This window comes from Rhopalosiphum maidis, chromosome 1 (assembly GCF_003676215.2).
Source record: "Rhopalosiphum maidis isolate BTI-1 chromosome 1, ASM367621v3, whole genome shotgun sequence".
NCBI classification, from domain to species: domain Eukaryota; kingdom Metazoa; phylum Arthropoda; class Insecta; order Hemiptera; family Aphididae; genus Rhopalosiphum; species Rhopalosiphum maidis.
In genome coordinates, this window is record NC_040877.1 from 47,691,420 (window position 1) to 47,835,598 (window position 144,179).

At 28.0% G+C, this 144,179-nt stretch overlaps 7 protein-coding genes and 1 long non-coding RNA gene across 9 annotated transcripts in view; 3 read left to right on the forward strand and 5 right to left on the reverse strand.

The window, feature by feature from the left end:
• Positions 1 to 998: 998 nt before the first annotated feature.
• LOC113548271 (mitochondrial ribonuclease P catalytic subunit) lies at positions 999 to 5,556 on the reverse strand. Its single transcript, XM_026949068.1, has 6 exons — positions 4,875 to 5,556; positions 4,432 to 4,804; positions 4,111 to 4,354; positions 1,611 to 1,747; positions 1,337 to 1,529; positions 999 to 1,196 (listed from the first exon to the last, which is right to left on the reverse strand). Exons 1-6 carry the CDS (start codon positions 5,383 to 5,385, stop codon positions 1,059 to 1,061), a joined length of 1,596 nt encoding a protein of 531 aa, XP_026804869.1. The 5' UTR covers positions 5,386 to 5,556; the 3' UTR covers positions 999 to 1,058.
• Positions 5,557 to 13,669: 8,113 nt separating this feature from the next.
• LOC113547794 (zinc finger protein 37A-like) lies at positions 13,670 to 14,233 on the reverse strand. The gene has a single exon (XM_026948299.1). The coding sequence runs from the start codon at positions 14,231 to 14,233 to the stop codon at positions 13,670 to 13,672; it is 564 nt and encodes a 187-aa protein (XP_026804100.1).
• Positions 14,234 to 29,045: 14,812 nt separating this feature from the next.
• On the reverse strand, positions 29,046 to 30,516 carry LOC113547801. The gene is made up of 2 exons (XM_026948312.1): positions 30,475 to 30,516; positions 29,046 to 30,362 (listed from the first exon to the last, which is right to left on the reverse strand). Exons 1-2 carry the CDS (start codon positions 30,514 to 30,516, stop codon positions 29,046 to 29,048), a joined length of 1,359 nt encoding a protein of 452 aa, XP_026804113.1.
• Positions 30,517 to 45,577: 15,061 nt separating this feature from the next.
• LOC113549672 lies at positions 45,578 to 52,216 on the reverse strand. Its single transcript, XR_003404941.1, has 4 exons — positions 51,910 to 52,216; positions 47,143 to 47,239; positions 45,842 to 45,912; positions 45,578 to 45,766 (listed from the first exon to the last, which is right to left on the reverse strand). It is a non-coding gene; the product is annotated as an uncharacterized LOC113549672 (long non-coding RNA).
• Positions 52,217 to 59,903: 7,687 nt separating this feature from the next.
• On the forward strand, positions 59,904 to 81,037 carry LOC113548255. Of its 2 annotated transcripts, none has more exons than XM_026949041.1 (24): positions 59,904 to 60,328; positions 60,449 to 60,697; positions 66,385 to 66,512; positions 66,586 to 66,644; positions 66,746 to 66,810; positions 66,882 to 67,274; positions 69,266 to 69,365; positions 69,776 to 69,846; positions 69,916 to 69,969; positions 70,645 to 70,978; positions 71,042 to 71,195; positions 71,261 to 71,467; positions 71,528 to 71,701; positions 72,543 to 72,719; positions 72,778 to 72,938; positions 76,938 to 76,996; positions 77,060 to 77,170; positions 77,240 to 77,452; positions 77,529 to 77,626; positions 77,832 to 77,929; positions 78,046 to 78,128; positions 78,185 to 78,407; positions 78,465 to 79,036; positions 80,523 to 81,037. In XM_026949041.1, exons 2-24 carry the CDS (start codon positions 60,492 to 60,494, stop codon positions 80,743 to 80,745), a joined length of 3,963 nt encoding a protein of 1,320 aa, XP_026804842.1. In that variant the 5' UTR covers positions 59,904 to 60,328; positions 60,449 to 60,491; the 3' UTR covers positions 80,746 to 81,037. The 2 variants fall into 2 exon arrangements, with proteins under 2 accessions (XP_026804842.1, XP_026804841.1); XM_026949040.1 differs by having other exon boundaries at positions 59,905 to 60,328; positions 80,364 to 81,035.
• Positions 81,038 to 85,729: 4,692 nt separating this feature from the next.
• Positions 85,730 to 90,420, reverse strand: LOC113547808 (ATP-dependent RNA helicase bel-like). The gene is made up of 7 exons (XM_026948325.1): positions 90,358 to 90,420; positions 90,194 to 90,233; positions 89,005 to 89,079; positions 88,515 to 88,843; positions 87,710 to 87,940; positions 87,456 to 87,632; positions 85,730 to 85,882 (listed from the first exon to the last, which is right to left on the reverse strand). The coding sequence occupies exons 1-7, from the start codon at positions 90,418 to 90,420 to the stop codon at positions 85,730 to 85,732; spliced, it is 1,068 nt and encodes a 355-aa protein (XP_026804126.1).
• Positions 90,421 to 96,564: 6,144 nt separating this feature from the next.
• LOC113550268 lies at positions 96,565 to 98,108 on the forward strand. The gene is made up of 3 exons (XM_026952000.1): positions 96,565 to 96,703; positions 96,906 to 97,084; positions 97,911 to 98,108. Exons 1-3 carry the CDS (start codon positions 96,565 to 96,567, stop codon positions 98,106 to 98,108), a joined length of 516 nt encoding a protein of 171 aa, XP_026807801.1.
• Positions 98,109 to 127,981: 29,873 nt separating this feature from the next.
• LOC113560857 (peroxidasin) overlaps positions 127,982 to 144,179 on the forward strand; it is a 27,443-nt gene continuing 11,245 nt past the window's right edge. Inside the window, exon 1 of the mRNA XM_026966964.1 lies at positions 127,982 to 128,281. Coding sequence (XP_026822765.1) covers positions 128,013 to 128,281 — 269 coding nt within the window. The 5' untranslated portion in view covers positions 127,982 to 128,012. The remainder of the gene's footprint in view (positions 128,282 to 144,179) is intronic.

Sequence of the window (144,179 nt, forward strand, 5' to 3'; positions counted from 1 at the left end):
GAAAATTACTTCCAAAAAATGAATGTAACATTTAGATAGATACATTCGTTATACTTTTCCATGTGTTTCATAATAGCACTGTATAATCAGATGCTGCTTAATTTTTATCGAATTTTATCAATTCTTATGTAAAAATGACTTAAAAATATAAAAATGTCAAAAAATGCAATTTGTATTTAAATTTGTTCCCTAGTTATACATAAATCATAATTGTAACAAATGAAACCTTACACAAAGGCTTAAAAAAATTGCAATAGTTGATCTAAAATATATTTTTATAAGTTTCACCCTAAACTACAACACTATACCAGGGCCGTATCTGTGGGGGAGGTCTAAGGGGTCCGGACTCCCCTCCCCCGGAATTTTTAATAGTATAAATATTTTAGTCGTGAAAATAGTTTATTGACTAAAAATGTTCAGCATTTATATTTAAAAAAAATGTTGGACCCCCCCAACCAATTATTTTTTCAGTTACGGCCTTGCGCCATACTAACCCTTAAATCTACCATCTATTATCACATATTCTTTCCGATAATCCCCGCCTCAAAAGGTGCCGATGCCATGACCTATTAAAATAAATTTAAATTATTAATTATCAGAGGGTTTCATCGTTGGAAGACTTCCCTCATCTTTTGCTTTATCTTCATGTGTTGTTTTATAATATTATCATGTAAATACCTGTGTCAGTAATATTTATTACTTATTTAAATACAGATTGTAAATTTTCCAAAAAATTTAAAAAAAAATCATGTAACTATTTAATATCTATTAAAAACACAGATTTAAACATCTAAAAATGTTGCAATATCTATAACATTGTAAAAATTAGTTGTTCTATTAATCCTTAATTTTCAACAATACATGCTAATAAACATAGAATACTAACTACTAAGTATCAAATAATAAAATGTTTATAAATATCTGTAAAAATAGATACTTATCAATAATAAATCAATAATAGTTAATTAAAAATTTATATATTTTTGTCAATCATAACATTCATAACAGTGTAATATTATAAAAAAAAAAAATATAAATTAAATATATTATAGTTCAGTCTACATTTGTATACACATCCATTTATCGGGTGATGAATCAGGTTTAGACCAGGAACCACGTTCTTTGTATTCTTGGTAAGGCATGTGCCATATTCCATTTGCAGATTCTTGAGTTGCTTGTAAATATTTTATAGGCTCCTAAAATAATAAATTAAATTTAGTTTAATATTTTATTATTTATATTTTTAAAACAACTAAATTAAATATATTTGGTACATACTAGCGTATTAGTATTAGATTACACATAAAGATAAATATGTTATTGTATATGACCTTACTTTAATAATAACTTCATCCCCAGGACGTATTTTTAATCCTAATCTATGTTTTTGTAACCATTTTTGAAATATGCTTTTCATGTGAAGATCATGTAACAAAAATTTATGACCACGCATAAGATCTCTGGTAAGAATTTTTGTATTAATACCACTATACATTGCAGCATATAAAACAAATGGATCATCTTTAGATCTAAGCAAAATAAATAAAATATTATAAATATACATTTGTATTTGTTTAAGATTAATTTGTATAACATAATCATTTTCTTACAGATCGTTTGTAAAAAATACTTGGGCATTTTCTTTTATAAAATCAAATTCTTTTCCCAGCATCTTAATTAGATGTTTTCTGCCAATTAATAACACTTTTAATTTCTTTTCAATAAAATTCTTCATGATAATCTTGGTCTATATAACAAAATTTATATAATATCTAATTAATAAAAATTACCAAACAAACTACAGATACAGTTTATCTCAAAAGCCATGTATTATCTCAAGTATTTTTAAATAACAATAATTTTATTATTTAAATACTTTTTTTTCAATTGTTGTCTATTTGAAAGTACTAAATTTAATCGCATATATCTAAAAGAAAAATCTAACATATTAATTTTTTTATCTATATTTTTTTAGTTTTAAAAATTATAATAAATGAAAGTACTTGTTTGTTATCGCCCCGCCACTCTTGTTTGTTATAACCCCACCATAAATAAAATAAACAATATAATAAATAAATAATAAAAAATGTATCATACTTATAAATCTAAAAAAATATGTATATAATATACATGTATAAGTAAGTAAAGGTATAATATTTATTTTATCATAATTAGATTGGAGGCCAGAACTCAGATATATCTTTTAAAATAATTTAAAATGTATTTTGTTTTCCGAGAGGTGAACTCCACATAAATTCTGAATAAAAATTGATTAATGAAGCATATACAATTTTTGGATATTTATAAAAAAAAATTTTTGTCAAACAATAAAATAATTCACATTTGTCTAAATAAATCCCAATTTTTGTGCAAATTATTTTTGTCATAATCTGTAATAAATATTTCAATGTATTTTAAAATTAATTAGTTTAATTAAAACCTGTATTTTGTCTATCATAATTTTCACGTTAGAATTAACAAATTAACTTTTCAACTATTATCCTTATAAAAATTAGAACCTAACTAAATGTAACTTCATCATTTCTTTTCTTTATTATTATTATTATATGAAAAATAAGTTAAAAAGTTAATATTTATAAAATGTTATTACATAGAGCAGTGTTTCTCAACCATTGTATTGTGGCAACACACTAATAAAAATTTGCATACTTTGTGACACACAATAAAAAAAAATAAGAATAATACCTATTAATTTTTGTAAATATAGAACCAAAAAGGTTAGTACTTCCCGCGACACGTTTGGACTTACCCGGCGACACACGAGTATGTCACGACACACCGGTTGAAAAACACTGGCATAGAGCAATAAATTACTTTTAAATTCTACGCCATTAAATCAAAATTTTCCTATGAATTATACATAATTATAAGTCTTAAAAACTCAAATTTAAATATATCAATTTTTGATAAAATTAGTTACTTAGAGTGATACATATGGTGTAATTTGGTGATATATCGATTATTAAACTAAATTAAGTACTAGTCACTAATACTTATTACAAACAGATATTAAATTTCAAGAATTTTCAAGTCAAAATCAATAATTTTTCTTTTAGTTATGAAAATCCATTTATTTGAATACACATTTGTGTTATTCACTATTATTAAATACCTAGTCCACCTAATTTTTATTGAACTATGTTAAATACTAGTTGCTTTTTTTGTTGAAAATCTAAATACTTAAAAGTTAATTAAATAAAAATTATATTTAATACAAGAAAAGCAAAATATTGTTTAAATTGTTTTAAATTAATATGAAATATTTATATTCATGAAGCATATTTTATTTTAATTTTTTTTTTAAATTGATCTTAAATTAAGATCGGCAGCAGCGACAATTAGTATAACAACAAATGTTATTTAAATTAAATTGTATAATTTACATTTTCTTAACAATGTTAAAACTAGGTAGGTGATGTCTACCATTAAGCATATTCTTTTTATTAAAAATGGTACAATACAAAAATACTTTTATTAATTATCATATTATTTATTCAGTATGATTGAATACTGAATATCATTTTAAATATTGGTATTTTTAAAGAACAGTGACATTATTAGTAGATGAAAAATGCTACCTTACTTTTTAATAAATAAATTTAAAAGATAAGTTATAAAAAGTAATATAATACTTGATATAAGTGTTATTGAAAAAGATATAATTTTATAAATCTTGTTCAATTCTTAAAATAAATCCTTTAAAATTGATCATATCTAAAAATTATTTTGTTTTTTTTTATTATTAAAGTGTTATTTTAAAACTTTGTTCATATGCCCACTAAAAACAGGGTCTGCCCAAGTATATTCCAGTAAATAGGTATATACTATGCATATATTTTTTGCATGTTTATGCTACTAGAATTATATCATAACTACTAAATGGTAATCCTTACTATTCGAGTTCTTATATGCAAAATCAATTTTGGTGAAGGCATTGTGGGCTGTGTGTTAACTAGTAAGTATCATAGAACAATATTTTCCATGTCTCATGACACATTTGTTAAATATACAATTTATATATTATTAAAGATTTTTCTAATTTATTAATATATTAATGAATACTATGCCATTGTACCGAAGTATACTTACTAAAGAATGATTACCAATTTTTCCTCGATATGCATATGCCAAGTTTAATCCATCGACTACCACATCATATGGTGCAGTTATTTCAATGAAATCTTTAAAATCGTTCAACTCTTGTGGAGAAGAGTTATTAAATATATTTTTTCCAATCATTACATTTGATAAAAAACATTCTTGAAGAATCTTAAACTCTGAATCTGTGACATCAACATTTTTCAATATTTGATTACAATTCTTACATTTTCCACTAGATAAGTAAATACATATAATTATTAAACATAATTTCTTAACTCTAAAACAAAGTATGTTCTAAAAAATATTTACTTATTATGATAAATCATAGTAGTAGTAGTCTTAATGCCCAATTGTTTTAATTTGTTACGAATTAGTTCTGCTAAATCTTCTCTGATAATATACTCATTATCTCTTAAAAATTCTAATATTTTACGATGGCTACAATTAACATTTTTTTCACAGAGATTAAACCATGCTGTAACTATTTCTAATGGTAGTATTCTGTGTCGATTAAAAATATTGTGTACTAAATTCCATCCTAAATCAATTTCTGCTTCTTCAAATGCCCTTAAAATTATACAAACTAATGTATTTACTGAAATGTCATCTTCAATTTTTGACGCTTTTATGAATTCCAAAGAATCACGCCATAAAGGTGTACAACAGATTCCCATAACTATACCTAAATAACAAAATAAGATAATTAATAAAAAAAAAAAAAATAGATATTTACATATTATCATACTACCTACCTTCAAGAAGAACAGAATTCAATAAATGTCGATTGTTTTTAAACAGAGAATGACAATTGATCTGGATTTCATATTGGTCATCGTCTGTCAATTCTTTTCGCGACTTGTAACATGAACGAATATATAATAACTCTAATGCTATATTAGGTTTACCATTACTACATTGTTTGACATACTTCATAAATGACTTGACTAAGTCCGAACGCTGTTGTTGTGAACACGTCTCTAATATGCATCCATTAATATTTTTTTCATTTATATACCCACGATTAATGGACAAAACAGATGATTTCAAAGCATTCCAATCAATTATTGGGGAATTTGATTTGGTAACAAATTCTGTAATAATACGTTTTTGTTCTCCACTGGCAAACCTGCCTTTCATTTTAGGTGGCACAGTTATATTTGGAGTAACAACTGACAGTAACCTTTGAGTATAAATACTAGTCTGTCTTGGACTTACCATCTTTGGTAAGTTCCATTGCAGATGTTTTCTTATTAATGAACACATTTCAAAATAAAATTCATGCAGACAAAAACAGATAACTAATAAAATGTAAAATAATTAAATAGATGTTATGATCATCATCAACAATATCAATTAGCTAAAGTTGAGTAAAGTATATAAGTTTAGTCTAGTAAATCATTGGTATTATACTTTATACGACGTTTAAAACACGAATTTAAAAAAAAAATGTGTTTTGTTTTGATTATAATAGTGATAAGTGAATAGTGATAACGATGATAATAATTGATAATTATACAGATTTGTCCATGATTTTAAATTAAATTCCATAAATTAGCTAAAAATTGTCCAAACAATTATTACTTATTTTAATAAGTATATAATATAAACAATCTATATAATGTATGCATAATAACCTTATGTGTAAATGTGTTAATAGTAAAAAGAACACGAGATGAAATGAGAAACAAAAATGAAGAAGTCACCAATTGCACCATAATTTAGCTAGGTTAATTATATTTTTCTTTACTTCAATTTATTATGTTATTATTATATTTTTCTTTAGTTTATTTATACAGAAAATAATCATAGAAACAGAAAAATTCCACTAATTTATTTTAAATTATCATTTTCTGGAATTTATTGTTCCTATATAATTACAAATGTCTAATTACTAATTAGTATCAGCATTCCAAAAAAGCATGTTGCTAAACTACTCGTGGACATAATATTATTTAGTTTTCGGTTTCTTTATAGTATTATTATTATATATTTTACACTTGGTAATTTAGTATTTTACATTTTAGTAATTATTTTTTTAACAAAATATATTCATTATACTTTTATACCTTATACGTGCAGTTGTATTATTTCTACAATTATGGTAGAATGTTACGAATGCAGAAGGAACCACAGAATGTAAACCGTGGTTCGTAAGCCACGAAAATTGATGATGTCGAAGATCTACAAACGGTTTCGTTCGTACGCGTTTCGCGATCATGCCTGTTACGTATAATATACTACACGTAGCAGATAGGTACGTGCTTACAGTGATGACTCCGAACAAAGTTTAAATTAGGGGGGGGGGGGCAAAAATCATTCCACTACGCTACCCACCACCTTTTGTGCTATAACCTTCTATATATTTATGCTAACCATACGTACTTCGACAACTTATTCCAGTGTTTCCCAACTGGTGTTCCGCGGAACCTAAGGGTTCCATCAGCCGGTGCCAAGGGTTCCGTGAGAAATTCGAGAAGATTTAAATTAATCAATAATATTTTTGAATTCGAATTATGTTTCTAATATAGACCAGCTCCAAAAATGATATGGGGGTTCCGCATAACGTTCAAACTCCTGCAAATGTACCGCGAGTAAAATAAGTGGGGAAATACTGACTTATTCGATACAAATAGTACGCTTAATATTGTTATTTGTCGGGCAGTATTGTTGTTTATCCCTTTTCTTGTTGCACATATAATTTTTTTTGGTTACCCACGGACCCCACCCAACAAAAAATGAGGGGAGGGTCGGCCCTCTTAGGTTATAGGTCCGGCGCCACTGCGCGCTAATATCATATACTTGACAATGCGAAAAAAAAAAGAAACAACACATAATATATTAGTGTAATACAATACAATTTATAAAGGTACGGTTTCCCTGCAACGTCCAGACAACCACCGGTCTGGACATGGGTAAGCGTCGTCTAGACGCGGCGTCATGACGCCGTGCTGTTCCACTTTTTGACGCCTAAACCGTACCTTGGTATAATAATAATGTAAAATGTATATTGTTGTAATGTTATTGCAACAAAACCAAAAATACATTTACTCAAACGGTCAAATAGTTCTCTGGCGGGACATCGTTTATGACGTTTGAACAGAGCTGCTCGAAGTGACTCAAATCGAAAATTCCGCGATGTATATTGTTACTTACCGGACCACGGCGATGAGTGATATCGTGTCAAAAAAAAAAAAAAAGCCAGTACACTTAGTACACTACGCGCGAGGACGTAACCGCAGAACGGCTATACAGATCCGCTACACTGCGGTCATACGGCGATCGTTTTGTATCGGCAAAGGTGAAAACACGCGGAGACGGCGACGACGACGACGATCTCTGCGTGTCACGTGTCATAAGGGTGTCGACAATTATTATTGTCGGGCGCGCGCGAATATCATCGGACAGCGGGATAATACGTCGAACGTCTTTTTATGCACTCGCACGTTGTAGCACGAAAACGCACAAAAACACGCCAGTCACGCGGGTTAGGACGAGCGGAAAACCGATCCGTTGACCGTTGGCGACGGATCACACGAGATACTATATAATATACATATTTATATAATACGTATATAATATAATAATTATAGAGATTGAAATATTTCTTGTTTACCAAAACGTGGAATATTGAATTTTTTTTTTTAACACAGATATTAAGAATGCACTCAATAGTGCCGCGGTCGACATATTGGTATTTTATTATAATTAATAATGGGTATTTAAGTAAAGGAGTGTTTAGTATTTCGGTATGGTATTGTATCGTTTTAACACTTTTGTTGATTTTTATTAATTAAAAAAAAATACGAGTAATAGGTACATTTATAATATTTTAAGAAAACAATCACTAAAACTACGTGCGTATACGTATACCTAATAAGTAACAACAAATGTACGTACAGAACTTGTTAAATTTATAATAAAAAAAGAATACATTTTTTTATCAAAATATTTTAAAATTGTATATTTAACGAGCAAATTTTGTACGAGTAAAATTAATGGAATGCATTACTGTTTTAAAAGATAGGGCAACGTTCCTTATGAATTATAGCTTGTTTGTACAAGTCACCCTGCTACATTTTTAAAAATACGTAATATTAGTTTTTTTTTTTTGAAACCGTCAACAGGTGGCTTTAGGCTGTGATCATTGTAAGAAAAATAAAAAAGACATCTTTTTTATTTTATATGCCTATATTGTTTCAGCGAGACAGTGACACACCTAATTGTGTATGTAAAGTTTCGAAAGTCAAAACTAATTACTTCACCCAGAATCCGGATAATACACATAGAATATAGTTTTTTAAAAAATATAGTTTTCTGATGTTTTTCGTAGTAAATTTTTAGATTATTGAAATTATTGTTTTAAAAGATAGACCGACGTTCTTATATGTATTCTAGCCAGGGGCGGATTTACGCATAGGCAACCAAGACATGTGCTTAATCCATAAAATATTTTAGGAGCGCAAATTTTTGTTATTACCTTTTTAATAAGTTTTAATTTTTTGTTTTATATTTAATAATTATAATATTTATTAATGAAACTAATATATTGAATATTTTTAATTAATAAATTTGATAAAGTACTTGGTATTTACATTATAATAATGATAATTATAGATATTTAGCAATATTTTCATTTGTATACTTGTTTTTTCTAACAAGAAACGGTAATCGTCGGAGTGTCGCGTATGTATTTAACCAATGTAACCGAAAACGCGCGCGTACTATACGTCGCGTATGATACACGCCCATGTAAAACGGGCCTTACCGGGTATTATATCTTTATCTATATATAGTTATCGTTTTGTCAAACATATTTTATTTTAAGAAAAGTTAATTAATTATATTTATTTGGAAATAGTTTATTGTTGACGACAATCGTAACGGTTAAGTAATAAGTAATGATATTACTAGAAATTAGGCAAAAGGACTAATAATAAATATTAAATAGTATTAATAAAAACTATAAATAATATTCTAATAAATAAAATTAGTTAATTAGTAACCAAAATCATGTCAGTTTTATCTTGTATGGGGTTTTGCTTAGTTGATTAAACGTTAAACTCCACAAGTACTAATAAGTTACAAAATGTCAATATTTATTGTTTTGACGTACTTCAACTATATTATACAGAATGTATCAAAAGTCTTCATCCGATTACAAATTTATATAGCTCGGCAAACGTTAGCTACTAGTAAACGACCCATATACTAATGAAGAGATTAGATAACCAAGTTTATTTTAAGTTATCTTTCAATTAGTATATGGGTAATTTTCCTGCGGCTAACGATTGCCGAGCTATATAAATTTGCAAGGGCGCCAATCTGTCAAAACCAAGAGGGGTGACAATCTTAAAATAGAAAAAAAAATAAAAATTAAGAATCGACCAATTTGCTTTTATTAAACAAAAAAAAAAAATAATATTTTAAAACAAAAATTGCAAATTGCGTTTTTGCAAACCAAATGTTGAAACTACTTGTTCAATGAACTTGTTGTCGTTTTGAACTTTTTGTCTATGAACGCTGAGCATACACAGTCCATCTAACCTATATTCTTCCATAGTACTTCTTGTCCAAGTTTTTACTTGTCTTAAGGTGCTAAATGACCTTTCTACCGTGCATGTTGTAGACGGAAGTTTTAAAAAGTGTTTCCACAAAATACTTACTATATAGTCTGACAGATTTATATTTTACAACGTGTTTCGCAAAATAAAGGAACATTTGGAATTAATTTTTGACGTAGAATACCTTCTCTATAAAATCATATATCTTTAATAGTACTAGAAGTGTTTCTAATATCTGATATAGCGTTTTGATCATTTATGACAAGGTTCAGTTTATGTGAAGCACAATGATAAAAACATGCCATTGGATACTTGTGCCACATGATTCTTTGTACTCCATTTATTCTACCACTCATTGTTAAACATCTAATAAATCCAAGGCCGATAAGTTTTAACATATTTAATTCATATTTATTAGTAATATTAATTAAGGCATTTGCAATACCTTCAGCGCTTAGGTCTTGAACTTCAATGAAACCTAGAAATTCTTCTCTAACTTCAAAATTGTGCATGTTAAAGTAACGAATACCTATTGATAATTGCTCTTTTCCACTTATGTCAGCAGTTTCGTCAGCTAATAATGAAAATACATAAGAATCATTAATAAAAGATATTTTGCAAAATACCTAGCTAAATTTAAAATGAGTTGAAAATATCAATCAATTAATTTCCATTTTCTTCTTAAATTATGCAAATGTATGAACTAAATTAATTACTTATTCATTTACCTGTATCAATATCACTGCTAATACAAGTTGTAGTTGTAGTTTGAGGCGTTTGAGCTATGGGTGAAGGAGTCGAACGTTTAAATTAATTTTTGTTTAATATCACTCATTGTAATAAATTTATTTTAAAATTTTAACAAATAACAACTATTGTAAACAAAAATTGTTTCAATTTGAAATAATTTGAAACATTAATGAGAAAAAAATATTTTGCCAAATATTATTATGCAATTTTACAACTCTTTGTTATATTGTATGTACGTATTAATAAATATTATTGAAAAAGACGAAGATAAATCAGACAATGCATGAAAGCGAGGAGAACTGGTTTTTCCATATTTCATAAATATATATATATATAAAATATAAATAACACTATAGTATTATAATCATTATACATATATACTATATATATATATATATGTCGATGATTGATCAACATAGTATTACAACGTACGACAATAATCGATTAACAAAGTACGAGTATATGTATGTACATCATGAAGTATTATCATTAAAAAAATTAATAATAATTTTTCTAGGGGAGGTGACATGTCATCTCCTTGCACCCTCTAATGGGCGCCCTTATAAATTTGTAATCATATGAAGACTTTTGAAACACCCAGTAGTTTAATTAGGTTTATGGGGCAGACAGCAGACTCATAAAAATTGTTACGAAAGTATTATTTAAGTAAGAAGTACAAAGTAACTACAATAAGAAAAAAACGAACAATACATATTTCATGATACATCTGAATCTGAAAAATGAAAATGTAAATTTATCGGCACGATATATTTAAAATACGTATGTTTTTACGTTTGTACATACATTCCCATTAATTTTAGATAGATTGCATCATGAACTAGAAATTAGATGATATACTGACATGCGTACGATTTTTTTCTGTAGAACATTTACATTTTACCACAAATTAAGGAATTATACAATCAAGAAATTAGAAAATTGGTTAAATTACTTCAAGATATTTAAATAAATAATGTAGAATTTAATGATTTTGTAAATGAAGTTCTACATTTAGAAGTTCATGTCGATGTATGTTTTACTGAGGAAAAACACAATCTGCTAGGTCTTTGAATATTTCTGTACGAAAAAGACCTAACAAATATTTAGCCTAACACAGAAATAGTTTAACTTTATTAAACTTTATTTAATTCCAAAGTTGTGTTTTTGAATATGGTCACATATACTTATTTTTTTGGTTACGGTGGACAGTGTTGTAATGCCTAGAGGCGGAAAAATGGTAAGTCCACCCCTGATTCTAGTCTATTTTTAGAAGTCAAATTAACACCCTACAGTCTAACTATTAAAAAAAAGGAAAAATTATTTCTTTTTCTAAAAAAAACTGTCAATAGGTAGCTGTGTAAAATGTACTATAAGAATAATAATTGATATTTTTTGCATTTTTATATACCCATATTGTTTCGGTAATACACCTAATCGTGAATGTGAACTGCCTATGAATGAGCATATTATTATGGCGCTTTATATCATTTCATAGTTACCATTTAATTAAATGTTGTATTGTACTCGAAAGTAGGTGTATTCAATTTCATTACCTATATTATACAAATAGACTCAGATATTTTAAATTGAACGGGTTTTTTATTACTCGCTTTGCATAAGCGTTCTAAAACCCAACGTTTTTGTAATATATTATAGAAATTGTTATTAAAATCCAAAACAGGGATTATCAATTTACCACAAAGGGTGTAGATAGATATGTTAATTTCTTTCGACATTCGTATAGGTCGTAAAGGAACGTTAGGCAGAGTAAAAGGCTAACCTTTAAAGACTTATAAGCCTATAATAGAAATAAAATTAAAAATTTTTCAAACTTATAGTATATATTATTTAGGATGTGGTCATTAATACATACTTATGATTTTTTTTTAATTGAATAATCTTTAAAAGTTGATAAAGAGAACTAAAAAAAATAACTTTTGCACTATGTTGCCCCATTTATTACAATCTTTTAATAACATAAATATTATACTCTATGAAAAACTTAAAAACTTTAAAAAACAATTTTTTTTTATATAAAAATGAATGGCAAAGTTTAAAAGTACTATGATAAAAATAGTCTCTTATCATTTTATTCAACTTTAGCACAAAGACTTAACTGTCTACTTACTGCATACTTTGTACTGAATCCGATGAACCCTTCTTCGTCACAAACATGTTAACCTATTCACCCAAACACCTCGCATGTTATTAGTGTTATTACTATACCTAGTCTTCGATTATTGTATACATATCTAATACGTATTATGTAGTAACAAACTAACAAAGATAATAATAGATTATGTTGTCACGGCTTCATTGTAATAAAATGTACCTGTTTAGTTATTGTACTACTACTGACAATTAGTTGAATAGGTTACTAAAAATATGTTAATCTAATTATAAATTATTACTGACTAGAATGTATATAATGTATACATATTAAGTAAATAACTGTTCCCGATATTAATTTAAATTAATTTACCTATGATATAATTAATATTAATAACAATGATATTTTCAATAAAATATGGAATATAAATCTAGGATTTCAAAATTCACCCACGTCTACCAAGCTTCGTTCAACGCCGAGCTAGTTACACTGCAATGACGACAAACCAACTTTTATCGCTCGCCGATAACGTCCAAAAAACAGGTCATTTTTTTCAAGAGGAAGTAATATGGCGATATATATAGGGTCTTATCATCGATACCATTTATACAGTGTGAATTTCACCTCTTTAACTTGGCAATTATTATTTTATATTGTATTTTTATCTTGTGATTTATCTATATAGCTCTACTTATTTATTAAAAATAAAGACGAACAACGACTAAATGGTTTTCGCTACAAACGTTAATAAAATATAAATAGTATAAAACATCGAAACATATAACTATATTTACTCTTGGCGCACACAAAACGATGAAATGAAGTAAATGAACACAGGTGTGGTGCAGTTAATAACGAACATATATATTATTTATATTTATATTTTTATTTTATTTTTCAAAACAACAAGAGATACATTATATAGAGTGTTATTAACTGTCACAGACATAATATTTATCAAATAGCATCATTAACAATTAATATCGAAATGATAATTTTTGTCAAACACGCTTATAGCAGACGGCGTCGTGCAACTTTCCGACACGTCCGTATAAACAAAAACATCGTCCTTTTATTGTAACTCGTCGGACTGTCACAACGAGTGAACTACTTGCCTCTGCACACGTCACAGTGGTACGGTCACAGTGGTCCGCTGGTGTACCGTCAAACCGCTAGTCTTACATTTTATCTCGGACGTTATTACTGCTGTGGCACGGCTTCTCGCCCGTGTGATGCGTCCGCCCGGTAACGTCGGCGTGCCATCATCACTCGTACTAAACTTCTCGTCACATTCACCGCAGTCATGGTACGGTTTTTTATCCTCGTGCGTCTGCACGTGACTGGTCAAATTGCTTTTTCGGGCAAACGACTTGCCGCAAACTTGACAGTCGTACGGTTTTTCGTGCGTGTGCACCCTCAGGTGCCTGGTTAAGTTGCTTTTGTGAGAGAACGATCTATGGCACTGGTAACAAACATACGGTTTTTCGCCGGTGTGCGACCGTTGGTGTATCGTCAGTACGCTGTTACTGATGAACTCCTTGCCGCATACGCCGCACGGGTATGATTTTTTAACCGCGGTGCACGTACGCGGGTGCACCGTCAGCTCGCTGTTAATGACAATCTTCAGATCCGTTCCTGTCCGTTGACGCATCGTCAGATGACAGTTCTGAGTAAATTCTAATAATTCCATGTCTCAAACAAGAAATACTTTCACAATTATACTAATAATAATAATAATATAACGAAAACAGATTAACTCGTTAAGTTATAATGGTAGATACGATATTACGTGCGACTAGAGCGAGAATGTAAATGTTTTTTAAATAACGTATTTGTAATTTGATGTATTAGATTGGTTGTCAACACAATTTTTCAAACCAGTATTGTGTTTATCTCCGTTTTGTACATAAATAATATTGTTCGCAACTCAGTCTATTTTATCTCTATATTTTATAATCGACGATAATCGCCTACGAAATATTAATTGCCATAATATATCAGATGACATAACTTGACTTATTTTATCAGTCAACTTCCAAATCATCCTCGTCATTATATCAATCTCCCAATTCATTATTTCATCTGCAACCGACATTTTTAATAATGCTCAGTTATTTGAAAAATGTATTAATTCTCCGACGAAACTACATAATAATAATAATGCTTTTATGCATCCCAAAATACCCATATTCAATGAGCAATTCTAGTTATTATCTATTAGTAATTGGTAGTCTAAAAACTACCACTAATAACTTATTATATTATAATTTACTTTACGGGCTACAGGTGTTCGAATCGGGATTTTTATACTGATGTATAGTAGTTAACAAATATAAATAAAATATTTTTTTTTAGTATAAAAAAATTAAAAACTACCTAATTATTCGAAAAAATAATATGATATAGCCGTCAGGCCAATGACAAATCCCAATAAATCAGGCCACCGGGAGTCTTCCGGTATCCCGGTGGGCCAGGCCATCCCTGATGTGAAGTATACATATACAGTGAAACCTCCACTATAGGACACCTTCCAATAACGGACATTTTTTGGGGAAAGGGGACATTTTCTCTACTTTTCAATAGGAAAACATCCGAATAACGGACATTATTTTAATAGGAAGTTTTTAAAATAATGGTAAGTCCCTAATCTGTATTTGAAAATAATACGTATTCACATTCGTATTCACATTCTCGTATTACTATTGAGATTGCACAGAGACGGTGTAATTATAAACAGACAAGCTCACCGATTTTTTCAAACAAAAATAATTTAAAAATACCTGTTTATAATTTTAATTTTGGTTGTAAAAATATACTTTAAATAATAATAATTTGTAAAAATATAAAAATATAATAATTTACAATAAATAATAAGTAATAACATTAAACATTATACAAACATATACATGTACATTATTATATAAATAAATTTCAAAAATGTATCCCCTCTGAATAACGGACAAAATTTTGGTGACCGAGAGTGTCCGCTATTCAGAGGCTTCACTGTATATTCTCGCGTAAAACATTAAGTAATCGTAAAACGTTAATTGATTATGGAATGTTGGAATGTGAATATAAAAACCAGCTGCATTGAAATAAAAATTATATTCTCAAAACCTACTGAAATTTAAAATACGCGACGGTACTTCAAGCTTGTTGTTGTTTGTCCACTTACAGACGTAGAACCCTTGAATATGAAAATAACGGACGGAAGAAGCGCGACTATCATCGCGGTTCACTTTTCGCTGGCCGTACCATATAGCTGAAAATTCATTCGATTGTTTTGTTATATTATTATAATTATTATTAGATATTAGTGTTATTTCTATATTATTTGGACAATTTGGCGAGAATATTGAATATTATCATCATAACACAATATTATTAATGTCGTAAATTGTATTCATTTTTGTCCGTTTTTCATACAACACACGCATAACCCCCGTGGGCGCGAGGACAGGGCCGCATTTAAGATTTTGGCGCCCGGTACAAATTAAATCGTACACCCGCCCCTCTCTCTAGGGCATATTTTAGTGAGATTTGTTTGGGTATTTGTCCCGCCCTCAATGAAAATATAAAATATACACTTTAATATAATAACTTTCAAATTTTATAAAACAGGAATAATTTATTGAAATAAAAATAAAAATTTATTTTAACATCTCATAATATTAAAATAACTTTAGTACCTAATAAATATATATATCATATATTATTATGTGTATATATAAACTAATTCTATGTTATATGTGTATTTAAAAATACACTTAATAGATTTTATTTATAAAGATTTAATTAGATATAATTCACGAGAAATATACAAAATATTTGAAACAAAATTAGAAGTCAATAGAAATTATTTCTAGGGAAAACGCAATTGTTGCAATCACTTAAAAATAAATAAAACAGTGCTCCACAGTCCACGTGGAGCCAACCATTTACCTATACATTTTAATTTTCTAATTAAAATACTGTTCCTATTACTATTTTTATAAAATACTGTAACGCGCTCAGCGCGTGATTAACGTATTTTTCTATTATTGTGTTTCGTCTCGAATGTTTTAAATGTTAAAAAGGTTTTAAATTATGAGATTATTGAAATTATTTGTTTTACTTTCCATCATGATTATTAGAATTTATTCAACATTTTGTACCTCTTTATTACTGCTCCTAAAAACTATAGCCGCCCCAAAAAATTGGACGCCCGTTACAATTGTACCCGTTGTACCTCCCTAAATGCGGCCCCGCGCGACGACCGTTTGTGTATAATTAGATTGAAACGTTTTGTATCATTTATGATTATGAATGAATAAAAGAATACGAATGCCTAAGGCCGGGACTATACACGGCGTATTAAGCCCGTCGTGTATATAGCTACTCCGATATAAGAAAATTAATTTTGAATTCGACGGAAAACGCGGTGGAATACGCCATGTGTAGCATCGGCCTAGATATGTTGTTTGGTTTGCTCAGTTTGTTGTTTTACATAATATTACATTAAAATAACTCGGCTTTGCGATGTTTCAATACACGGAGTTGTGGTTACCTCTTGTATATCAGCGACAGTGCGTTGTCCGCATAATATGTAGTTGTAAAGTGTAAAGTGTATTCCGGTGTTGTACACGCGCGTTCGCTTTTCGTCGTTGTGTGTACGCCGGAAGTGGTTCGCTGTTTGGGATCATCGGTCATAATATAATCATATTATGTTGCGCCATGTCCTGTCTTCGTCGTGTTGTGTCGACATGCCGCCTACTATGTTTCGCTGGATTCGCGATTCACGGTTTTTGTCACATCTCGCGTTTGGTTAATAACAATCGTTCGTTATTCGCCCGTGTTGTGCGGCCCGTTTGAGGTCGTAATTTATTTGGCGCTCGCCTTTACCTAAAGTTATTGGTCATCTAAAAAATGATCGAACAACCTCGACGCGTTCGCTGTCCGCGCTCTGCCCTACATTCGAATTGTGTTCCGTGTTCCGCACATCGCGTTGTTGTTCCGTTATCGAATTTGTATTGACCATTTTGTACATAATATTGTATAAACATATTTGTTGTCGCGATCGTTTGCGTCCCGACACACACTGGTTTTCGCACCAGACCAAATCGCGCCTCGCTGTTATTGTTATGTAACGGTACATGGATACATCGTACAATGATGATGAGTATCAATGCATGCGCGCCGCTTATCTGGCATCGCGGTTATATCAGGGCCTGATTTAATAAAATTAGGACCAAGTGCACAATTTTTTTGGGGGCCCTCAAGTCAAAAAAATGTTCTAGAAAAAATCTACATAGAGGGGGGGGGGGGTAATGTTGATAATAAAAAAAAATATTTATATTTTAAAAGCATAGAGTATACTCATACTCTATATGATTGAAAATGATAAATGCCAAAATTCCTATCTCAAAAAACAGAAAATATTTGTACGTTATTTCATGTACTATAAATACAATTTAGTTACTTGGTCTAGTAAATTAAGGACAATGAAAAGACAATACCAATTAAATAACATAACAAAATTATACTATATTAAAATATTAAAAATACTTAAGGATTTTATTATATGAATTTAAATTAAAATAATTAATTTTCAGTCTTCCATAAAATTATAAAAATGGAAAATAACTTAGTAATTTAACAATTTATTTTATATAATTAAAATTAAATAAAAAATGACCAATTTCTATAATTTCTATTTTTATAACATTTTATCATAAAAAAGTTTAAATTAGTTATTAGGTATCAAATATTTCTGATGATCAAACAATTTTCTATTATTATTATTTTAATATTTTGTGATGATAACTGATTAGCCCTGGGGTGTGGAATGACAAAAATAACCAAAATTCGACTGACAATTTAATGATGAGAATATACTAAACTTTGAACATTGACAGTTGGTATTACGTTTTAAAAATACATTTTTGTGGAATTAATTAAAAAAAAAACAATTTTCTACAATTTACAGAGCCCGGGGGGCCCCATAAATTGGGGGCCAAGTGCAATTGCTCCATCTGCACTTGCATAAATCAGGGCCTGGGTTATATACAATATACACATATCGTTGACTCGGTGTCATATATCTGCAGCGTTCATTAAAAAATCTAAATTATTCACGTCCGAGTAATTGAACATCGACGTTAAGAAATGAGTCATTAAAAAAAATATATGTTTGAAGTATAATAGCCCTAGCTATATCAAAAATGCTGTGAAACACATGTTATAAACGAGACTAAAAGAAAACAATAGTTACGGTCATTTGAGATGTGGTGTTGGAGACGCATGCAAGTTTGTACATGAATATAAGATGGATGGAAGGAAAAGAAACCAAGAGATATTGGAAATAGTAATCGAGGAAGTCTGTTAATAGACTCGATTAGAGAAATAGAGAGAGAAGATGAAAAATGGTGTGGGACATACATATTGAGACATCCAAATGGACTGTACAACACAATTTTAGAGGGCATGATCAAAAGGAAAAGACCACTTGAGAAACCATGCAATAATAAACCACCTGCAGACTGCAGTCGATATGTGGTGGCTTCAGTCCTTCGTTTTAGTTATATAGGTATTATTGATGCTAATATTATTTTTACGAGTAATCAACCGATTTGTTATTTTTAACGTTTACCTATTGCGTGTTACATAAATATTTTTAATTGTGATTTCGAATACTGTGTGTTAATTCATTAATTCGAATTAATATTTAAATGGTAAAATCTATAAATTATATTAAAGTTGTGACTTCTGCTGTTCAGTGAAAACTATATAACGGTTTTATTTTTATTAATATTTTATTTTGTCTTTTCACTACTTGACTGAATCTTACTGGTTGATAGAAATCGTAAATTTTATATGTATTTAAGGTTCTTCACTAGTTGTTTGTTTACCAACAAAAGAATATCGAACATATCATTTTTAATAAAAATATATTTTAATACGTATTTATAATAATAATAACTACTATGCTGACAGTTTGTTTTTCAAAGCTTTCTGAGTTCACGATTTTCAATATACTTCAATATGCAACATCAATAATAGATTTAATTTGTACAGGCACCACAAAATAATATTATTTATTTGAATATAAAAATAATTTGCATATTAAAAAAATATTTTTTTTAAAAGAAACTATTAATTATACTGTAGCCTGTAACTGTTTAATGATTTATTACAATTTTACTATATAGTAAAACAAACTCGCGTCTCGCTGTCTCTCCCTATGTATGCTTAGATCTTTAAAACTACTCTTTAAACTTAGCTCCGTCCCCCTGCGCACCACCCTATTTATATCATAACATTATAATAATAATATTATGTGCAATTGTTCGTTATCGTATTAAGTATATATGAATATAATGGTTAAAAAACATATTTTTATTATTTTATTTTACTTCTTTAAATTTAACTATATAAAGTGTATGAAAACATTTTTTTTAAAATAAAATTGAAAAAATGACCTGTAGTAATCAAAATTAAAGGGCAATAATCCAAAGTGGTATAATGTAAACTAAAATAAACATCGATTCTTATGTAAAAGATTACGAAGAATTCAAATCCGGCGTAAAATCTGTTTTAAATAGATTTTTCCATAGAAAAATCTATTGTTTGTATATCGACATATCGTTCAGTGTCGTATACTGTCATTGTGTCACTGTCACATACTCACATTGCCGGTGATAATCGACATCTGCTAGACGACGATGCAGCTGCATATATTACAAATGCTGAACCTGAAAATACGGATTTATCGTTTATGTTTATCCGTATCATAAGATAATACCTACTGTATTCGTTATTGTTGATTAATATCAAGTAGTAAATATTAAAATATAGTCATTAGTTAATTATTTTCCGCTATACACGCTGTCCTGATGAGACCGAGACGTTGTTGAATCAACAACGACCTTACTAGTTACGTTCCGTACAATTTTCTTCTAGCCGTTCGAGCAATCGTAAAAATAATATCGTTTGTGCTTCACCTATAAAGTTACATCATTCTTACATCTACAACATGGTTGTATAAACCCTGATCTACAAACAAAATGTCTAATTCATAGAAAAAATTACGATACAATATTTGTCTGTGTTTTTTCGAACGTTTATGTATAAAATGTTTTAAATAAAACAACTTGTTTAAAACCCATACCAACTCTACATCGGTTGCCGTCTAACGCTGATGATTATGACGTGTGCTTTAGTTTTTGATCCCGTTCGGGCCGTTCGGCCGTTCGTCGATTGCCATCGCGTATCATTACCCGCGCGTAAGCAACGATCGAGTACATGGGTTTGTTTCGAAAACAATCCGTCGTTTTTTATTTCAACGTGTGTCCATGTGACCATGTAGTGTGTCGTCACCGCTTCTCGCGGCGGCTAACTCGGTACGCCGTTTTTATCGTTGTCCGATAGACGCTATCGATTCGTCTACCGTTACTATTTATGTGTCCGCGAGCTCGCACTCAAATAATATTACCGCGATTTAATGGTTTATATAGTGTCGAGTGCCGTCGTGATGTATTCACGTTACACCATCACGCTCTCTGCCGCATATCGTTATGTAACGATATTTTGTACGCGCTCTTCGTGTAGTGCAAACGTCCACCAGAAGCCACCATCGATTACCTAAATACATTTGCCATTCGATTGAGATTTCTGTCGGCCACCGCCCCCGTTGGTAAACGTACATCGATCATGTGTAGATGTTGAAAGTCTGATGTTGGTGGTTAGCGCAGTGGCGTAATTGAGGGCCCCCAGACCCCGCGTTGCTGGGGGGGCAGTAATTTGGGGCCTTTGGTTAAAGTAAATTTGAAAAAAAAATTGAATAATTGCTTTTTTTCAAATTAAATTAGTGTTAATCTATGCGCAGTTTAGATATAAACATATTAGTTGACAAGTTTATCCAAAAAAATGCTAGAATAAGATTGCAGACATTTAAATAAAATAATTCAGTAAATTTTAGTTATTTATACATTAAGTAATAATTGTGTAATATAAATAAATATTGTTATTTTTTATCATATCATAACAGAATTTTAAATAAAATAAGTGATTTACCTATATCAGATTAATATTTTTAAACTAATACGAGTATACCTACCCAAACAATATTATAGGGACCCATTTTTTATTTTTGCCGGGGGACCCAAATTTTTTTGTTACGCCACTGAGAGTCTATTCTCATCCATCTATCTATTAATAATATAGGCAATATTTGTGTGTGTGTAAGCGATAGTTTTTCACCATCCATCTATAGTTGTAAGTCTTTTGAAGAAGAATGCAATATACTAATGTTTTGCTCGAAAGTTTTAATCGCTTTAAAGTTTTGTAAGTATTGAAAAAATAACTGTTGTGTATATGATGTGAATACCATATTTTAGAGAATTACAACTTACTAACCTATGAAATTCACATTGTTGCAGACAACAGCCAAGTAGGTATAATAATAATATATAATACAGGTAATTCGGTAATTGTGTAAAATGTAACGATGTATTTAGATAATTAAAAATTAGTTAGTGTTGATTATATGAGAGACGTGTCACGTGTGTATTATTGGTACACTCAAAAACCAAATATCGTTTTGGTGCGTAAAATGTATAGACGCTCGATGATTCACCATTCGTTTTTGGTGTAATGCGCATTGCCATCACCTATACATATGGTGACCAGATGTACTCTTTTTCGTAGGCCAGCACTCTTTTTTTAAATTATTATGATATAATTGGATTATTATTATTTCTTATTATTAAGTTTACTTTAAATTCTTCAATATCAAAGTATTTTCATCATAAAGACACACACTAAATGAGTTGACATTATAATTCAAATAATTGGTTTTTATAATTGATAATAATAATAAAATAAATATAGTAATCCGATGAAAAAAAAACAATTTTTATAGGAGATAACCTATGAAAATATGGGTAAAACGGGTAGAATAGTATACGCATTGAGCAATTACGAGAGAGAGAGAGCTAAGTTTTAAAATGTACTTTTTTTTAAATTTTTATATCTGGTCACCATACCTATACACGACCGATTGATCCGTGCGTCTACCTCGTGTTTTATCGGTGGTGCATCAGGTTCGTTGTTGCCCGTTTAATGCCGGACGTCGTATTACACCGAAATCGCGCTTTCTCATCAGTGCAAACGTCGGGCGGTCACCTTGTAATTTGTTACATCTTATATCTTATACTATTTTTTATACATTGTCCCGTTATGCATATTATTATTGTTATGAATGACTTAATATCACATACATAGTATTGTCATTGCAATATTAGTACTGTTGTGACTCGTCTTCGTTATCGGCGCAGGCCATGGACATAGCAGTCGGCGGTTTTGTTTTCAGCGGTTGCGACTCGTGGCCTTTTATATGTATTTTCGAGTATACACCACTCGTGTAATTTTGATTTATTTTATGGGAAGGAGTACCACTGCGAATTTTAAAGCTATGCATACGGCATAAAATCCCAAATGTTCACAAAAGTCGTGTACATTATAAACTTTTATAAATTAGTTTTTAAGAATTAGCGACTTATAAAATCGTTAAAATATGTTTATGCACACAACAGAAGTCTCGTATGTATAAAATAATGAGCGTTGATCTGCAGATAAACTCTACACTCGAATTATATTATATCTCAAGAAATAGCAAACACTAAACACAATATTGGTTAACTCTACCGGGTCAACATTTGATCCCCTGATGATAACTTGAAAGAAATTTGTATACTTAGTAGGTACTTAGTGCTTATCAGAGTTGTTTTAAACTGCATTTAGCTATATTATATGAATTCACTATACACTAAGACTTTGGTTATCATAGCAAACATTTATTATCGTAATATCGTGTGATCATCGTTAACCTATTTTGTATTTTAAAATTATAAAGATATTTAACTGTTAATGGATCAACTAGATTTGATGTATTTCAGTAGTCTGCATCTGAAAAAAGAAGTGTTGATTATAATTATTAACTTATTTATTTTTCATAAACAATCAATATTATCATCGAGTGAAATTAATGTAATGCGTATAAATACTAAAATGACCAAAATTAATAATATACGTATATTATCAGTATGTAATTTAACTACATTTTATAATTTGTTATTTTTATTGTTTATAATAATAATAATATAATTTTATGTATGTGATGCTGTAAAATGTATTTTTGAGAGTATAGAGTTTATAATCGCTCCTCTAAGTATTATACATTTAGGTTAACGTCAACCTAACCTAAACAGTGGCTAATGGCTATGTATCATCAAACTATAGTTGGTGATTTTGGTGTGGTTAGGACCATTGTGATATAAAATACATATTATATATTAGATACTACAGAAATCAAATACTCGGTACCGTGTAATCGCCACATTCTGGAATCACGATACATCTAATAGTTAAACAAATGATTATTACATTAATATATGTATATATTTATTGTGATTCACGGTTTATTTATTTTATAGGTAAGTATGTTGAAGAGTATGTGAGTATAAAATGTAATATGTAACATACTAATTTGTAATATACTAATATGTTATTTTTTAATGTACCGACCACAAGCGATCGCATTTTCGTGGTAGTTACGTGGACGTGATGTGGTCCGTGTGTCACGCCTAATACTACGCGTATACCGCGTAGACAGACTGAAGCGTCGTTGCATAACAACATCGTTTCACGCTTTGGTCCGTCGTATGCGGATGCGGGATGGAACGCAAACGACCGCGTCGTTCGATTGGTATGGAACTGGCGGAACAACAGCGCAATGCGTAAATTGGAACACAATTCGAATAGGGCACGGCGCGGACAGCGAACGCGTCGCAACAATAATTGCCACCTCAAACGGGCCAGACAGTACGGACGATTATTGTTATTATTGTTATTAACCAAACGCGAGATGTGACAAAAGCCGATATGGTCGCAAATTCAGCGACATGAACGACTGCAGATACGGTGAAAACAGGACATGGCGCAATATAATATGACCGCAGACGGCGGACACGCGACGACGAAACGGACAAAATGCGAACGCGCATATAATAATGTGATATACCGGAATACATTTTACACTTTACAACTATAAAATCGCAAACCGGAGTTATTATAATATAATTCATATTATATGAAAAATTTAAAACAACAAACTGAACCAACTAAATAACATTTTAGCCGTTTTAGGAATTTACCTTATTGACTTTATAAAGTTTAAATATATTATTATACAGTAAGATATCTGATGATATGCAAACGATCTTCACGTATAGAGATTACGCATATAGTATAAAAAATAACTTAGTACAATAACTTGTATAGTTATATCCTACCCTAAAACATCTACATTTACATTTCCATACATACACAATTGTAGAGTGTAATACTGTAATACTGTAATAATCCAAATCTATGTCATATCACAAACAATGTTTTCTTATTACTTTACCATTTTTGAGTTAACTGTAACACCTAACCTAAATAATAAAAGTGTTCAAATGTTCAGGAATATATTTTATATTTTACTATCATTAAACTATACAATGTTGCAGTTCAAAACTAATACTAACACTAAAACTACTTATAAGTAGATTGAATAAATCATATTAAATAAGAACTACAAATAAAATTAGAATTAACTATATTACCTATATATTATATATGATAATAAAATAATATATTATAATAGTATAAAGTTATAAAGGTCTTTATAACACTTTGTATCTATAATTAAAAGTTAAGACATGATTGTATCATGGTACATTATATTATTAGGAATATATTTATTTGTTTTTTCATATTCACACAAGTGCTAGTTTTATAATAAAATAATAATAATTTTTCTATAATATTATAATCATGTATTAAATGCGTCTTTGAAAAAATAATCATATGTATATATTTATGATAAAAAAACCATTATTAGGTAATTAAGGTAGTGGTCACTATATGTATAAAAAGTAGTGTAATTGGCTATACAATAAATTTTAATTTTAAAAATTCTCAAGAGAATTACTACTATTGTCTTGCACAATTAAAAATTTAATCAAGTGCTCAGTAGATACCGCTCTGCTGTATATTAAGACTTAACACTTAGTGACATGTGATCACCGCAAGTAAGACCGTCAATTACATCCCAGACTCAGGTAAACGATTTTTTATTACCTTTTCTGAGTTTCAATTGGAGCGATGCCCGTTTCCACCAATACCTGTTTCCACAAAAAGTGTACCATCCTCTTTTTCACCAATATCCTATAAATATATATATAATATATCATTATTACTTCATTAATTTAATTTATTTTAACAGTTAACAATTTAAGTGTACCAATTATATATAATTTAATTTAACATTTTCTAATATTAACCTTAACATTTAGCATTATGTAGATAAATAATATATTATCAAATGTCATATAGATAAATGCTTTGTAATAAGATGTAATAATATATATATAATATCATTATTAATTAATTAATTAAATGTAATTTATTTTAACATTTAACAATTTATGTGTACAAATTATATATAATTAAATTTAACATTTACATTTAGGATTAAGTAGTAAATAATTTACTGTCAAATGTTATATCCATAAATGTTTTGTAAGATGATACAATCTATGCCCTGTTTAATAGCATAGGCAGAATCCCATAATTTTTTACATAAAAATACAAAACATACTATAAATAATGCGCTCAGTCGCTTCGCCTTTCAGTGCTACTGGTTTTGAGTGTTTTGTCGTATTGTTAGTATAAAAATTGGTAGAAATCATAATTGATTTGAATTATTTAAACCGTACAGTAATTACGTTTGTAGCTGTAATCAAACGTTAGAAATTCAAAAACTTGGTAGGTCCGGCGATGTATGGACTCCTAAAATTGTCTGGCCCCAGGCCCAAAATTATCTTAATCCGGGCTTGTAATTGCACTGTATTTCTGACATTATAATTCATATAATTATACATATTATCAAATCAAGATCAATTAAGTGTTTTAAAAGCGGCTTGATTTTATCACCATTAAGGTAATTAAATTAATAAAATTATTGTAATCTGACATTTCCGTGGGGGGGTTGAGGGGGCTTGAGCCCGGAAGCCCTCCTGGCTACGGCACTGGTGTATTTTTTTACATACGTAGGTACCTATATTCCACCGTGCAGGAACTAACATATTTACCTTTTTTACTGTGTAGGAACTTACAGATCATAAATATTATATAGAAATTTAGTCTATTTACCTAAATTAACTACCTGCAATGTTTTTACCTGTTACTCTCATGTAGGAACTTACGATTCCCCGACTTGTGTCCACAATCGAAACACTGGAGTGGTATAAAAAATTGAAACTGGATGCAATTGTATGACGTTCATTGTAATGGGTGAGTATCACTGTATATACAAATCAATTCCTAGTGGTTTATTAGCCTGTATAAGTATAACTAAATATATTTCATGATATGTTTTGTGAAATAGCTATTAAAATCATTTATTTTACTTTTAACTATTACAGTAGGTTGATATAATTTTTCCTGAAAATATTAAATTGATTGTAGTATAGTTAGTATTTTATTATTATAAAAATATATATGTATAATGTATGTAAAAACAACTTATTTATGATCTTGTATTAAGTTTTTAAGAATTTTGACTGAGAATAATTTTTTTACTTATATTTATAGAATAAATAAAAGCTTCATTTCATAATATGAAGTTCTAAAAAATATTTTAAATTTATTATGCCTATAACTAGCATGGAAAAAATCAAAATATTTTGAAAATTATACCATGTACCTATATTATAAATAATAATATAAACACTTGTTGAAAATTTCAACGTTTATTCGTTTTTTAATAATAACAAAATAAAAATATGATTTTTAAAATTCCATTTAAAAAAAATGTACGACGGTCACGGTTTATTAAAATATTAAAGTAACAAGTAAATACTCGTGTATAAACTACTTGATAATATTAATTTTGCTTATTTTATTTGTCTAATTCTATTTATTTTATTTTAATAATTATTTAAAAATTGTTTTCATATTGAAACGATTCCGTCATATGATGCATAAATAAATAAATATTATGTATAATGTATACTACTTAATACATTTATTATCTATGAATTCTATTAAACTATCGGACTTGAATATTATATTCGTGTGTATATTATATTTTTATTCAAACCAAGGGTTGTTTTTCGGTCGCCAAACATCATATAAAAGAATAAGGAGAGTTTCTTGGCGTTGACGTCACGGGGTTCTATTATTGACGCGCCGCCGTTGAAACACTCAAACGACTACAATATTTTGCAGTCGGTCGCAAACACCCCGTTTATCAAGTATTCCTACATCCGCCCGGTCGACAAACATCGGTGCGCACAGCTGCACGTCGGCGCCAACCTCCGAACCACCACTTACCCGACCAACAACCCTCGCCAAACCGCCAAGCGACACGCCTATCAACGATGCTAGATCGACGTATTTCGTATAAGATTTCACGAGAATATTATTATAACACACATTTTGTCCATTACATTTAATAATACACAAAATATTTTGTCATTATAAGAAAAGTGAATATTATTACAAAATTAGTACGGCGAAATACATTTTATGTTATTAACTTACCTGCATATAAATTGACCTATTATCAGTGGCGGTTCATAGATAGGGGCGATAGGGCGATCGCCCCCCTTCTAAAATTATTATTTATTATTAATTTTATAAGTTTAAAATATCAAATTTCAAATTTATATTGTAGCATAATATTGTCAAAAATAAAAATTGTGTTTCCTATATTTACACTAATAAATATTATGAAAACATTATCAGATGATGGGAGTTTAAAAATAAATCATTCAACACTGTAGCTTCTGAGTATCGATAACCAATAACAATTTGCCGAAACCCGCGAGCAGCGCATGCGATACTTGAGGGCGATATTAAAAGTCGCTCGTCATAACTATGATCAGAGCATAAAAACTAAGAAGAGGGAACACAATAATAATACTGCCGCCGCGTGCCGGGGCGATGATTTTAATCGCTCGATATGCATGGATTCCGAACTTGCATGTGTTTATTATTTACTTTGTGCGATCGTAACTCGTTAGGTTAGGTTGACAATTTTAAATATATATAATAATATATATGTATTAAATAGATTTAATTAAATAACTATTATCAATATTATTTGTGGTTGATACTTTCCATAAATAAGCAATATAACAGTAAAATAACAGATCCGTGTTTTGTTATGTATATAATTTTTTTGTATTTTGTATGTAATATTAATATTAATATAACAATAATAATAATAATAATAATAATAACAATAATATTTTAATTTTTTGTAGAAATAGAATAGGTTAAATTATAAATAACAACATTTGATAGGACACAATTTGTTTTGTATTCTTACATATTAATATATTATCAAAGTTATTTACACATCGTCAAAGTTATTTACAAAAAAATAAAAATAAAATTCATATTACTCATCATCACTATTCACTATCGAATTCAGAATCCGAAGATGTATCGCCAACCGTCATTGTCTGACTTTGTGTTTCTGCGGACAACATATCCTCTATAATAAAATCAATTTTGTAGAATTTTTTTTCCTCTTTCATAGTGTGTCTTATGAAATTTTTCCACATCTTTTCATCCACTCTCTCTATACCTTCCAATAACAGTGTTTTGACGTCACTTAATTTGTAGCTGGTGTTGTTCTTTTTTACGTGATCTTTCACGTTAGCCCACGCCAATTCTATTGGATTTAACTCATAATGATATGGAGGAAGTCTTAAAATTGTCCTGTTGTGTGTTACAGCCAGATCGTCAATTAAATACTTATTATATTGTGGTCTTAGTCTCTTTACTATATCGAGTAATTGAGGGATTACCATAGGTCGATCAATTACTTCGCCCTTTTCCTGTAACCATTTTATGATGTCTGCTTTTTTTGTTGTTGTATTTGGAATTTTTTCTTTTTTCACAGAGTGATACGGGGCGTTGTCCATTATAATGACACAATTCTCTTTGAGTCGCGGTATTACGTCTGTCATCCAATCGTAAAATGTGTCGCCATTAATTTCTGCATGGTAATCCATCGTTTTTTTCGACTCAAAACACAAAAGGCCACCTGGCACAAACCCATCTTCTGACCCAATGTGAAGAACAATGAGCCTCTTGTCTTTACCAGATGGATTCTGAGACTCTGTCGTGAGACCTTGTAGAAACGCATCACGAGGCGATTTAATTGTTCTGTCGACCCACGTTTTGCTGGTACAGTCGCCTGCGTTGACCCATGTTTCGCCGAGATAGTATAAATGCCGTCCTTCTTCACGATATTTACGAATATTTTCTAAATACCGTCTACGCCACAAAACAATTTTATCCTTTTCTATAACGGCACTATTGCGACCGTGTTTCGTGTAAACGAAGTCCATAGATTTCAACAGACGATGCAAATTCATTCCGGAAATATTTGGCAAAGTGTAATCGTCTTTAATAACTTGCAGTATTTTGTCCAATGTGGGTATTTTTTTATTAAACCAGAATGAATGAACATGCAAACGTACTGCATTCATTTGTAAATCGTCAAACTTATCTTTAAATGATGTCATTATGCGAGTTTTGCACGGAGAGATGACAGTTTTGTTGGCGTTATATTCTCTGATGACATTTGAAACTGTTCGTCGTCCGATGCCAATTAGTTTCGATATATAAATCCGAGCTTCTCGAACAGTTATATTAGGATTTTTTTTTAATTCCATCTTATATAAATTTACAATCATAATGCGTTGAGCTGATGAAATAGGCTGGAATAAAATATGAAAAAAACTATGTTAAGTAATGTATAATATACAGACAAAACTATAATAGGTATATAATAATACATAATACATAATATGTATATATTTTTTTACTAACTTTTCCCATAGAATTTTGTGTTAAAGGTGAAATATTTGCCATAATGTCACGTGAAAATTAAATGGAAACAAGAAAAATTCAAAATAAACAGCGAATGCGCACAAAAAACAAAAATACGTGTTACCGCTTAATACCGTTAAAATGGTTTGACAATATACAACACTCTGTATAAACAGTTGCCCTGCCGGCGCTGGAACGCACCACGGTTTTCGTGCGCCGCCCTGTACGCTCTTATTTGGTACAGACTAATAATAATAGTAGGGGTCGTATTGATTGAATACTGGCAGTGACGTAGACATCTGCGACGGCGCTTAATGCTTAAGGTGTATATAGTTAGAAGGCGGTTCTACCTTTAGTTATAAATTATAATTTAAAAACGTTTATTTATTTTATTAATAAACACAAACATGATTGATTTTATTATTATTATTACACTTTAAATGTGTCAACATATTATTATATGTTGTTAGTTATTACAATTTTGACAATATTTCTGAGTACAAAACGATGAGTTTTTTTAAAAAAAATTAAAATTTTGAAAAGTTAAAGGTTATTTAAAAATGTTGTAATTTTTAGCAATTTCTAAACTATATAATTAATGTTGTATTGGGAATAATGGAAAAAACTCATCGTCTTGTACTCAGAAATAAATATATATATAAATTTAATTTTATAATAGGTATATTTACTCTAGAGCCAAAATGGAGCGAGTTCTACTCAGACTCCGTAAATGCGTTTTGTCTATGTTGCTCATGGGATAGAGAGAAAATAAACAGTGCGCTGACATCCTCTAACAGTTTAATTTCACCACAAGAATTTCTTACTGATTGGTATTATCCACATTTAATAAGCGCTAAAAATCAAAACATCAAAATTAATAAACAATAAAAATAAAATTGCTTTTACTTTATCGAAGTAGCTATCAAAACATTTAAAACTATAATATTGTATATAGTGGCTCGAAAACTAAAAACGCCGCTGCACGCTGGTACTTCGCTTTCGTTCGTCAATCAATACCTTGTCGTCGCCGGCCGGTGCGAACCAATCACACCACTTCCTTGCGAAAAGCGAAATCCCTTTCGCCTACCATATACGCAACAGCATAAAAATGAGCACAATTTTTAAAAATCATCTGTAACTTTACTCCATATAATAAAACGACAATTGCGCCAGATTTTGAACGGTGTATAGCGTGTGGCCATCTGACGCTACGTGCAAAATGTAATAAAAAATTCACGCTGTTGTAATTGCTGCATTAAATTGAATCGACGTTGGAAAAATGTATAGGTACTCAAAAAACGAGTGATATATTTTGGAATTAAAAAATGTGAAGGATGATAGGTAAGAACGGGTATAAAAAAAAATGATTTCAGGGGGTTATGTCCGAATAGCGGGCCAAATTTCAAATTTGGATTTAATTGCGTGCGAAATATTTTGTATTGGTTGCCTGATATTTATACAATATTGTCATATTTTCTTTTCTACTTTTCAAACTCATAATTATCAGCTAACGAAGTTTAACTGCTGTAAGGTGTGGTTAAAATCCACATATAATAACATTATATATTCATTAATCATTATAATTGTTGTATTACATACAATAATATAGAATAATAATAATTATTATTAAAGTATAATAGGTATATAAAATAAAATAAATAAGAAAATAATTGATAAACTCAAAAAATATAAGTATATATGTATATATAAATAATATAATCTTATTAGTTATTAGTGTATACATTGTTTACATCTATTATAGATTATTGCTACTGATATATGGTAATATATGGTATACAGTATAAATTTTAAGAGGATACTATACGTTAGAAAGACGGAGACAACACACACGACTGTAGTTGTATGTAGCGTTCTCATCTTGATATTGTTGTATATTGACGCGTGTTTATATACTAAATTACTGTATTTACGAATATGTTTTTATAGTAGTATACTTATACTCCAAAAAAAATGGAAAAACGCAAACACACATACTCATACAAATATACAATACAATTAAAAATACTAAAAACACGTGTACCTACGCTGAAATCCGACAAAAAAGTCCCCTCATTTGCCATTACCGCCGCGTTTTATTTCAATTTATTTACATTGGTTATAATGTGGTCTCAGACTCTCAGACATCAGTACAATATTTCTTCACTGTCCTATGCTTTATTAATAGCTTACTTAACTATTCTTATTCATTATGAAATAGGTACCTGTCTGGCTATCTATATACGACTATGTACATTTTAGTATTTTACTCTATATCTAAATCTAATAAATGAACGTAAATAAGGATGGATGCTCTAGCTGGAGGCTTAACTCTCCCTAAGATATTTTACTTCATTTTTATACTATAAAGTAAATGTTTTTGTACGCTTGATGTTGGTTATTTTGTACGTAGTACATTAGAAGGTTTAAATATTTTTTTTCCTAAACTGAAGTGAGCATTTATTGGGTCATATAGTCCGCCATGGTGGTTGTCATAACAACGCACTTTCCACTTTTATACATTAATTCCGCACTTGTATTCTCAAAATCAAACTGTTCAATACCGCACACGTATATAAATTACTTAAACATTTATCTAAAATCATATAATCGTTTAGAACCGGATACCAGTTAACCATAATTAAATATTTAATCATAATTACAGAGCCATAAGCAACAATGAAATTAATTTAATAGAATATTTGAAAACGTTAGGAGTTACTGCCGAGTTAAGATGTAAATGTATTCCAATCTAAGTAGTATCTACTACACATGCATATTTTTATCTTATTATTATGTGCTGACGCTGGCAGGGTAAGACGACTCATCAGGCGATCGCCTAGGGCGCTATTTTCAGGTGGGCGCCGAAATTGCTTTTTACAATTTTCAGACTTTTGTCAGTAATATTTTTTTTTTAATATAAAATACCTACCTAAAACTTTGTACTGAAATATTGATAATTATTATTATGATTATTTTGCTTAGCCATATATTAAAATAATATGAGCATAAGCGTACTAATTTAGAATATTTATTGTATATGTTGCTCTATAAATACAGTAAAATTCCGCTATAACGAACTCCGGCGGACTGACTTTTTTTTCGTTATAACGGAAATTTCGTTGAAACGAAAATTCGAATAAGCTCTTTATAAACCCTGCTTTTCGGCAGGGGACTTCTATGACATTTGTTATAACGGGAATTTACTGTATAATATAATATTATACAAACATTATATTTCGTCATAATATGTTATTTTTTTTTAATTAAACGATATAACAAATTAATAATTATGTAAAAGTTAAGCATAATATATCATTTTTCCACAATTCTGTCCATGAACAACATTTTTTTCAGAGTATTGTGATCAGGACTCGAGACTTATAGCACTTAAGATCAATAAAAAAGCGTTTAAAAACATCATTATAAACACTCAAAAAAGTACATAAAAAACTTAAAATTGAGCAAATATATTTAATCAAAAATTTTTTTTTTCATGATTAAGTAGGTACTAGACATAATTTGTAACTGTGCTAAAAATAATATAATAATTAAGGATTTCAAAAAATGTTGAAACAAAACGATTAGGAAAAGTTTCTAACTAAAATATCAAAAAAAATAAATAAATCTTTATATTATGAAAAAATCAAACTTCACTTTCGAGACATTTTCCGAGCGATTTTCTGAAAAAACTATTAAAAGTAGAAAACCTGGCCAAAAAATCAAAAATAATTAGAGAAACTGGAAATAAGCATCTTTTTAAGAAATCATTGAAGAAAGAAAAAAAAACAATTTCAAATTTCATAATTGAACGTGTTGTAACATGACTACACTTCTATAGCACTCTGCTATATTTTAAATCAATTCATAAAATTAAGCGAATGCTTTAAGTCCCGGCCCTGACTATAATATGAAAAAGGTGTCAGTTGGTATTTTGGCCTGGAGCGTCATTTAGCCTTGCGCCCGGGCCTGGACGCTGCAGATAGACCGTTTCTGTTTAGAACCATGTTTTATATACAATGATATCTGAGTTTAAATTTACAGATATTTAATAGTGACTCACTCGACACCTAAATATGTATAGCAGCGCGATATCTACTTACCTTTTTAATATTTTCAAATAATTTTAAACTTATGAGTTATGAAAAAATCTAACAGTTATATTTCAAAATTTTTGACTAAGAACAAAATTTTAAAATGCCTATAAATATAGCTTAAACTTAACTTAAATTTTTTTTAGATTTTCGTCGTGTATAAAAAATGATAATCTAAGTAAAAGTGGAATGTTTTAAGTTTCTACAGTTAATTATTATTGAATTACAAAAAAATAACTAAAATTATTAATTAACGTTAGATTTTATCAAGGGATGTACTAGAGAAATTGTTAACTGTTAAATTGTAATACTGATAAAAAATTACAATGACAATTTATTATTGTACAATTTGACAATATTGATATCGTTATTACTTACTATACAGCAATATATGAATATATCCGCAAAATCTTATAAAATTATAAATGTTCCGTCGTTCCGTCGTTCCGTGATTCAGAAGTACTTGAAAATCATAAAGATTAATAAATGTATTTCCGAGTACATACGAGCATAATATGTAGTAGTTCATTCATTTTATTAAATTATTTTTTTTTATATATAATATATACGCCATTGGGTATTAAGGACACAAAGTTTTAAAATAGCTCAACTATATTTTAAAAATTTCGGCGCTAATGATATTGAATTATTTTTAATTATTATTATAATTATAAAATCTCATGTATTGAATTATCCTAACACCGATTTTTTTGACAACATAACAATAAATGTTTAATTTTTAACTGTCAATCAAATGTGTGCAATTTGTCTTTTGTGTCCTTCTCTGAGTGATTTTAGTATTTTACTCTAAGACTATCGATTAAAAAATCATAAAAATACGATTTTACATGAATGTGTTTTATTTGTATTTTGTATGTTGTGCGTGAATATGAAACAGAAATGCACCCACATCTTCATAACTGATAATTGATATATTATGATTATTCATTAATAAGGATTAAGAATTAAGATTAAGAAAATAATGATTGATTTTCATTGTGAACACCGTTAATAATAAAATATAGAATACCATATCTATTTTGGCATTTGGCGCGTAATTGCACAATGGGAGATATTTTTATCATTTTCATTTATCAACCCAAATTTATTATTAGGAAAAATAATGTTTATTATTGTTGATTATAATAATAAAAATGTTTATCTTAATTTTTAACATTATGCCGAAGAATAAAAAAATCAGAGATGCAGAGTAAAAAACTTAGTTTAATTGTTAATTCTTAAGTCTTAGTGTTCAATGATGAAACCATCCTAAGATAAGGCGCAAAATGTTGACAGTAAGTATTGAATATTATTTACCTTATGTTAGGTATATAAATAAAAATATTACCATTATACAAAATTATAATTTTCTAATTTAGACGACTACCTAATATTTTCCATTAATAACTAAAGTATAAGTATTAAGTATATTCAATTAACATTCAGATATAAAAATAGTTAAATTATTGAGTTGGTATCTATTTAGGTAACTAAAATACCCAATGTTCGATTAGCTAGGTAAAATAATTATTGGTTTAACTTATTTTTTTTTTTATTTAAGTAATTCCAATTGTTAACTGATTAATTCTGTTATAATTTTTTATAGTACTCGTTTCCTAATAAAATATATAGTTATTCAATATTTTTTACAACCAACTAAACATTTGAGGTTATATTGTACTGTACCTGTATTCTATACTGACACTGTAAAGGGCATATCTCGCATGGTTGAACGAAAAATTTCGATTTTGAAATCTTGCAGTTAGTTCGATGGATATTATTGATTATTTGAGAACAAGTTATAATTACTTTAATTTATTACAAGTTCATTTAAAGTTTAGTTGTCCAGTCCTTAGGCATAAACAATATAGTACAGCTATATTATGCTATACCTCTATAGCTCTATACAACTCTATACTTCAGAGTTTCAATTAAAAATATTTTATTGACAACGAATTATTATAATAATATACCTACATTTCTTATCAAATTATGATTAACTAGATTTATATTTAAATATTGATGAGTTCATAGATGTAACAAATAAAGAATAGATATTTCAATATTCAAACATTTAGTTGAAAGTTTTAAAGATACTATTTATTTATTTATAGGCAACAAGCAAAGTAAATATTATATATTGTAATTTACTATAATAAATTATAATACAATATTAGATATAAGTTGTTATTGTATGAAAAGTAGTACTTAGTATACTAAATTAATTATAATAAATTTTCTTACAAATAATTACAATAATTTAATAGTACTCTAAGTATTAATTGTTTTAGTAAAAACCTATAGTTTAAAACCTTTTTTTCTATATGAATCATTTGACCAAAGTAACCTTACCTTCCATTAAAATGTTTTTACATATTATAATAATAATTATAATATACATAATTAATATAATGTATACATAATACATTTAGCAGTATAATTGTTATAAAACATCATCTCTGTATATTGAAATTTTCATAACCTAATGCAATTCATACATTTTATTATACATTTTAATACTAACCATAATTTGAATTAATATTTTTCTATAATTATGAGTTACTTGGTTATTTTTAAATATAATTAAAATAGTTTGGCTTTTTTCAAAATAACAGTATAATTAGACAATTGTAATTGGGTACTTTGATAATTGTGTTTTTTAAATAGGATATAATTGAGATTTTTTTTATTGAATATAAAAAGAAAAATAATTAGGTATTTCAAAAATCATAGTTAATTAAATATAGTGTACATTTAGGATACTGTAACTTTAAAAAATTAAAACTTTTACTTTCTTGATTTTTAATAAAGTAATTATAGTAATTGAAATGAAAAAAGTCAGAATTTTTAAAACTTTAAGAATTTTTGTTAAATAGTAAAATGATAAAAATGTAACTCAGTTGTAATGAGTAGGTGGATAATTAAGCTAGCTTTAACATAAAATATTAATGAGAGAGATCCGATATCACATCTAAGCAGTATAACAATTTGGTTCCACAAAAACGTTGGTGTGAACAGCCCCAGAATTTCTATTTTTTAACTTTTCTCCAAAACTATTATAGCTAAAAAGTTGGTTGATAGCTCATTAAAAAAGGATTATCAAGTAATACAAAATTTGGGATTAAGAATTTTCAAAAAAAATTATTTAATTTTTCAAAGTTAAAAAAATAGTTATTTTTTTGCTAGATTTTTATTTAGCGTGGTAGATTACCGAAACTGGAGAACGGATTTTGTTATTTAGGATCTTGCTAGATTCACATTGGCTAGGAGAAGTGCTGTGAAGATTTTCAGAACTTAATCTTCAATTGTTAACTCACTACAAAGCTATAAAGCTGAAAATCATAAAAAATGCCCAATAAAATTAGTTTTAATTTTTTTTTAAAGCTCTGTAGTGAATTAACTATAAAAGATAAAGTTCTGAAAATCTTCATTGCAGTTCTCCTAGCCAATGTAAACTTAACAAGACCTCAAATAACAAAATCCGCTCTCTGGTTTCAGAGATCTATCTCACTAAATGAAAATGAAAATAAAATACATTATACATATTGCATACAATTAATAAATTTCCAAAACTTGAAAATCAAGAAAGTTTACATACTGATCTCTGACTTGGCAAGTGTTTTTATTTTATTTTCATACAATAAAAAATATGTAAGAAAAACAATACCTATTAAGGAATTTTGTAAATCAATAAAAATTATTGATACAATAAAGCATTTAAAGATAGACAAAATACTACAAAAATAATAATTACACTTTTTTAATATTGTTTATTGAGTTCAATTAATTATAGAAAAATAATATTTACTTAGTACTTAATAAAGACGATTTGATTAAAGGGGGGCTTGTCAGAGTTTTGAAGAATAAAACTACTGCAAATATACACTAAGATCTTTAAAATCTTTTATTTGCGGCGCCAATACCTATACCTACAGGGCTACAGATAGGACAAGGTGATACAACTCGTCAAACTCTTATATTTTTACAACAAATCAACATATAATACGAGTATATTTAGATAAAATTACTTTTATCAATATTAGTTATTAATTCTTCCTACATTAATCCATTAAAAATGCCTTCTGTCAACCATTTCGTATAGATACCTGGTTAGCTGTATCACTAGTTTATATTTAAAAAAAAATTATATTAACTTTCCTATAATAATTTTAAATTTCAATTGTCAATATGATATTTATTGGGGTTTAATTTTTGTTTTTGATATACCTACTAAAAATTAAAAATATAAGAGGTTACTTATAGTATTTTATCAAGATTTCGAAATATGATGTTTAATCATATTATTATTTCATCGAAGAGTACCTATACAAAAATAATTTTTTAACTATCATTAATCATCAAATTATATTTATTTATATCAAATCAAACAGTAAAAATTAACTGAGCCAGGATGCTAGCAAACTATAGAAAATTAGGAACTAATTGCTATTTTATCTAGATTTGTGTGCAGAATGATTAAATCCATCCGTTCTTTGGCGATCTTATACAGTTATACTGATTTGATGCCGAATGCCAATAAACGGTTTAAAATTGTAGTACGTATTAATACAAATGAAACGGGGTGCGTTGTGATATAATTTATTGTAGTGCCCAAGGTGGATATATATTCACCTTGGTGGTACCTATTGACGTATTCTACGCAATACACACGACTGCGCGCTGTCACTTTCACCGGGCAGCCTTGTTGCGGCCAAATATTAGCAGTGGTCGGATCAATATAGCTTCTGCAAAATATGCAACGTTGTCATGTTAAATAGTTTTACTCTCCAACAGATATAAGTAAAAAACGTTAACCAAGTCAGAGATCGGCATGTAAACTTTCTTGATTTTAAATTTTTAGAAATTTATTAATTATATGCAATATGTATGTATGTATAATGTATTTTATTTTCATTTTCATTTAGTGAGATAGATCTCTGAAACCGGAGAGCGGATTTTGTTGTTTGGAGTCTTGTCAGATTCACATTGGATAGTAATACACATAATGGACTAATGAAGTATCTAATCCAACTAGGCTTTTGTCAACAACTCATCAATTGATAATGAGAATCTCAGGAATTTCTTTATCGGTTTATTTCCATATTACATTTTACCAATAATAATAGACGTATTAGTAATAACTAATAAGCAGTTAAAATATAATTTGATTAAATTTGTAGTTTCCTTATAATAATAGAAGTTGTAGTTGCAGTGCACTTTGTTTTTCGCTATGCACATTGGCGCAACTAGGTCTAAAATATTAGCGGGGTTGGACTAGGAGAATCATCTAGATTATTTTCATATCAATAGTAACAACTGTATAAATACGGATAATTTTTTTTGTATATTAAAAATACTAAATAAGTTTTTTTATCCATTTTAAATCACCAAAATAAAACCAAAATATTGCATGGACGTTGACCGTCACAATGCCGCTGGTCGATATGCCCGCATAATATTTATTAGATACAAATATTTTTATTAAACTATTTGTACGAGTATATTGCAAAATAAACTTTAATACTTTATATTTATACAATGTACTTTTGAATAATTCTGTTATAATAATTCTCTACAGTCTACGTCATATTGCATAGGATGTCTCACGTTCTCACTATTTTATGCTTAAATTAATATCAAATCTTAAATAATTTTAAAAAAATTTGGGGGGGGGGAGCTAAAATATATTTTGAGGAGGCTAAGACCCTCTAAGTCCCTTCTAGTTTTGCCTATGCTATGCATTATCCTCCAGGCATGCCTATTTAAAATAGTTTATATTGATATAATATAATATAGTTCTATAAAACGATTGTTCATCGTATGAAATTATTTTATTATTAACTTATACATTATAGACATAAGTATTTAAGATTTATAGAACTAAATAAAGATAAATAAAAGTCAATCATATATTCATGTTACCAAGTATAATAAATAAAACATGCATATGTACACATTTTCTTACTTATAACATTTATTGATTTAGTAGATAAGCAAAATAAATAATACAATTAGTTATATCTAGAAGTTTTAAGAAGTAGTATTAAAAGTTAATTTTAAGTAAACCTATACATACTGACTGCATAACAATATTGTTGCTTTTGTCTTTAGTATATACCAACTTTGTATGACCATAAATACATCTATTAATACATATTATATTAAAACAGTTTAAAAATGTATTATACATTTATAAACACAAATATTTAATATTGTATATATATACAATATTAAATATTTTTTTTATTTTTTATTTTTTTTATATATAGTTTCTATAAAAATATGATTCAAATATAATTTAGTTTTTAGGTAAATCAACTAAATAATAAATAAATGCATTTTGAATAATATATTTTTGTGAACATTTAGTCTAATTTTTACAAAAATTATTTCATCACGCATAATAATAATATTAATGCAAATTCATTTATTTAAATATACATCGTTTATTATTACTGCTTAAATAATATTTTTAATTTAATAATATATAGAAACATATATTTTTTAGATGACGGACACAATTTTGTTTAACGTAAAATTAAATCATTTAACTTATAGTTCTCCTATGCTGCATATACTTTTAACTAGCGAAACGATTAAGATCTACTGAGTTTATTGTATATATTTTTTTAAATTAATTATAACTTATTATTTCTATAACTAATATTGACAATATATACTTTTTATTAATATTGATAGGTATAAAATACAAAATACAATTCATATATATTATGTATAGAAATATGAATACATTGAATAAAAATGAGTGTTTCGCATACAATTTTTAAATAAATAAATATAATATTATTGGCGTAGAGGCATTTTATTGTACATCATTGACTGTATGATTATAATATATGAAATAGTCGCTGATTGTTAATTGAATAAGACACTGCAACTTTGATGATCGTCATTCATCAAAAAGTATTGCTCAGTATTCAAAATTTATAACTTTTAAGTGAAAAAATGTCATTCCACACAAAATTGGTTTATTTAAAGTATTGATGTTACTGCATTTATTAAATATATGTATAATAAATAATAATATATCATAGTATATAATAAGATATAACCGCTGTCTACCGATACATTATTATTATTATTATCGAAGTGGCTCATGCAATAACATTGGACCGATCAGAAATAACCATAGTAAGAAGTATAGGGACATTATAAGAACCCTTCACGTGTGCGGGAGAAATAGAAAAAATAACTGAGCCGACGAAGGTCACGGATATATGGCAACGCTGATGAAGTACATAATGAAACCGGTCTAAGGGTAAGAGCACAACTGCACAACACGACGGAGACCGCAAAAAAAATGTCCACATTCCTGAAATAATTAGTCTTTGAACCGACCCTAAAATGATTGTTATTTGGCTTGAAGGGGACATCTACACTCCATAATAATTTCACCTCTATACAACTATATAGAGGGTGGTTTCATATTTTCATATATATAGATACGTTCTCGTGTAAACATTTATACCACACTTTAAATTAAATCGATAATATTCAGTAAACAGAATAGGTACTGAATTACATACTAATATAATTAACAATAATATTATGTAATAATATTTCATATTGTATTGTTATAAATATTGACTATTAAAAATATTACCTATTGATTTGTATTTTAGTAAGTTTAAAAAGTAGATTTGAATTGTAAGTTCAATATAATGGAAATTATTTCAATGTAATGAATAACGATAGGCAATTTCGAACCATTTAATATGACACTGTTCTTAAAACTAAATTTTTTATTAATAGTCATATTCATAGACCATATTCAGAAAAGTTTTCTGTTTCAGCTCTTTATTTTCAATATAACCAGAAATTACCAGTAGGTACTTCTTATAAAAATTAAATACCTATAAATCAATATAATTACATTATTATTAGTTTTTTTTTTTTTTTTAATGGACAGAATTATCTCTTGGAGCCAAAAAATAAAACATTATGATGAAACAATTCATCAGTTACTATATACAATAGTGTCGAACAAGGTCCCAATACAATTATTATCGTATTTCGGATAAAATCGTTTTAGTATAATATAGCGGTTCTCAAACTGAGATGCACTTCCCTTGGGAGGTGCGAGGTAACTATTGATATTTTTTTATCAACGATTTTCGGCAGTTGCGGTCCAAACTGAAATTCGAGTGGCAGTAATAACGTTGATGCCTAATTTTGAAGCATTAATAAACGGGAAACAAGCCCATTATTCATATTAAATTTTTCGTTATATATTAATAGTTATTGTTTTTTTTTTAAATAATTTTTGTTATACTTACTAAATAATATGTATAGCTGGATTTTCGTCATAAAATTAAAAATATTTGAATATTTAAATAATATGAAATCGTAATTTATTTATTCGCAGGAGGTACGATTATTTATTTTTATTTTTAGGGATGCGTGTCAACCAAAAAAGTTTGGAACCGCTGGTTTAATATATTTAATTTAAAAACGATTTTTTGGGTGCGTTTCACCAGGAGCTAGCAGGTAGATATTATGCGCCGCCGCAGCAACGGGTCAGCCATCTTATGTTAGGTCGGCACAACTGCGGTGCGGTAGAATAATCGAATAATTTATAAATGTAAAATACAGACAAATATTATAAGGCTAATATATAGAGTTTGATATTATTATATTTTTAGATAACTTACAGTAAATTAAAATAAATATATACCTATTCGAGACTAGGACGAAATCTATGGTTCCAGACGAGAACGTATCAGCTATACGTTTTTTTGATACCGGCCCAGTGTGCAGACTGTAACCCTCCTCAACACCTGTGTCAGCTACGTAAACTCACAGCGCGTGTGCGTGTTTGTGTGTTCGTCCGTGCGCGTCTCTACGGGTGTCGGTTCGTCCTATCGACGAATCTGTATCGTACAAACCGTCGTCCTGATCAGCCGTCTTCTGTTTTGTCTGCAACAGTTCTCTCACCTGTTACTTGTTGGCATAACATTTAACCTTTTTCGCCGCGTTTTTACATCAGTTAATTAATATCTTAAACAGTAGTTTTAATTTTTCGGTTCCGATAAAGCTAAACGACTTACAAGTTACAATCACCGCGATAACGAGACCGTTTCTCGTGTCAGTGTGTGTGTGTGTGTGTGTGTATGCTGAAGTCCACGCGCTTGCGCCCTTCCGATTACTAACATTTGTTAAGGTCAAGTGTTCACTACTATGCCACTATATAATAAAACAAACTTCCACTGAACCGTTTTGCGTTATCTAAATTTTTGTCTATAGTGTGTTGTGTGTGCATCTGTTTCCCCCGTTATCAATTTTTTTCAGTTGTCGCATTGAATGGGTTCAACAGGTATAGTTTTGGCCTGATTATTGGCGAAGAGACGCTTGTCGATCGTTATTCATCTTCGTGGTATCGGCAACTTCTGTCAATCATCATTCATCTGCGATCATCAGCTGTCTAATTTATCTCAATCTATATTAATTGTTCTCGTGCCTGTCGCTTCTGATCTTTATTTGTCAATTCTACTTCTTTCCGTTTTCGTTCATCTACCTACATTTTCTTCTTTCTAATTTAATTTTTGTTTTACCGCACGTTTTAAAATTTAGATTTTTGTGACAATATTCTCTACGTTTTACTGCTGAAATCGTTGAACTCTGCTACAGCAACACGTGTCCAATCGGAGAATCCATTGTATACCCAACCGCGGAAGAGCTATATTATGTTAAATACAAGGTATAAACGCATGCTGTAAGCCTGTACTGCCGCTATTTATTCAGACATTCTTTATTGGTAACTATTATATTTTAATATTACTTTTTTTTTTATTAGTTTTGATTTTCGATGCCTATAAAGGCTTTGATGTTTTAATGAACATAATGGATTTCAGATAAAAACAATAACAGCAACAAAAAGTTTTCTTTTCCGTATATTTTTCTATCGTGTTAAAAATGATTATCGTCTTATCAGTATTACTATCGTTTATCAGTATTACGAGCAATACGAACTAATATATTATTATATTATAGAACCTGCCACTATAAAATATTATTATTATTTATAACTATATATATATACATATTATATACTTCAGAGAAGTATTTATTCCTACTTAACCAGGTTTCCGCATTGGTAGTTAGCGCTAGACGCCGCGCGCCGTATCAAGATGCTGCAAAAAAAACTAAATTTTAAATGTTATGAATTTACGACGTATTAGCTACATTGAGTAACAAAGACGAAATTTTTACCTGTTGAATTTACATGATATCAACCGGGGTAAAAGAAGCCGAATACATAGTATAGGTACATAGGACTAATAATAATAACCTCAGAAATTAAGTTCTGACAACTATTCTTCATTATTTTAGATCCACTTTTAAAACGAGTACTGTCTTTCATTAGTTAGGAATTAGGTTAGGTACTGCATTAGTGCTTTTTCTAAACTAAAAATTGAAATAAAATAATACAATTTCGAAAAAGGAAAAATAATTCTAATACGTGACAAAATATCACTTGCATATAAATAATTAAAGTGGAGACTAAATCTGTTTGAAAAATTGAAGATGATTGGTTTGTTATGTAAGATCTATAACTATCTCAAGTATTAAAGATCAAATTGTTATGAATTCATAAAATTTGAATAATGGATATAGTGGATATACTATAGTGTATTATAAACTATAGTTATCAATTCATCAACTAATGGTTGATGGAATAATACTATAAGTCTAATAACATATATCTAAGAGGAATAAGTTTTACTAACAAAAGTTTATAAATATGTTGACAAAATTTTAATGAATATGTGTTAACTGACAGTAGACATTAAAAATACACATTATTATTGAGCATTAAAATATGAACTAATTTATAGATATATCATCAAGGCATCCTATAAAGACTATATGTTGAGTGCTATTATAGCTAAATTGATCTTTGTACTTATAGTATTGAATATTTTATTTTAATAAATCTGGGAATAAATCAAAACATAAAAAAAAAAAATGAGTGATGTATGGTTTATTATTATAAAAAAATATAAACAAATAGGAATCTTTACACCACAGACTTCTTTTTTCATTGATTGCTTCTGTCTTCTATACTTTTTATTAACTTGCAATTACATACAATTAGAAATTAAACTAATAATCTATAAGCTTTTCATCAAGCCAATGTTTTATGTAATATAGTAGGACGATTGGTATTCAATTATGGGGCTCTGCAAAAATTATAAACATCATTAATATTAATATTTTTTTTTTATCAAACATTTGTTGAGATATAACCAAAGCACCTTTTTATACATTGAATCACATCATACACAATGATCTTGTCATCGCTAACCAAGTTCATGTGCAAAACATTCTAAAGCATATTACAAATGGTTCAAATCAAATATAAAAAATCACATAAATACTCTGAATAAAAGACTTCTTGCATCAAAAAATATCCTTGGTAATTCTAAAATAAAGGTTAACAAGGTGATAGCATTGTGACTAGCTTACTAAATAGTCCCAATATATATATATATATATTAAATAATAGTTTAATCAAGTATAAAATAGTTATCTAAATAATTTATCATATATTGCTAATTTTTAATTAACAAAATTGTTACACTGATTACTGTTGAAATTCCTTCAATGGGCGGATATTTTATTTGTTCGTGTTTGTTATTTAAACTGTGATGTGTAAGAATTAAGGATATTAAAGTATTTAAATAAATAATATATGGGATAAGTTATATCATGCAACAATACAACATAAGATTGATAAAATTATAATAATTAATGTAACAATTGTAAGTGCTGATATACATAACTTTATGATAGTTAAATTTTGTATTACAGAAATAGTTGGAAATAAATAAACAATGAATCCTCAAATTTGTAATACAAAATTTTAATTACTGATATTAAATATATTTTAGTATATATTCTAGTTAACTAATATATTTAAGTCAACATTGATTTAAAATAAATTTAATTTAAAAATGTAACATATTATTTAAAGTTTAAACAAATTAAATGTGCTTTCCTATAAGAGTATTATAGTTTAACCAATTTATAATATCTATTAGCATCAAGTAATACTATATCTAAACTACTATTAAACTATAATAACTTAATTCTATAATATATATAAAGTGTAACTAAAAGAACCAAAAGATGTAAATAATCAATTGTATAATAACAATTTTAATATTAATATTAATTTAAATAATTTTTAAATTTTTTTTCTTAACTTAGATACATGGTGTATGATAATTATTAATTATATATTAAAAAAAAATGTAAATCAATAAGATAAGTAATACAATATAAAATGTTTCTTTTTTTGATTTTTTTGTTCAAAGTGTGAGCTCTTTATCTGATATATCTCTTTCTATTCAACTTAAAATTTACAATAAAACTTTTAATATTGGTTTATTGCTATGTTAATTATTTAACGAAAATATGTTTTGTACATTTTTTTGTACAATAGTAAGATTATATATAATTTATCATCTACTTGTAATTCTAAGTAAAAATATTACTTTAAATATTTCATGGACATAAATATTGTAGGAAAGAATTTTGCATGAACCATTCTTACCTCAGAAATATAATGTCCTTTGTCCAATTTTCAAACTTTTCGTAAAATCCAAAAAATTAAAACCTGTAAACAATTTTTTGTTTGTGATCTTTTCTACCTAAAATTTTAAAAATTAGGTACATCAATTTTTTTAATAATTTAAATTGTTATTGTCACTTTTATAACATAATAAATAACAAAAAATATAATATTTTTTAAGTATTTGTGAAAACAAAATTTCTTGGGCAATACCAGTTTTTGATAAAACTGATTTTGCTTTTTGTTTAAACTTAATAAAATATAAAAATAAATGACTTAAAATATTAACTAATCATAAAATAATTTTGAAAATATTTTGGCTCTGTAATATTATTTATAGATATTTTTAAGTTTTTATTCGAGTTATGTATGATAAAAAAAAACTTGAAAATATAATAAGGTACTTAATATCTTTATCAACAAATATCAAGAATTCAGTCACATTATATTTTACAATCGTTTAAAGTTCAATTTTTATCAAATTCATCAAAATTACAAAAGCTTACAAATTATTTTTTTACTCAAAATTGAAAATGTATTACATTTTTTTTCAAAAACTCATTTGAATTATCATTTCAATATACACTTATAATAAAATACAGTGAAACCTCTAAATATAATAGAGAAATAAAAAATTGAAATTATAATTAAAAAATTAATTTTTTAAAGTTATTTATACATATATATATATAGATATATAATAAATTAAATTAATTTTAATTTTAATTATTTTTATATATTTTTAAAAATGCGAATGTGAAAAGATAAAAAGAATTATAACTTACATAAGTATATTAAAAAAATCAGTTACTTTAGTCTTTAGATGGTTTCGTATTTTGGTGCTAATAAGTCATTTCGTGTGTTAATGCATTTTCTAATTCCACAAATTTACGATAGAAATGATTAAAATAAAAAGTTAAAATGCCATAAGTGTCCGGTATTTAGAGGTTTTCCTATAAAAAAGTAGTGAAAATTTCCCCGTTCCCCAAAAAATGTCCGCTATTTAGAGGTGTCCATTAAGGAAGGTTTCACTGTATAGTTAAAGTATTATAAAATTGATACTCCAGTGGATCGCCTAGGCTCAAAATCGATTTTTGTGTGCATTGATATATTATTGAAATCAAATTTAATATGTTACGCATTATGATAAAACAAATGACTTCTAAAAAACGACAAGATACACTTGGACTTAACACTTACTGTACTTATAGCAAAGCAGTTACCTACTTCACTTATTTTTTAAAATTTTTACATGAAAACATTTATTATATTATATTATTTTGAATTTAGTCCATATTTTTATATTTTTTTACTTGGCCAATTCACTATAGTTGTATGTTTAATAGGTATAATATTAATAAATAACTATTCGATGTTCGTCAAGTCAATTTGGCACCCTAACTTGTAAGTTGTAATACACAGCAGTACAGTACACACCTATTGCGCCATTAAAAATAATGGTTAGTCAATATTATTATAGAACTGTATTAGTAAAATTTAATTTTTATAATTTTAGTTTATATAAATAGTATAACTAATAAAGATATGATTTATCTTTTCTTTTTATTTAATTTAAAATTTGTTGATATCATAGTCAATACGTTACAAAAATTATTGAGTTGTATAGTCGTTTCAACTTGTATTTTACTGAATGTCATTGAAATATTTTATTATTTCATTTTTTGATAACTAAAAATTTTAGATAAAATTAGGGACAACAAATTCGTATAGTAGCTATAATTGATGTTATCAAAATCTAGTAACCAATCATATTTTAAAATGATTAATTTACTAAATAATCAATACATTTTATATGTAAGTTCTAAAATCAATGAAAGGTAACAGACAATAATATTAAACACAAAATATATATTTTTAGAAATCGATGGGTTCAATTGTCATACAACAACGTACAACAATGTATTACATACGAATATCAACTGGCGCAATTGATGTATAGTGTATACATACACTTTTTTCTATCCTGTAATTTTTGTTTCTTTACCTGTGATTTTCGGCGAAATTGATATATGCCCTAAGTATTTATACATTTGCATTATTACATTACCAATCAACAAAGGTGGGCAAGTTAATAAAAAAAATTAACTGTGGCTAGTTAAGTTAATTCAATTAAATTGCCTTCAGTTAAAGTTAACATAAATATAATTTTATTTTTGTAAAATTTAGAAATGTTTTATACATTTTTAATTAAATAAAATTATTTTATAACTTACATAATAAGTTTCATAAATGCAATTTTAGATAGAGCTAAGTAGAATGTGAGAACTAAAAATTTTCCAATTTCAGATTCACCATTATTGTAATCATTCGTTAGGCCTAATTGCAGGATTTTTCTGTACCAATTTTGGCACAAATGAAAATTACAACCATAAATTTGCACTGTTGGCCAAATATTTTTAATTGAATTATGAATAGCAATTTCAAAGTCCACCACAACTGTAACTGGTTGAAACCGTAAATTATTTTGTAAGCCAATTTCGATAGTTTTTAAAAATAATGTGCTGTATGTATGGCTATTTTTGTCAGGAAGCAAAGCAAAGACTAATGGTATATAATTTTGATTCTTAAAACCATGAATAGTGAATAACTGCAAAAAATATTTTGTACAATAATTGAAAGTATCGTCTAAAAATATTTTTTCGTTAGAACAAAGAAATTTTAAATTTTCTATACAAGAAAATATAATAATATGGCTATCTTGATCATTAAATAAAACAAATTGTCCAGAACGGTTTGTTTTTATATCCATTAAATTTAAAGTATCGTGAACTTCTTCAATATTTTTAGGCAAAGGTGGCAAAATAGATTTACGTGGATTATACGCATTTCGTCTAATATAATTGAGATCAGTTGTGTTTAAATTATTTTCGTTATTAAAATGTTTGATTTCAGTTAAAATAAACTTGGAAGGTTTTTCTACAATATTTTCTTCACTTACTTTCCTTTTCTGTTAATTATTGACATATTGGCGATTTAATGTAGTATCTTCATCATGATTGTGAATTAGAACTACATTTTTTTCATTAATTTCATTCTCTGTATTATTTGTGTACATTTTACTTTGACACTTATTATTAATACAACGCCAAATCTTTTGGCCACTTTTTGCAGTATAGTGTAAAAAAAATTTATATTTATCAACTATTGATAACTTTTTCCATTCTGACTGTACATGAATTCCATTGCAATTAATAATAATGTACGACTATAAGAGTGACTAACTTTACTGCACAAAACGGTGAAAGACGCAAAAGATTCACTAGACTAAACTCAGACAATACACAGTTATACAGTTACAAGCGGACTACGATTTCGGCAATAAACGCCAATTTGTTCGGAAATTTCTGATACAGACGAGATTATCATGTTTTATCGTTATTCGACAATATTCGATACCATATCGCCGATCTATTTAAAACATTTTGTACTTCAAATGCCGATATGAACGTATAGTATAGTATATAATATGGATATAACCTAACCTTCGAGAATCATCATACAGCGTATAAACACGCTCTATTCAAGCGTTTGTTTGTTAAATATATATTATTATTTTCAAGTTATGATAATTTTAAGCTTTTTGAACTTTTCAACTTCAAAATCGTGAATCTAAGTAATATTACCCTATTTTTTAAAGTGGAAAAATTTTTATGTAAGAGATTACAATATTTTTGATTTTCATGTAAAAATTTTAAAAGGTTATTAGTTTTTGGAGTTTACATTTAATATGATTCAGGTAAAACGGTTATTCGTATAGGAGTTAACGTTTAGCCAGCCCAAGGAGTAACTCCCTAAATCGGTTCTAGCTCACCAAATATTCACGAAATTAAATTTAAAAAAAATTAAAGTAGTAGGTATGTTTATGTATTTAATTTGCTAATGAAATAATTACTATTGTAAATATTTTTTTAACCATTTACGGATGTATATCTATTATTACAGCTACATAGCAGATAGCTTATTCTTTATCACAATTTTTGAATTAAATATACGAATGAATTAAATTTTGAATCTTTCATTTTGCAAATATTGACATTTTTTGGAATTTTTGATTTATTTGGTAATTATTCTGTTTTGTTGTTTTATTACTAAAAAAAAAAAAAAAAAATAATAAATCAAAAAAATTTCAATTTATATTGATTTTTAAATAAATAAATAGACCAACCGATACGATTTTAAGATGGGCAAAAAGTACATACTATTAGCGAAATTTTCTCAAGCGCGGCATTGTTTTTATACGTAAAATTTTTTGGAAGTTCGTTAGGTATACGTAACAAGTAATGATAATTTTCTGCACACACCATCACATATAGCTTGTACATTAAAATTCTTCATAGTTTCTGCATTAAACTCTTAACAAAAAAATCGAGCTACTTATACCTTTTTTGAATATTTTAATATCTATTGTTCGAAGTAATAATATATTATGTACTTATTACTATTTTTTAATTTTCTCAAATATTAGTATTTTCCCCAGGTAATCCTGCTACCTCTCACTCGCCTCTAAACTTTAAATAAGTGTGTAGGTAAATAACAAATTATTAATTGTTTTTATTTAGTAAAAAACAATTAATAAATACTATGTCTAAGCCTTATAAATATCTATTTAATTATATAGTAATTCATTAGTATAAAAAATGTAATTATTTGTATTCATAGTAGAACTTAATGCTATAATAAATAAATACATTATAACCAATAACCATGTTATTATTCTGTCTTGCCTACCTTTTTAGTCGTTTGTAATTTGATGCACCTAATCCCACGAGGTATACTTTTGATTGTTGAGTCGATGAATGTTGATGTTGATGTATTCATACAATATAGTTACCTATGTATTTAATTTAGTTGACTCCCGTTACTGTTAAACGCTCGATAATAATATGGGATCTTCTGTGATAGGTACGTGATATGTGAAATTCAAAGTATAATTAAACTATGGTAACTAATCTAACCGAACATAGGGCTTATAATATTTTTATAACAAAAACGTAATGGCGAAATGACCTGTCTACGTGTAGTTGACGCAATGTTCGCATTGTTGTAGGTTACCATTCGCTAGTTGGCAAAACAACATATTTAATGAGTTGCGATAGTCCTGCATTCTAACGGCCATTGAGCCCAAAGCCAGTGGTTCGCCTTCTTTGATGCTCATTGAATTCTACATTTGTAATTAATATATTACAAAAGCCAACTATGTAAATATTATGTATATCCATAATGGCCTCAGCTGTATATGTTCCAATTTTCAGAACAAAAATAAAAAAAAAATATTGAAATACCTATTTAAATTTATCAATATACCTGTGCATATTTTATCCGTAGTCGAGTTTCTCTGGTAGTAGGACTCTTACCATGAACCGCGTGGACCGGTCTAGTAGACTTCATTCCACTCTGATAATGATGATCGTATATTATACTATTGTGTTTGGGAATCAATTAAATGCGAAAAGCAGGATCACTGCAGTTCGTTTATAAGCTCTTTGGTTTTTATGTTGAACCTTGAAATTGTCTACAATGTGGATACATATTTTCCTATTCTAATAAATACATAATCATTGATATTAGGAAAATAAGTCCGAGAACAAATTATTTTAATATATATTAATTATTAAATTAAAATAAAATAAAGAAATTATTAAAGAAATATTTTTTTTTATTAAATAGCCATTTTTTTAAATAATATGTTTTAATCACTCTTACTATAGAGACAGGTTTATACACAATGATATTTCAATTAGTGGTATTTCCACATAAAACTAACAAATAATATTTAGATTTAGTAACATTAGTACTTATCTAGTACCTACGTTGTAGCAACATACTAATACTGTAGTCAACCGCGTGTCATAACTCATACAGTCATAAGCAATGGCAGTGTTAAAAGTAATACTTATATAGTTATATATATATATAATATATACTTATACATAGTAGATACTTTAAATTAATGAAAAAAATTGATAAAAAAGTATCCTACGATATGGAAGCTAATTGATAAAATGCGATAGGAAATAAGTATCGATATAGCAAAAAATAGAATTAAATGATATTAGGCTAACAACTAAAATGAATAAAACTACTTTGGAAGACCGTCTTCGAATACTATATCAAAGATCTACCGATAACGATTCAGTCAAACTGATATTTCGAAAAGAAGTAGGGAGTAGTAATAATTTGTGTTTTAATATAATGTATTAATTTTATAATGATAATTTAACATACAAATAATTTTAAAATAATTGTTGATTGACTACTTTGACTAATGCATAATTAATAATTATATATAGGTAGGTTAGGTATACCTAATAATACCTAATAAATGCTTAATAAATAATATTTTTTCGGACTTTTTTACCGTTTACCATTATGATTTCGGGCGACGTTACATTGGTAGAATCAATCTGGTACCTACAACTCATACTATCTGTACGGGCAGTCTTCATGTCCCATTATTTCACTATTCATTATAATGTATAAACTCAAAATCGTATTCGTCACAACAAGTGTGGATCCAAGGAGGGGGTAAGTGTCCGTTGTTTTTATCTCCCCTCCCTCCGTAAATATATTCTGGATCCACACCTGTGTCACAGTTGATGATTAACTTATTGAGAATACTTTGCGAAGCAACCTGTCTGTGGCGAGGCGTTAGCTTAATAAGTCTGGCAGAAAAATTTGAAAACATAAATCCAAGGACGCCCCCAAAAATATAAACCGAGGGGGAGCAAAGTCAAAAGTATAAATACTTAGGCCATGCAAGTAGGTAATAAAACAATTAATATTTAGTAAAATTATTATAAATAGCGGGGGGATTGATCCGACACGCGGGGTAAAATAGCTTGTCTATTTGGAGCTTGACCTTTAATGTTTTAACTACATTTTATTTCTGAAATAAGTTACTAAAAAGTAATTTATGTATATTATTACATTCAAATTTGAAGAAATAAATATTTGATTTTAACAAAATAAAATAAAATTGTCTGTGTTTTAAGTGAGTGATTCACTAAGTTTTATTGAGGTGTATCTTATTATCTTCTTTGGCGTTTTATCATTCAGACATTGCAACCGCAGGCTGTTGTCGTAAATCATTAAGATTTTAAGGTAAAAAACCTTGTCGAACAAAAGCGAAAAATACATACTATACCATAATGGAAAATACTATAATACTATATAGATGAGAAAAGGCAAAAAGCCTCGATGTTCCGTAATTAAATAAAAAAATTGAGAAAGTTTAAGGATTCTGTAATGTTTTTTGGTCGTTATTTTATATATATATATATATTTATGCTCAATGTTTTATTAACATTGTAGGTAATTTAAAAAAAACTATCCATGCTAAAAAAACTAAAAATTTCAAATATTTATTATTTATAAATAGCTATTTTTCGCATTTGATGTTATTTAAAAATATATTATTTGCAGTATTGCACAATCTTAATATTTTCCATTATTACTTAAACTGTCATTTGCTATGTACATAAAATAGAAATTTTCAAAATGTTTAGGCTATTTTGAGCTATTTTCTTTAATATTTTTTAATTTAATTAGTTTTTGCTATAAATGTTGATAACAATTTTTATACTTGGACAAAAAAATTCAAAACAAGATTTCTTAATTTCTCATACATGTATTGTTAATATAAATGTTAGGCATATATTGTAATAAATTACCTACAGATTAATAACTCGTTGTTTAAGTTGTACTCAATGAATTTGTTTACGTTATCGGAACACAGGAACGTTGAGTACGAACGTTTATATTATTTGCATAGCCAATACTCGGATTTTGATTTTGAAGTCTCTACGTTAACAACAAGCAATTAAACATACCATTTTAAATCGATTTAGATTTTAGATACAATATATAGGTATATTAATCTATCTTATAGATAAATCGCAATACATTTTGCCATCATAACATATTAATTATTAATACATTTCATTGTTCAATTCATACTCTGCTACTCTTGATATCTTCAATAGCATACTCAAGAACAGGGTTAGTTAGGTAGGTACTCGGTAAATGATTTGCTGTAGGTATTATTTAAATTATTAAATAAGTTTTATTTCAGTCTTCAGACATTGAATAAATCTATGTAGTTTATGTTGTTATATTATATTATATCGTGTTCGTTTAAATTTGAACCACTGATGTATATTATATATATATTATATAAACAAGATATTGTTTAAATTCTATAATGAAAATAATATAATAATATATTTTAGTTTTAGTTTTTATCACGTTCATAATAGGAGTAACAACGCCTATTTCACGTATAGAGCGCGGTCGTGTATTCATCTGGCATGTGTGAATACATCACTTACATATTCATTTCAATATTTCATAATTTGGTAATATATGCAATACGTTAACCGTTAACTGTCCTTTATGTAATACATATACGTGGTTTGAACATAAGTCATACGTTTCTAGGATCTGTAAATTTTTAATTTTTAATTTAGAAAACTTTATTTAAGTTAATCCAACCGCCCGTTTCGTGCCGTGAAAATTGTCAACTAACTAAACTCTTTAATTGTATATAATTTGGTATATACAATCACTTTTTGAAAGAACTACAAAGGCATGTTGCAATAGGCTATAATGCTATATAATATACTATATGTCAATATATAATCAAATGTGTTACTTATAGAAATTTAAGAATATTTAAAATACATAAACACAATTTTTTTTGTAGACATTTCAAGTTCAATATTTTACAAAATTGTATGTGTTTAAATCAAAAATGTTTGTTACTACAGATATTATTATTTATCTACATTACAGCATTAAATAATTAATTTTAAATTATACCACGAATTACTAAAAAACTACAATTTAATGGTTATTAAAAATAATTTTTTTTATTATATTATCTTTTTATTGTATAGTTATTATTTAGGGAGGGAAAAATTTGCTGATCAAACATTTTTCGGCAGGTAGCTATCATGTATGCCAGGGCATTTCGATGTTTGTATATTTGATATTGTATAAAAGTAATTATAATTAAAAAACAGATATAATGACAAATAATTCATTAAACTATGCTTAGTCTCTAAAAATTGGATTAACATGTAATTGCTATAATAGCTTTTATTATCATTATTCTAATTTAAGTTTAATAAGTCTATAGTCTAGATTATATTTTTAAGTATGTTACATTCTTTAAACAGTTTTCAATTCAAAAGGACTTCATGGACTCTCATTTTGTTGCAAATTGGCATTATATTTTTCTGCTGATTATTTGATTAAAAATAAATCTTTTAATGGTATAGGTAGGTACAATTATTTTTAATACTTTTTAAATTGGAAAATGCACAATATTAAATTTATAAATACCTAGCAGTGATTAAAATTGTAAATTTTGTAGTAAAAGTTTATTTTTCTATATATTATTTATTATACAATTTCACATATCACTAATATTTATTAAAGATCAGTTACATACATTTATATCATCATAATGAAAGTAATAAATTACATTAAAATTTTCCAAATCATCTATTTAAAATTTATCAAAAATATTATAAAATCACCATAATTACTTCTGTGTGAGCTGTGTAGATAATTACACAATTATGGGCTTATAGCTTAAATGCAATCCATTTTATATGTCTTTAATGACAATAATATATAAAATAGTTTACACAAAATATACTATAACTAGATTTGCCACAAAAATTAATAAATATAAAAACAAATTTATTTTATGTACTATTTACTATTTACTATCATATAGAATTGTTGCCACAGTACCTATACAGATAACAATATTTATTCTTATAGATTAGTATACCAACTACTTAGCCATCTGATTTTTGTGTACTACTATCACCAAGTCGTTCATCATATATAATTGCTAGGGAACCTCTGCTATATCTAATAAAAAAAAAAAAACCATCAAATTTTTCATATTTTAATAGTAAGTTTTGAGTTCTAATTATTATTTAGATCAATAATAATTATAATTAAAATATATTTATGTAAAGTTGAATTTAAAATAGTAATAAAATAAATATATAAAAACTGTTTTATTTTTATTGTTATTTTATACTTCTATTTGGAATAGTTTTTCTGTGTTGTATATATATTGTATATATAGGTACAATAAACTTATTATTAATAATTAATATAATAAATCAGGGACGTACACAGGGAGGTGTTTTGGGTGTTCAAACACCCCACGAAATATACTTGGATTTTTGCATGGTGATTTACTTATTCAATTTTAATGTTAATTTTGTTTTATCAATGTTTGTATTTTAAAAAAGTATTTTAAGTTTACCTAATTTTCGTAAATTTTTTTGTATATTTAAAAAAGTTCTATACTTTTTAATAACTGATTTTCAAAAATACCACCCAAAACTTTTTTCGGCGTACATCCCTGTATTAAAATCGTTGTTCGCTGATTTCATATTTTAAAGGAAAGTAGGTATGTCGGTTATATTGAACAAAAAAAGATTATTCATTGAAAAACTGCAGGGTACTTCGATTTTTTTGTAATGTAGTAATTTATTACTAGGTACATTACACTTTATAACATTTTAGCACATTTTTGGCAAGCAATAGATACACTTTTTAATTTTCTCTTTTAAGTGCGTAAACTCATAAATACCATCATTTTTGTGTAAAAATTCCAAGATTTCCGAATAATTGGGTCCCATATTAAAATAGTTTTTAATAGTTTTGTTTAAATCCGTGGTTAAGTAGTTAGTAATATGATTGGTGACGATTTGAATCGATTATAAAAATTTGAAAGCACCCACAAACCCCATTTACAAATTTTTATTTTTTACGAATTCTAATTAATAATTCATAATAATGAGTTGTGACAACTAGTAATTTAGTGGAAAAATCTTTTTATAATCTTGGAAAAAATTATAGGTACCCACAGATATGTATAATATTATATATATCTGTGTAGGTACCTGATAAATTTATCAGATCTTCTATCTTTACATACAATATACAATAAGTACAAATTAAATTATATTTACAATATTTAATGTTTTCTATCTAAATTTTGATAACTTAATATATTGTAGATTGTAATGGTTACTTAAGAGGACGCTACACCTACATGTGTTGTCCTCATCTTACAAATGTAAAACATAGCAAAAACTGTTTTTTGTACGGAAGAACCGAGAAGACTATAGTTTTAACCATGAAACGAAATTTTCACTACAGTAAAAGGAGAACTTAGTCTCTGAAATATCGTTATTTTTTCGATATCGGTACTATAAAAAAAAGTTATTCAAGTTCTAAAATAACAGATTTTGTACAAATAAAAACTTTTTTCGTATAATCAAAAAAATAAAAATGATATTTTACAGATAATATTCTCAACTATATTGTATATCAATTTGGTGTCTTAAGTCTTAACTATCACTATAACCTGAGACCGAGACAACACATGCAAGTTTAATGTCCTCTTAAATGTTTAATTTATCAAATTAATTACAATAATATCAATAATGTATTACTTAATAGGTTATTAATTATTGAAGTAGCATATTAGTATCAAACTACTGTTGAAGGTTCTATATTAAACTAAAAAATTTTACACTATCAACTTTGCTATTTACTAATTAGTAATTTATCGATTACAATAATATTAAATATTGTTAAATTGTCTCATATAATAATCATTAAAATGTATTATTATTATTTATAATAATACAGTACATGTATTAGTATTGTTACACAAAGATTAGATAGGTTATTGGTAGATCTTATTATAAATAACTGATCTACAATTACGAAAATTACTTACCAAACAATCATAGTATGGTAAATCCCAAAAAGCTTTTTGTTCAAACAGAGTCTCCTCTGCTGTCGGTTAAACTTTGCTGTCCTTGTATATTCAAAATTTTTACTTTCTCGTGAGATTTCTATTTTTTTATCATTTGAAAATATGAAAATAGAAATGATTAAGACAGGGAAATAGAAAAATGTTTTAGATGGCTTTATCTAGGTATATAAACAAAAATTGATAGCAGTTAACTTAGGGTGAATTTGTGTTCGAAATTTTAATTATTTAATATCCTAAATTTCTAGTTAATATTACTAAAATTAATCACAAACATGTGTTATTTATAATTAATATAAATTATTCACGGATTTTTGCTTATTGTGATATTCTGACAGTATGAATGTGGATAGGGCATAGGTACGTAAAACATAAAAACTAGTAGTTATTGATTGCAGCAGCCAGCAATAACTAGTAATTTTAGTGATTTTTTTTTTTGTCGTAACACATTCGCAGTGTAATAAATATTTTTCACTGTTTAACATGGCTAGATCCAACAGAATAGTTGATAAATTGAAAAAAATATAGCCCCGTGGGTTACAAACTATTTTTTCAGTATAATAACTAATCATTCCTATTATAAGTAATAATATATCATTATTATAATTGATAATTGAAACAGAACAATAATACCTTAGCCGTTTGGTAGTTGGCGGCACTAAGACAGATAATCAAACCGTGTTTCCCGACGCGCGTTTGCTTCGCCTCCACTGTACGCGCGGCATCCTCGCATGGTGTGATAACAGATAACACTCTAACAGGCGCGCTTGTTTTACCTCCATACAGTACTCATGGACCGCCCCCCTCTTAACCGCTCCACTAACCAAAAAGCAGATTCGGCGCCGTTCGTGTTCGCCGTAAGTCGACACTGGCGCAGAAACACACTGTTGTCGGCTTGTCGCTCAGTCTGTTGTCGGTTTTTTGGTTTACAGTCGTCCACCATTGTACGCCCCTGCGCCACCGCTGCTATAATAATAATAATAATAATAATTATTATTATAAATATTATTATTTCGTCGCATTGTTGACTGTTGTATTTTATGAACGTTCCGCCGGTAGATGCATTTCCTTCCGTTGCCGCGTGCACCCGCACATTAGCATTTTCGAACCAATCCGTGGCGCCCTGATCGTCGGTTGTTGTTGTTGTTGAAGATTCGCACGTTTCAGCAGTAGTCAACGCTGATGATTGCGTCCTTGTCCGCTAAGTAGTCTCCTCTCTCGACACAGTCGCGTGTGATCCCATCGCGTAGGATGCGCCCTTAAATATGTGAATCGTCCGTTGTGTCGGACATGCGTCAAACCATAATATGAGCAACACCAGACTTGATCTTAAAGGTAAACATAGTCGATGCAAACCTCTTATGTGACTTTGTACACGTTGCTGTTATTGTTTTTACTGCTGTTCTCGTTGTTCTTGTGTGACGACTAATGCGTTTTCATTTTGCTTGTTTTCAGTTGACAAAAGTGCTATCATCAGTTTTGGTAACATCTATTTACCATGTTCACGGTGGGCGTGAATGACAGTAGTTGTCCATCGATAGCTTTAAATCATGATCAATTAATTGAATTTTTCCCCACTGCAGTTCAATTTAGTAAACCAAGTGCTGACAGATTAAGGCAACTATTTAACAAAAAATCACCACCTGGTGACGGTGCTATAGACTACAGACCAGCTTTCATATTTGAGTCTAAGGATCCTAAAAAGTGAGTACCTTATAGTGTTAAGTACCTATTTTAATTTACCTATGGTTTTTATTATACCTATACTTTTTTCCTGGATAAAGGTAATAATGATATGATTTAAACTGCTAAGTATGTTATCTATCTTTTAGGATTAATAGAGAAGTATAAAATACTTAATCTGCTGTACAGGGTTGGTTTTAAAATCCATGTGGTAATATATATATAGTCATTATTGATTATTGGGAATGGATTTTAAAGAATGTAAATATTTATAGTACCAATTAAGAAATGAAACTTAAATAATCCACACGAAAAAATACTACTTTTATTATATGTGTACTATTCATTTAATGTAAAATAAGTATTCATTATTTCAGAAAATACTTAATATATACGTTTTAAATAATTTTAAGTATTATGACAAGGTCTATTTTAAATTTTATAATCTGAAGTAGTTTATTATTCAGAGTATTTTGATCTATCAAAATTATATTTTTATTTTTAAATACTGAAGTAGAGATTGAATTATTTCAAAATATTCCGCTTTGGAAAAATAAGGAATTCAAAATGCATCTTATCTTTAAGAAAATTTAATTTATTTGCAAAGATAAAAAAAATATTTAATAACGTTAATAATTTTTGAAATAATGAGTCTTATGTTAAATTAATTATCCAGTATAAGTAAGAGGGGAGGCAAATTTTTTTTTGATAAAGTTTTACTGAGAATATATTTTTCTTTTGAGGAGCTATAAAAATCCATGTAGTTATTATTACAATGGCCACTGAAATTTATTGGGGGGGGGGGTTCCTTTACTAAACGTATAATACATTTTAACAAAGAGGTATCTGCATTAAATTGTCTACGATTGATTGTTTTGTTGCAGTATATAGTATATTCTGTTTATATAAAATAAGCATATTTTTAGGTTTTTATGTCATTTTATTATAGGGCTAAACAATTCTTACTTAATGTAGTAGGTAGTGCGTTTAAGAAGATTAAGGGTATGTTGTGGTTGGATGTTACAGTGCTCATGTTTATAAACTGTTCCACTAGTAAATAGACGCATATAATTGCTATGTCTCTATGCTCCAAGTGGAACGTGGTCTGTCAGAGGCGTAGCCAGGATTTTTTTATGGTGGGGCTAAATACTTTTAACTTGAATTATTGAAAATCAAAAACAAAACAAGAATACTGATTGATAACATATTAACGTTGATTTGCTGTTAATATATTTACTATTATTTTTAAATAATTAAAATTTGTAAGACAATTTCCATATTTAAATTTAAATATTTCAAAACAATATATAAAATACGGCCAATGGGGTGGATATAGCCCTTTTAGCTCCCTTCCCTCCCCCATTGGCTATGCCATTGTGGTCTGTAATAAACTGATAAAACATTATGAACACTTGCGCTGCACTACCCATTTCGTTTGAGCGTTTTTGAGCATGGAATAATGACATAGAATTCAGATCTGGTAACGTCACAGTAGTAATGTGAGCGCTTAAATGTGCTAAGTGAATCATACCATGAGCACTTGTTAGAGCTGAAGCGTGTACAAAGCATAAAATTGGTATCTATGCACCCTAAGTTATTAAACTAAAAAAATAAAAAGGTTATTTAGTTATATTATAATGTTTTAATTGCCACCCAATTAAATTAATTTAGAAAAATTTATATATTTACTGGTCTGTATTTCTAGTCTTAAATATACCATTTAGTATCTCTGTCATACAACCTTAAATTTCAATAGTATATTTTTTATAATAGCTAAAAAACTATCAAAATATAATTTTTGGGTAAATTTTTAAATTTTAACATTTGGTGTATTGTACATTTTAGTTGTACCTACTGTTTCTTTTTTTTCAAATTACAACCAATTTATTGACACTAATATACTGGATTTGGATAAATCTAAGTCTTAAAATCATTTTTTTATTGTAAAACTTTTTATATGTTTATTATTGTGTGTACAAATTCTATAATTTAAGATATAATTTGTGTGATTATATTATTTTTCATATTTTGTATGAGAGCTTTCTAACAGCAAATATTTGGTATTCATGTGCGTACACAAAATTTGTACACTAATTATTTGTGCTGGATAATAATTATCTTTATTTTATCAACATTCATGATACCCGTTCTTAACAGATCCTATAACTATTTTAAACTAAAGTTGTTTTATTATTTTATACATATCTAGTGTTGAAAAAAGGATTGTTATTGAAAACAAAAACATATGTTGTACTATGCTGCGTGCGCTCAATAAAAAGTTAAAATTTGGAATTCTTACGTGGTACATTCAAGATCTGACACATTGAATATATATATATATATATATATGTTCCTTAAACAATTATGCCCTGTAATATGATTTTCATGAGGGTTTGTTTTTTGTTGAGTTTCTATATAATTTTAGACAGGAGTGTGGGTGAAACACCAATGTACAAACTCGAGTGAAGCATATCCATTAATCAATTTTAGTTTATAGATTGTAAAAGCGACCATAATTTAAACTTGATACCTATTATTATATTATTTTATTTTAAGTTTTGGTATATTTTAAAATTATTAATTATAATTTTAATTCTACAGACTCTAGTAAAACTTATTTAGGTATTTATAAATTGTCCTACTAAGAAACTGTCTATTCTTGTGTTTATTTATTCAATATTTTGTACCACCGCAGCATAAGTTTTGTGTCTTTAAAAAATGATGTCGACCAATTAAATGAAAACAAAGTAAATCTATTTCTTTGTATTTTGTTTTCATAAATCTTTGTTTATTGAAATGAAGTATAATATTTTAAATGTCTACTTAAAGGAATCAAATATACATAATTTATAGTCTATACAGATACTTTCATAATAAATAATAGATATGTATATACTTATATATTATATATTTTAATCATTATAAATGGTTATGATACTTAAAGAATTATAATAGTTACTGCTTACGTTTGAGCGAAATAGTAAGACCTCTTCTTTGTTAAAAGTATTTCAGTTAAATATATTTTTTCCTTTGAACTAAAAAGTTATTAGAAATTAAAATTAAATTTCTGCATTCCTTAATTGCTTTTTTTCTTTAATTTAAACATTAATATTAGACTAAATTACTAGACCAAAATAAAAAAAGGATTTTTTTTTTCTAACAGGGTTTTGTAATTTTAACTGATTTTAGGAAAAGGGTCATTTGGATTACCTATGACATACAAAAAAAAAAATTTATTTTCTTGTAATTTAAACTTACAAATTGATTTTTATCTTTAGTTGAAATAAAAACAGTGGACGAATGAATACAATTGCAGTAAAAATTATTATTTTTATTATTATTATATACTAAATTACATACATTTCATATAAAATGTTTTTAATAAAGTTTATTATGTTTTAATTATTATTATTGTGTGGACATATAAATAAATAAATATGGAAAAATATGTCTAAATATAATATTAGTATAGTAGTATAGATTGTAAATATTCTTTAAAATAAAACTGATAGGACAAATATTTTTCTTAAGTACACACAGTGACATCAATTTGTTTTATACACGAGATTATTATATGCTATTCTATATTATATGAGATCAGTGTTGTTTCTATATTTTTAAAATTACTTGCAGGTCCTTTACAGTGAATGAATTTGAATTTGTAAAGATAATTTTGCTTGATAAGATAAATAAAAGATATTGTATACAATAAAAATACAAAATAAGTATTTTATTTTATTTATTCTTTAAAAGCGAGAGTACTCTTACTACAAAAGTGTAGAATATTAGATTTTAAATTTTAGAATGTATAATTCAGTTTTAGTGTGTGCTGCGTTAGATTTATGTAATTTATTGGACTATATTTATTTATTATTTTAATAAAATGCTTAATGTTATTTTGTAATTCATTATTATTTTGATAGGAAACTATAATAAATTATTAACATCTAATTATCCAATATCCATGCTAATTACTAACTATAAATTATATGTATCTTTATCTTTATTTTCATATATTATTAACATGTGATGTGTTTTCTTTGGACAGCTATATCTAAAGTTCTACTGTACCGAATTTTATGATTTTCTTCTCAAACGCAAGTACTCAGTGAGAAAATAAGCCATCTAATGAGAAAAGTCTAAAAATGTATTCAATGTGTCCAATATATTCAATAATGAATAGTTTTCAGAAATATTTAGTTTCCATTTATCAATAGCAATGCACGTTGATTGTCACCAGCACACACATACACACACATACACACATCTTTACAATCCCCACTACTATATACTACTGCAGAACTGCTACGTCGCTTTATCTATGATCATAAACAAAATACAGGGTTGTACATTGGCTAAAATATGGTTGTATTTTACCCAACTTGTATTCGGTCATGGGCAACTTTAAGTTACCATGTCCAGAGTTAGATCTTTTTAAAAATTAAAAATACAAATAATACCAAACAACAAAAAGATATATTGAGAATATAGTTAATATAATAATTCTATAATAATAATACTGAAACTTCATTGTAATTTTCATTTGTTTGTCTTGGGTGAAATATTTGTAGTTTTCCCAAATGAAAATGTCTTGCGTATATTTATAAATGTTACTAAAATTTAAGAAATAAAATTGCTTTCCATTTTATTTTTTCCTAAAAATTAATGATACGCTATTATATTCATTTATACATTTTTTATATACAGTGTATCCCAAAAGTCCCGTATAATCCTTAATATCTCCGTAGAAAATCAATATATTTAAATGCGTTTTTTTATGAAAAGTCTGATTGAAGAATGGCATAAAATTCAATTTTATTTTTTCAAAAATTTAAAAAATTTTTTATGCAATTAAAGTTTTGATTTGAATAGAAATAACAATAACTATATCTTATTGTTAGGTTAGTTGAACAGCAAAACTGGTTACTGGTTTATTTTTAAATATTAAAATTATCATGAAATAAACCTAAAATTAAGAAACCGGAATAAAAACTTTAATTAGGCATGTATAAATATTGTCAGGCCGAAATAAATATTTTATTATTGAAATGTGTAAACAATTAGTTTTTCTTAAATTATATGAATTGATATACAAAAAACCAGTTATCAAAAATTGAAAATTTTAATCTTGATTAAAAGCTTTACTAATAATTAAATATTTACAAATTGTCATGAACAAAATCAGCGTTCCAATTAAAATTGATGAAATCACGCAATTCGTGTTTTGCTAGGTAACAAAATTATTGTTCTTAGAAATTCAAAAATATTAGCTCTAACTTGATTAATTTTTTTTCAATTTTAATTATTTTTTTTTGAACTGTTAAAAAATTTGATCAACAAAATAACTATCTTAGAAATTTAAGAAACTTTAATTTCATACAAAATTGTTTTGATATTGTTTGAATTTTATGTCATTTAATCAGAATTTCCATATTTATTACTGAAAAAACACTGCATTCAAATATATTGATTTTCTATGAAGATATTGAGGGTGATACTTTAGAGACATACTGTATATATAATTTTATTATTTTTTTTTTTACTGTAACCTGACAGCAACAGGTAATTCAGCTAGTTATTATTTAAAGTTTTTTATTTATTATTTAAAAGTATTTTCAATTCAATTTATTAGTTCAATTTTTTATTTATTTTACGTTGTCTTTATTACTATTACTGATCTTTGTTTTAATATATTTTTTTTAAAACAGGCAATTGAGTGCAGTCATAATAATGCCTATGCGTCATAATATTTTCAATAATCCAAATATATCAATTACTCCTAGTTCACCATTACCAAAACAACCTCCAATAGCTTCTGCCAGCCGACCATCATGGAGTATGATAATATTTTACCATAATTAAACATTTAAAAAATATTTAAATTTAAAATCGTGTGTTTTATAACCTAGCTATGCCAGTATCACCACCAATTTCAATTGTACCTGTGTCTTGTGAGCCAGACAAATTAGTAAGTTTTTCTATTACTTTACAAAATTATAATAAAACATAAAATCATTATTTTTTTAAATGTTTGACCGAGTGTTTATTATAATATTTCATTTATTTTAGGTTACAAATAGTAAGGAAACTCAAAAAAATTCCAAAAGAACTGCTCCCTATCAAATTTCTAATCGGTAATTTTTAAGATAAAACTACAATAGATTAATAATTGAAATTAGTATTTATGTTAATTTGTTTTTTTTAGGACAATTAAACAACCTAGACTTTCTATTACTAAACCGACCAATGCTCGAAAAGATTATAAGCCGCCTACAAAAAGTGTTTTACCAAACCAAGTTTTAAATTATCAAACAAAGAAAAATGATACAATAGTTTCTAGTATTAATGTAGCTACATCTATTCCTTCAACATCGAATGCTGTAATCCAACCTACACAAAAAGCCAATTGTGCACAATCTACAAACGAAGAACCACAACCATCAAGCTCAGAATTGAATTGTAAGGACAATTCTTCACATGTAAATAATGATAAAAAAAAAGAGAATGGATTGCGCAAGAAATTTAGCTTTCATAAAGATGAGCTCCAGTTGAAAGTTCTAGAAAGCAAGACAGTTGATGATACTATTGTCCCAGAACAGTAATTTTTTAAAATTTATATTGCATGCAGTAAAAGTTAAGAAATCTATTTATAGTTCACACTTTAATGTGTGTTGCTTGATTGCATAGACAAATTGATTATTTTAATAGTTAACTAAAATTTAATAATGAGCCACTAAACCATGTTTAATGAACACTAGGATTTATTAAACATTATGTGTAATTTTGTTTTATGTTTATGCAATCCAGCATAAGTATGTTTTAGTAAAAAGGATGTATCCGTTTGTTGTATCTATCTTACTAATGCATATCATTTCAAATTTTATATTCAATATAATATGTTTTACTCTTATTATTTTTAGTATAATAGTGAATTTATCCATGATAAAATTTGAATGTAATAATATTATTTAAGGCCCCAGTAAGTTTTTTTATTTATATTTTAAAATTTAAATATCAAAAAAATACTATATTGGCTCTTAATAATATTAATTTTAAATTTAATATCCGGCCAAATAACCTTAAAAAACAAAATTAATAAATGGATTATTTTGAATGTAGAATTTGCTGTATTGGGCATTAGTTAGACAAAGAGGCAACACATATTGATACAAAGTCTTTTTTGAGGTTCATTCAATATCTTGATTTTAAACTAATATCTATTCTATTCTATTGTGTATGAAACAGAATGCAAAATATAAATTCCTAAGCATTAATAATTTTAACTATTTTTGAATCACTTAAGTGCATTACAACTTTTATATGGAAACACAAATTTCCTATTTATCATTCTGCTCTGTATTTTTTTATAAACTGTGATTAAAGTTTTAAAGTTGTTAATTATTTAAAATATATTTTGAATTTATAAAAAATATTTTTTTTTGATTTTGCCAATATTTATGTTTTTATTAATCAGTCAAATTGTATACAAACTAGGTGGTTTTTTTTTATAGCCTTGCCCTAAAATATTATTTATAATAAAAATAGTGGAAAAAATAAAAATAAAACATATTAGGGTATTTATTTGTATTAGACTATTTTATTGTGCATTTATTAAGTATTACATGAAATGAAATTAATGTTGAAAGTTGGTATTCTTAATATATAAACTAATTTAAATACTATTTATCTATTTCATGTTTATTTTATGAATTCTATGCTTATGATATTATTTTTGGTGCGTTCTTTGAGAAATCATAGTATCTGATTTAGTTTATCTTCAACAATACTCTTAGGTTATCTTTTCAAAATTTTCTTACATTACACAAACTTTAAAATTATTTCATCATTATTTTATATATAATTTACTAAGATTTGCATAACCCTTTCTCCTCTTTCTGAAAATTATTTCTAAGCATGGTCTTTTGCTATAAATGCTAATTACTTGTATCAAATACTATCTATACTATCTATCATAAATAAATTACGATAATTAATCAAAACTTAAGTTTTAATAGTTACTACCTAGTGAGTTTTAAATTGAATAGTTAGTAAGTCAAAGTATAAATACCGTTATAAAATCGATTAAATAGGGTAGCAGAAATACTAACTTATTTTAAAAATTAACAACACAAACAGTATAAGATATATTAATTCAATTATTTGTCCATGTTATAAGAGATATTTAAACTTTTTACTTATATGTTTTAATAATCATAAAATTAATGTGGCTTCTATTCTGGTTAATGCATTGAGGCAGTCAAGTTTTGAATTTCAACTCCTCTGCCAACATATCTACGAGTGTGATTTTACTAGTAGCTTAAATATTGCTCTTCAGTTGAGCCAAAGTTCTTGGATGGTTGTTATAAACTATAGATTTCAGATAGCTCCACAAAAAATCATACAGGGTTAAATTGGATGAGGATATTATATATATATATTTGTATGTCCTTTTTCACTTACCAAAAATATATTGGAAGTCTATTTAATAATTTAATAGATATTGAATGTTTCCCAATACTATTAATATAATAGTAAAATTAATTTTCATAATTTAATCATTTTTATTTTATCTTTCATTTGATTTTACAGGGAAGTAATGGAATTCAAAGGTATTGATGAAATATTTGAATTCAGAAAATCCATGTTATTGAATGATATTATTATTGCCATGGGTACAGCCATGAAAAAGGTTAGTATTATTATTATCACATATGTATGACTATAGATACATGCATTATTTATTTATGTTACAGGAATTGCGAATAGGTTATAAAATAATTTTTTAGTAATATTTATATATTTTTAGGTACTATTTCTTTTGAAAATAAATTATTAATGTTTTTATCATTCTTGATTTTTTTTTTATTTATTATGATACTAAATTTTAATTCACCTTATATTTTATAGTAACTGGCACACTATTAGTTAGTAAATTGTGTTATCAATTATCATAAGTCATATTTTAATTGGTGTAGCATATAGGGTCAGTGTGATTGAGTAGGTAATGTGTCTTAGCATTCAGTGATTTTTACCAATAGATGATAATATTATGAATGATACTTGAACTTGTATTAATTTATTTTAATTTTATTTTTATAGAATATGGATGTTGATGAATTTGACCATTTACAAAAAACTTCAAATACCTTAAAATCCTGCAAATATAATTGGTAATGTATATTTTTTTTGTACTTTTTAAATATTACCAGTTATTTTTAATTATTTTTTTTATTGTTTAGGTCAAGTTTACCTTCAACTAGTTCTAAGAAAAGTCCAACTAGTCAAAATAATATGTAAGTTTCAATATTTATAGTTAAAAATTGGTACTTTTGAGTTATCCTGACTACCATGAGTCTCAATTTCATTATTTCGATTACCTCCTAAAAGTCCCAGCAACATGAATTTGTCGTTTATATAATTAATAAATATAATGTATATTATAGTACAACTTATCTAACATAAATTATTTAATATTATCACAGAAGTGGAGTCTTTAAACATATATAAGACATAAAATCCACAAACATTATAATTAAAATTATTATAGGTTATATAATGTATAGAGATAAAAATCATTCTACTAGTCTCAAATTCTATTTTTGGTGGCTAATTTTTCAAAATCATTTTTATATTGACGGTGACTTGGAAGTAAACCCTTCTCTTGAAAGAATTTAATGAAATCTTTTTCACTATTCGGTAAATTCCAAAGATTTATAATTATTAATATAGTATTATAACTAAAATAATAAATTTGAACGTCAGTTAGATACAACTAATATTAACAGTGCGTATGACAGAGATTGACTGAAGACAATGGTCGTCAATATGTTTATGTAGTCTAGATAACAGAATTAGACCTGTGGTAGTCGTAGCATTGGCCAGTAGTCGGGATAACCGGAAAAGTACCTATAAATCTAATTTTGTTGATTTAAAGTTAAATTGTTCAATAAAATTATTTTTTTTATTAGTAATTTAATAAATCAACCTAATCAAGTCTGCGTACATAAATCATTGAAACAAGCAATCATACAACCACCATCTAAACAAACTAATAAATTATCAAATAGCACTAAACAACAGTCTACTTCAACAAATATATCTTCAAAAATACAACATCCTACAATTAATCAAACTGAACCAAAACATCATGTATCTAATAACCTACACAATAATACTTCTCTAAAACATACTAAGGCTGCAGCAACACCCATTCAAACATCAAATAAACAGATAATCAACAGTAACCAGCTTCCTGCATCTTCAAAACTTGTATCAACCACTAAAAAAGTGGTTAATTTATATGTAAGTTTATTTTTTTTTTAAATTGCTTTGTTAAATATTTAATTATAATTAATTGTATAATAGCAAAATGTGAAACCAGCAACCGCACATCAGCCATCAGTTAAAGATGTAAAAAAATGTATCAAGTGTAAAGCTTTTTCAGAGGATGAGACATGTGCAGCATGTCATATGTCTTCTCATTTAAAAAATGTTACAGTCACAAGGATTGAAACTCCTAGTAAGATTATTTGGTGTTAATGATTTAAAACTATTTAATACCTACTTAATTATTATTATTATTAGGTACTTCTGCTGCTGTAGTTCCCGAGAGTCCTATTATAACACACATTAGACCTATTGATGTTCCTTCAAGTTCTATAAATTCTGTTTCATCTCACGATCAATGTGTTGTGGTATCATCTGGAGAAGAAGAGGAGGAATCTCTGGAACCCATTATTACTAAAGTCGAGACAAAAGAAGCATTAAAGAAACATACTGACAAATTATGTTGTATGGCGTATATATATTTAGATATGATACATAAAATAAATCCATTTTTTTTTTTTTTAGTGAATCCTAAACTTTTGGAAGATAGGTTATGGCAGAAAGACTTGAGTGTTAAAGATTATTATAAAATTGAGGATTGTCACTCTGTACACATTGGTAGTTTTAAAACTGTACCGGCACCTTCTGGTGATATGTTAGTTTGTTTGCATGGAATACGTATGACTGTAAAAGGTCTTGGTGAGTTTATACTAATAAGTAATAATTGTTAATTGCATTTATTATTTTTAAGGTGTTTGTGAATTATTGTACCCCAGCAAAAAAACTTTGGAAATACCTCATTTATTTATTGGTTTGGTATTTATTAATAACACTATAACAATCTTGTTAAAATCACTAGAGAATATGTAGAAAGTAACTAATTATCTTAGTCTTACTGGCAAGGTTATACTAATTAAATTATCTGTCTTCCCAAAGTGGTATAAGCTTTCTCAACCCTTCCACGATTGGTTTGGGAGCTGAACTCGCATCCATTTTAAAATGTTGGATTACTATAGTAGGCAGACATATGGAATGACTAATTTTCATACTTAACAGTAGATCAAAGGATGCTTGTATAATGTATATACCTACTAGCATTTATTTTACCATTAATGCATTAGTACCTATAAAATGCTTAAGAATAATAGTGTACTAAAAAAATGTTTTTTTTTTTGGACATTATAACTTAAATGCCTTTTTTTAAATAAAAAAAAAACATTGTCGTTAAATCTAATATATGTCATAAGTTTTTTAGAAAAATATACAATTCAAATTTGATTATTTTATAAAATGTAAATTGATTATTGTTTGGATTTCAGTATGAGTTAATAGTAATTTCCAAGTCAATTTGCCCATAATTAATAGGCAATCTATTAATCATTAGTATTCTTAAAAAAAATATATATATATATTTCCTACTAATTTATAAAATTATGAATGTAATAATCTGGTTAAAAGTAACCTCTTTACTTGATTTAAAATGTTTAAAAATTTAGAATAAAAGTCTTCTGTAGAAATTAATATTTATGTGTTTTATTAGAACCAGAACCAGTGACTATTGATTTACAAATGGACAATGTTGTAAAAATTTTGGGTTATTATGGAGAAAATCCTTTAATTATAATTTACACTAACCATCTAGCTGCAGTTGGCATTCAGCATTTATTAAATATGAATGAAGATGACAAAAACCACTTCTACGATCCATTAAGTAAAGGTGAGAAAAACATTTTTTTTTTTTTTTATCTATTATTAATATTATATTGTTGTTTTAGATGTCACACTAAACAAAATTGTTTGGTTTTTTAATTTAAAAAGACCCGAGATACAGCACTTGGAAAAATTACTATTAAAATTATCTAAAAGAAAGTATGCTCCCTTGACATTAAATCAAGTAAACAAAATTCTTTGCTTAAAGAAAAATGATGAGGAGGAGGTATGTTTTTAAACTTTGCATTATATTAAACTAAAATATAAATAAAAAATCACTTGTGTTAAAACTTTTTTAAATTTCAAATTTTTTAAGAGTTTCAGTTAAAAATTTGTTAGTTTTCTTTTTTTGCACATATCAATTTTATATTATATGTGTATTTTATATATATATTAAATGTATTTTATAATTTGAACCTTTTGAAATAGAAAATTGTTTTAAAAAATAAGTGATTTATTATATGCACGTAAACAACTCAGTTATTTGGAAAAATGATCTATTTGATATACTTAAATTAATGATTTTTTTTTTAGATAATGTTCAGTAATAGTTATTAGATATAATTAAGCTATTTTTGAATGATGATTATTATTGATTTTAATATATAATTGTATTCAAAATAAAAAACTATTATCTTGTGAACGATGAAAACATGACTAAAAAATATATTTATATGATGAAAATTAAAATTAAATTGATATTTTTAGATATTATAATTTAGATCAGTATAGTTGTTTTATAACCAGGGCTTAATTTCTATTTGATTTTTTTCCTTTTAATGTTATTACATTTTTAAACGTTATTTTAAATTTTTGTTAAATGTTAAATGTTATAGTCTGAAGTCTTCAGCAAGCTATAAACTATAAAGTTATATTTATTATTGACAATAAATTTAAATATTAAAAATTATTACATTTATTATCTAATACTTTGGTCTCTGAGCACTAGAAACAAAAATAAAATGACATGAATGAGATAAAAAATGTGTTTAATAAATTATAATTAATTAATTATTTTAGTCCATTGATTGCTTGAAGTATGATTACAATATAGTAATCTAAATAGCAGCTTAAACATTTGAAATGTTCAATCTTCAATAATCTCTATAAATCATTAATATAATAACTTACCAATTACGTGTTGCAATTTGTAATAGGTAGGTATTAGACTTTTTAGATCAAAATTTTAATCATAAAAAACACTAAATAGTTGTAATTTACAAGTTTGAAATTAATATTTTATAGATGTAAATATGTAATGAAGTTGTTATTTGTATCTAGAATTGATATTATTTTTGTTGAGGAGTTAGGTATTCCACAAGATAATACAATTTATATAACATAGAAATTATTCAAACATACTTTTATTTAAATAATAAGTAATATACATTTATAAATCAATACATTACAGGCTATTTTCTCGTATTATTAACTGACAATTTGAAATTATTTTAAATTACAATCCTAAGTCCAAATAACATGCCTGCATTTTTGCACCAATGAAATTGAACATAAACGGATAACTATTAAATAGTTGAATATTACAGAAATAAATATATTTACTATTTACGTCTTATAAAGTATAATAAATTCAATATTTATAAATAAACCTTACATTAATTCGTAAAATATAAATTATTGTCAACACAAGTTAGCCAACTTTTAATAGTTCATAACTAAGATTTAAAAATAAAAATTATCTTTGGTTGAATGTAAAAAAAAGCTCAAACGTTTTTTGGAATAACGTTATTTGCAATTTTTTCGTTACAAATATGTTTATTGTCTATTTTTAATCATTAGTTATGATAAATGATGTATGATGTTTAATGTTATTACAATTTTTTTCATTTATTGGTTTTGTTTATTTTTTTCCGTTATAACGTTATATATAACGTTTTGAAGCTCTGTTTATAACAACAATTATCATCATTAAATTTTAAAACATAAGATTTATTAGTGTAGTTGCCATTTATCCAGAAGATTTTTCTGGAATATTATTAGTTAGTTTTCACATGATCATTAAGAGGACGTCACACCCACATATGTTATTTTCTATTTAGAAACTTACAACATAGCAAACTTTTGTTCAGTATGATAAATTTTATGTGATTAGCTTAAATATTAGAGTGAAATGACTTATAAAATTAAAAGGTGAGAATACTATCTATATTCTCTTATTCAATTTTTACAATATTTTAATTTTTCTATTAAATTATGAGTATTTTTAAATATAAATATTTTACATAGTCACAACACTTAAAAATTAAAATACCATAAAAAGCTTATAAAAAAACACAGATAGTTTTCTCACCTTTAAGTTTGATAATAGGTTATTTCACTCTAATATTTAAGCTAATCACATAAAAGTGATATTACTGAACAAAAATTTGTCATGTTATATGTTCGTAAGACGAAGACAACACTTGTGGGTATGACATCCTCTTAAACCTTTCTAGACATAAAAATAACGGATTACTCAAAGTTAGACCCATGTTTAAATGTAAATGCATGCCAGGCTAAAATTATATGATTATCTTAAATTAAAAATTTTGTTAACAAAATCATTTGGATTTATAGTATTTATAATGCATATCAAGCTGTAATATTAGACTATTAACAACTATCTTGTTATTAATGTTATTATTGTTTTGTGTCTAGTATTAACTATATGTTAATATTTATCTATATATTTATATTATTTATTTGAAAATCATTGACAATTAAAGGTACTAATAATATCACTTATCTTTTATGCAGTTACAGTACTTTTTGTTTTTTTTCTACTATGGCTTCAAAAATATATTATTTTATTATTAATCTACTAAATAAATTTCCGATTATTAAAACAATTAAATATACAAACAATAATTTTGATGCTCGATAAATTGTATGCCTGAATATATTTTTAGTTTGTTTAGTGGCTTAACTGTTTTAACAAATCATATGATTAGTTAATAAACATAATATTTTGTCATCTATTAAAATTAAAAATAATCAAATAAATCATATTAATTACTTTATAATAATTTCAAAGTATTAATCATATTCTAATTTTATTATACTTAATAATTAGTATTACTTCTTAATACAACTTTTTAGTTATCTCTGTCTTACTAATGTACATCATAGCAAATTTGTATTCAATAGGTCATATTTTATGTTGTTAGCTTTAATATTATAATCAATTTACCTATTATTAAACTTAAAAGTAATAATATTATCTAAGGGCATCTCATAGGATTTTATTGATATTTAAATTTTCAAGTGAGTTATAGTTATAAAAAATATTAAAACTTACAATGGTCGTAACTCTTTAAAAATTTAAATATCAATCAAAGCCGCCTATGAGACGCCTTTGATAATCTTATTACCTTTAAATTTAATAATAGGTGAATTGACTCTAATATTAAAGCTAACAGCATAAAATTGATTCTTCTGAACGTAAATTTGTCATGTTTTACATTGTAAGATGGTGACAACATATGAGAATACAAAGTCCTCTTAATCTGATCCTCTTAAATGACAATATTATTACATTTTTTACTATTCTATGCAATTACTAATTCTCAAACATATTAAAAGTTCAAAGAGTGTGCAAGAGCACTTGGTAACAACAATAATATTAATATGAATCGTGTTTAAAACTAAATAATGTATTTTAGCTATTTAAAATTGGTTTTTTGAGTAAGAAAAAATATTTAGTTTTGATTCTAAGGTCTGATAACTACCCTTTGTTCACTGAAGGAATGTAATTGTGTATAAATCAAAATTTGTTGTATCCTGCTGTAAAACTACCCAAAATGGATTGATCTCCCCATTCTCCGCTTGTTATATATGCAAAGTAATCACATTATGTTGGTAAATGGAGTAAATGTTATCTTATTTTTCAAATTAAATTTCATAATTTATTATCAATTAGGAAAAATAAATTAAAATAATATGTTAAAACATTCTTATGCTAAATCAGTTATTAAAGTAATGTATGATATCTGATCATTGATCACTATACCAGAATCATCAATTCTGCTGAATGTTATATTTTTAAGATTAAAAAAAATATGTTAAATTAGTCTTTTTAAAAAAAAAGTTTTTATAAAATATTTATTTTACTAGGAATATCTTAATAAAATTATGTTCAAAGTATATTTATACCATTTAACTAATTAAAATAATTTTTTATTATCTATAAGTTATTAATGAGAAATATTTAAAATTACATTTTCAGATTAAAAAACTTGAAAAAGAACAACAGGAAGAACACGATAAAAGAGTAAATAATACTACGTAAGTTTGAAATCTATTAAACATTTAAAATTTTATTTTTAAATTAATTATATTCTCATTTAGAATACTTGAAGATAAATTAGGCGAGAGATTATCAGTTATCAAAATTATGGATTATAAAATGTTGAATTCAAATGAATTTGTAAATGATATTCTTATTGAATTTTATTTAGAGTAAGTGATTTTAATTCTAATTATATAAAATAGTATTGAATTACGTTATGAATAATATTTGGATTATAGTTATTGGTATAATCACAAATTAAGTGATGAAGATAGAAACCGAACGTATGTATTTAGTACATTTTTTTATACAAATCTGGCAAAATCATTTAATACCTCGGACTATCCATCACACTACACGGCATCACAGATAAGACATGCAAAAGTAAAAAAATGGACTAAAAATGTAGACATATTTAAGAAAGATTTCATTTTTGTACCAATAAATGAAAAGTAAGAATTAATATAATTTTTTAATTATCTATTTAAAATAAAACTTAATTAATATCAACTTAATTATTTATTTTAGTTACCATTGGTTTATGGCAGTTATATGTTATCCTTACCTAACAGGTAAAGTTAATATGAAAGATGGAACACCAGTAAATGCACCTGATGATAATACTGGTAAATATTTAAAATGTAATATTTAATTTTTGTAATAAGTGATTTTACAATTGATTCTGAATACATACAAAAAAAATATTAATATTACAGTATACGTTTTGTTTAAAATATTTATACTTTAATTCCTAAAGCACATACTTAAATTACAATATTTTGATTTGGTGTGGTTGAAAATAATTATTAATATATATTAAATACATTTTAGGTCGATATCAACTGCCACCAACCGATTCCACTGCCGTTGATCGTATTGAAGCTGATCCTAACGTTGAAGATCTTTGGTTGTTCGATTCGACATCAACTGTAAGACATTTTTTCTATAAATCATATAATTTGTTAAATATTTTAAAATAATAATTTTAAGACTCAATATAAATTATTTATTTTTTTATTTAATTTGGTATATAAATATTTTTTAGCAAAACTATGCAGATAAACATGGTGTTGATTATGATACTGATGTTGCGGTTTTAAAGAAAAGCAAAAATTTACTAGTTAAACGGTAAAATATCTATCGTCAATCTAAGTTAATGTTATTAATCTTAATTTATTTTTTAGGCCTTGTATTTTATTGTTTGATTCGTTGTCTGGTGGGGTTGGCCGTGCTAGAATCACAGCCACACTACGTGATTGGTTAGAACAAGAATATTTTGCTAAATACGGCAAAAAAAGAGAGTTTCACCCTAGTATTATAAAAGGATCTTTAGTTAAAATACCTCAGCAACCTAATTATACAGATTGTGGCCTTTTTGCAATTCATTATTTTAAAAGGTTTTTTGATGTAAGTTTACTAATTATTTTATTACAATGCATTGACTAAATCTTACCATATTTTTAGAGGCCAATTGTAGACTACACTTTACCGATTCGTCATTTAGAAAATTGGTTTTCTACTGATGAAGTGGCTAAGAATTGCCAAAAAAGAAGAGAATTACAAAGTATTATACTGCTTAGGATGAAAGAGCGAGGATCTGTTTTGCCAGAAGATATAGAATTGCCAATTCTCAATTTTACTGACCCTCCTGTTAAAACACCACAAAACCCTAATCAAAAAAATACACATCCATCTGATGTAGTAAACTCGACAAATCGTATTAATTCGTCAAATTCCAAACCTTCAACTTCTCATTATCAACAAATTCCGTCACATAAGTATCAAAATCATGTTACGCATAATAACAGCAGATATCAAAATCATCAGTATTATGATGATCATAATTATGAGTCAGAAGATGAAAGCGAAATTGATGAAGAAGACATTGAAAGACAATATAATGAAAATGATCATTATGATGAAGGATTTCCTGAAGAATTTCCTGAATCATTTAATGTAGGAAGTCAAAGAGAATATTATACCGAAATGGTAGGAAATACTCAGCAAATAGATGACGAAAACCCTACTTCTCAATTGTGAGTATATAATAGATATTTGCTTATATACTTTGTTCCAAATAAGATGACTTGTGCTCTAATGGCTAAATTACGTTTGAAGTAGATAGTCTGCCATTCTGCGTATTGTGAGAGCGATCATTGCGTTAGTTGATACGGTGTGCGACTTGTTAGCCATGTCCACTGTATGTGAACACAAGTTATCTAAATTGGAACAAAGTATAGTATATTTTATATACTATAATATAAATAGGATTAGGATGTTTATGATTTGTATATATTTTGGGGTTGTCCAATAGCTTCCATTCTTATATAGTAATTTAATATAATATCTATATTCTAAGTATCAAAATTTTATTTTGCATATAATTGCATATTTTACCATTTTTTATTTATAAGTGCATAATTTTTGTTTTTTCTGTTTTTAAGTCCATATTTAACAATTTTTGATACAAAATGCTTAAAAATACTGTGATTTTATATTTTATTAACTGAATCTGAATAAGTTTGTTTATCTGTTTTTTACAAAGTATTTTACAAATTATTACATATTTATTATTGAGAATTCAATATAGTTATACATAGTAAAGTTACTTGCTTAAATATAATTTTCGATAATCCTCGTCAATTTTCACAATCAAAACTTATCTTAAAACTGTGAGCCATTACAATTTTATCAAATATTTTACAGAATATTTAATTATTTGTTGTTAGTTTCTGTCTATGACCAATCTAGAGTATACCTATATTGCAAGTTTCGTGTTAGAGGTTTTTCTTCTAATAAATTAAAAAATGTATCATCACAAAATAGACAAAGATTTATAATGAAACATTTAAAAAAAAATAAGAATTATGGATAGTACCGACCTAATTCATTTATATTCTATTAATAATTAAATTTGTCTATATATTTATTGCATTTTTTTATCCAAATTTCTTTATTTTTCATGAATGTTTTCCAAATTGCTCATGCATATTTAACTGTTTTTTAGTGCATAAACATCCTAACCCTACTCCTTTAAGCTACTCATCTAAATTTTAATTCTAATTTATCGAAATACTCAAAAAAATATTCTGTTTTAAAAATATGAAATTAAAAATGTGTTTGTTATTCAAAAAATTAAAAATTAAAAAATTATAACAATAAAAATATTTAAAAAAACATTTTGAAATTGTTAATAAATTTTGAAATAATAAGTGTTGTTTGATAATAGAAGAATCACCTTGTATTGTAAATTTATAACATTGAGACAACAAATATGAGTGTATAATATAGTAAATATTGATATAATATTTGAATTATTTTATAAAACAATTTTACAATAATATTTTTTAATTTTATTTTTAGACCTGATGTTAACAATGTATCGTTTAATGAATATAATCGTATACATCCTAACAATGGGAATATAGTTGTCAATGTTAATCATCTTCATGCTAGATTCGGCAATCGCAGAAATCTTATTAATATTCAAAACATTTCTAACGCAAACTTCCATTCATTTAGATCAAACAATCATACTATAGTATTCAATAATGTTGAAGATGAGTATCCAGAGTATGAAATTGATGGTGATGATGATGATGATGATGATGAAGAAATAGATGAAGATGAAGAAGAAATCGAAGATGAAGATGAAGATGAAGATGATGATTTTAATGAGCCCAATTCAACAACAAACCATAATAGACGTGATAATCGTTTTAATCATAGTAGACTATCAAATTAAATTCAATGAAAATAAATTGATTAAAAAAATGTTATAAATAATCTCATTAAAACGTTAAGACCAGTTTGACGTTATTTAAAATTGTAAATATTATGATATATTTTTAAGTAACAAAATTACTTATATTAATATAAGAAAAGGAAAAAATACTGAGATTTATTATTTAAAAATAGATATTTGATTTATTAATGTTCATTCCAATTTTTCTGCTTTAAAAGCAGTTTTTAAGATATATTTTATTTGGGTCATTTAAATTTGATATTCTTTTGGTTAGAATTTGTTTTGACATTTATGTTATGTATGTAAAAATCCATGTGTATTAAAAGTTTAAAGTTTATATTTCAATATGCTGTTATCATTGTTGTAATGTATAATACACACGGATTTTATGGTTTATAACAATGTAATTAATTTTGATAATATAAATTATACATGTACAAATATTTTTTTTTAATTTGTTGTCATATAATTTTATATTTTGAAAAGAATGAATATGTGTTCATATTCAAGGTTAATTCCGAGAGCGTAGTCTACAAGAAATGTGTATAAGCCCTGTCAAAAATGTATGAGATCATTTGTAAATGTCTTATGATATAATATTTATCACTCTGTAAATGCAAATTAAGTATATTAATATACTTTAAATCAGTTGAGTAAGTATGATTTTAGTTTGGTTAGGGTTTTCATTATGGATTGAACAAAGACCGTGGGGGGTCCTTACCTAACCACTTTATAAATAAACTAATAAATATCACCAACATTTTATAACACAAAATAATTCTTTTAGATTTCTATTTTTGTATTAATTTTCATCTCTTATTCTCTTAAAATATAAAATATTTTATAAAAACATATTATATAATATATTATGTATAATTTAAACAAAATAATAAAATAACTAAATAATATTCATTTTTTTTGAAAAAAAACTTAATATTGAGACATATTTTCTTTTATCACTCATATTATTTGTAAATGGTAGCTGAATGCCAAACTATAGCCATAACTTAGTAGTTACAACTTCATAGTCATAAGTTGTAGTTTGTAAGTGTTAAGTCAAAATTCAAGTACCTTGATAAAAATTGAGTTCATTCAAACTTACTATAATTTGTTATCAATAACAATTTAATATCTAATAAAATATTTGAATAATTATTTGTCTTATTATGTGAATATGGTGCGTTGTTGTTGTGATAACAGTCTAAATAAAAAAAGTTAGTAATAGGTCTATTGTCTATGATGTAAGCCAGTTGTCAGTTGTAGCCTTGTAGGCATAGACTACCATTAGTTCAGCCATGCTCAGTATCTTAATAAGTTCATAGTTCATCTAATTTTTTGTTTAAAAGACTATGGTCCATAGATAATAGACATATTATTTAACATATAAAAAAAATATTGGGGAGGGTTAAAAATCTAGAACCCTATCCTGTATGTACGTCACTGCTTTAAATTAAAGTGATTTAAAATATTATTTTGATGCCACGATAATGTAATGTAATAATTAAAATTGGTATGTTTGTTTTGATACTTTATAGCAGGCGTCACCAACTGCTGGACGACCGTGAACACTTTTTACAACCCTTATCCGTGGAGTAGATTTTTAAGTTTTTTATAGTATAAATAAATTAAAAGTATAAGTGTCAAGTGTGTCATATAAAATTTATATTTCGACAAAAAATTATTTAAGTAATGGAGAATAACTTGTATTGAATAAATGCATAAATAAATTAATAAATACAAATATTGATTTAAAAAATAGTATTTATTAACGTGTGTAAAAATCTTTAAAACTGTTAGGTACTGCGGCCAGTATGTTAAGTTTTCAAATCTGACACCATAGTAATTTGTTGGTGACCCCTACTCTATAGAATATATAATATACTGCCGGCATATACTTACACATTCCAATATATATAAAAAAGAGCAAATCTGATATAGGTATCCAATATGTATATTATATAATATATACGTCAGGAATATACTTTAAGTATTTATTAATATGATATGTTATATTCGACTCGTATTCATAAAGGGCAATCGTCAACAGCATAAACCATACAACAAAATGCGTTAAAGAAATACTTTAAACACAACAAATGCAGCTGCATATAAATGTATGACGATGATAATGATGATGCATAATGCAGACAAAAGGATTTAGTCATGGGACATACATTATCGGAATACGGCAACATGTGTTATCATGGATTCTTACCAAGTGGTAGTTACACCTATAGTACCTACTTCAAATTTAATGCACGTACTTTCTTGATACCAGTCAGAATCAGAAACTGTAATTGGACTTGGAATATTTATCATTAATCATTATCGATAAATCATATTCACCAAGACTTAGAAAATACTAGGTTGGTTGGATATCCTAGGATCTTAGAATTATTTCAATTGGTTTAAAATAAAAAAAATTCAGAAATATTTCCAGTTACTTATTTTTATTTGCTATGACACTACAAGGTATCTCATATAATAGGTACATCAGTTGCCACTACGTGGGCTACTACATAATTAATACAATATATTGTACATATCTAGGTGATTAATTAGGTTATGATAAGTAGGTATTTTTAGTCATTTAAGTATGACAAAAAGAAAAGTTATGTTATTTGAATAACTGCTCATAATCACCTATGAATCTCATAAATTGTCTTATTCCTTACTACTTCAGGGTGTGAAAATTACCATAGAACCTAAATTAACCTTTCATTAGCCCTTTTATTATACCTGCTTAAATATTAAAGTATAAATAGTATTATACAGTATTAAGATGTTCGTGCTATTAAAATTGTACAGCAAGACAAGAATATTTATGAATATAGAAATTAAACTTCAAGTTTCAAACATTGTAATCAAATCTATTGAAAAATATGTAGATTTACCATTAATCATTACTATTATTTTACCTTTTCAAGTAATTTAAAGCACAATATAAATAGTAATATAACACTATAGGTCAGTGGTTGCGAACCTACGTCACACGTGCCAAAGTTGGCACGTTGATCAAATTTCAATGGCACATGAAAAAATTGAAATTATTAAAAATTAAGTTGGGTATATATAAAGTTTTGATTATAACTGTTATAAGAAATTGAAAGAAACAAATGAAATACATTTTAAAAATTATAATAAAAAAAAAGCCAAAAGGTGTGCTTAGTTAATAAAATGAATAAAATAATATATAATAAATCAGTAACTTTATTTTTATTCTTAGAAATTTAATTTCCTTCGGGCACATGAATAATTTTCAAAACCTTGTTTGGGAAAATTTGGCACTTGAATTTAAAATAATCGATTTTCCAAAAAATCGAATTTTTGAATTTAAAATACCGAAAGTTTGTAATTTTGTAATTTTTATTTTATTTTATTGTTAGTGTTTGCATGCTAAATATTTTGGTGAAATCAAAATTTATCTATCGTACTTACTTATTATGATAAATTTCTAAACGCTTACTTTGTATACAATTATTGGATAAAAATGCACTTTAATTCCCATTCGATGTTTTCTATTTTTTTCACACCAAAATGTGTGTTTTAAAGTTCTGAATAGAAAAGTCGATTTCAAAAATTCCCGCAAATTATTATTTTGGAAGTTATCTATTTCTAAAGTTTACGATTTTACGCATTTACGTATGTATGCGCGAAACGCTATATACTTTGCTCTCCTACGTTTAATTATTATTAATACATATTTTAGTTTTTACTCTGTGACTTACATGAGGTGGTTTTGCATAGCAAGTCGAGGGATATTTTCAATTTACGAAGCGAAGCGACGAGTGCCGATACACACGAAGTAACTGCGGAGGGATATTGTGATATCAAGTTGTGATATTGTGTTAATTTATTTTATAAGAGTTATCAATGTTTAGAAAATGAAGGATTTTTTCACGAAAATAAAACATTATCAGTTTTGTTGCCTTTTGAAAGTTATTAAATATAATAATCGATTATCCGCGGAATAGGGTGTCAGCCGGGCAGCGCATCTACAGATAGCGAATTAGCGAATAAGTATTTTGAAGGTTTTTGAACATAACTTTCAGAGGAAGTTTGAGTTTTAAAGTACAACTAAATAAAGCATAAAAACACACATTTTGAGAAAAAAAATCCCAAAAATAGCTTGGAAGCTAAACTAGAATTGTTCCTAGTACTTATATAAATAGGTGGGTGGGCACTTGTTTATCACGCCACTGATCAGATTCACTTGATCAGAATGATATTTATGAGTAGGTAGTGGACAATACTGAAATTTCCAAATAAAAATGCATAATAAAAAGAACAAAGTACCTAAGTCATAAAAACATTCACATATTGTTTTGCAACAAATATAAAATACACAACTAAAATAGATATTTGTATAGGCACTCTATTTATTTTTTATTTTTAATACCTAATTAAATTCAACATACGAGCTATGTATGCTATGTCTTATCAATTTGGATTTTTTGCTTTTCTTAACGTTCAAAGATGATAGTTGACAATTATTATGACATAGTAATTATGATTTAACTACATAATACATTGGAAATCCAGTATACAACTGAGCTACAGCTCCTCCCCCAAACTCTTACCACTATTTGTGCCCATGCAGTAATCATAACACGATGAACCAAACTATAAATTGATACTGTGGATTAAGTATTATATTTAATTGTTCGTAATCATCTAAATGGGTTAGGTTGAACCGTGTTAATGAGTTATTTTTTACATTTATATGAATGAATTATAGGTACATCAATTTATGAATATTGAATAATGTAATTAAACATCATGTTGTTTATGTTAAATGTGCACACAATAAATCAAAAGTGGGGAAGTTTGGAATTTGAGAAAAAAATTAACTTGCAAGTCATAGTTGTCTAATTGAGATTAAGATCAACATTAAGAAAATAAAGTTATAATTATAACTTATAACAATATATATTGAAAATAAGAAGTTAATTGAACAAATACAATAATGTAAGTATATCTTTTTTCAATGATTTGTTTCTTGCGTGGTATATGCTTCTTCGAGATCTGCCATCTCTTCAATATCTATTGATACATAATTTGATTTCAAATAAGTCATTGCAATTTGTTGAACATCCTCGGACATAGTGGTAGAAAACAAAACTGTTGTTCTTTTGTCCTAAAAATAAATTTATATTTTTACTAAAATGTATAGCCAGTTGGTAATTTAGGAACAAATTCAACTTGATTGCTACGCTTAAAAAAACCGTGGAAATAATAAATTTTTAGGTTTTAATCGAATTTCAGCTTTCAGAAATTTACGATTTTCTGGTTTTTTGTGTATGCGTTACTACTATAGCATTTTAAATGAATTTTTATTTTTACTATTATTATGTATCTTTATTCAATTTTTTCATACTCTAATAAAGATTTTTGCATACTGAATTATATTAAAAATCGTGAACTCAGAAAGGTTCTGAAGTACGAACTTTGTCAACAAGGTAATATTGTAAACGTGTATAAAAAAATATTGTGATTAAAAACGTTTGATATTTTTTATTAATATAAATAAACAACTAGTGAAGGAACCTTGATGCATATTAGCATTTTTTCTCAGTTATACATTTCTCATCGACAATTACAGAAACTAAATAAATAAACTAAAATTGTTTGTTTTTGTTTAAACATCTATTTTTGTATATTTTTGAATTTACAATAACCGCAAAATAAAAATGTTGATATATTTCCTTAGATATTTTGATTTCAGTATTAACTTACTTAAAAGAAGTATAATTTTATAAACAATTTTAACTCTTAAATATACAAATTTTATATAGATTCTTATTGGCGATTAAGAAAAAAATTAAAAATTTCAATTTTTATAAATATCCTAAAAGAGTGTATATTTGGAAAATTATACCATCTAGGTATAGAAAATAATAACATTAATACTTAGTGAAAATTTCAAGTTTCTACGGTTATTCATTTTTGAATTATATCAAAATAAAGAAATACATTTTATCAAATAATTCCCTTATTTTCTAAATTTTTTTTTTGTTTTTCTCAATTTTTAAAAGAACTACTGAAAAAAATATACTTTTGAGCTCCTTAAAGCACTAACTAGATTCAATTTCCTACTAAAAACTACCCCTAAAAATTGAAAATCGAAACATTGTTATTGCTTCAAACGTGATGAAAGACAGAAAAAACATCTATCATTGTAAAATCAATAAATTCATTATCGCTCGGATCAGAATCTAAAATTAAGTTATCGTTAATAAGTTAATTTTTTTGATTTAACTATGCCACATTGATATTTTTGTAGATTCGAAATGTAAAATATGTTATACATTACCGAATTTAATAGTTAGCAAGCCTAAACAGTGATTTTAGTACCTACCTATTCAATAAAATGTTAGTATTAAATAATTAAGTTAAACTGTATTCCGTATAGCCCCGTATGGCCGTATGATTCGTGTTCAGAACTTTTTTGATATTTACTAAATTAAATAATATTGTTTAGTTACATAAAATAGTTTTATTATTTATTAACAATAACCTTACCCATAAGGTAGCATTTGAATATCATTAACTATTTGATATATTGCAATAAGTTGTAACGGGTTAACCATAATACGTTCTACAAGGATTAAGCCATTAAGGAGACAATGTAGTAACGATATTTTTAACCTACAGGATATAAGTTTATTTAAAAACTACTACTAAAAAAAAAAAGTATTATATGTAGTTACCGTCGACACCATACTTTTATTGTTTAAAATAAATTCGATTTCAGGTTTATAGCCGACTTTTAACAGCGAATCTACATCGTCGAGTACAATTATTCGTAATTCAGCAAAAGTTATCCAACCTCGGATCACGATACCAGCTAAACATTCTGGATCGGAAATAAGAATATGAGCACCGTTCTGCAAGAGAGACGAAATAAAATTATAATTATATCATAAATGTTTCAAAAAATTAATAAGATTATTATTATTTTTACCTGAATTTTACTTTTTTGGTCGGATACTGAATCTATTTTAATCAATGGTTCGCATTTTATTGCAGAGTTTGCAATTAAACGACTTACAACATTATAAACATTTTTGACACGTTGTATCGTGGGTACAACGATTATTGCAAGTGGGCCGGAATAATCGGAACGATGACCGATGCCATTTATTTCAGATAAATATCCAAGTATACAGTTGATTATTGGTACAACAAAAGCTATCTGATAAATAACATAAATACACATTTTACCAATTAATATAATAAATACAAGTATACAATTTAACTAAAAATAATACGACCAATACGGATATTTCTTTAATAGTACAAAAACAATTTGAAAACATGGTTTGTAACTTTGTAAGCTTATAAATATTTCATTAATAAAAATTTGGATAAATTCATTATTAATTGAAAAAATAGTTGGGGTAATGGGGCATCCTTGGTGAATCACACAGCAGATATATAATTTAGAGGGGCGTTAAGAGCAATCTATCCCCCTCCCTAATGATTGTATTGTAATAACAAATAACTAATAAAAAAATATAAAAATTTGAATAATTCTGATTATGATCAATTATGTTGGTCACTGTTCGGTAAGTAACCGATTCCATAACTACGATGAAAACAGTTTTTGTACATTTTTTAAACGTCAACTATTCTGCTAAAGGTTAATCGCCCCCTCCCCATCCCTAAAAATAAACACCTATTTACATGCCCATCACCCGGTATAACAAAAATAGATTTAATAGGACGTTTCAAATTCGTTTATACTACCTATAAATATTTGTACTTACAGTTTTCCCTGAACTGGTTGGTGTTCTGGCTATTATATCCCTTCCACTTATAAGAATTGGAATTGCATAATACTGTATTACAGTAGCCTTTTGGTACCGAAGATATGACAGATTGACAGACAGACTTACATGGATACCATTATACTTCATTGATGTTTGCATTTCTTTAAATTCCACGCTATTCATTCCATTTATTTCCACCTTCTGTATCTTATTATTGTTGCTTGAAATTTTATAGATTTTTTCAAAATTTGAAGAAATGGAAGCCGATTTATTTATAATCTGCTCAAAACTACTATCAGTTCCACTACTGCCAGGAGTACAATAATCTTTAATAATAATTGATTAAATTATAATTATTTTTTTCAATTCCTCAAGAAATCTATAAAATTGTAAAGCTTCGTTGGTCATTAGTTAGCGTAATTACTAATTTATAACCATTTTCCATGCAGTTATTTATAATAAGTAGCTAGGTATATTTTATAATTACCGATGTTTGAATTTCGTTCAAGATCAGATTCAACATCACTTTTCACATCTTTAGTATTTTTGTATATTTTAGTAATGGTAATGTTTTCCATATTGGTTTTTCTTAAACATATAATATTATTTATAATTATTAGTTCTGTCAATTTAAGAGATCAATACTCATTATTTATACATTTTTCTACGAATTTATTAATTTATTATACATATTATATATATATATATATATATTGGAATTCATTTATAGATAAAAATCTTTTAAATTATTTGTTGAATAAGATTAAAAAGTGTTGTCGAAATTGACAAAATTCCATAAATATGGAAATAATTAAATAAATAATCAATAATTTTTATTTGATTTAATTTAATGGAGTTGGGGTATAAGACTTACTTTTTATTTTATTACTCACGAGGTTTTACTGACTAGTTGGCAAATTGTATTTAATATTTATTATAGAACAAGTAAAAGATAAATCATTCAATCATATTAATCTCAAAAAACTATGTATATTATACTGGGTGTAACTCGTTTACTTGACAAATACAATAATAGTGCAAATGCAATAATATCAATTAGACGAGTTACTCTGTATATTAAATATTAATAATCGCCATAATAATGGTACCTATACCTATGAATTGAATAGTTTCCTTATAATAAAAATTCTTGACCATATGTAAAAGGTATTTACTGAATGATTTCTAAACTTTATCTTTAATGTTAAAATAATAATAATAAATTATAAAATTTACGTTTAACCATGTAATAAAGCATTTACCTATGTACAAAGTACCTACCCAAATATAATTAGGGCCATTAGGGGTACGAATACAAAGGATAGCTACAATCGAAAATCAAATTTCGACGCTCAGGCGTACGTTCGAAATATTTAGGAAAACACCTGACATAATACGATGTGAATAACATATTTTACATACAGAACTGTAGGCATAGTGTATTCAACGTGTTTTGCCATCATATGCACTTACAGTTCATTATCAATTATAAACCTACAAAGGGTAGGCAAAACTGCAAAATCATATATTATTGAGAATAAATTTTTTTTTGTGTTAAAAATAGTAAAAATGTTAAAAAAAAGTATGTATATATAAGAATATATACAAAAAAAAACCATACACTGGGCAAATATTATGGGCGCCAATAATTATATCTACTTAATTAGAATTCTTGACCAAATGTGAAAGGTTTTTATTGATGATTTCTAAACTTATCTTCAATATAAAAATAGTACTAATAAATTCTAATGTTTTGCTTAAAAATATTTATAAATATTTATTGGTTAAAAATTTGAATATAATAAACAAGTTTAAGCCATGTGTATTTATACTTAATTACTTCAAGCACAGTAGGTACTACAGCGGTGCCATTTGGGAAGTCTTTTACGGGTTTTATTGGCATGCCGTACAATTTACAAATAATTTTACTGTTATTTATTATAAACTGTTGGTGTTGATAATTATTAGTGCTTTTAGTAGGCACTAGTAGATGAGTTAAAATTGTCATACAGCTAATTTTGTTTGAGTCAATGAAAGTGTGGGTGTATAGTCGTATAGATAAATTAAAAGTTGTTATACGCTGCAGAATAAAATATTAGCACCCAACTATTTATTACGATGAAAACAAATTGTCTTGACGATGGAATTAAATTATAGCCAGATTAAATATTAGTACTGCTATAGTGCAACTATTTAAATGTCACTACTATGCAGTACTACATACATTTACGTTATTCGTATATTTTTATACAATCCGAATCTTAGTAACTTAATTTTTTTTTGTCTTTTGAAATTTGAAGAAGTACCTTACTGATATTTTATCATATTTTATATGAATCTAAATTTTAAAATTTTAAAACATATTAGTTGAATTCACTTATACCCTTCTCGAAATGCGAATTATCATTTATCGAGACTCGTATGTGTCTGTGTATGTAGCTACAAGCTACTTAAATATACATTTTTAAAGAATTTAAAAGTCTATTTGAAAAGTCTTTACTTTCCAAACGTCTAATCCAGTGGTTTTCAACCGGTGTGCCGTGTGCGCTATTGAAGTGTGTCACGAAAAATCTGTTAATAGTTTTATTAGTATATATTTACATGTATATATAGTTATATATATAAAATATGTTTCACTTTCACATATTATATGGATTGGTGTGCCGCGAAAATGTTGTAGGAGATGAAGTGTACCGCATGGTTAAAAAGGTTGAAAACTACTAACCTGGCTAGACTCTAGCCCGCTTAGGTATTTATTACTAACAAAACATTTCTATTTACTAAATAAAATAATAGAATATGATTTGATTAAAATTGAAAAGATTAATAAAAACGATAATTAACAAAAATAATCTATTACTAAATCTCTCTTCTTCTATTTATGACTATAGTTTATGCAAACCCATTACAATATACAATATATATCTATTGTAAAGAAGCAAGTATTACAGGAAATTGTATAGTCAGACAGAGATAGTAATTAGCAGGTAATTTTATTTGTATTTATTTATTTATACTGATTGATTATAATTTAAGTTACAAAATAATTAAATAACATATATACCTGGCCGTGTGCTGCAGGTGCTTTAGCGCTTTATTTAGCTATTCGAAAAGTTATAGCTCACTGAAAGTAATTTTTATGTATATTGTACGCGATACGAATAATTTATAATAATATATAATAGTTATAATACCTAGTCATAAACAAGTATACAAAACGAAAAAGTTGAAAAATCCGTATACGAAAAATGTCCATTTTCGTGCGACGTGTTCGACAGCAGTGACCTTCTGGGACTATTATATAAGACAAAGAGCACAGGTACGCAGTGACGCGCGTCACACACTGCAAGAACCTCTGATTTCCGTGTGTAAGAGGTATGTATAAGCGGTATGTCGGTATGTGAGTGTACGTAGGGTGAAAGAGTTAGATTTAAAAATGATAATTTATACGATGACCGGACTGCAGATCGAGACGGCGGTACGGCGTTAAGACGACGAAGAGGAAACACGACGGTAGCGGATGGTTGTACGGAAGAGCCAACAAATTAACCGCGGACGAATGAACGAAACGAAACGCGACAGAGGACAGCGGCTCTCTATACCCGTGTACGGTGTGACGGCTATTGGCAGGGATGGCATAACACTGTAGGAGCGCTATGAATCGCGTGTCGAGAGGGGATGTTGTCCACGCGGTGTGAGAGTGGTGAAAAATTCTAAAATTCTAAGAGTGTATTGATGCCATTGCGGGAACCGGTTTTCGTGCTGTGTTCTTCGCATGCTGCGCGTACCTACACCCCGTCGTCGTATCGATAACTACTGTAGTTACAGTAATAATAAAGTGAAATAAAATACACGTCTTCGGTGGCGCGTTTAGCGAGAATTCATCAATCCCCCAAACACCCAAAAACTAGTTTGTGCGTTTGGGCCATATACCCAACGTATACATCTATGTGGCCTGCGCAAACCAGTTTTATAAAATTATCTATCGATTGGTGCGGGTAGCAAACGATTATGTAGTACGCGCTCTACTGTCTTCAATATATATATGGTATATTGCAGTGGTATAGCCGTTATGGTTTAATATATTAAAGCAACCAACGCTATAAGTCGTCACGTGACTTCCCGTTTAGATCTAGGGATCTACCTACCACCCATATTGGCCATACTGTTACAGATATTCAACAACTTTGGAAAAATATTTATCATTTGGGTAATACTAATATTATACCTACCTATGTAAACTAAACATTAAAATAGTACATACTATAATATTATTATACGCGTATACCTATACCGGCTATATTATTATTAAAACAAAAACGTTGGTACTATATTTGTATAATTTTGAGATGAAGTTTTTGTTTTTTTATTCAACAACAGATATCAAGTTGGAATAAAAGTGTAAAAGATAATTCGGGCAAGACAACTTGGCAAGGTACTCTATAACTGGCGCGTGTGCGAGGTTGTGTTTTTTTTAGCGTACGTGTGTACAATTACAACCAACTATTTCTTGCGGTAGTTGATTATTTTTGTTCCTTTTTTTGTGAATATTATTAGTTTTGAGAAACATTTGACATTTCTAATGGCAGGTGATACACGGACATAAAAAGGTTGAGAACCACTGATCTAACTAAACAACGAATAGCCCCCACGCTCAACACGTGTTTTTATTTAACACGTATCAGTTATATTAAAATGAATATTTTTTCTGTTCTGCTAACAATAACTACATATCGTGTATATATATTATATACCCAAAAGATTATTGCTTGAAAAAAACGAAAAAACTAACTATAAGATATACATTTATATTTTAATTTTTTTCGAGCCGGCGGGTCACGATCGTGCCGGGTAGGCGTCAATCCCCCGCGGTGACGTGTAGGTGCCTTCTTCAAATGTTCTTGTTAGAAAAATAATTCATTATTGTAAATGTTAGCACGAGGGGTAAGTTGATAATACATTATATGTATAGGTACCGTCTACACGAATCGAACATCTTGTATACAAAAAATATATGTGGTCGTTTTTATATTTGTAATTCCGTGTATAGAGTACAGTTTATAAATTTTCGGACGCAATTCGTTCAAAAAGGTTCGTTTACCTATTTTGGTATGCAAACTTTGTGTACCCCTTAAGAAGACGTCGCACCCGTAATATAGTGTGCTTTTAGTTTCGATATTAGAGTGAATTGACTTATAATCAAACTTTTAGGTAAGAACATTATTTGTGTTCTCTAGTCGGATTTTTACTTTTTTTTTAATTTTTAGGTGAGTTATGAGTATGAAAAATATTAAATATTTGAAAATGCTCATAACTCTTATAAAAATTAAAATATATATTTTATAAAATATTCTCATACACGTATAAATTAGAATAGACATTTTAGTTTTGAATATTATATAATTATTATCATTTAAAATCTTACAACATCTCATATGGGATTATTTTTTCCGTGGTTATATATTTGCGGGGTTATTTCTTCTGGAGTTATTTATTAGGCAAATCTGTTTACGTACACCTAACGTGACCTCTGAGTTTTTTCGGAGGCAATTTGAGTGAAAAAGGTAAGGTCCTACCTACCTTAATTTGGAAGGCAATTTGAGTGTCAGCGTATAAACGTGTTGCGAATTTGGGTATGTATGTAGGTCTCCTTCACCCCATCCACGTATTAAACAGTTTTATATAAAACTATACTAAACAGTATCTACCTAAGTACCTATCTACATATAATTAGTGGTACGAATACAAAGGACAATCAAAAATCAAATTTCGACGCTTAGGCCAGTACGTTCGTAATATTTAGAAAATAACATGACATAATACGATGTGAATTACTTATATTAGGTACAGCGTATTCAACGTGTTTTACCATCATATGCACGTCCAATTTATTATAAATTATATACATTCAAAAGTTAGGCATAACTGCACTTGTTATAATTTGCAGTGGGAAGTTATACCGTTCAGTCACAGGTTTGGAGTTATACGTATTAATGGCTGAAATCCGTCCAATAATAAACATTATAATTGAATGCAAATTTTTTAGCGATTGATATTTTAACTATAATTTTAAATTTGATGATGTATTTTGTAAAATGGGAAGAAACATATTCTTTTAAAATGTTTTGTTCAATTTCATTAGGGACAAATAATGACAATTACATTATATTCAAGTTACATGGGCATATTGGCATAGGACATTTTATGAAAAGGTAAATTCTCAAACGGCAGAAACGGCTATGGTTTTTACACCACTAATTCCTTCCCTCTATATACAGACTTTTTGATTGTCTCAAAAGCGATGTAGTTAAAAATGTGTTGATAAACACTAAGTAAATTATAAAAATCATATAGTATTGTGAATTAAATTGTATTAGGAAATAAAAAAATAATAAAAAATGTAAAAACAAGTATGCATTTGTGAAAAAAAAAAAACACACATCGGGTAAATGTTATTGGTACAGTTTATTTATATAAGCTATACGTGTTTTATTTTATTTGATAAAAACTTGTCAATGTTTGTAATGAGCTCCCGTATTTTATTTTATGTATAATATATAATTAATTTCGGTATAGAAATTATGTCCAGTATTTTCCAGTATTCTGTTTTATAAGTTTTAAATATACGGTATACCAGTCTATTGATCTCAAATCGGTATAAGTACTTGTATTACCGTCAGCAGTCTGCGAGTTTACCTGTTCGTAAAACCTTTTTCGACCTGAGCCGTTCTCTCGTTTGAGAACAAGCAAACAATTGATGAAAGCCGTTTTGGATGTGTCGGGGCTATTATGTAAGACCACTGTCCATCTAACCTAACGGATTAGATCCGGTTTGCGTGTCAAGAAAATTAGTTTTTGATCAATAAATATTTTTTGGTGTACTAAGTATTGCAATATAAAAAGTTTAGTTTGAATAAATGGAATAATATAATAGCTATTAACATATCTAGTCATTCACTAAATATGTTAAAAATAATAACGTTTTATAATTAATTTCCGATTTTACACACAGTTAGTCGGGCGTGCACAGACTTATTCTATTACTTTTATATTACTGTTCTCAAGCCGTTCGTCAAGTATATAGAATTGTCCAGAATTGAAGACGTCGGGCTTATACTATAATTGCGGTTGTTTGGGGATTCTGGTCGTTTCATAGATTCTATTCGACACAAATATGAATGTGAAAGAGTCCACGAAGTTTTCGGGGATGATTAATGTACTATGCACATCTTTCACGAATACTGTTCGTTGAAAACCAGTCGAATAATTGGATAATGTTAATGGCTAGTACGATCAACCGAGTCGAATTCGGGACCGGATACCGCCGAACGTCTTCAACGTTCCTTATGATTAATTTAAAAGATTGACTTGACACTGGCAGTGAATTTCTACAACGCACAAATCTACAAAATTGAATACAAAATTAATCGTAAATACTAAATATTAAAATTGGTTTTTCTATAAGTTTAAATTACATTTAATCTGCACATTAGTTTTATAGTATCTTGTCATAATATCAGAAAAACAAAAATAATTGGAATTATTACGCTACATCCTTGTATAATTTCAATCCGGAGGACGGTTGACAGCATCAAAGAGAAGCTCATTTGAATATCAAGAGTCGCAAGGATGTGTTTGTTTTATACTATAATTTTTTGAACAGTAGTACAGTATATTATGATTATTTACTTAAATTATATTTAATTTTTATGGTTTATTTTCAGATAATGTACTATACTACAGTGTTAAGTGTTCTTTTATTAAAAAAAAATAAAATGATAAATAAAAAATAATCAAATTTACAATTTGGTGTTTGAATAAGGTTTTTTTAAATATTTCAATCTATATTCTATACACACTCACTATTACATATTATTTATTAAATACCACTTGCTGGCTGATACTCAAGAAAGCAATCTGAGAGAAAATAAACAAACGCCCGTAAAAATAGTTGCGTTTGGCATTCACATGATATTTACATAACTATTACGAAGTGGTTGTGTCAGTTTTATAACTGATAAAACAAAAAAAATTGTCTGACAAAAAAATGCACAGTCAACGATGGATGTTCACGTCACCAGGTGGAGAAAATGAATACAAGAAGCCTTCAGTCACCCGATTACATTATGACGCGATGGTCGAAGCGAAGAGGGCGCAAGAGGAAAACCATATCGAGACTGAAAACGGTGAGTCTAAAATTTTCATTATGGAAACCGAAGATTGTATTACAAACTTATAAAACTTAAATTTGATTGTTGGGAGAGGGCTGACCAAGAGTGGTAATTTGGTCTCTAATTGTAGTGGCCTAGCGCGAGTTGAAGATTTTTGTTGTTTAAATCCATATTTTTACGTGATAATGATGTTTAAAAATATAAATTTATATCATAGAACGCAAGAGACGCGTGTTGGAAGATTTTATGTGGCAACAGATGACCAAGATGACTATGGACCAGATTGAAAAGCAACGGCTCCGCGCTAACGAGACCAAAGCGTGTAGTACGTACGCAGAGTCCTTTGTCTTACCAGGATTTAAAGTTAAAGAACTGGGCTCCGAAATCGATGAAGAAGTATGTCTTTCGAAAAATCTGTCATTAACAATACTAACTACCTGGATAGATTAGGTTGAATATTTAAATCTTAATTTGGGGGGAGGAGTAGTTTAAATTTAAAAATTAGGTACCTTAGCTGGCCAAAAAGTATTCCAGAACAAAATTGCATTGTCCGAAAAAAAAATTGGAGAGAAGAGGGTTTGATCTTTACCATTAGTATACCATTGAACCTATATATTCAATACTTTAAAGCATACAATTTATATGTCCAATTTTTGTAATTGATGGTAAACGCAAAAACAAGTTTTACTAAAAATATTACGTAAAAAAAGTAATGTTTAAGATGTAATCTTTATTTTTTATTTCATTGATATATTTTATGAATAATATATAATAAAATAAGTGAAGTAAATAGCTGTGAATTTGTATTTAATGGGAATTAAAATAAAATATAAGTCGGGACTTGGCATGCTTGTGCACAAATATTTGAATAAACTATGGACATAGCAGTTTTAACAAAAATAAAATAATAAAAATTGCAAATTGTATACCATATTACAATAAAACCTAACTTATTTATACAAATAACTTATCCATATAGTTGAAAAACTACCATATTGATACATAACGTCATAACGACTTACTTTTTGTTCGATTAGAGTGTTTAGACTACTTAGATCTTAATTGTTTGAGTTTAAATGAATAATAACTATATATATATATATTTTTTTTTTTTATTAAAATATTTATCAGAAATGTATAATAATAAATTTCACATTTATTGTATATTAACTATAAATTAATCATAATATTATTAAAATTATAACTAGGAATTTTTTTTTAGCTTCAACGAAAATATCCACTGTACACCGACATGGCAAAGTCGTCAAACGTAAGGGACATAAATATGACTAAAGCGAAAAATTCTATACATAAATCTCATCAAAAATTGTTCAGAAGAGACAGTCGTTTTACCAGTCGTCTAAGTAATCCATTGGATAGTCATGCTCTAGTCGGACCTGGCCATTTCGCATATATCTAAAAAAATTACTTTATAATAAACTTTTATGCTTATTAATTAACAGGTTTCACTGTCTTATGAAAATATTGTACAATGTATAATTTTTTAGCATAAGCGCATTTTTTTTAAAGGAGGATTTTTTTTTTTTGAGGGACTATTCTCCAAGGGTTTAAATTCAAAAAACGAATCTAGCCTCCCAAGATATAACAGATAAAATATTAAAATCTATTATATCATTATATAATAGTGTTTAAAATAATATAATTTATATATTATAAATTATTATATAATTATTTTATTATTATTATTATTATTATTATTTATTATTATTTTATTTATTTATTTATATATTTATTTACATTTTTTTAAATTGATATTTTTTTTTTTTGTCAACATCACCAAAACTTAAGTCTACAACCACATCTGCTGTAATCTAAACATATTATGCTTATCTGTTAACCAATAGGCAATTATATATTAATATTAAATTTGTGATTAAAAGTGTTTAAGATAGATTAAAGTAAACTAACAAGCTATATTTTGTTTTGTCACCCGAAACATGACAAATCTGTGTTCAGCAGAATTAATTCGTTCCAGCTGTTTTGCCCGAATCAAAATTCCGGAATGAACTTTTTCCAGAACGGTATTATATTCGAAAATTCGAAAAATCGAGACCGTTTTTCCCAAACAATTTTTTCCGACGGTTATTGTTCCCGAAATAAAATTTGTTTAAAGATTTAAAAATTGTTGTTATAACTGTTATAGTATAGGGACCTATGTAATTTCTATACATCGTGTCTTATACCTATAACTAAAATAAAGCTATTCTATTCCTATACATTCAATTGGAAATCATATTTTCCGTGCAATAAATGGTTAGTGACCTAACCTAACGTAAATCGTTGTGATCGTAGTCGCGTTACTGGAGTGTTAATTTATAAATTTGCACAAAATAAAACTAAAAACATTTAAAGTATTAATATTTTGTCCATATTTACATTATTATTATTATTATATATATATATTTATTAATTTTTCATAATTCTTAGGTGTGTCCCACTATTTTTACACAAGTATTTACAATTCTGGAAATATGCAAACAGTATATTATTTATATTTATCTCGAATTACTTCTGGGTCGACAGTGACGATTTGATCTACAAAATATTTATTGATGATACTACAGCATTAATTATTGTATTATTATTAATTTTATTAATTTATTTTTTATTTTTTATATGTATTATATTTTACGTTTTTAATATCGATTAAAAAGGTAAAAGATGTTCGGGAAAAAAGGTTTCGGGTTTTCGGATTTTCGGATAAGATATCGTTCGGGAAAAGTTCATTCGGGGTCTCCTGAAAGCAAATCTGCTGTGTTATGTTGTATGTATGTTATATTCCGTCAACTTTGTAAAATTTATAAAACTAAAAAAAATCATGCATTCTATTGCAGAATAATATAATCTAAATAAATATACGAGCAAGGTCGGTGGTGATAAACTTAGCCATGATAAATAGTTGACACCGCGATGAATTTACAACGATCTTAGTCGCGTGATCAGTTTGAAATGATTAGTTCACGAGACACCACACTATATATGAGAAACAGCAGGAACGGAATATGATTACAAGTCACTTCTGCACGTTTATTGGCGATGGTCCGTGTACTATAACGGGGACGGCGGTCAACAGCAATCTCAATCAAATGATAATCGCTAATACAAAAAACATCACAACGGCTCTGGACGATGGCTCGATGAATACGATACCGTAGACTCATTGCACGTATACAAATGTGAAAACGTCTAGACGAGTGGGTATGTGATATATATCTAAATTCGGTTTGCGTTTGCGGGAAGCGACGGAACAACAACCTGTGCTACACCAGCAATCAGAGAGACGTACGCACACAGCATATACGTATAATCAGTTAGTATCAGTGTATGTGGTGACTGAGATTTAGCACCGGCCGGCACCATCCGAAGTGTAAATTATGGTATTTTTCGATAACGTCGTAGACAACGTGGGATTATACGATAAGACGCAGTATTTCGCTGTCGACGATACAACTGTTGACGAACCGACGACGTACGTAAAATTGTGGTTCTCAGGTGAAGACGTCGCGTAGGGCGAATGTAGCGATGCGGAATCGGGGGTACGAAAAAGAGGAGGCACTACGGAGTTTGGCGATTAATCACCAACGCAAGTTTTCCGGCACCTCGTCGTGTGACGAGTTCACGATTGCCGCTCGCTCGATTGTGGACGTGTTACACCTCCTCTGCATGGCGGCCAGCCGAACGACACCCGCCGTTTACAATCTCGTGGACCGGAGTGGACGACGATGCTGCCGCTACGACACCAATAGCAGTTATGGCTATTGTTACGGAACAGCGCGACCGACCGCTTATGATGGTCACGAAACGTCATGAACAACGGTATAGTATAAGAGCGAGACTGCATTGCGTGTGCAACGACAGACGGCAGAGAAGTTGGCGTCCGGCGATGGAACAACCGGCGGACAAGCCGGACAACAGCGATAAAAACACTGAAGCGTCTGACAACGAATAGGTGCCGTGATGTGGTGGCACACTCGGACGCACGTCATAATAATATCTGTATAAAATCGAGCCGGTATACGACGTATACCGCTGACGAATAGCCTATCGAAATCGCAAATGGTATTAAGTTTAAAAAAATCAAATGTCGTGTGGTATGGGATTGCGGGTACTCACAACCAACGGTCAGCACGTTTTTGAGTGTTGCAGTGACGACGTGTATTCGCGGTGGCATGACGGTACTGAGCGAGATCTATGTATATTTTATACAGTAGAATCCGCTTATTCGGGACACCGCATAAAGGGGACAACCGCTTAACAGGGACAGATTGGCATAGTCCCGAACGAATGTATCGGTTTGTTAGTTATTCGGTTAATCGGGACAGTCGGATAACGGGGACAAATAGGTCACCGAATTAAGCGGATTCTACTGCATATCATAACTGTGGCAGTGATGACGATATATATTTATTTATTATATATCAAAATATTGTAGTGACATGAAATTACATCACTGAAATCATGACACTGACTAAACGGGGCACATTAATTTGCCTCGTCATCGGCATGCGCTCGGAATGCTCTATGTGTATGTATTATATACATATCAACAATCAGGCGCTTGTCTCGCCGGACGACAATTTAATTGGGATTGCCGTTAACCACCTCAATGCTGACCTGTGAAAAATTTCTGCCGCCGTCGTAACATGCCACGAACACCGTAATATAATACAGTAGACGCCGCTTATAAGACTCACTTAGGGACCAGCACAAAGTGAGTCTTATAACCGAATGAATCTTATAGGTGAAGTGGAAAAAAAATTAATTACGTATTTACTACATATTTTCCTTTAATATTAATACTTTAACACATATTAAATATTACATACTTATTATTGAATAAATTTAATAATCCTGATAAAAAAAATTAAAATTATAATAGGTAAATATTACAAATAAAAATATTATAAAAATTATACATTAATAAAAAATTATAAAGGATGTATGTATAATGTATTTATTATTTATTTTGAAAAAAATTTGTAATTTTAGTTTGTTTTTTATTTTGTTCTAATATTCCGAAAATATAATAACGATAATCGTTGCGATAAATGTGAACTTTTATCTGCAATAAAAATTATTATACGTTATAAGGTACCAACAGAAACTAGAAATAAACAACACGAATATTATTTAAATTTTCAATACTAATTTATTTCTAAATTATAAGCAAAAAAGTTTATTTTCTACTATTTATTTTACGAAATTTGAGTCTTATAACCGATTTTTTTTTAATGTATTTTGATACGTCCGGACCGTTCCAGACGATTTTGAGTCTAATAAGCGACTGAACCTTATATCCGTGAGTCTTAAAAGCGGAGTTTACTGTATAATATGGTACTATTGTCGAGCAGCGTCATTAACCGCGCTTTTACAGGTAACCACCATGCCGCCAGAGTCTTTGAGTGGCCGAATAACGTGCGTAGTTAACTTACGCCCGGGCGCGGTTCCTGGTCGTTTTTTGCCGTTTTCACCTAAAAAACTAAATATACGTATTTTTAAGATGGAAGCGTACGTGCGATACCTCTAAAAAAATGTTACCGTGCATGGGCGACTGTCAAACTCTCTTTCTATATTAAAATACGTTTTTGAGTTTCAAGAAAATAAAAAATAACTTTTGTTGAAAACTGGTTAGCGTAAAAGGTTATGAACATTATAATTTCAATGAAATTGCAGCCTATAGTTAATAAAATCCAAATGTTACAAATCACATGCAAACATTTGTATTTTAATATAAGACACAAATACGTAACCAATGACTCAGTAAACGAGTAAAATATGAAGTTTCAAATTAACGTGAAATAAAAATTAAAACGTTAATAAAATACATAATAATTAGTAAAAAAAAATGTGTAAATTCAACGTTTTAAGTAATAGATACATACAATATTTCTAGCAATATTTAACTAGACCCGCTTTTGCTAATGTCTTTGTAAAATAAGGACTAATATAATTACTACTCAAAGTAAATATAATAACAAGTCAAAGGATATATTTTTTTTCAAAACTATTGTATTTTAATACTTAATAAATCAATATTTCCCGTTTCTTGATATAAATAATTATTTAATTTTTATTAATAAAAAAAATTGCATGTAAGGTACTAAGATAATAATAACAGTGTTGTGTAATTTTCCTCACAACCTTTATTATTAAACGGCGTACAATATAACATCATCCATATTGTTTAATAACATTACGAGGTATTACACGAGGCGCGTTTTTTATTGTGGTGTCCCCAATAGGCCTAATCCACATCGTAAGCGAAAATTCGCGAACGCCGATCGTCTGTAATGACAATTTATAGATAGCTAAAATAGTAACTGCAATTTCTCGCGATAAAATACGTCTTATACACCAATATAATTAATAAATATAATATATGGGAAATATAAACAAATAAATATCGAATTATACATTTTTAATAATGTGTTAATTTGTTTAAATTTATAATCATAGTTTTGTCGTAGCATGGCATTCGCCAATTTCCAGCTTACTAGTGTTGAATTTAAATGCGTGTCTTAACATATAAAGTGATAAGTGAGGCTGCAGATGCTGCGGAATTATTAGTCCCATCGTATTATTAGTTCAGTTTCATTATGGTATAATAATAACATTCATTTTAAATCATTAATAAATAAAGGTAGTTATTTTATTTATCAATAACTAAAGGTGTAGGATTATAAATAGTTAACATAGTTCAATGCATATATCGCTGGTATTTGTGTAAGTAAAATAATATAATTTATAGAAAAAAAAAAAATTGTTATTTGAAAAAAAAGTAATCAAGTTACATAAAATATGGTACCCATCCTCCGGTTACTATTATTTAAATTCAACACTTTATAATTCTAGAATTATAATTAATATATAAATATTATTATATAATAAAAGATATACAATATACTATATAAATCAATAATAAATATAACTGTCTATGTCCTATGATATAATAATACTTTATTGTAAATATTTAAATTAGATAGACAGCTATTGGAGCTGAACTATTATAATTACAACACTTTATAGACTAATTTTCTAATCTTTAGTTTATAATAGTACAACTAAAATAAATAAATATTACTCACAAAATTATGTATAAATGTTTTATGGATTGCAGACTGGTCAGCTAGTTCGTGTGATACTATTTTAGACCTCCTATACTCCTATATATAATATTTAAAAAGAACTGACGAACAAGATTTATTATATTATAATTTAAATTAGTTATTTTACAGATTTGTAGGTAATAATTGGGTACAACATACGCCTTATAAAAAATACAATAAATTTCTTGGTGTTTTGCTAATATCATAATATGAATGCATTCAAATAATTAAAAAAATAACAAAAAAATACAATAACAAGAAATAAACAGTTAATAGGTTTATTAGTTTAGAAGTTCCTTATATTTATTAAAAGAAAATTAATAACAAACATTATTTAGCCTGCATATTATTTTATTAGTATTTATTACTATAACTATAATTAGAATAAATAGTTTATGTTTTATATTATGTCTAACGAACATACGATTTTAATATTTCTATGCCAAAAAAAAACTTTTAATTTAATCTACTTCGTATTTTTTAGTAAATATTCTAGTAATAATATGGTTTAATAATTTACAAAGTAATACTATACAGACATATTACAGTAGTAGGTACATAATGTTCTATGCAAATATTGTAAGTTGTGTCATAACTTGTGCAAAAGTCTGTCTATACCACAGTACCACGATATTCAATCAGTTACTTTAAGCATTTATACATTGCAATATAACAGAGGTCATCAATAAATATATTTGAACTAAAATGATATTATATTGCAGAATTAAATTAATAAATGTAATACGTTTGTTTCCTCGTTCATGATGGTTTTGATATAATAATCTTATATACTTTTACGTAACCATGGAATATAACAATTGATTTTTGTACATTCTATATATTATTTTTGTTCGAATAAAATAACTATTGATATTCGTTAAAAATAAAAAATCACAGTCTTATAGATCTTATTATGATGGAGCTTGTTAAAAAATTCGTTAATAATTTGATATTCGGAAAAATATCATTAGGTTATAAAGAATCTGAGATTTTTGGTGTGAAACCTATTACCGATGATGCAGTACGTATTATTCATATTTTGCAAACATTTAACATGGCATTATCATATTACATAAAAATTGGATAAGTTTGCTGTTCTGTATTATAGTTCTATCATATTATGTATATAAATATCACTACATTCAAATGTTGAAATTTAATAATATAATTTAGATCATTGATTTAACTACTAGAACTTCGATGTTGAAAATACACGTCGAGGAACCAATTTGTCAAAAATTTTACTCTTTTGAAGCAATTTTTCATTTAGAACTCGATGTATGTATTATTCGTAATAAATATTGTACTGTATTAAATTATTAAAATAATGATTACTTCATCGCGTTTTGAAGGATGGGACGGAAACAGAATTTGAAATTAATGATTTCACCGAAGCACACACAAATCATCTTTTTCAAGTCCGTATAAAACATCTATAATAATATCATGACACACATTAATTTTTGTAATTTTTTATTATAAATATAGGTGAAACGTAAAATTGGACAAATCGTTTCCAAAGACGAATCTTTATGTAAAAAACATAAGAATATTAAGTATTATGATTCATGATTATAATTTTACGTTATTATATATTGTGCTAAATAAATAAATGTTTATCGTATATAGGCAATATGCCAATATAGCTATTGTTGAATTAGTTCAAATAAGATACTTTTTTAAAGGTTATTAATATATTATAAACATTTTATACATTTTATCATTTAATAACAATAGATATTAGTTAGATGAATACCTAGCTGACACATATTGTATTGTTTTTATTGTTTTATTTTTTTTCTCAATTAATGCAATCTGAAGAAATATATTACTGTAAAAATAACTTGAAAACCTAAAGCTAACAGTCGAAAATGTTATATTTAAAATGCATAATATCATTGGCACAACTAATTTTAGGAAGTGATAAACCTATCTATATTTCGATTCGCGTATAATTAATATAATATTGAAAATAAGCAGACTAACATAATACAGAGAAGCACTAGTGTTATTATGATAATATCGCAAGGTTTTTTTTTTAAATAAAATATATTAATATATAATTAATACGTAACATTGTATACGTATATACAATGTTATGTATATATATATATATTGTATACTAACGTACGCCGTACGGTGTACCTATTACACTTAAATGACGAAATACGTGTGTAATTCGTATTTAGCTTTTATTAAACTTGATGTTTTTCAATTTTAAAATCAGCCGACATATACGTTTCAGTGGAAGAATGAATATAAAATATATAGGTACACGTCAATCGAGAAAGAAAAATAGCCGTCCAATCCCGTACACTAGACATGCTCCTAGATCAAGAAATGTAGCGTCCAGATTAGAGCGATATTTCGTTTAAACTTTGAACTGTCACGCTGACGTTACGCATCGTATTCGCGCACAATACTAAACGCTGACATGACTTATGATAACTGCTGCGGAAAAACTGTTGCTTGGCGTACGACCGGCACCGCTCAATTTTCGTGCTCCCCTGATTATTATATACATATTGTCAAATTCATCTTGTTACACCGAATATTATTATCATTCATATACAATTAAATATTGCAATTACCTTGTGTACGTAATATTATAAAACATAAAAAATAAATATTAATATGCTCGTGCCATGTTTCTTAGAGAAATGCATTAAACGTGTCAGTAAAATAGAAAACCGTGCGTGATGCAAGTGTTGTCGCCCTATGACTGAATGATAAACAATATACGGTTAACAATTATAGCCATAGACCTTATATTATAGTCAGAGGTCTATGATTATAGCACGCGCGTAGAACGCTCATCTTTATTACGATTTTTTTTCCTTATCCGTAAAATGCATTTCTAGTCACGACGATGACGACATGAATCCGCGATAGAGCGCATACGCCGGTTAGACGACTCGCCAGTACCCACGCCGGACCGTAGAAAAACGCGACGGCCGCGTGGCCGCGATACTGTCGACCAGACAGACGGAAAAACCGCTCCCGGCAAGCGGCCGTCCGCCACAGACAGCCCGTCGTGGTGTTTGGGGGCTGTCCGCGGAGCGAACGTGTCGATTGCCGATCGCGATGTAACGGAGCACCCGCGTAGCGCCGGCGACTCCTGTCCGTGGCGACGGCTGTCCGCTGTCCGTCCAGTACCGGCGGTGACATCAGCCACGGGCTGGCAAGGGCGTACTGGGCCGCAGCCGCGGTGGCCAGATGTCGCGCTATAGTACGACATTGTACACTGCCGACATTGTTTTTTTTTTTTTTGTCGTCGTCGTCGTCGTCGTCGTTATACCATTAATAAAACGTATAAACGTATAAATATAACAATTGATTAATTTCAATAAGGATTGAATTATTCACGTCCCCTGTCCAGTAGATAATCAGAATAACAGAGCTACGTAGTTGACGTTTGTATACTATACATTATTTTAAATTTAATTTCAATATACTGTATAGGTACCGTACGAGGCTGAATGTAATTAATTGCCGGATATTAGCTATTATTTAAAAAAAATAAACTTTTTACAAAATACGGCTCTGCCTGGCCAAGAAAATTCCGCCTTAGACATCATGGGCCCGTGCTTTCCTTCCGCGGACCCTGGCAAGTGGATATATCGCTCTGCTGTACCCACAGTGACGGTTTAGGTTTTGAGCGGGTCACTGGTAGAGTAGTAGATGAGTTAAATTTTAAATCAATGTTATATAATTTTCTACACATATGAAAAACGATTCTATTTTTTCGTGTTATATTTTTTGGTATTGTCAGAGACGGATTTACACGATATCCGCACTTATGCGGCAAATTATACCCTCTCCATTAAACGTATAGGTACACGAGTAGAGCGTATTTTTAATTACCCACTTGTTTGGCGTGACTAGCAAAAAAAATCGTATAGACTGATACTAAACAATAATTATTGGTTATATTCATAGTGCTCGAATAGAGAAAATACGAGTAGTATACTAATGTCTATTAAGTATTTATTAAAATATAATCTATCAGAATGCTATACAAAATTTAAAAAAACTCAAGCATTTTTGGTAAATAATTATATTTTTTTAAAAATATATTACATATTTGTGTAATATTTGATTGAAAAATAAATCAATTTTTTTGTTTTGAGATATCTTTTAAAATTACACGGTATTATCAAACTACATACAAATTTAAAACTGAAAAAATATAATTTAAAACAAAATACAATTTTATAAAAAAATGTATTCTAAGTAAGAATAACTTATGTATATGAATAAAAAAAAATTCAATTAAATTTTGCAAGTACCTATATAATACTAAAATAATCACTAATGTTTACTCACCATTAATTTGAGTAAAAATAGTAATATGATGATTATTTCCCTTAAATGTTATAATTTACGAGTATTATAGTATTATTTTATCCAAAATTAATTCATATCCCGTGTTTGATGCATGAAGTTGACAGAGTGTTAGAAAAAAAATCATGAATGATATCTGGACATAAATGAATTAATTAACAACGGTATTAGTTTATAAATGTTCATAATTTTTATTTTTTTATTTATTTTAGGAAAAAAGCCTTCTTAAAAGCTCCACCTAGAATCAACAAATATAGAGAATTATAAATAAATAATATATTTTAAATATTGAATACTTACTTTCAAGAACTTTTTTATTTTATAATTTGTAAATCTCTATCATGTCTGTAAGAAAATAAATAATTATTATACATTTTGTAATATTTTAAGACAATTTAAAATGCAATTTGTACATTTTTTGAAGCAATTATATGATTTTATTATGTAATTATTAAATTATTTTCATGATAATTTAGGTATATTTTTGGTGTAATTAAATCCGGTCTTTAGTTATAACATAATATTATATAGAACAGCACTGCTTTTTGAATCCGAGTATAGTTCGATCTAGATTACCTTTATTAACCTAAGTGTCAATCAGGCCCGGCTCAAGTGTTTAAACACACCTATCAAACTTGAGTTTTGCCTCACCTTACACGTAAATAACTCATAAAATCTATAATACAAAAATTTTAAATGCCGCCCTATGCGCGGGCCTATGTCACCTACTACTTGAGTCTTGATTGAGTGCAATGGAACTATCACTATCACCGCACAGTTAGTGTAGTACTGTTCCAAGACGAGCAGTAACAAGTAGCCACAATCGATCGGCCGTCAGCGGACAATATTATTTGGTGACATGAACTATTACGCTTGTCGCTCACACAAATCTGTTGTATCAATATTTAGAGATAAAATTAAAATGAATTAAGTATAATGTTATTATATTATTATTATTATTTGTATATTGTGTTTAATTAAATGTGTACGAATAATAAATTTAAAAATGTTAAGACACGTAAACGCATCATTTATTATCACATGTCTTATAAGCACCTGGTACCAAACTCAGTGTAGAAAAACTATCCGAACCATCACTGATTTCAACCACGATGTTACATTTTATTAACTTATTTACGGTGGATGTAAACATACGCTATCGCGGAAGGAACAGGATCCAGACGGTAATCGGTATACATCGACGAGACGGGTTATCGAACCAATAGACAATAATATATGTCCGAACTGGACAGCGGCGCGTAGAACAGCGCAATCGTAGACGCTGCAGTTCCAATCGCCGGCTGTATTCCGGATGGTCTGGTATTTCCGGCGCCAATGCTTGGTTTCCGTTCTGAAGCCGGCTGGTCGACTACGGAGAAGCGGGATAGATCTTTACCCACTGAGCGTGAAGGACGACGGAACGCGACGCAGCTGTTACTACGAGAACAGTAAAGATGCTTCCTCGGCAGTGGTCGTGGCTGCAGTTGTCGCAGTGTTCGAACTCGTTGAGCTCGAGATGAGTTTGTTCGTGATATTTGCGACAGTGTTCATTGAAGCTCACATTGTATATATGTCAATGTCATCCATCCACGTGATCACCGCCGTCTGTCCTCGATCGACATAGTCGTCACTCGTCAGTAAACGCTCGAGCCCATCGCTGTCACCACCTGTCGAAAGTGTCCAATAACTAGACTAGACAACGGCAATATTTCGTGTGTTATAGTACATAATAATTGTAGAATATAATAATCATAATAGTTTTAATTAAACTGTCATGAAAATATTTTATATAGCGTCTATGTTTAGATTTTTTTTATGATTATTTAAGTACCCTGTTAGATTATTTTACATATTTTTAATATATTCAATATTTAACCTACAATGCTCTAATCAAATTGGGCACTGTATACAATACCCGGACAATGTTAACTTATTCCAACTTTGCCCTTAAAAATCGGGTATTGTGCACTTCTTACTTGTCCGTAACATATATACGTAAATAATTGCGCATGGGTATAATTTTGTGGGTATTCCCACATAAATATTTTTTATTCGAACTTAAAAGTGATTATTATTTTGAATCAGTTATTACAGTTGAAAAAGTTAAAAATAAAAGTTTCTAAAATTATTATATAAAATATTGTATGATATAAATAATGTTACAATATTAATATTGGAATTGTACAAGATTGCCCTGGAAAAGTGTATTTTTCCCGGATTCAAGTAAGCAAAGTAAATTAAATACAGAGCGCTGCTCACATTTATATCGTATATCATTTATAACATAACAATAACACTAAAAAACTATACTTGGATATTTTATTCGTACGAGACATTCGTAACCGATAATAATATGAGCCGATCCGTAATCTTAACAATAATGGAACACATAATACTATATTGCGCGAACACTACTGCTATTTACGATATGCAAAGAGGTGTTTATCCAGACTAGAGAGGTACCATCAGTACAAATTTCTTAAAAGATGAAGTGGCAAGAAAATTTAGAAATTGGGTAGTCATGACTCGAGAGTATGCTAGGTGTACTTGCAGTACATTATGAACCACTGGTAGATTTGGCAACTCAAAAGTACCTCAATAGTGATGTATGTATAATTATAAATTAAGTAAAATAATGCTATCTCTATGTGCTAATCATTATTTTTTTGTTATAATTAACTATAATGATTATATTTTGATACTAAAAAGTATTCATTTTAATAATGTCCAACCAATTCTAATAGATAATTATATTAACTCTTAAGTTGTATGAACCTAACTGGATACCTAATAGATTTAAAAACTAATATTTGAAGCTACTATTTAAGATTTTTTGTTTAATTTTTAATATAATCAATATTTAACCTATAGTGCTCAAATCGAATTGGGCACTGTATACAATGTCCGGACAATGTTAACTTATTCCAACTTTGATATTGAAAATCGGGCGAAGTGCAAAGTGACCGGGCACCGTGCACAATGCCCGACTTCATACTTTGCCCGTAACAAAAATACGTAAATAATTGCGACCTGAGTCGGGGGATTCTTGATGTTTCTGACCGTTTTGAAAATTCCTGTCCATCAGTCGCATTGAACTGCTACTATAGTGCTAAATTTAAAAGTGTTTAATACCTATATCTGGTTGCATATTTTTCTCAATGGTTTCAAATTGTTTTCCGGTGTATTCTTACAAGTAGTGTTATCTTCGATAGTTCGAATTACTAACTATTAAACCTATTTCACAGCTATTTTTTTTAAACATCTCTTGCAATAAGCTTCGAAAATATTTTAACGATTTTAAAAGTCGTTAATTTTTTACGATTGATTTATTTATTCAAAAATAAAAATAAAATAGTAATTCATTGTGTAAATATGATTTTCAATTTATTGATATTTTAATAACAATTCAAGGTACATATAATTAATTTAATAAAAATCAATTAAATTAAAAACAAGCTTGCCTAAAAGGCTAACACTATTATAAATTTTGATTATAAAAAAATTGTAAACGAATGAAACAAACATTAATTCCAGAAGAAAATCTTGCTGTAAGAGCTATCAATAATGTAACACATTTAATAAGAAAAACAGTGTAAATGTATGATACAAAAAATAACTTTCGGAAAAACTCTGCTATATGGGCTATAGCAGAGTCGATATAATACATTTTGATAAATAAAACAGTGTATAAAATGGTATAAACAATTTTGATAAATAGCAAAGTGGAATGAATGAGATTAAAAATTATTTGCGGAAAAATTTGCCATATGGGATACAGTTAGTATATTCATACATTTTATAGATGAAAAAAAAAAAATGAAAATTTGAACTAGAATAACAAGAAAACAATAATAACAATGATAACAAAAAAGGAAAAAAAAAACATCGACAGAACGACACAAAACCAGGTGAGGATACGAGATGGCGATTCGGTGCAAAAAGCAATGTGTTCTGGTCGCCTCCGCAACGTTTTCTGACCGGCCCACGAACAGACGAGTGTCACGAGATCGTTTCGCTCGGCCGCACGATACGACGACCACTAGACGGCAAGGCAGTTTCGGCCACGGGAGCGATGGTTGACGGCGAGCGGCTAGTGCGCGATGTCATGCGCGCGTCAGACGGCGGTGCAGACGACGACTCTTGGACGACCGACGGAGACCAAAACGGTACAGGGCGAGCGAAGAAGATTTGAGCCTGCGGAATCGGCGACCCCCGGATGGACGCCACCCGGCTGGCTTCGGTTCGCCTTGCGACGAAAAACGGAGTTAAGCTTTCACCGTCGCCACTGGCGTGTCCTTTAGTCGGCCCTCGGTCCAGTTACAAAAGATGCATAATATTATTCGATAGAAAAAACACACTGATCTTAGAATAAAAAATAAAATTAGTTAAATTTTTACTTTGGCTTAAGAGTAATGAAATACATTCCCGGTACACTATTTTCTCACAGCACCTATTTACCTAGTCAAAGGTGACAATAAAAGTGTATGTTGTATTAAAAAACTATTTATAAAATACCCTTCATTCTGAAATAGGTCATTGATTATACAATGATAACTAGGTGGAAATTAATATATAATTTATTCGTTAAATACAATAATTTAATTTTTAATCACTCTTTACAATTATATGTGCTAAATCGTATATCTATCTCACGTAGTCGTGTTAGCGTATTAATTATAATGTTGTAACGTATGAATTAATTGAATTAATCAATTAATTAAATTGTGGTTTAATACGTTTTTATGTTTACTTAACTTTCTGCAATCGTTTATCCATGACGCTGTTTGAATGTTGTTGTATGTTCTAATATATATTATTCATCTACAAGTAATTATTTTCATATAAAAAATAGAGAATAGAGATTAGAGATCCCAACCTAACTAGACACTACAGCCAATTTTCTACTTTAAAATATTAAAATTAATTAATATCTTAATGTTATTATAATAATATTATAAATTATAAGTATAATAATATATTATTATATTCTAAAAATAAACAATAGAGAGATGACTATGTTATCGGAAATAATTGTTTTTATTAAGCTTATGTAAACACCGTGCTATATTTTAATTTATAAGTATTTTATAAATATGTATAGATGTGTAGTATTTGTTTTAAGTAACTGTTGTTTTTTTTTCAATTAATAAATATTTATAACTTTTTATTCGTATTCAATTTTTAAAAAAAAATCTAAATTTGTTTATATTCAAACATTTTAAACTATACCTATATTTGATTCCAGTCGGGCTTCGGCACCCAAATCGATAATATGTGCGCTGTTCCTTAATGTGTTACGTATCTTATCAGTTTACTTTTAATTGCCATGGCTAATGTGGTTTCTCCTATCGTTATAATTAACATAAACACCGTTATCAAAGCGATAATGAAAGCCAATCTAACAAAGACAGCTCTCTCATCGTCATCACCAAACTCTCCGGTCCACGAAGACAAAAAGAGCAAATTTTTTTATTCCCCAAACCGTTTTGAAGTTTTAGGAACGGATGACGAAAAACAAGACATCTCCGACCTTCACGTCTCATCATCTAGCGAAAAGTTGCCATATCAGAATAACCTTAAGCTTTCTAACATCGTCCTAATAAATGTAAGTGACTTTACTACTCTCAATAAGGATTTAATTCGTTTGGTGGGCCCAGAGAACTTCACCTGCAAAGCTAAAAAATCCAGTTTAATCTTACGAATTATACACGAGCTCAGTTGGCAGTCATTAAGTTTTATCTGATGGATGCCGATTATGATTTTCACTGTTATCTCCCCCGTGCTCTCCGACCGTTCCGCGTTGTACAACGTCACCTCCATCACTCTTCCACCACCGAGGATATCATTAATAGCCTAAGTGACCTTGGACACAAAGTTATCAGTATTTCAAATATACTCAACCGTACAAACAAGTCACCACTTTCGTTATTTAATATTCACCTAGCCCGCAACAGCAATAACAACGACATTTTTAAAATAACCAAATTGTTTAATTCAATTGTGAAATTCGAGCATCCAATAAGGCCACTTAATCCTCCCTAATGTCACTCTTTTCAAATGTATGGACATACACGCAATTATTGTTTCTAACCTCCGCGTTGCGTGAAATGTGGGTTAAGCCAACTCACCAAAGATTGTACTAAAACAAGGGAAGAACCCGTTAAATGCGCCAATTGTGACGGTAACCTCACCGCCAACTACAAAAGTTGTCAAATTTTTAAACATTTACTAAAGCGTACTATTCACAAAGTCGCTTACAAAGTTGATAAACCTAAAAATCACCCTATACCACTATAGAGGTTAGGAATTACCTAACTTCGTATTCAATGTTTAAAAAAAATCTAAATTTGTTTATATTTAAACATTTAAAACTATACCTATATTTGATTTACGAATATGGGAATTCTACAAGTTTACGCAACCATGAACCAATAAACAGGAGTCTTATTTCTAATATTATTATTCGATTATGAACAATATTTTTTGGTAGTATATTCTAGAACTGTAGCAAGGTATTCGAGTTACTATTAAAAATAAATATATAAAATATAAATTAAGAACAATTATTGTTGGTTAATCAGTAATCAGTGTCGTGTGCTATTCACAAGTACCTAATTATTATATTTATTGCAAACAACATATACATAAGGAATGATTAAGATCTGTTTCACATGAACGGCGATTTTGCACCTTCTTTTCAGTTTACATTGCGGACAATATTATAAAATTAAATTACAAATCACGCACTATGTATGATGATAATATTAATAATTATAATAACATACAAAATAGTTTCGGTTATCTTATCAGAGAATTATAATCGTCAGAAAATTAGCAAATTGTTCGAAAGGAAAATGCAGAAGTAAGTATACTTTCGTCAAGCACACCTGTCACCTATATAACGGCATCCAGTTGATTTGTATATAGGCATAACACAACTATAAATAGTTAAAAAAAAAAAAATTTACTATTTTGTATATATAGGTAATAATAGGTATAAGGACTTAAGACATAGACTTATAAAATTCTAAGGTACTTAGGTGCTTAATATTTTGATTTTCGACTTTTTATTGGTATAGAATGAAAGTCCGACCGTACCTTTTTGATGCTACACCTTTTTCAAAAGCATCAGGAGTATGGATCCATCCAAAAATTACGTAAAAGTAGTTTTCTTGGTGAAAAACTGCGAAAAAAGACAGGGCTCGCGGCCACCTGTAATCTTGATTATTTTGTGTTTTTTTGTGCTCAAACTGTTAAGGCAACCAATCTTACGATACGTACAAAGTTTCAGACTCGAAAAATGAATCCTACACTGAGAATACTTGAGTACGAGTTTTTTTCAAAAAAGTGGTTTTATGGTACTTAGGTGCTTAATATTTTGATTTTCTACTTTTTTTTGGCATAGAAAGAAAGTCCAACAGACCCATATGGATGCTACAATGTTTTTAGAGGTATTAGGAGTACAGATCTATCTAAAAATTAAGTAAATGTAGTTTTTTTGGTGAAAAACTGCAAAAAACGACAGCGACCGCTGTCAATCGTATTAAATAAATATAAAATAAAAATCTTGATTATTTTGTGTTTTTTTGTGCTCAAACTGTTAAGGCAACCAATCTTACGATGCGTGTAAAATTTCAGAGTCGTATATCCTCCACTGAGAATATTTGTTAATCGTTTTTTTTTGAAAAAAAATAGCTTTAGCGTACTTTGGTGCTTCATATTTTTATTTTCGTTATTTTTTTCTGTATAGAATGAAATTCCAACGGTTCTTAAGCACGGTACATCGATTTCAGAGGCATCACGAGTACACATCTATCATAAAAATACATATATTTATTATTTTAGGTGAACAACGGCAAATAACGACAGGTGCCGCCGCCAACCGTAATATAATAATATAAAATATAAATCTCGACGATTTCAACCACGATGTTACATACAATTCAATTATTTACGGTGGATGTAAACATACGCTGTCGCGGTAGGAACAGGATCCAGACGGTAATCGGTATACATCGACGAGACGGGTCATCGAACCAATAGCCAATAATATATGTCCGAACTGGACAGCGGCGCGTAGAACAGCGCAATCGTAGACGCTGCAGTTCCAATCGCCGGCTGTATTCCGGATGGTCTGGTATTTCCGGCGCCAATGCTTGGTTTCCGTTCTGAAGCCGGCTGGTCGACCATGGAGAAGCGGGATAGATCTTTACCCACTGAGCGTGAAGGACGACGGAACGCGACGCAGCTGTTACTACGAGAACAGTGAAGATGCTTCCTCGGCAGTGGTCGTGGCTGCAGTTGTCGCAGTGTTCGAACTCGTTGAGCTCGAGATGAGTTTGTTCGTGATATTTGCGACAGTGTTCATTGAAGCTCACATTGTATATATGTCAATGTCATCCATCCACGTGATCACCGCCGTCTGTCCTCGATCGACATAGTCGTCACTCGTCAGTAAACGCTCGAGCCCATCGCTGTCACCACCTGTCGAAAGTGTCCAATAACTAGACTAGACAACGGCAATATTTCGTGTGTTATAGTACATAATAATTGTAGAATATAATAATCATAATAGTTTTAATTAAACTGTCATGAAAATATTTTATATAGCGTCTATTTTAGATTTTTTTATGATTTTTTAAGTACCCTATAAGGTTTTTTATATATTTTTAATATATTCAATACTTAACCTACAGTGGTCAAATAGAATTGGGTACTGTATACAATACCCGGATAATGTTAACTTATTTCAACATTGCCTTTGAAAATCGGGCATTGTGCACTTCATACTTTGTCCGACGATTTTGAATTTCTTAACCTTATATGTATACGACGTAGATGATTTTGTGATTATTTATTTTTTTATCTTTTCATCTAAAAATGCATATAATATATAATACAACCGTCGAATATAATATAATAATTCAAGTTTTTTTTGTACTTTGCATGTTTTACCTTATATTACACTTTAAACATTTTAAGTTTAAAACTTATCTCATCTAATCTATTTATTTACTTTAGCTCTTTTTATTATTGGCACCTGTAAAACAGAAGAATAAACAAATCACGTGCAAATTGAATTATATGACTTATTTATTGGTTACGATATTTCAATAATAATTATTAATTAACCAATTAGGCTATTATTTTAATTTTAAATTTAAAAGCTTCACTCAAAATCGAAGACCCTTAACGTTTTAATATTTTATGCTAAATTGTAATCATAAAATAATAATTTACTTGTAAATGTTCATAATAATTAAATAGATACCTGCAGAAGTACGTGCAATATTATTATTAGTCTTTTGTTGATAAGCTTTTTTTTTAGAAAGAGTTATTCCAGTCGTTCAATATTATAATATGTGCTTATAACTGAATAATTTTAATTATATTTTCTCTTTATTACTAAATAAAAGCTCAAATATCTAAAATTTACATTTTATTTAATTAAAAATATTATTAAATAGATACCTACTGTAATTATTTCAAAAATAATATTCATAGTCTCATAGATAATTGATATTGAATTGTTCAAGAATATTAGACCGGGAAAATTAAAAACTATTAATATTGCACACGAATATATAATTCATCAATAATAATCATGTTCAATATTTAAACATTTAACATGAAAAAATATATATTGTAACGTTTTTTAACCTTTCAAACACTGGCTTACGACTATTCACAACGATTCATTTAGAACCTGTCCGTCAATCGCTATTCAACATTACCATTTCACAGGTAAGTGTATGTTATCAAGTCATCAATGATTTTTGTAAGAAGTATAGAAAAATGATCACTAAGTTCAATAACACATAAGACAGCATAATAATATTGACTAGTGTTGGTATCATATTCCATTAAATAATTTATTACTATAAAAGTATTGCTATTATTAATTAATATACGTAATAGTAATACGCGTAAGTATACTTGCTTGTAGATATTATTCCAAAAAGCAGGAACCGACTTTGGACTTGGCCAGTAGTGAAATACATCACCAATTTAAATAAAAACCAATTTAACTTACCTTAATTAAAATACCTTTTTTAAACGGATAGGAGCTACTAATTTCGCAAAAAGAGAATAAATTCAGCTACAGAACTATAAATTTGTGATTTCCGATTAATCGTGTCCTCGATCAAAAAAAAAAAAAAAATGAAAACATACCTACTGCTTGGTAATTTCTTTGCCGCAAAGAAACCAACCACCGGACGTAATTATATTATATGATTAACTGTTTTCGACTAAGTCAATTTAGTTACCTTTAACAAAGTATTATTATTTATTATTAAACAAAAATTATACATTATTATATTGAAATAAACCAATATTGTGCAATTAGTAAGTCGTATTGTTGAACATTAAAAGTTATTTCATGTGCATAAAAAATGCATTATTCTCGTTATCATAAATTTATCACACATTACACACATAAAATACACGTAACAACATACAGATCTCTCGAGTCTCGACTCTTGACTATATTCTTGACATCATTCTCAACATTTATAATTGAGATTTTTGTAATAAAATTATAGGTAACGTACTCACAAGTCAAAACACGTTTATCAAGAATTTTATTAATTGGTATTTACTATTTATTTTATATACGTTTATAGTTTTACACGAAGCATTATCAAAGAATATATGTTAATACATAATGTTATGAATTTTTATAAGTTAACTAGTATTGTGGTTTTTTCTTTTTTAAAACTAATTTATGTGAATGTTACGGTTTTGTTGGGCTCGCTGTTGTAAATATCGCCTTCTAATTTGATCGTGATAATATCGAATCGTAGGAACACAACAACTGATTTAAATAGTACATATAAATATAGTATATACCAATTGCGCCAACGAAAGCGAGTATAAAATAATTATTACGGTTTATAGATAATTATTTTACCTGACGGGATAACTCGTACTGCGCGCTAATGTATTTGAAAATTCGAAAAAAAAGAAACACAAACGTTACGGACAGCATAATTTTGTTATTATGTTATTGCAACAAAACGAAAGAACATTTACTCAAACAGTCAAATAGTCCTCTGACGGGATATCATTTATGACGTTTGAACAGAGCTTGAAGTGATTCAAATCGAAAATGTCGCATTCCGCGATATATATTGTTATTTACCGGACCACGGCGATGAGTGATATCGTGTCAATAAAAAAAAAGCACATAATATATAGCCAGTACACTTAGTACACTACGTGCGAGGACGTAACCGCAGAACGGCTATACAGATCCGCTACACTGCGCTCATACGGCGATCGTTTTATATCGGCAAAGGTGAAAACACGCGGAGACGGCGACGATCTGCGTGTCACGTGTCATAAGGGTGTCGACAATTATTATCGACGCGCGCGTGCGAATATCATCGGACAGCGGTATAGTACGTCGAACGTTGCACAAAAACGCACGAGAACCCGCGAGTCGCACGGGCTAGGACGACCGGAAAACCGGACCGCTGACCGTTGGCAACGGATCAAACGATATACTATATAATATAATAATTATAGAGTTTGAAATATTTCTTGTTGGAATATTAACGTGGAATATTGAATTTTTTTTAACACAAATATTAATAATGCACTATTGAGTGCCGCGGTCAACATATTGGTATTTTATTATAATGCTATGAAGTAAATGTATTAAATCAGGTTGATTTGATCCAATAACTGGTATTAAACTTATAGATACGAATACTATTATCTAGAGTATTTTTTAGACCTTAACTTTTATTTAAATAATTTCACGAATCATGACCATTATAAAATGATGATATTTCACATGGACATGCAATTAGTATTCTGCGTCTTAATAGATACTAAATAGTACTAACAGTAGGATTCTTCGTTATTCGATTGTCGTAATATGAAAAAAATTATTGTTAACAATTCAGAAATAATTGAAAATTTCGATTAATCAAAGATTTTTATCAAGAGTACAGTATTCGGTTGTTGAAACAGTTTAATAAAGCTAATCGATTAATTGAAATAATTGAACAGCCATACCATTCGTATATAGTATGTGTACAATGTATATTTAACACACGCGTTTTAATCGAAAATTAAGTTAATAGAGATGGGTAATTTCTTTTAAAGATTAACACATATTTTATCAACAAAAATTATATATGTTTTTATTACTTTATTAACATCTTCTAATACGTTTTTTACTTTTTTGAATAAAAACATCATTATTATTATTATTAATTTTATTTCATACTCCAAACTACTGAAGCAGAATATTTTCTAAAATAAAAATTGAAAAAAAATAATGGTTTTATTCCTGTCCTTATCGTGACTTCCCACGTCGCCGAAACCCAATTTGCCGATTCCCAATTCGCCGACTTATAAAAAAATAAAAGTAAATACAGATTTGTCATGTATAATTGATTATTAATACATTGTCAGTAGATATATTATATAACAATAAAAGTAGGTTATGATATATTATTATCTACAGAGCTAAGGCGCATATTCTTCGAACAGTTTTTTTTTACTTCATCATTGTATAACCGTGCACTAATCCAACTTCTTGTAATTGACGCCATGTAGATTGCCCAAAATTAAAGAGGCATCATTTTATTTCTGTGTTATATCCAAATAAATCTCTGTTGGCAACAATCATTCCTATTTCAAAATCAACTTGAAATGTTGTTGGTTTAAAAGCTAAATCATTTCTCGAGGCAGCTTCTTTAATTATATTGAACATTCTCTTATAAGTATTATTGCTTTTATTAAATAAATATATAAATGTGTTATATTATAATTATGTATAAAGTTTGAATATATAATAGGCATATATTTATATATGTTAAAATATATAATAATTTTTGAAATGATAACATACCATAACCATAACACCCATTACAAAACAGTGTAATGTGTATATTTGCATAAATAATTCGGGAGCGGATTTAAATGTACCATCCATTGTCGGCGAATCGGGAAAATTGAAACTTAATCAATAATTTGTCGGCGAAAAGGGAATATTTTTAAATTGGTATATTTGTCGGCAAACTGAGTTGTCTTGATTTATTATATGAATTTCAATAACTTTAATAATAGTTTCAGTGATGGAAAGTACGATTTAGATTTCAAAAATAAGTCAGACAGTAAAGAAAAAAGACAAATAATCTCAACTGAGGCTTTAACAAACTTTTATAAAAAAATCATTAAAGAATTTCCAATAGTATCAATTATTGAAGATCCATTTGATGAAGATCATTGGGAAGCATGGACTAATTTTACTGCATCCACTGACATACAGGTATATTTATCATTAATAACATTTTTTTAATATTATATCATTCTTAGTTTCTAAATAAATGTATTTGTATCTATATTTAAATATTAAAAATAACTATGATATAACTTAATATCTGTTTAGTAAAAAATTTGACAACACCACACCCAATATCACGCGCAATTGTATACCTGAAAAGGTAAAACGCGCGTAATCGTATTTCGCCGCTAAAACCGTTGAAGCGTGCATTAAGGGACTGTTGGACACTATTTTTATATCAATAAAATCATGAATACCCAAAAACTTAACACTTAGGTTCACTAAAAACCACTTTTTTGAAAAAAAAACTCGTATATATGAAAGTTTTTGCGGTGAATGATTTGTTTTTGAACTTCGAAACTTTACACGTGTCGTTAGATGAGTTGTAGATACATTTTGTGCCCAAAAAACGGTTAATAATAACGAAAAACGATGAATTTTATTTCGAGTTATCGAGAGCAAAACGGTATTGCTTCTAAGTGCAATGTTAGTTTCAAGGGGATTTCAACGTAGTTCGATATAACGAAAAATATTGATGTTCGATTTAATAAGAATCTACTGTATAATAATAATACATTATGTCTATAACATTACACGGCTTGTCCGGCAGATTGTACGGATAATTTTAATAAATTTAATATGTATACATAAAGCAACACAATAATGATGATATATATATAATGACTAATCGAAGTATTTCAACATACTATCTGCAAATGATTTAACGCTAGCTGAATGGATATTTCTAGTCGTAAGTCATTTGAATAAAAATATTAAATAATAATGAATGTTTGAAGGTTTAAATCGTTTAAAGTTTAATAAGTATTTAAAAAATAACTGTCGTGTCGTATGTAAACCATATTTTAAGAAATTACAACTTATTGTGATTTGCATTATTGCAGACAGCAGCCACTAATAGGTGGGCATAATAATAATACGGTAAATGAATATTTTTTACTATTTATTGTTTGAGTTGCATACCGCGGACACTTTGTACAGTACGAATAAACCGGAAAATGTATTTTACAAGATAAGATTAAATTAAATTACTCAAAAGTTTAGATCGCGAATCGTGATTGCAATCAGTATAAGACATGGGTTTGGTGATGACACAGTAGAGCATAAAATGTACACTATGAACTAAAACTAAACAACTATAAACTAAATCTTAAATTATTAAATATGGCTATGATTATATCATTTAAAGAATAAATAATTCAAATATTCGTTGGAAGCGATCGAAAGCAACTTGTACAGGTAAAGTTACTACAAACCCATATGGACCGGTGAGTTATAACTTTATAAGTTATAATAAATCATATATTATTTTATATTATATAACATAAGAAATTAGAATATAAAATTATTAAATATATAAACATCTATAGGTACTTGTGTAAAATGTAACAGGTATATGTTACAACCGTTGAATACATATATATAATATATTATATTTATGTTTATAATACAATGTATGTTAGTTCATGTTATAGATTAATATAAATCGGTTAGTGTTGATCGAGTAATGATTGTATATTGGTACACTCAAAAATCAAAACCATGTTTCGTTTCGGTGTGTAAAATTCATAGCCGCCTGACGATGCACCATCCGTTCGCATTGCTTTTCCGTCCCGAGCGCATGCCGATGACGATGCAAATTAATGTGCCCCGTTTATAGTCCGTGACACGATGTCAGTGATGTAATTTTATGTCACTACAATATTTTGATATAATATAATAAACAAATATGTATCGTCATCACTGCCACAGTCATGATATATGATATACATGGATCTCGTTCGGTACCTTCGTGCCATCGCGAACACACGTCGTCACTGCAACGCTCAAAAACGTGCTGACCGTCGGTTGTGAGTACCCGCAATCCCATACCACACACGACATTTGATTTTTCAACTTAATACCATTTGCGATTTCGATAGGCTATTCGTCAGCGGTATACGTCGTATACCGGCTCGATTTTGTATAGATATTATTATGACGTGCGTCCGAGTGTGCCACCACATCACGGCACCTATTCGTTGTCAGACGCTTCAGTGTTTTTATCGCTGTTGTCCGGCTTGTCCGCCGGTTGTCCCGTCGCCGGACGCCAACTTCTCTGCCGTCTGTCGTTACCTATGCACGCGCGATGCAGTCTCGCTCTTATGCTATACCGTTGTTCATGACGTTTCGTGACCATCATAAGCGGTCGGTCGCACTGTTCCGTAACAATAGCCATAACTGCTATTGGTGTCGTAGCGGCAGCATCGTCGTCCACTCCGGTCCACGCGATTGTAAACGGCGGGTGTCGTTCGGCTGGCCGCCATGCAGACGGCGTGTAACGCGTCTCCACAATCGAACTCGTCACACGACGGTGATTTATCGTCAAACCCCGTAGTGCCTCCTCTTTTTCGTACCCCCGATCCCGCATCGCTACAGTCGCCCTACGCGACGTCTTCTCCTGATAACCACAATTTTACGCACGTCGTCCGTCCGTCAACTACTGTATCGTCGACAGCGACATATTGCGTCTTACTGTATGATTGTATATTTCCGTCGTGAAATACCATAATTTACACTTCGGGTGATGCCGGCCGGTGCTATACCTCAGTCACCACATACACTGATACTAACTGATTATACGTATAATGTGTACGTCTCCGATTGCTGGTTTATTTATTTATTTTTTAACTGTCTATAAGATTCAGTATAAATTACTAATATAGTATTCTGGTATAATAATATGCATAGTATTTTATTTTATAACTAAAAGAAATGGTCTAAGTCTAATTAACATACCATCATGGAATATATTAAATTTAATATTTTAATCTATTCTATAGTGTCTCTAACGAACTGAATAGTTTATTAAACGATTTACATAATAGTCATATAACACATAATGTTTGAATAATTAATTAAGAAATTATCTTGTTCTATTATTTGCATTGTATATTAAAAACTCGTAGACACCTCAATTTTAAAATAATTATATATATTATGTATTTTGTATATAATATATGTATGAAATAGATTTTTAAAGTAATACTTTGGACAATAAATTTATTATGAAGTAATTTATACTAAAACATAAATAAAAAAATAAACGATAAATTACAATTAATTAATTAATACCAATATTTAGTATACTCAATAATATGTATTTAAAAAAAATGTCACACAATATCAACCTGCTTAGAATTTTGGTTTGATATTTTTATAGGTACCTACCAAAATGTATAAAATAAAAAAAAATGCTATTATACTTCAATACGTTTTTTGCTAAGTCATTTTATAGCTAATAAATGCACGATGTACAAATAAAATAAAAACAAAAAATATAAAAACATTTTCTTGTGTGTGTGTGTGTGTGTGTGTGGGAGGGGGGAGTCGTTATTGTTCAACAATATTTATTATTAAGAAAATAAGAAAGTTTCGGTAACCGCGGTTTTAGCTACTGAAAATATGTAAATTAGCCTTAGTGGCCTTTTATTATCATTTCGTTTAATTGGTTTAATATATAGTGAACCATCCAAGTCCCAAGTCCTATTAATTAGTAATAATTATATCATAAATGTATAATTGTTTGGACAACCAGAGTAATACATGTGTTATTTTTTGGTAATGATACAAAGTTAATACTCCTGCATTTTGCATAATATATTATAATTTAAAATAATACAATTTATTACTCATAAAACATATTTTTTAATTCATAATATCATTCATTTGTTCTGTTAAACATTTTGTAGAAAATAAAACTACTTTATTGCTAATTGTCATCATAAATTATTAAATTATAAAGTTTCTTTGGATTAAATATGTTTATAATTTATTATTTAGTTGTAATCAAATTTCAAATCTATACAAATATATATAATATCATATGCACAATTATTATATAATATGTTATAGGTGTGTAATATGTATACACTAAAGCAAATTAAATATTTTATATTTTAATGTGTAATTAAAATGAGTTAAATGATTACCTATATTTGTTTTTCATATTATACATTTAAACGAAATAATAGAATTTTGATGTATAATTGTTTGTCTTTAACCTTTGTTCATTTTTCATAATATATTCCACTTAAACTTTATTTAATGCAGTTGTATATATTATAATTTACACACGTGTTCATATTTTATACGTCATAATGCATACTTCAATTAATTAATACTGCTCATCGGTTGTTATATCTCATTAAATTTATATTTCTCAGTAGAGTTCATCTTGAATCGTTGCTATAGACTTCTATTATCACTCTTTTAGGATTATCTATTCATTATTATTATTGTTTCATTAACAGAAAACAAAAGATTAATCCAAAAAATAATATTATATACATTTTAATATGCAAAGTTGTTTTCTTATCTAACCTTTACACGCGTGTCTTTTTACATACATGTATAATAAACAATATAACTTATATTTTAGTATTCTTATAAACGTAGTAAATAATAAAGATCTTCTGTTTAGTCAGTACCTAGTAATACCGACAACCTAATACCTACTGATCACTACAAAATTATACCATTGATAATATAATAATTCTAATTAGATACATTTGAAAATAATGCTAGTTAATATTAATCTAATAATACTGTATACTAAATACCTAAACATTATATATATTTATATTTGATCATCAGTATTCAGCTTAACTATTTGTTTTAAAAAAACGCGGAGCGCATTTAAAAAAAAAGGTTTATATCACTAGAAGACATTCCTTAAATAGTTAAAAAATTAATATATTTGAAAATATTGTCTTTAAGCGTACTATCCATTAAAAAACCTCAAGACCCGAATGAATCCATTTTTAGAGGACATAAGGGCAAGGCATGAGTATTGCGAGTCTCACGATTCACTCTGTATATGCCATATTATGTATGGTCAAAACTAGATGTATAACCTATGCGCGTATGATAACTTCAGAAAAAGGTGCAACATAAATTATTAAAAAAATATATAACAATTGATATTATACTATATTGCATAGATTAGGTATACCAATTTTTAATGACCTTCTTTATTTAGAAATAGTTTCTATTTACTATTTTACTCGTCCGATTAATGGACCGGGTACCCAGTTCCTTGAGCTCACGCGGGACAGTGTTTGGCCGAGTTCACTCTTTCAGCTGAATGCTCGTCACACGTAAACAAGGCCTTATACTCAGATTATTTTAATGTATGCATTGCAGTTACTGTAGTTGTAGAAGCTGTTTGTTACAATAAAAATAAATTAGGTGTCTAATTAGAGGTGACGTATTGTTTGTTATATGTCATCGATTATTCTTACAGTAAACCGTGTAAGTTGTTCGTTGTATATTGTCTATTTAAATCATAATATTATGATTTCGTTATATTTTTTAATAATAATTTAATAATATTGTTATGCTTGCAGGATATTTGACCAAATTTGAATATTTTTCATAAAATATATGTTGAAGCATCTTATCAAACAATTAAAAATACCAATAAAATGCAAGTAAAAGAATAATTATTTTGTCTCGAAATGATCGTACAATGTAAGAAGTATCTACAATAAAAATGAATATCTAAGAAGAATATTTTATTATGTTAATAATAAAACGCTTATTTATGAGTTATGCTTATGACTGATAAGTTTGTGACTAAGGTACATGAATGTTTTTCTGCTTAAGATGTTAGTTATATATACAATGTGTTTTAATAAAATTAATAAAGAATAATAATCGATCTATTTTCATACAGATATGATAATAATATGTGATGAAATTTAAAGCTTATTATAATATAGTATAACCTAGTACAAAGGTTTTATTTTATAACGTTATTAATATTCTGAAATTAATAAGTATAGAGAATATAAATTATTATTTAATATTATAAAATTGACGATTGTGATTGTGATAAATAAGAGAAAAAAATATTTCATATTTATTATAAGCAATTGATAATAAATTCTTAAACAAAATGTTATTGATTACTAATGAATAATTGTATAAAAATCGATAACTAATATTTCAATTTGTAAACAAGTTTCACTGCATAATAATATTATAGTGTGGATACTAAATATACTGTAAAGTATATGTATAGATAATCTGACATACAGTTTATCTGATATTCTGAAACTAAAATAGTTATACTAAAACTTTATAAACATATGAACACATTAGTACATAACGATTTTTGTATTACACTTTTTTTTTTCACTTAGAATCACTGTTCATTGCCTCACGCTATGGTTACAAATAAGAGCTGAGAAGTTATAATAAAAACCTTAGCCCAAGTAATATAATGAAATACATTTAGAATGAATATTAAGAATACAACAACAAATAAAATCCGTGGATACTATGGATTCTATTATATGATTTGTACCTGTAAAAAGATACATCTAAAATGGACGAAAAAAAAAAAAAGTAAATTTTCAGTCTAAAAAACCGCACAAACAACGCAGATCGCGCTCGCGCCGGCCCTGTTCAGTAATGTATATTATGATTTTATTATACGTTATTATTCAGTGGCACGTGCGCGACGGCCGACCGTGCAGTGTGCAATGCGAGAATGCAATCAGTCCGCACGATGACTCGGCCGATGTATCACGTTGTTAGTTGGCGTCGCGCTGACGCTGTCGCCGCCGCCACCGCTGTTTTTCGGAAAACGATGGCTGCTCCGCTGTTGCTACTTTTGTTATTGGTGTTATCTTTGTCGTCGTTTCCTTCGGCCGCCGCTGAATGTCCGGCAAAATGTATGTGCTTCAAGACGACTGTCCGCTGTATGTTCTTGCATCTTGACCGGATACCCGACCGCATATCTCCGGCTACCACCGTGCTGTAAGTGTCCATAGGAGATAATCCCAAAGATAGAACGCCGTGTGTTAAGTTTAAAAACTAAGATTTTTTCAGTATCATAGCTGAGAAAAAAATTAGTTAATTATTAGTTAATCCTTCGAATTCACAATCAGCACTCACCAACAACTCAAGAATGTTTAAAAAAAAAACTCGAGGGAAGATAAATTAAATGTAATTTAATTAGAAGTTATAGGTATCTAATTGAAGTATTGAGAAGTTATAAAGTCATTAAGGAAGACGCTAAATCGATAACCCACGCATGTGTTTTGTTCGTCTTACTAACACACAACATGGAAAATTTGCATTTAATAACCAATTGTGTGTTGTTAGATTTAATATTAAAGTGAATTAACTTGCAATTATATGGGGCTTTTTATGATATTTTAATTTTTAAGCAAGATGTTATGAGTTTTTTAAATGTTAAAATTTAAAAATGCTCTTTTCTAGCTTAAAAATGAAAATAAAGAAAAAATGCCAACGTTTAAGGACAGATAATTTTCTTATCTTTAACTTTGATATTAGGTTAATCTACTCTAATATTATCTTATATAATAAATCTAACAACATTACACAATTGATTTTACTTATCGGCAGAGTCAGCCTTCATATGTAGGGAGTGCATAATATATTTCTATAAAACTTAACCTCACGTAAAAAATGTTGTTATTATAATTTATACTGTACTATACTATGTATTTCATTTAGTAATATGTCACAAAATAAAATTATTAAAAAAAATATAAACTGTCTGGTTACCTCACTTACCAGTATCATACGAGTATATTTATTATACACAGCAATGACTCGCTTCATTCAGAATCTAAAAGAATTATAATTATTATATATAGAGATTTTTTTGTTTATGGGGTGCCACCACGTACTTTACACGGGGCACACCTCAATAGCTCTACTTATGATTCTACTAAACGCAAATTCGCTAAGACGGAGACAACACATGCGAGGGTAGTGTCCTATTAAGATATATAGTATTAAAACGATAAGTTTCTTATATAAGTATATCACATCGAATTTTATTTATACATTCGTAAGTCAATTAAAATATAAAACTGTACTCTGTAGTCTATACTGTTTCATGACTTGCAGAAAATGTGTTAAATCTCAAATGTAAAGTACATAATTGGATTAAAAAAAAAATATATTATGGGTTATTTAACACAATTTATATTTTGTAGGAATGGTCCGGAACACTTCCTCCTTTTGTTTATTAAACATGTATTATTATGTTTGTATTCTTACTCGCCATGGGTTAGGTTAGGAGATCTATTTTTAGACGTTGTTTAGGGATGTCCCGCGGGCATCATTATTTAAAATCCGGCTATACAGGCAAAAGTTTAGAATTATTATGTTTCCGACTAGACAAAAAAAAATTTTTCATCTTTTGTGACCATTTATTTTGTAGTTTCGTAAGCGTTTAAAATCGATATTAACGTGTAAACCTAAATGTACATATTTGTAGTTGTTTAAATGTAATCGAAAAAATAAGAGTTAGATTCAATTTATCATTAACTGCCAACAGGGATGAACTTAATCGTTTTTTGTTACTTTGTGTAAATCCTGTCAAAATTAATTTTATATTAGGTAGTACTCGTGCATGAATGAAAATGTTTTTATTATATTTTTACAAAATTTAGGGTTTGTGTATATTTCTAGGTGTGCTTATCAAATAGTTTTTTTAAATATTGTTTATTTCGTATTTAGTAGGTTAACATTTATTTCAATAATAATAATATATTAGACTTGTATTTCAAAAGAAATATAATTTTTCGATAATTGTTTACGATGTTAGTCTTAATATACAGCTTCTTAAGATTGTTGATTATTATGAATGTAATAACTTTTAAATTTAATTAAATCTGTAAAAACCACTGAATTATACTTTAAAGCTTAAACAATACAATTTTATATTTATCAGAAGAATAACATTAAAATGTAATCTCAACAATTCAATGTATAGTTTTTATTATTGTTAATTATAACTTTTAAATTTTTAAATTAATTAATTAAAAATGCAATCAGCGCAAGAATATTAAATGTTTTTTACTGCATTAAATTATTTTTAATTTCGTGCTGATCATTATTAATTATTACAAACGTCCTATTTTTTTTAATGCTTCTTGAATAAGTACTTATAGTTTTACATTTCAATACTGATGTGTATGTTTGTTTCTAATTTGTTATCAAAGGCTACATACCTACCTAAGCATATTTATAGGACGTTAAGAAAATATTTTGATTATAACTGGTTTAAAATAGTTTAAAAACAATTTAGCTATATTTTCAACATAATATTCAAAATACAGAAACCTTTCTTGAAATATAAGATTATAAACTAACCTAACCTTTGTTATTATAGTATATCTACGCATGCTAACGTTAAAATATAACACTGTGTATCAGTTTGAAATATATTATTATACTAGTCGTACGTTATCACTTATTTACATCATACATATTTTTTATGTACACCGATATGTTTAGACTATACGCAGGAATAGAAACACAATATACTTACCATTGATACCAATGTACCTACATATAATATAAACGTAAAAATATAGCACACGAGATTGGTATTTTTATAATTCTACACGTTTACAATGTTTGCATACACAACCTAATGATTTATTTCAAATCCTTTTCGCAAAATAAAATAAATATATACCTTACCTAACATATAAGCTATAATTAAATTATAAATTTAAATTTATAAGTCGATTTCAACCAAACCACATACTACAATTTAACTAAACCCTTCAACTTAAAAGTGAGTATAGTGGACAATACTTCTACCCATATTATTGCAAGTAGGTAAAAATAAAGAAACTTTTGAGCATTTTTAAATTTAATTATCAAACATTGAGTATTAAAACTAAAGGTTATATAAAATCTTTTGGTTTAGAAAATGAATTCGAATCGATTTAAGATATCGATATATAATAGTTATAATATATAACTAATTTGTCCAGTTATTAATCTGAAAAAGCGTAATTAACCGATGAAAATATAAAAATGCATACACAATTTTTAAAGTAAAACCTTGTTTAGTCAATAATGTTCAAATTTGTTTAAATATTGTTAGAAAGATCTAATAAGACAAGACGAGAAATCCAAACTTATTTTCAAATTCTATTTTAAGTAATCAACTAGTAAATAACTTATACACATGTTGAAAATACAATAGGTCTTTAAAAAAGAGATAATTTAAAATATCTCCAAGTGTTATTTTAAAATATTCTATCACTAAAGTGGCAAATTTCCTTTTCTTTGATTGGCAATTAACTAAAACACCAAAAACCGTAATATTATGGTATTATAATTTAAAATTACAAAGAGAAATAGATTAAATATATGTTTAGAATTCAAACTTTTTTTTTAGCCGACAGCCGTATAATATAGGTAGGTCGTAGATGCTTACCTACAATTTATTATTTTTTTCCGCTCGGATGTGTGAAATTAGTAAATATAGGCTTTATGACGCACATAAACAATAACTCACAAAACCCATGATAATTCCCGATTTTAAGCACAACGTTTTTGAAATTTTTGTACTTTTATCTATAATAGGTATATATGATTTTCCGTTTTTGTTGTATGTACGTTATACACATTATTATATAATGAATGACGAGTGAGAACCAGAATCAGAGAGATTGTGTTGTTATTATTATTATTTTTTAAAGTCTGAGTATAATGTATACACATTATGCTGTGGTTTATGTTTGTAGATCAAGATTAAAAGTATACAAAGAACATCTGGAATAATAATATATACGAAATGTATATTATGTCTCAAAAAGTACTTAATTTACGTAAATAGTGATTTTTCTTGGCGTTCATTGGTCAGTCGTCCATGTCTAAAGATTTAAATAATTGGGCGTAATTGAAATTATGAGTTTACGAGGTATGATTAGTAGTAGTAACAATGCAGTCAATACTCATGTCTTACAAATATTATCATTGATTATAAATTTTAAAATGTATAGACACTAATATTTATTGATGTATAATTAAAGATTATATGTTACTACTATTACATAATATCATAGTTTGTTAAAAATTATTTTAAATTGTATACTAAAAAACATTATGAAATATTTATTTTAATTCATATGATCAATGTCCGATTTACAATATAGCTATATTAATACGTATAGTAATAAAACATAATACTATACAATAAAAATAGATAATAATAGTAATGTCATTTATACAAAATTCAAATAGAATTCGGTATTTAGTGAAACCGAAAGAAAAAAAATACAATTTATATATTATAGACAGACAAACTGAGATTAGCGAGAACAATTTAAAGTAATTTTTAATACAATATTGTAATATGTGTATTAATAAAATACGAATACATGTTTAAAAAAAAAAAAAATCGTTTTTAAAAGCTAGAAAGAGTTTTAAATAATTTAATACCTAAAGGGTTTTGAGATTCAATTTATTGATTTTTCATTTTAAATTTGTAACGTTTATATAATTAAGTACGTAAAGGATTTATAATGTAAAAACAAACAACAAGCGTACTTTATATACAATCATATTTTATAAAAAATTTTTTTCTAACGTGAGGTATACAATCGATTTTAAATAATTTAACACGTTTATAAGATGTATCATTGTAATAAATGCAATCATTTGTACGTTTTTATCAATCAAAGAAATCATATAAGTGATCTATTGTAGGTAGTAGATTTAATGCATATTATTTATCATTTTAAATTATGTTTTTTTTATGATTACCGATGGTTTTATAGAATAGTAAATTAAATTAATAATCACGTGATAATATAGCCTATCAAATATTATGATCACGGTAGGAATTCTTAAAATGTTTTCAAAGAGGTTTTTTCAATTAGTATATTAACTATAGAAATAATATGACGAACCTAACACATGAATAACCTGATCTGTGGGCTTTACGAGTCATTACGAGAAATAAAATAATTACTGAATAGATACAGGAGTATATCTAGTACATATCGTATATAGAAATAGATGACGTTTAATTGAGTGAATTGCCAAAGGTATATAAAATATACTATGAATTAAATTAACTAAAAATAAAATGTCCGACAACTATATTAGTTGAAGTGTTGTAAAACTATAATAATAAAATTTAATGTACAAATGAAGCATATAATGTATTAATGTAGGCTAAATATTGGTGTATAAATATTAAATACAAGTTGTTTGCGGTAGAAGCTAGGACGCATAACTTACTGAGATGAGGGCACAAATGCATACGTCCGAACAAATTTCTAATTGTTTGGTTGGTTTCTGTTTCTTCGCTGTAACGAATTGAACAATTTAGATTTTAGAGGTATACTTACAATATTGGTTACTAAAAATCCAAAATGAGGTTATTCAAAATTAATAATAATAATAATGATCAGTCAGAGGAACTAAATTACTCCAATGTTTAGTCATATAGGGGTTGTCGAGTCGAATCATGTGTCATCAATCTTCATCGCATATATATGTACTCCTATCATTCACGAAAAAGTGTCGAATCATACTCCCACTAGTTCCACTATAGTTATTACGATAGTTCTCGTATTATATCAATCAAACATGGAGACCACGGAGTTCTGACATTCATACTTAGTAATATTATGAATTATGATGTACGACGTACTACCAAAACAACAGTTCCTACAAAAAGTTATTATTTAAAACAATATTTTTAGAACTGCTTGGACAATCGTGTTATTTATTTACATATTAAAATGCGATTATTATTAGTTCATAATACTATATACTATTGCTTAAATAAATAAATTTAATCAATGATCATTTTTAGCTTAGCACTTTATTACAGCATACGTAATAGCTATATAAACATTATAAACATAATATATTAAAAATAATGAATTCATTACAGTGATTAAATGCCGTCAAATGAGTATAATATTTTCCAATATAATACTTTTACATATCTATGTGGTTATGTAAATAAAATCTAGTGAAAATTATATTTTACCTTTGTACTTTTAAGTTTTTAATTTTTTTTCTAATTTTTTCCCTTTTACCTAATAATATTTAATTCGACTATTGTGAACTTAATTATCGTTTTGGTTTGACAGGTATTCCTATACTAAACTTATTATAGTTGTGAAATGTATTTCAATTTACAGTACTCTATAACTTCGAGTAGTATTTACTTTATACCGTAAAAATATCATTATAGGTTTAAAAACAACAAACATTTTCGAGTGTTTCGACCTGTGACCTAAGCGTGCAAACGTGTTATTTATGCCAATAACCCAAGCAACACAAGTAACCGGTTCTATTATATTTTATTATTTTATTGTGATACAGTGACTTATGTTACTTAACTGGTGTTGACTACACGTATACATGATTATAACATGGAAACATTTACTGGCGTCGTTCTACACGGTATACTCATATCTTCACAGTTTCACATATTTAGTTTTTATCACAAGCTCTTAAATTAAATGGATATCACCTATAAAATAAACCACTATATTTCAGTTTTCGAAACGATAACCTGTTACTATAATTTTCATACTTATAATTAAGTTATTTTATTAATGAGAGTATATTATAAACTATAATTGTTGGATGTGAGTCAATGTCCTTTCAATTTTACTCTCGAAAATTAAAAATCTCGACAATATTATCATCGTCATCAAATATAATAATTTATAATGTGTGAAAAAAATCTAAAATATATTATGAGCTAATTCGAAAACCAATCAGCCCGATTTATATGTGTCTCTCTATTTATCCAAGTTTTTTAGTGTTAGGATTTTGAATCCTTTTAAATGACTTAATGTAAAGTTAATAAAAAGTGCAGTATCGGGTCTGTTATTCAAAATCTGTAAAACTATAACACGTAAAATTAACTGACGTTTTAATTAAACCTAATTCGATCTTGATTGATCCTCTCGAGAACATAAATACATAATATTAATAATATTATGGTGTATTATAATTTATATTTATTGTATTGCTTATACGGTGAAAAAAATATAAGCATGCAATATGTTATGATAAGTATATTTTAATGCATAAAATAAATTCAAAATTGTTGATTTCAAGTTTTAATTTATTTGGTCACCGTATTTCATATAATGAAATATTATAGAAATACTGAACTAGGTATAAATAAATAAATTCATGGGTACAGCATAATAAAAATTAATTTACTATGAACAAACAAAAATCTGGGATCAAAACGTATGTATTAGATAACATTATAATAATTATATTAATATTTGTAAGTTATAAATGTGAGATATCAATGGATGACTTCGTTTATCAAGCGATTCATATGTTACGAATGTATTTGATATGATACGTAATTTATTTTATACGTCTGTATAGATTATTTATCTTTTAAAAAGTTGTAAAAAAAATGTATAAACGCAAATGCAGTATAAGCGATTACTTATCTCTCTACAATTAATACTCTTATGAATACGTCTCGATTCGGCGATAAACAAACATCATTTTATGTGGATTTTTATACTAATAAAAAAAAATCTACATAGAATATATATTAATAGTGATTGAGGATTTGTGATTACATACTACTAATACTCATTGTATAATATGATGAAAAATCGCAATTGGGTAAAATAAAAATACACATATTATTATATATGCAACTGTGTTGATGTATTAAATCCCTCGTTTGACGAGCTCTACCCTCCACACAGCGTTTCTATTATACGGTTGTCGTTCAGACGTGATACACTGATACAGCATGCTGCATGCATGGTTTTAAGTTACAATATATTATATACATATATATATAATTTGTATGTACCTTGTGTTCGTCAAACTTTGGGTAGGACGTTCTGAGTACGACTGTATTTTGATATCTCGTATAATATTATGATATAGTACAGTTAGAAATAGTTTTGTTTTACCAGTGTGCCGACAGCTCAGACACGATGAATACCGTCATTTCGATTTCATAAAATATGACGTATCATATTTTTTTTTTTTGCTATTGGACTATATTCAATCAAGATTTCACACAAAAATAAACCGGTTATTGTTGTATATAATAGTAACACATTATGACGTTTCGACAAAAAGCATACGATTTATGCGTCAATAAATCTTTGAGTACGATCCTTACAACAATAATGATTATATATATTCATCATCGTTGATAGTGTTCGGTAAAGTTAAACTGTTCCACCAAAACAGAAAATTACATTCGACATAATCGTGATAAACGCACGAACCGCGGATGTTACAAATTTCTACGTACTCGACCATGGCGTTGTTAAATTGTACCTTACATTTTTGAATTATATATATATATATATATATCCTATAATTCAGTCAGGATTAAACATCCACAAGACAACACATTAACTTTGATGAAGGGTTTAAAACAAAACGTTTGATGATGGTTTGGGTAGACGTTATTAATATTATTAACAGTATATAGCATGTATTTGGGGATCAATCTTGCCATTGAATTTTTATCTATTGTATACTTTAACTTTGGACATTTTGACGTTGATTCTGCCCGTATTTTTGATGAACAATATAACTATACCTTTTATCAGATCATACAGTTAAATATTTAGGCCTTACATTTGACAAGAGATTAACTTGGAATCAACACATAAGATCAAACATTAATTTTAAACTCTCATTCTTGTATGTTTAAAATTACATTATTAAAAAATAAATTCCCAAGTTTAAAAACTATTTTATTAGTATAAGACACTAATAAAATAACTATGTGTGTGTGTGTGTGTGTGTGTGTGTGTGTGTGTGTGTGTGTGTGTGTGTGTGTGTGTGTGTGTGGGAGGGAGAAGGATTAAACAAAATCTTAACTTACCAGAATATCACACTACGCAAAATAACCAAATAACCACGAAAACTCACTGATCAGAAAATTAAACTCTTTACCGCATTCTTAAAATCCTGGCCGTTAATTTAAAAGGAGATATTTTAGAAATATTTTGCTTTGAGTCGTATGTTTTTTTTCGTTTATATTATTTTTTAAATATTATCAATTATCATTAATATCGTTAAATAATTGATCCGCACATACATTATTAATACCGAACCTCACAGCGCAAGATTTATGATACATATGGATACATATAGATACTTTTGGGTTTCGCTACAAATTGGCGATGGCCGCCGCGATGTACAAGAAATGGTTGGTGTTAAATAGCCGGGCCGGAAACCGAATCTATTAATAATAATCAGCCAGTGCCCATTGTCGCTGTTCCAGGACGTTGCAGCAACACGTGTTGATGATCTATCTTGCAAGCGTTTAGATCGGTCCACATTGATTATGGTACACATTTTTAGGACTGTGTTCTATATATATATATATAAATAATTTATTTACATTATAATACACAGAGGGCATTAGAGTTTTAAGTTGTTCATTTCACTAAGTATAATCGAGCACCTATTTTGCGTTTTGCAAATAATAAATACATGGAATCTTTAAGATCACGTACAATAACTATTTTACTTGATTTTAAACATAATAATATTGTATTACTAAATTGTAAATCTAATTTTCGTTCTTAAAATTCCCTATTTTGATATGTCACAAAATTTTAAGATTTCCGTGCACTAGCGTTACAATCGTCTCATGGCTTTATGAAAATGTGGCATCAAATCCGTCATCGCGAAATTTCAAAAGTCGTATATGACTGTGTGCACACGTTTTTCTTAAGTTAGAGGGTGCTTATATATCATTTATGTTCTCCTAGTAATAACTAATAAGCACCCATAGCGCCCTCCAACTATCATTAGATGTACATATAACACATGTTTGACATATAAAATTATCAAAATAGTTGGCGGACATATTATAATTATATTATATCTGCATAGAATATAGATGTGTGACTGTATGAGTTGGAAATTAATATTTTTGGCTTGTCAGTTTTTGAACTCTTCGTTCAACGGTTAAACTCTCGCCGATATACATGATACATTCTGATAGTAAGTTTTTAATATCGGATATGGATTTAAAAATAAAACGATATGAAAATATGACGGATTAAAGAGGTAAAGTCTTTAGTTCTGTAAAATCTAACAGATGATGAAGACATTTTGAGGGCATCTCATATTATACATAAGGTTTTCTATATGCTTTAAATTTATTTCGTGGTATTTAATTTTTAAGTTCGTATATAAATGCGTATATTATTTTTTTTTTAGTGATTGTAATTTTTTGTTAAAATAATGTAAATATAGTAATAGTTAAATTATTTTTTGTCACAAACATTGTATTTGAAAATGCCATTGATCTCTGTGTGTATAACAATACAAGTAATTTACTTTAAAGTAAAGTTTAAAGTTTAAGTACTAACCCATCGATAATATTTTTAAATTAATAAGTAAAACCTCGATAAGACGGAATCGCTTGGGACCATGCAATTTTTCCGTGTTAACAGAGTTTCCGTTTTGACGGGGTTCAAAAAAAGCACCAAAAAATTTTTCCATATTACCAGGGTTTCCGTTTTACCGAAGTTCCGTCTTTTCGAGGTTTTACTGTATATTATATTATACTATACTTTTCAAAATGTTGTTATATTTAAATTTAATGATAGGTGTTTTATCTCTATCGTATTGCTCTTAATTTTAAAAGCTTACGCTTGCAGCCGATTTGCGGTGCCGCGGCCGTCGTCGACGCATGTTTGTATACTTGCCGAAAATTGTCGGCGGTGAGACGTATACCTAGTCCAATAAATCACGATAATATTAACTCATTATTTTCATCGGGACAGCTCGTGCATATATCATGACTTTACATATACTCATTATAATGTTAAAAGTACGAATACGTGCAATGTATAATATGTATATAGTTATATTATATCGGTGTGTTATTATATTTATTATCGTAATCGTTTATACAACATAATATACAGACACATATTACATATCATAGTACTATTATATGAGTGTATAACACGGTCTCATCGGATAAATAAGACGCCCGACAGATGAAAATCGGCAGACCGTGTAAATATATATATATATATATCAATATTATATTGTTATTTATTATGTTATTATTATATCGTTACGTAGAGAATAATATTATCTTAGCTTGGAGGGTTTACTCAACGCGCCGAAGTACCGGACTATATTATACTAATATACTATAATATATATATAATGTATATGCATATACGCGTATAATACATAATATATTATGATATAGGCCGATTATGCGCCCGATCGCGTCTATATATTATATCGTGAAAACGTTCTAGATCGGATGTTCGTTGTTCGCCGGGCCCTATGTAATTTATTAACGACCGGTTACGTGCGTGTTCCGATACGTCGTTTTTCACGTCTGTAGGACCCGAGGCAACGCTTAATTTTACGCCGAGCGGAAGAAAAAAATAGGTACACAAAAACGGACTGTGTCCTATTTATCCTGTACAAATATAAGTATACTTAAAATGATTTAGGTAAACTCTTGTTTGATGTTGTGCATCTTGAAAGTGGGGCGTTTATTGGACTGTTGTTGAGTTAGTTCTCGAGTGTTATATCTTAAATTTTGGCTGCTAAATCGTATTTGGTTTCTGCTTGAAGTTTTCAAGTTTATTCTTAAAGTCTAGTTTTAGTTTGATTTGAAGCAGTATTATTTTAAATATAAAATCAAGTATATATTATTTGTATAAATAAACTATGTACACAATATATTGGTATATTGGTATAAACCTAGTTTATACTCACACGGTATTACAGATATATACATAATATATTAATAATGTTCAAAGTTAAATATTTTATACACAACTAATTTTTTTTAAATATTTATTTAATACAAAATGGATATTTTTATTAAAATATTATCTTTTTAAAGGGATTTTTATAATAATAAAATAATACCATCCTAAGCCCGTATAAATGGTAAATACAAATAACAGATTAACTTTATAGGATGTTGCTTAATAACGCATACAAGTTAAATTATTATATATTCTATAAAATTAATCGTTACAATTCAAAACTGTGCAAAGATCACAGATAGATAATTCTATGTTGAATCATAAATAAAAAAAATTTACATCTAACAACACGGAAGAAATAAAAACGCGTTTATTGTATTTTGTTTATATTTCACGTCTTTGGTACCGATGTTAATATTAGGTAGGTTGTTAATTCAAACAAACTACAAAGATTCTTTTTACTTTACATATTATATTGTATATAGGTACCTATATAATATTTCATATTACCACAATTCAGTGGTGATTATTTGATGTGTAAAGTTTTTTTGTCGGTTTTCAAATTATCGTTTAGGTATTCATTTTTTTATTATTTTAATCACGAGTAAAAATATACATAACGATATATTATTCTTATCTTTAATCTAAATTTGTGGCTATTATAATATTGTAATATTAAACGATTGAGATGATAATTAAATGAAGTAATTTAGTAATTATAAACATATAATATACCCTCCAGGGGAGATTCTGTATATGCATTAGGTGTACACTTAAATACCTACTTCCGATGGCGCCACTCTTTGCTTTTGGGAGAATTTTATAAATTATAATTTATAATAATATTATATAATGTGGTAAACCATTTAATAAGTAGATTTTCATGGCATTATGGCAATTAGGGCGCTAAAAATAAAAGTGAGATGTTATAAAAGAGTGCATTATACTTTGAATAGTTATTAATGTGTAAGATATTTAAATATAAACAATTTATTGGTGGATTATACGGGGCATGTAGATTGTAGGTACATCAAAATAAAATAATAACATAGCTTGTGTTATACAAATAATAAGCGTTATTATTATGTAAGTACTACGTAGTACTCAGCAAGATCCGCCACAGATAAAATAAATGATACATTTTATTTTTGATAAAATAATGTTGCGTTACCTCCGCAAAATCTGAAATATCTAGAATAGCAGCAGCCGGTAGAATGTATAATAATAAAATACAAATCATCGTCTAAAAATAAAAATACTTATAGGTACATAAATATTTTAATTAATTTATATTCTGCTGACAATTTCAGATTTCTGCGCTATTATACAGGGAGATTCGTTAACCATGTTTATTATTCAATCATAATTTTTTTTTTATTACTGCATTTATTAACATTTTTTACTTGTAAGTTATCTTAAAGAATATATTTTCAAGTACTTCAATATTTTAAGACATTTAAGATTCTATCTCTATTTTTTTAAATACATTTTTAAGCGGATGATTTTTATTTTGAAAATGTTAATGTAGGTATTTAAACTCTAAATTAAAATGCAAACGAATAGTTTTTGAGTCATTTAACTTTGCATATTAAGGATAATGGATTTATTGTATAATAGGTTTAAACTTTAAATATATGTAAGCTTATAGGGGAGATTTTAATATTATTATTATTAAAATATTCATCTATTTACATTTTTAAAAATTGTCCGATTATAACGAGTACTAGACAAATTAATACTGTATAGATATATTTTATATTTAAACAAATATGTTCGTTCGCGTTAGTAGAAGTATACAATAATATTTGATATGCGTATTATATGAGGTGGGTGATCGATGACGATCCACTTGAGGTCTATGCGATTACATTATGTAAGTTATTTATATGCATTATTTTTTTGGGTTTAATAAAGTTCAAAACGATATTTTTAATTTCTTTTTTGACCGAGAACCTAACAGTTATTGTTGTGTGTCATGTAAGTGCATTTTAGTTTTAACACTCTACCTATTTCAATGAAATAATATTTTTAATATCGTAAAAGTAGCGAAAAATAAAAAGGATGGGGCACCGTGTAAAAAGAGGGTGGATAGAAAATGAATATTTTAACTACTGCAGATAGAATGTTCAACTAGCAATCAAGTGCTAAATGGAATATCAATTTTAGAGAATGGAGCGGGCGGGCAGGCGGGCGGGTGATATAGTCAAGCAAAAAAAAAAAATACCTTTTTGAATAATAATTGTTTAGGACGGGTGGGGAGAGCACTTACCTAAAAACTACTAATAATTATACACGATGCGTATATAGACTCGTTTTTTTTATCTCTCATACTTAAATGGATATTTTTCCGTTTTCGTATAATTTATATAGTATATAACGTCGGAAAAGTAAAAACCATTTGAAATCTCCGAACGACGAAAACCAATTAAAAACCCGTGCGAGTAATGGATGTCGGGTCATTTCCATGAGCTATCCCATCACGGTATTTGTTAAAGGTATCGTAGTATATTAAATAATATGTTTTTAATGTCACAATAAACGTTTATACAGTTATAATAATATATTATATTCACTTATAATGTATAACTAAACGCGCATTTGAATTCGATAACTATATTTTCATCGACGTTCGTGATTTTAGACCACTCCTCCTCCTGCAATCGCGTTCGCGCTATATGCTACCGAGTCCACACTTGCACGGGGGCTTAAAAAAACCCTAACAATAATTAATAGCACACGTGTAAACATTGTAATTCAATACGTGTATACCTCTTACATATCTACCTACCATATCGAGAAATCCGTGGCCGGCTGCAAGGTGTATGGCGATTATGTTCACGCGTTTTATGGACCGTCTAAAGTTTTAATTATGAAAAAAAACTATGTGTAAAACAAGATAGGCAGACACGTAGTGTTTCGGTTATATCGTATAATACAGTATCGCACAAACCCAATTTCCGATCGTTTAAATACTGCAACTTGTGTTCCGATCACTATAATAGCGATCGTTGCTATTAAGATTGGAAACATACGAAATTTTAGTTTTAAAAAATACTCAAATAGGCAGTTGTCCCCAAATCCCCGGCAGGCGAGGTCAAGGTAATAATATTCAAATACTTTTACTTGAATCCTACATAACATTGCACTGCAGTATCTGAGTACCCAACCCATATACGCACGCGTACCTGTTGAAAAAATGTGGAAAAGAAGATTCGCCCGGTTAGAAGCATATATTATTAATATTATGTATATGTAAGATTGATGGAACATACGTATAATGATTATGACATGCATGGTGTATATATGTATAATAATTAATGATATTACATATAACGTATTTCCATGCACGCACACATCTCGTTATTAATTACCGTACGAACCTGTGCCCATGCTGCTGAAGTGCAGAAGACATAATACTATCATTATATGGCTTGTGTATGGCTCTAGAATTCTAGATAATTATAATAAAATATGATAATATTATTTTACGGGGCGGCACGTGTGGGTGTAATAAGTAATAGAGTCGTGACGGGAGAGGAGCACAGCTGCAGAAGACAGCCGTCGACGACTACTACGATGACGATATTATTGTTGCTATTATACGCGTAACTATATTGTAGAAGAATATGTATAATATTGTAGAGAGTGATTCAAAAAGCATGCTCAGTTCTCACTTCTATTTTTTAAAACCTAATGAATTTATTTAAATTCTAATACATACCGGGAATTTTTAAATATACTTAACTTAAAGACCACACTGTCAAATTTTTAAGACTTTTTGTATTATTCAAGCAATGTCATGATATACATTTCTGTTTTTCAAAGGAGAAACGCCTTTTTTACTGTAAGTTATCTAATGGGTAATTTATTGGAAAATTTTAATATACCTAAATTAAAATTTGAATGATTTAACAAATATAAGGAATTTGAAAATTTGATCTTTAAGTATATTTTAAAATTCCAAAAATCAGATTTTAAAGAATTGCAGTATTATAGAAAAAGGAAGGTGATTATGCTAGGCGAATCACTTTGTATTTTATCATTGTTGGCGGCGGTCCAACGGCTGTGGCGGTCTACTGGTTCGCCGCTCTTCCGTCAAAAAGATTCAAATTAAACAATTAAAGATAAACGAATATCATACGAGTACA

Excerpts from the sequence above, each read along its gene's own strand:
- LOC113548271 (XM_026949068.1), bottom strand. The coding sequence starts at position 5,385 with ATGTGTTCATTAATAAGAAAACATCTGCAATGGAACTTACCAAAGATG. Across the intron at positions 4,355-4,431 it reads ACTATGATTTATCATAATAA|TGGAAAATGTAAGAATTGTA; the intron begins GTAAATATTTTT and ends TTACTTATCTAG. Across the intron at positions 1,197-1,336 it reads GGGATGAAGTTATTATTAAA|GAGCCTATAAAATATTTACA; the intron begins GTAAGGTCATAT and ends TTATTATTTTAG.
- LOC113547794 (XM_026948299.1), bottom strand. The coding sequence starts at position 14,233 with ATGGAATTATTAGAATTTACTCAGAACTGTCATCTGACGATGCGTCAA.
- LOC113547801 (XM_026948312.1), bottom strand. The coding sequence starts at position 30,516 with ATGGCAAATATTTCACCTTTAACACAAAATTCTATGGGAAAA. Across the intron at positions 30,363-30,474 it reads CACAAAATTCTATGGGAAAA|CCTATTTCATCAGCTCAACG; the intron begins GTTAGTAAAAAA and ends ATTTTATTCCAG.
- LOC113548255 (XM_026949040.1), top strand. The coding sequence starts at position 60,492 with ATGTTCACGGTGGGCGTGAATGACAGTAGTTGTCCATCGATAGCTTTA. Across the intron at positions 66,811-66,881 it reads CCCTATCAAATTTCTAATCG|GACAATTAAACAACCTAGAC; the intron begins GTAATTTTTAAG and ends TGTTTTTTTTAG. Across the intron at positions 76,997-77,059 it reads AAAAGAGTAAATAATACTAC|AATACTTGAAGATAAATTAG; the intron begins GTAAGTTTGAAA and ends ATTCTCATTTAG.
- LOC113547808 (XM_026948325.1), bottom strand. The coding sequence starts at position 90,420 with ATGCCAATAAAACCCGTAAAAGACTTCCCAAATGGCACCGCTGTAGTA. Across the intron at positions 87,633-87,709 it reads ACCAAAAAAGTAAAATTCAG|AACGGTGCTCATATTCTTAT; the intron begins GTAAAAATAATA and ends TCTCTCTTGCAG. Across the intron at positions 85,883-87,455 it reads ATAAAAGTATGGTGTCGACG|GACAAAAGAACAACAGTTTT; the intron begins GTAACTACATAT and ends ATTTATTTTTAG.
- LOC113550268 (XM_026952000.1), top strand. The coding sequence starts at position 96,565 with ATGCACAGTCAACGATGGATGTTCACGTCACCAGGTGGAGAAAATGAA. Across the intron at positions 96,704-96,905 it reads CCATATCGAGACTGAAAACG|AACGCAAGAGACGCGTGTTG; the intron begins GTGAGTCTAAAA and ends TTTATATCATAG. Across the intron at positions 97,085-97,910 it reads GCTCCGAAATCGATGAAGAA|CTTCAACGAAAATATCCACT; the intron begins GTATGTCTTTCG and ends ATTTTTTTTTAG.